General features: G+C 38.6%; 3 protein-coding genes and 1 long non-coding RNA gene across 9 annotated transcripts; all 4 read left to right on the top strand.

Annotated features, from left to right (window-relative positions):
- Positions 1-6151: 6151 nt before the first annotated feature.
- On the top strand, positions 6152-17094 carry lhx9 (LIM homeobox 9). 5 transcript variants are annotated; one of them, XM_043223888.1, is made up of 6 exons: positions 6152-6394; positions 8913-9123; positions 10065-10267; positions 10772-11127; positions 13829-14031; positions 14438-15925. In XM_043223888.1, the coding sequence occupies exons 2-6, from the start codon at positions 8950-8952 to the stop codon at positions 14690-14692; spliced, it is 1191 nt and encodes a 396-aa protein (XP_043079823.1). In that variant the 5' UTR covers positions 6152-6394; positions 8913-8949; the 3' UTR covers positions 14693-15925. The 5 variants fall into 5 exon arrangements, with proteins under 5 accessions (XP_043079823.1, XP_043079824.1, XP_043079825.1 ...); XM_043223889.1 differs by lacking the exon at positions 6152-6394 and adding an exon at positions 6417-6549; XM_043223890.1 differs by lacking the exon at positions 6152-6394 and having other exon boundaries at positions 8189-9123; positions 10775-11127.
- An 8067-nt stretch (positions 17095-25161) lies between these two features.
- Positions 25162-84511, top strand: nek7 (NIMA-related kinase 7). The gene is made up of 10 exons (XM_043223140.1): positions 25162-25418; positions 42165-42244; positions 48921-49058; positions 51546-51608; positions 55214-55324; positions 58269-58377; positions 62406-62513; positions 68678-68772; positions 79996-80109; positions 82777-84511. Exons 2-10 carry the CDS (start codon positions 42191-42193, stop codon positions 82885-82887), a joined length of 903 nt encoding a protein of 300 aa, XP_043079075.1. The 5' UTR covers positions 25162-25418; positions 42165-42190; the 3' UTR covers positions 82888-84511.
- Positions 84512-104794: 20283 nt separating this feature from the next.
- Positions 104795-105816, top strand: LOC122327806. 2 transcript variants are annotated; one of them, XR_006247721.1, is made up of 3 exons: positions 104795-104882; positions 105467-105484; positions 105595-105816. It is a non-coding gene; the product is annotated as an uncharacterized LOC122327806 (long non-coding RNA). The 2 variants fall into 2 exon arrangements; XR_006247722.1 differs by lacking the exon at positions 104795-104882 and adding an exon at positions 105266-105378.
- A 198-nt stretch (positions 105817-106014) lies between these two features.
- On the top strand, positions 106015-109403 carry LOC122327223 (receptor-type tyrosine-protein phosphatase C-like). The gene is made up of 9 exons (XM_043222433.1): positions 106015-106200; positions 106650-106760; positions 106871-106999; positions 107599-107730; positions 107885-108034; positions 108300-108517; positions 108623-108683; positions 109070-109184; positions 109283-109403. Exons 1-9 carry the CDS (start codon positions 106179-106181, stop codon positions 109401-109403), a joined length of 1059 nt encoding a protein of 352 aa, XP_043078368.1. The 5' UTR covers positions 106015-106178.
- The last annotated feature ends 34776 nt before the right edge of the window (positions 109404-144179 follow it).

The raw sequence follows: 144179 nt of genomic DNA, 5'->3' as shown, positions 1-144179 counted from the left end.
CAGTAAATGTTAAAATCGGCTGAACAACTCATTTTGTGTGCTCCCGTATTGAATTTGGACTTCTTTTAATGCACATTCGTCTTACACTCTGTTTAAAATGATGAAATACGCTACACCAGATGTGCAACCCACACTCCAGGAAATGGTTTGAATCACATCTATCCACTGTGATTTGACTTACAGGAGTTGGTGTGCTCCTCTGTCAGATGAATTCCACAAGCGGGAATTTTCGCAGTGATGAATATTCATACGGTTACAGGCGATCTTAATTTTGACAGCTGTCAATTCAGACTATGTGCTTCCTCCCTGGAAGACCAAGAAAACGCAGTGGAAGATGAAGTCTTCTCATACATGCGTGTTGACGTTAAATACATAGGTTTAGAAGGCTTTATTTCACGTGTAAAAAAATATATATGCGTAATAAAAAAAATTGTATGTGAAGAATTCACAGAAGTATGTATTATAATTATTTTATATAACTTTAATAAAACGGATACCTTTTTTGAAAAGTATTTTGGCTTTGCTTCAACAGGTCTTGTACAATCGACATATGTTACATACAGGGTTTGTTTAAAGGCCCTTTCAGCAATGACTGTATGTTCTCAAGGTTTTGTTTGCATGGTTGTGTATTTCCGCATAAATAATTATTTAATTGCATACTGAGATATTACTATTAATTGAAATTACATCATATTCAGTTGTTAGAGTCTGCTGCCTCCTGGCAATTATATGCATCTTCATATTTCCCTGTCTGATTCATATCTCCCTGTGGCTAACTGAGATTGATACTCTGGTCTATTTAAAACTAAACAAAACTGAGATTTCTGCTCAAACATTGCAAGTACACAGATCACATACAGATTTTTGGAAATCTCTTTGTTTCTCATCATGCGCAGTCATTGTATTTACATGATACTTTGTCTGTAGATATGCAAAGCCAAGTAGGATTTTGCCCCAGGCACTCGGCCATCCAACCTGTCACGCAGCATTGCAGGGCAGGAACAAGGAAACGGTCTCTGAATGCGGGAATGTGTGTGTAGCAGAGCTCTGTCCCAGCTTTGCCGACTGGCGCCGAGCACGATATCAGGCGGCGGGAGGGTCCCAAGGCGGGCGCACATTTATCAGGAGCAAGGCCCTGTGAACGTCGACAAGGAGATTCATGATCTCAACAGTTCCAGGGAGGACAGGCAGGCGAGGGGCTTGTGGCATCGTCAGTCCGGATGAGAGGCAAATTTATTTGGATAAAACCTAAGATGAGGCAGCGGAGCGTACGGCAACAACATTTCCAGTGGAATGGCGAAGGTGTCACACTCATCAAGTACCTGGGCATGCCTGCCACGGGTCTGCTTGTTTTGCCTAGGGACTTGTCTGTCACATTAAAGTAGATGCATTGCCATTCAAGACCCTTCCCAGTCCTAGTGCCTGACCATGAAATAGGCCAACTTTCAAGTCTGCCTTATTCCTCTGCATCATATGACTTCAGAGATCGCATAGTGTTGTCGTTCTTTTTTTTCCCCCTTTCTGTCCCTCCTTTTTCTGTTTCTCAGTATTTGGTGACTGAGACACAAACGCTACACAACGCTCAGTCCCTCAGAGCACAGACAGATTTCAAGAAAACTTGCTTTAGCAAACAACTCGCAAGCCATGCGCTCGCTAGTCTTGTCATGTGCCGGGATCAGGTGTGGGAATCATAACAACTGAACAAGAAAACATGCAAGTGAGGGAAGGGAAAATGAGTCTAAAACCTCAAGGGACTACCTTGGAAAGAGAGGAAACTGGTTATGCTTGAGTAGCATCTCCATCCAGGAGATTCCTTTGGTATCAAAACTGAGCATCTGGTGAGATCTGTTTATTTCCTCTGTCAGTTAATTGTGCATACAAGTCGGCCGAAGGTTACAGGCTTTATGTAAAAATCTGTGGTTTATTGCATGAATCTTTCTGCCTATATTAGCCATTGTATTTTTCAAATGGTCTTTCTGTGCTTATCAAATGCACCTTTGTTTCATCAGCAGGTCTTTAAGGTCAGAAACACCTAGGTTCTGGCTTCAGTCACACTAAGCTCTCTCACCTGTAGTTCCCTCTGAATTGAAACCCACCCAAGCTGCCATGAGAGCCACAGTTCCTTCATCTGCAGAGCTTTAGAGTCCGTCACCTGACCTTCAGCCAGAGCATATGCTACAGCAGAATCCATGCACAGCCACTTTTCTAGAGGCATGGGGACAGTCTGCCTGGTCCACCATCCAAACGTATCACTGGTCCAGGCAAACCCTCCTTTCCAGCTCATGGGGACTGGGGGCAAACCCTTGCACCCTCAGCAGCATCACGGACTGCTGCTGTTCCCGCTATTCAAGTGCCCAGGCCAGGCAGAGGATGACACGCGTTGGCTGTGAGGAACGGATGTCAGCCGAGTGATGGCTGGAAAATCAGTTTCAGCATCTGGGCTGTCCCTCTGAGTGTGTGTGGGTGTGTGGTCCATAACGCCGTTGTTGGCAGTGTTTGTGTGTGTGTTGAATCAAACTGTAGCCGAGCAGCCCGTCTGGTCATGCAACAGAGACAATGTCATTCAGCCTTGGGGCTGAAGCCTTACCAAAGTGGTCAGATGGACAACCGGCTTCCCTGTGGTTGCACCAGTGCTCCTGAAAAAGCTCACCACATCTGACTGACAGTCACAGGGCCAGATTCCTTTGGACAGGGCTGTAAATAGCTGCACAAAACAGTAGGGCATCTCCCCAAGACCTGTCCCGGTGTTCCAGCCAGACCGTCTGGCCATATCATGCCATATGTGGCACCATTCAGGCTGGATCAGGTGGTCAACTCGTTCAATGAGAAACCTTAACTTTACCTAATGCGAAAGGGTAGGAAATGGTCTTGAGATCAGCCAGCGTGATCTCGGCAATGTGGTGTAGACACCTTCAATACCCACTATAGCTTGGAGTGCCAGTTGTCCTGATTGCCCAATGCAATTAAAACCACTAAAGAATACCAATATGTCGGGTGATGTGCTAAATGGTTTGTGCCAACATGTAAGGGTGACTCTTTGAAGAACTTTTATTTGCCAAAAGAACTGATTGGAATCGTTTCACAACAAAGTAAAATGTAGTATGTCGGTACAAGTTGAATACAACATCTCTAGCTACAATTTAATGCCATTTGTTGTTGTAGACCACTGGTTATCAGCCCTGTTCCCGGAGGCTTATTCTCACTAATTTAAGGTCTTGGATTCTCTTTAATAAACTGATCACCTGAATCAGGTTATTGTTCAGGGAGACATTCAAATGCAATGTTGATTAGACTCCAGAAACAGGGTCGAGAAATATTTTTGAAAATTCACGTACATTATTTAGGGCACTGTTTCCCAAACTTGTTCTTGGAGTACCCCCGATGGTACACATTTTGGATGTCTTCCTTGTCTGACATGCACATTTAAGTTCATGGAGCCTTTACTAATGAGCTGGTGGGTTGAATCAGGTGTGTTAGATTAGGGAGACATCCAAAATATTCTGCGTTGGGAATTGTGAATTAGTATTTTGTAAAAAAGAAGTTTGGCCAATAAAAGTCTTGGGATGTTTTTGACTTAAATGTATGATTAAACGTAGACTACATACTTGGAAAAAGACACTTAGGTCCTGTATTTATCATTATGTATTGATCTGCATATATATATATATATATATATATATATATATATATATATATATATATATATATATATATATATATATGTGTGTGTGTCAGAACTGATATCTTCTATGATTTTTGTTTATTGTGCATCTATGGTGTCTAATGAAATGTGCTCGCTCTTGCACTGTGGGAAATTCTAGGAGGCTAGCATTTCAGTATACTGGAGCCAGTGGGACGGGTCTTGAAATGCCAGACACTGCATTAATTACTGAACTAGGTAGCTAATTGAGATGCACACTTAGATGGTGAAATAAAAAAAATTGACTCCTGAAAGGTGCTTCCAAGGTAGCAAAATAATGTGTTGTTTTTTTTTTGGAGAATGGTTTAAAACTTTGGGTCTGGGATTTGGACAAAGACTGTTCAAGGAATATTAATACAGCCTGCAAGCGCTGTAATAGAGGTGGATAACTTCATTGGGTTTAGTAAATTTAGTATAGTGGTGCAGGAAAGGGGGAAAACAAGAAAAGGAAAAAAGGAAGAGAAGCGAAAAAAAACTGTTGGTTAGGCAGCAGTTGGACTGTTGGGACGGGCTATGTGCTATGGAGCCATCCTCCATCTGTCAACACGGGGAGTTGTGATTCTTGCATCAGCAGAGCAGGGCTCAGCATCAAGAGAAAAGGGGTGAGGAGGGAGGGAAAGTGAGAGAGATAGATTTTAACAGCAGCTAAATTCTCATCAGGCACGGTAGACTGAACGTCCCCTCTTCTAAGCAAAGCACGAAACACCGGTGAGGAGCATCTGCTCTGTGGCTTTGTTGCCTCTTTAAAAAAAAAAAAGTACACCACGGTGGCTCTGGAGAAATCGTTGTCCATCTTCAGTTTGTAAATATTTGTTTCATGGTTCAGCCGTCACATATGGTTCATAAATGGACATGGTTACTGTGTAATTGCCTGTATCCCACAATAGTGTTTTTTAGACATTATGAATGAGGCATGCTGAAATATTATGATTATTCTAGATTATTATGGCTGGGGGAATTTTTTATTTTACATCAACGTTAACGGTTTTGCGGAACGTGGTCAACAGCAACTGAGCCTGGGAAACTTAGTAGTATGCCTTTGGTAATGTTACAGCAGTTTTTCGTTTTAAGGTCTATTTGTGTACTTATGCCTTAAGTCTCCTCCTCTTTGACTTGCCTGGCATGAAAGGTTGCCCGCAAGCCAAACTCTTAAGATAAGATGGCTTACTTCTTACACCAATAGCTTATTTAAAGATATCAAAACGCTTTTCATTCTTCAGTCAGCCATGTTTCTGAATCAGTGGACCCAGATTTGCAATATTTAGGATGTTATTGCATTGTATGTTATGGCTTTGTGTGCTTCAAAGTATTGGAGAACAGATTTTTGATCTTTTTCGTGTTGGACAATTCACACTTTTTAAAGTTTAAATATGTTTCCCCAAAACAGAGCAAACAATTCCCTATAAAAGCCTGCACTAACTTCACAAACGAAAAAAACAAGCACAGAGGGCCTTGAGCGCATAGGGTTTAGGTGTAAACCTTAGGTACTTTTTCCTTTTATTACAGATTTTCTAGAGTCAGCAACCCAACGATTAGGTAAATCCTTTTTTTTAGCTGTTGAATTACTCTGTTTCCACAAAGCCGTGCGTTACACGTTGTTGTCTGTCTTTGGTTGAATTAGGATGCATTTTAAAATGCATTTGCAAATTAATTACCAACGGTGTTTTCATAAACGCGCCATGTTTGTTCTGCGCGTGGCGTTTTTGGTGCTATGTATTAAAAAAATGCAAAACGTGATATAACATCCCCGTATTGTTCTTATACAATTTAAAGCACTTTAGAAGTATAACAAGTCTGTGTAAATTAATGTCAAGCAGAAAGAAAGGTTACAACCGACCTCGCTACTAAACTGGCTTTAACGCTCATTGTAAACATGACCGCCAGTTTTCAAATTTTGCGCGTTAATTTATTGTGACGTGCTTGTTCGAAACAATTATGCAATCGCCAATTTTGATTCCAGAATGCTAGTCGTATAAGAAACGCTTAAATGCAAAACGCCAAATGAACTATAAAGCGTTGTAACTCTCTCCGTCTATTTAGCAATGCTCGCTTTCTTATTTTTCCTTTATCGGATGAATCGAAAACCTGCTGATTCAGATGGTGTCGATTCTCGTTAATCAGCGTGGTCGCGAATCTCATTACATGAGCTAGACGTGACATCAGGCCACTTTCTAGCCTCGAAATTGTGTAAAAACCAAAAAGGGAAAACGGTCTTGCAACTTCCACTGTCGCTTTAGAGGCTGGTGATCGGTGTGTGATGACGATTTCACCCTGTGGCTCTTTTCTAATTGGTTAAACTCGCGCTGCTGCAACTAACCCGTGCTAGAACTCTCCACAAACTCGTAAACCGCGTTATCTATCCTATCTAGGCCCGTATTATCCATCCGTCCGTCCGTCTACAGAAGCAGCCTCACGCGAGATGCCTCAAGGTGAGAAAACCGACGATTTAACGTTAAGGAAATTCACCGAGAAATTTACGAATCCATCCGCCTCTAACAACTCTCGAAGGGGGCCTCGCGCGTTAAACAATTGATGCATATTCGGTGGTCGCGCCGGATTTGGCGTAATTGACGCTCACGCGAGAAACAAGGAACAGCCCCCATCTGCTGGTAGGATCGCTCGTGTCTCGCCCTCATCCATCCCTCTCTCACCGCGGCACTGCTGGGGCTTCAGGACGGCGCTCTGCGGCTCACGGTAAAACGCCACTTTTATATCGCTTACGTTGCACGAATATGCTGTTTTATCGCCGTGGAAGGCGCGCCGGGTCGCTTCGCGGAGTTTCGAAAAGGTGATTTACGCGCAGTCGGCGAGGAGAGACCTTCAGTTCGCACGTGCACGCTGCAGGGCAGGTGAGACAGGTAAAAGTTATCGCGGGCGAGAAATGCGACGCAGATTCGCAAATCGAATTAATTGTTAATGCGCAGGTGTATTGGAGCCTGACGCGGTGCGGGGAATATTTTAGACGCTTCGCTGTTCGTTTGAAATCGACGTCTCGAATTGTAAGACCGGTACAGAGAAACCAGAAGGCTTTATTAAAATGGTTTTCGTTTGGCAGAGTCAAAGTGATGGTCTTTGGAAAAGAAGAGAGCAAATAATTCCTTAAAAAGGAGGACAATATTATTCGTTTTTTTGCTTGTGATAAATAAATACATTCTGTATCTCGCGTAGAGATGTGGAATTATAAATTATAAATACAATAATTAGCTTAGTTGGTTATAAATATACCAAGTGGAAATCAAATTGAAGATAATATTTATTTTGTATAAGCAAAACAATCGTTTACATTTTCACCCCACAACCCGCTTATTACAGCCTACCTGTGCAAAACAGCAGCCAGCCATAGCCTATTGCGTTTTTTTTTTTTTTTTTTTAATCCTGACATTTTTTTAAATTGAAAGAACTCGCATAAAGCTCATTTGGCGACTTGCAGACATAAAGAAAGAAATCTTTTCCCGTCGATTTTACGAAGCGAACCGCACGGCTGCGTCTCGAGATCAGGACGAATCTACGTTTAACTTTTATCCAATGGGTGAAAATAAATAAATAAATAAATAAAATTAGGAGGGCATTGAAAATTACGAGCAGCTTTATTCCGAAGCTAATTCGATCGATGAACTATTTGGAGCGACCGTAAAAAATAAAATGACACGAGGAAGCGGCTGTCTGCCTTAACCACTTAAGACTTTTTTCCCCTGTAAAATGATAGGCTAAAAACAAAAAGATACAGTGGTTACGTTAATTTCGGATTAGGCCTTTACCGATTCGTGTATTTAACGAAAGTCGCGCTGTAATTATAAAAAGCAACGCTCGGGCAATAACTCATAAAATATGTTAACGAAACTGCGTGTAAATAAAGAGATGGCGTTAATATTGCCTGCAATAATCCGCGCTGCCTTTGATATCGTTCCTGTCGCGGTTAATTGAATTTAGGTTGCTACCAAAGAGGTAATTGTTGCCATTTTCAGTATATAATTCCAGACCGTTCCTCGTATGTATTGCTACAGAAAAGAAACTGTGGCAATGAGATTCATTTGACGTTTGACATCTGAAAATCAAAGAATGTAAACAACTGCTTATTCCTCCTCCCAACAGCATCGCTCCCCCTTCCCTCTCTCTTTCTCCCGCAAACACACACACACACACACACACACACACACACACACACACACACACACACCTTGATAAAGCAGCCTGACAACTTTTAAAATTATACCACCACTTTTCATTTAGTCCACTTTCATTTTACATGTCACATGTGCTCAAACGGTTCTTGTACAATTTTACAATTCAAGCACAAAGTAGGTACACCGTAGCCTACCGTGATTTATGCAGTGAAGATACAAGGTACAAATTATATATATGTATATATATATATATATATATATATATATATATATATATATATATATATATATATATATATATATATATAGGTATGCATGTATGTATTTAAAATGCATGCAGACATCAGCGAAAACATAGAAGTTTAGAGGTTTAATGACAGAAACAGGTTTTCAGGTGCACGTTTTGGCTGCAACCAACAAACTAAGCCAAAGCGGTTTTCTGATCAAAACCCAAACATACAGAGAGGTCAGGTGACTTACAGCGTTCACACTTCATTTCAAACACTTCCGAAGCGTTCGGTCAGACGCATTTGCATCAGCTAAAAACTACAAGGGAAAAAAGAAAGCAGCGCAAAAAAAAAAAAGCGGCAAAACACCAGCTAAAAAGAAGTAAAAAAAAAGGTCTATACCGAGTGCTTTCCGAGCTCGTGTTGCCCATCACCATCGGTTTGAAGAGAGAGTGACAGGTCTTTGTTGGTGAATAGAAATCAGTGGCATTGGAGAGAGGGAGGACTCCTCCTACCCAATTACCCGAGCTGGGCAGGCGTTTGCTCTCTTCACAAATAGGACACAGGATCTCTAACACACACAGTCCCAAACCTGACTTTCAAGCGTTCGGATCCCCGGTAGGAGATTGGGACTATCTGAAAACCCACGTTTAAAACACCCTCCAGACTTCAGCTTTTGCCTTGTATCGTCCGGACTATACTTTTTTTTTCCTTCCCTCTCTTCTTCTCCTGCCCAGCGAGACGCCGGAGAAGTGGACTGGTTCTCCTGCCCGTTCCTGCGCCGTCCGTCGAATCCCACCGGCTTTATTTTTTTATTTTTTTTTAAATATTGATTGCGTTTGTGTGAATCTGTTGGTGTAGATCCGTTCGGATGTTTTAAGGATCCGGAAAGCTGTATATGGAAGTTGTGGGGTGCAAGGCGAAAGAAAGCAGTTGCACATTGCGTCCAGCAGCCATGCTTTTCCACGGCATCTCTGGGGATCATATTCAAGGGATCATGGAGGAGATGGAGAGGAGATCTAAATCGGAGTCTCGCCTGGCTAAAACCGTTCAGATGAACGGACGGGAGACGGTAAGATTTCTATATCTGTATGCGTTTTCGGCTGGAGCTAATCTAGGCACCCCAACAACAACAACAACAACAAAAAAAACTCTCTCCCACTTAAAAACACAGCGACGGAAATTAGTTTTTTTTTTTTAACGTGGGATACTCGTTTTGAAATACCGGGAGGCCCCGAGAAACGCGAAAAGTCGTGTTTTGGAAGATTGCAAAAGCTGAATCACGTCTCTGTCGAGGCTGCGGTTGTAATTCATTAAGCAGCCTTAAATGCATTTCACTGACATGCAAAAAAAAAAAAATTAGACGAGAAAAATCGTTTGTACGCCAGCATGCTATTTTATATTTTAAAACTAGATTTAAAAAAAAAAATGTTTCACATTTTATTTGAGCAGTTTTCACAACGCAACAGGATATGTGTCACGCAAAACGATACTAAAAAGAAATAGCAGACTTCAGGCATGCATATGACAATATTAAACAGTCAAAAACTAGTAAGCCAATAGTAGTATGAATAATAATAATAATAATAATAATAATAATAATAATTAGTAATAATAGTGGTTGTAAGTATTGTAATTGTATTTGCACGCTTTTATTGTGTAAATGTAACATTTCAAACAGAATAGGCCGCACTGTTATATTGCTGTTATTATATTTGCACGCTTTTCATTTGCAAATTACATTTTTTTTTATAACAGTCCACGCAGATAAATAGCTTAGGAAAACCAAAACAAACGCCACATAACACGCACGACCATCCATTACAGCTCGTTTTGGCTCAATAAATAATTCGCACTCCTAATTACATTTAACAGCCAATTTTTATTATTTTTTTTTTTAAAGTCGACAATTCATTTTTTCAGGCTGTGTTTTTTCTTCAGCTGCAGCTGCACTAACTGCCGAGCGCACGAACGTTAACACGCTCCATCTCTTCATGTTGTATTTGTTTTAAGACGATGCCCTCCATGAGCCCGGAGAAGCCCGCGCTGTGCGCCGGCTGCGGGGGGAAAATCTCCGACAGATACTACTTACTCGCCGTTGATAAACAGTGGCATTTAAGGTGTCTCAAGTGTTGTGAATGTAAACTGGCCCTCGAATCCGAGCTGACGTGTTTCGCGAAGGATGGCAGCATTTACTGCAAAGAGGATTACTACAGGTAAGCTTTCCCTTAAATCGCGCGTCGGGCCTTTTCGCTAGGCCCCGCGTCGTGAAAAGAGAATTTCTGCTCGATTTAACTCATAGAACCGAGCTCCTTTGACGCGAATGTGTGTGTATAGGCCGCCCCGTCGATTTTAAAAAACAGTTCCCATTTTAACATAACCGGCTAATTTAGACTTTTATTTTGGTTTGCGACTTCTAAAGCGCGCGGAAGGAAACCGATGAAGGTATAGCGATCCTGCGAGTTTAGATTAACCAAATAAGTCGAATTAATTCCATTCAGTGCACGTCTGAAACGTGTTTCTTTCCGAGTTGAAATCGTTTCACCGCGACACTTTAATTTAGGCCGCGAATGAAGTTGCTTGGCTTATTCAACGCTTGGAAAATAATTTATTTCCACGCGCGCACGCTCGCGCCCGACCCCCCCCCCCAGACGACCCCGATTTAACCCATCGCCCATCGAAGCGATTAGTTTGATTATAAATGACCTGTGCTGTTCCAGAAGGTTCTCCGTGCAGAGATGTGCCCGCTGCCACCTCGGCATCTCCGCCTCGGAAATGGTGATGCGCGCCAGGGACTCCGTGTACCATCTGAGCTGCTTCACCTGCACCACATGCAACAAAACACTGACCACGGGTGACCACTTCGGCATGAAAGACAACTTGGTTTACTGCCGGGTTCACTTCGAGACCCTTATTCAGGGAGAGTATCACCCTCAATTAAACTACGCCGAATTGGCGGCCAAAGGCGGAGGGCTCGCGCTGCCTTACTTCAACGGCACCGGCACGGTGCAGAAAGGGAGGCCGCGGAAGAGGAAGAGTCCGGCGATGGGGATAGACATCGGCTCTTACAACTCAGGTGAGATGCGCATCAAGGGCTGCTCGACCGGACGAGTTCTTTATTTTCGCATTGGTGCAGTTTGTATTTTCTTAGTGTTAATGTTTAATTAACCGCGCGAGGTGTTGATAATTGGACTTTCGATAAGCATTGCTTTGATTTCAATCGTTAGAACTGACAAATGCGTTTTATTTCATTGCCGTTTATGCATCAGCAAATAATCGAATGCGATAATTACCACAAGAATCGCCTAACGACGAGGTGCATTTCTGAAACGCGTTTTATTAATTTTATATGGTACAAAATTGCGAGGGTCTGCGCTGAAGGGGCTTTCGGTAGGAGAATCGCATTTGGTTCTCCAAAGAAATTTCAGTGCACCGTTAATAACCGTTTTTTTTATTATTAGCGCGAAAAACATTTTAGGAAGAAATCTAAGGTTCCATTGGTGTTTGAGTGTTCTTCGTGGAACGCCAATACATTTAATTCTAAGAGCGTAGATGAAGTGGGACGGGGTCTTTCGGGGAAATTGGGACACTTTTAAAACGTGTCCTGCGGGATTATAATCATTACTCATCATACCGTTACAGGCTAGCTTTGGCATAAACCGTGTCGCGCAAGGAGAAGAGCTTGCGTGCTTCCCGGCCACGATAACACCAGACGGGATCTCCTCTGATTGGAGCTGCTGGTTGTTTTGTGGTTTCAGGTCGGACCATTCAGAACCACAAACCGGTCCAAGCTCGTCTAGATAACGAATGAGGCGGATCATCAGGACCCCGGCGAAGCTATTAGATCACCTCGACTTTTAACAAACCAGCTTTGATGTTCTAAAAACTATTTCGATTGCTATAAAGATTTTTTTTTTTACGATTCTTTTAAAGTCACCGTCCCACTTTCAGATGAAGGGAAAAAATAGTTTTAACTCGTTCGGACGCCTTTGGTTATTACACGCCAATTACGCGGGATGGGAAAAGCGAAAACTGGTGGAAAAATGGAGTAGCTCAAAATCGCGAGAATGCCATACATCTGCATAGTTCGTCTACGTCGCAAGTAATGTACATGATAAAGATAGCCTGCGAAATGTTATATTACGGGCCGATGTGCTAAAATGATGGGATTCGTGTACCGCAAGCTCCGTAAGCCAACGCGAAACGTTAACGTTGATTTGACGCTGAGTTTGTGTTCGTCGGATTTTATCTCGGCGACAGTAAAAGCCTCGTCGACAATCGGATCTGATTAATTATAGGCCTCGCTCATTAGCGCGTCATCAAACATCTCATTTGAAATCCTCAAAGGAGTGAACCCGTGACCCAGCCCCACGTGCGGCGGAGATCCCTCGCCTACAGGCCCGTATCTGCCCTCACATCACCAGCCATTATTTCACATTCCTCGTTTTTGTTTTTTTTTTTTGTTGGTTTTTTTTTTTTTCATTTTCTACTTTTTGAATTCACGCGTACGTCACAACGCATCCCCGCTGCGCCTGTTTTGTTTTGGCTGTTGCAATTACTGTCTGCTTGGAAAAAACGTGGCTTTGTGCGCCAAGTCTCCGCCGTTCTTCGTGAATGGAGGGAAATAAGGGTAATCTGCCTGTTAATTGTTCTCCGTTAATTGAATGAGACGTCGGAATCTCTGGCCCTCGACCAGCTCCGGTCCCGTCCCTTTCAAGGTCAAAGCTGTTCTCAGGACGCGAGCGCGCGCACGTCACGTTCACGCACGGCGGTCCGACTTTAAACTTTTTCTTTTTTTTTTTTTTTTTTTTTTTGGATCCTGACACTAACGCGTTGTGAAGGTTGTAATATTTTATCAAGACCTAAGCTGTAGTTTGTCTTACAAAATTAAACGGTTGTCAGTTGCAATCATTCTCAAGTTATTACTACTTCCGTGATATTATCGACGGTTTAGCTATTATTATTGTCGTTTTCTGTATTTTTACTAGTACTCTGTATTTGTGGTGTAAAGGGTTTTTTTTTGTCTTCCCTTTTCTTCACTTTTGTTTTTCCGCTTTTACAGTTTACAGTGCGAGTTCAGAATTTTTCAGGCCACTTTCAATTTTGTTTTGCATTTCAAAACTGTGCTATATAATTTCACACAGCACCTCGTGTTTTTATATTCGTTAAAACGCAATTCAACAGTGGACTTGTTGCGTAGACGTTTGTACATAGAGACCTCTGGTGGCAAAAAAAGTAATCTGGGTCTGAGAACATTTTGTTCTCCTCGCAGATAAATTCATATTCATTCTTGCTTTGCGTTTTTGTGGATCTTCAAGGCTTTAAATATAAAATGAAACGTGAGATGAAATGATAATCTACCGCGTCAATCACCAAACGAATCAAATGAAGCAGCGATTCAAAACGTTTTGATTACAAAATCATTTGAGCTGTTTTTTGCTGGTGGTTTTTGCTGATATTAATGCTTATACATCTGAACGCCGTAAATGATCGAATCGAAAGATAAAAAGGAGACGTAAACGAAATAAATAATTCAAAACACTTGCTGTAAAGCAGTTGTTGCAAATTTAGTTACTATATAAAAATGCATTTCAAGGGTGAATTGCCGATATATTATGTCGTACTGGTGTTTTTGTTAAATATGACTCTTTTTATTGCAGTTGTTAGTTATGGTAGCACTGTATTTGAATCACCAACGTAGATCCGGCTCAAAATGAATCCTCACTGTAAACCGTCGTCTCACAATTGCTTTATTTCTGCCCTGTTCCGGCGCTCAGGTTGTAACGAGAACGAAGCCGACCATCTGGATCGGGATCAGCAACCCTACCCTCCATCCCAGAAGACCAAACGCATGCGTACGTCGTTCAAACACCATCAGCTTCGCACCATGAAGTCCTACTTCGCCATTAACCACAACCCAGATGCCAAGGACTTAAAACAGCTCGCCCAAAAGACAGGACTGACCAAAAGAGTTCTTCAGGTAAGCGTCGCCACACAGTAGACCCCATTCCACATCCACACCAACACCTTCTCACCATCTTGCTTTCCGTTTCGATCCATCCATCCATCATTTTTTCTTTTTTTTTTGTCATGTAGCTACACAAATTTGACTAAATAGAGGGGCAATGATTCAAGGGGCAATACTTGTGCACCAAAAAAAAAAAAAAAAAAAACTATAAAAATCCATCGGGGAAGTAAATTTGGAACATGGTCCATGTTTTCCAGTAGAATCCCTAGTAAAAAAAAAAAAGCTGAGGCTTTCGACTCATTGTTTAGCAGTGATTAAGTTTGTGATGTTAAATGATATGACTTACAAGTAGGCAGAAATATGACAATAATTCGAAGCAAAGCACAAAAAGAGTAAAGACACTGGGATTGGTTTGCAGGTTTGGTTCCAAAACGCACGGGCCAAATTCAGAAGGAACGTTTTGCGGCAGGAGAATGGGGGTGTTGATAAGGCTGATGGCACGTCACTTCCGCCGCCCTCTTCCGACAGCGGTGCTCTGACCCCACCCAGCACGGCCACCACACTAACTGACCTGACCAATCCCTCTATCACCGTAGTAACATCAGTGACCTCTAGTTTGGACAGCCACGAATCCGGGAGCCCCCCACAAACTACCTTGACAAACCTTTTCTAACACGGATTTTTTTTTTTTTTTTTTTTTGTCTCTACCCCATTTATTTTCAGATTCTATTTTTATTTTCAACCACGAAAAAAAAAAAAAACCCTCCGGCGACCACAGAAAGACCTTTGGAAATGTGAGACGAGACCTACTATGTGTAGCATTTGCGACCGCGTGGCAGCTGAGTTTGCAGTACCTGTCAGTTGATTTGTTTTTTGTGATCACTTTATTTATACAGTTTCGCTCTCAACCCGCCACGATTATTAAAACAAAGTGTGTCGGCATACAGCACGTGCTATGTTTACGTAAATGACATTTCCAAAAACATGTTCCAAATTCTTATATCATGTCCTTAATTGCCAAGTGGACGCTGGAAGCTCGATTTAGGCCCGGTTTGTCGCCGACGCCGGACTCTTAATCGCTATTTGAAACGTTAAACAGTCCGATCTTAAGTCGGCTTGGATCGTTCGGCGGGCCTCGACTAGCAACTGTTCTGAATGAAGATATCCAGCGCCCGGTGACAATATGGTGCCCAGTAGGAAGCGCTATGAGTGATTTGCGAATGCTAAGCAGGAAGTTAATTAGGAGCGACGCACATCACCCCGTTTTGTTCTGTTTCCCCCCTGTTTTGCCACCGAACAGACCAAAAAAAAGAAAAAAAAGAAAAGAGAGAGAGAGAGAGAGACAGAGAGAGAGAGAGAAAAAACCCATTTACGGCTCGGTTGGAGATCGGTCGGGGCTCCTCGCTAGGGTGAAACATTTCCTTGTGTGATGACAAATTTGTTCTGTTGTAGAACAAAGTGGTACACTAGATCTACTTCGTGAAGTAGATGCTTAACTCAGTTCTACTATGTGCCTTATGCGACTTGGACGAGAGTTTGTGAAATTCAGGAGATACATGTTTGTTTGTTAAATGATTTCCATCCTTGGAACGCCTCACTAGTTTTGTACTGTTCTGTTTTTCATCTGATTTTTTCTGAAGATCTTTTTAATGGTGTATTCTGTTACAAGGGGGCGGCGATGTCATAGAAGGCAGTTGTGCACTCTTTCAGAACTAGTTGGTAAATCCGAGAATCATATATATTGATCTTCGTGTTAATAGTACAGTACGTGTTCTATCAAGATTGTCCATGTTTCCTTGTTTCTTGAAAAAAGATGGTGTATAGAAACTATTTCCCCTTAAATATTTATGGACCAAACAGTTGTTATATCTTATTAAATTTGTGTGAATAAAACTACTTTGCTTTACCAGCGTTTTATTTTTCATTACACAAACCCATTTTTGTGTTGCATTCAGATTTAAACCTCTGCTCACGCCAAAAACGACACGACATGACAGATCGAACCTTGTCTTGCTTTCATTCTGACATCGATTTCAGGCTTGATTCTGTTTCTGTTGTTAAAGTAATGCCCCATGGATTTGAACCAAAGCCCTGTAGTCGAGAAAAAAATAAAATGCTTTTTAATGCATGAACATGGCTACTTTATACAGAAATACCAAGCACAGGAATGCTAGAACAACTAGTAAACATAAACCTCTCAAAGCAAGGTTGCTCTGTAGTTTAATATATTGTTACTTTATGATTTTTTTTCAGGGAGAACAAATCTTGGGGCATTACAGCCAAACTTCACGACGTTTGAAAATTCCCTAAAGTATTAAAAGAAGCTTTGATCGGAATTCTTCACCATTGAAGACAAAGACAGTATTAGGATCAGATTTTAGAGTGATTAAAAAAAAAAAAAAAAAAAGAAAAAGAAAAAAAATCTACCAAAAATGTATTCCAAAATTTCTTTCTCTTTTCCTTCCAAACAAATTGTTGTCCTGAATGTTAAAAAAAAAAAAACATCTTTGTAAGAGAATCCACACCAAACAGGATATTTTTCTTACCACCGAAATGAGGCAGAAAGGCAAAGAAAAATAAACTGTACAGTATTGTAAATACAAAACAGAGCAACCTTGCTCCAAGAGGCGACTGCAGGAGATGGGATCCACGCACGCATGCATGTCTACACACACACACACACACACACACACACACTACCTTGTAATTCTGCTTGCTGTAAAACATTCCTGTGCAACAAATGTCACTTATCATGAACGGACAGCCTTCCTAAAACTTGGCAGCAAAATGTCCGACCAAGAAAAGCTGGAAAGAAACACCATATGGCTGTATTTAAAATGAAAACAAAATGTAAAAAAAAAAAATATGCATGCACTTCAAGTTGTTGACAGCAATTTCAGATGGATATTATTTTATATAGATGTTTTATTTGTTGTTTGTTGTATTCTATAAACTTTGAGGGAATTTTCCTTGTGAATCCGAAATCTTAACAGTTAAAAAAAAACAAACGAACAAAAAAAAAAAAGAAAACGTAAAGCATGCTTGATTTGACAATAAAAAGGTTATCTTAGAACATTTTGGGTTCCCTGATTTTCCTAGTAAAGCATCCTTGCATTGTGGTTAATAAAAAAAAAAAAAAAAAAAAAAAAAAAAAAAAAAAAAGGAGGGAAATATTCCCTCATTTTTCATTTTGAGGTCGATGTAGTGGTAAATGTTTTAAAATGCTAAGTGTTTAATTTTGTCCTTATTGCATCCAAAGAGAAAGCTTTTTAAACAAAGCTTGTGTTATGCTCTGTTATATTTGGGAGGGGGGGTCATCGGGCCCCATGGGGGCCTAGTAAACAGTAAAGTGTTGAATTCCTGCTATGCCAGACATGTCAGCTCCATCCAGCTCCATCCATGCTGGATGACCGCAAAAAAACCTAATTCCTGTCAGTCTGTGGACAAATTTTTTCTGCTTCCTCCATAAAAACTGTTTAGTCAGGCAAGATAAAATGTACTTGATGTGGTAACGTCATGTGACTCAATCAGCCTAGATGCGCTAGGTCACACCGACAGAAGGCGCATTTCAGATCTTTAATGGTTATCACGCAGTATAGTCGTAAACCAAAAAACAATCGTTTACGCAGTTCGTCTCATTCAGTAGTGGGATGTCCTTTGGGCTAAGTCGGCAAACAAGAGCCTCTTAACACCCGTGACCGCAGGGAATTGTTCGGAAAACAAGGGACCTTCAGAAAGAGGCGCTGATGAGTCACCATGAAGGATTTGTTACACACTCGAAGGACTGGACGGTCACCATAACCAGAAGCTGACCGGGAGATGGACGCCGCCGATCGGGAGAAAATCACGCAAACTGCATGAGGAATGAAGAAGGTTTGTGATTATTATGTTTCCATGAGCAAGCTCGCTTGCTGGTTTTATGTTGTAAAAACTTTTTTTTTTTTTTTTTTTTTTTGGACGTACACTACAACTTATCACCAAATAACGACCATGCTATTAAAAGTACATGTCACCCAAAAATGAAAATTCTGTCTTTATTTAATCACCGTCATGCAATCCGCAGAACTTCCTTTCTTCTGTGGATCAAAAGGGAAGGACGCTTATGCTCGCTGATGTAGAAAAACAACGGACATAATAAATAAAATCTCAGTAGATGGCAGTGAGACGTATTTGTTTCTCAAAATCTGCAATTAAAAGTATGAAGATTTAATGTGAGCTGAAATGTTTATCAAATTCTTTCGTGAATTCGTGCTAAAGCTATTCTAATGTGACGCTATCCCTTGTGAAAAAGAAGCACGCTTACGAAAATAATATTTAAGGACACGCTTAAGTGTGAAGTAAAATGTAATGTTTTCTGACACTTCATTTTTTATTTATTTACAATTATATAAAAATGTATTATAGTATGCATTCGAACGCAGTTTTACCTTGAGTTTCAATTTCATTACTTCTGTTGTCATTGAAATACGGTTATGGTTTTTGCATATAGCATTTATGGTAAAATATGCTTCAATTTCATTTGACTTTAAAGTTTCAATCGATACGTTCAATTTATTATGAAATAATAACACTACTGTTAAAGTCATAAGCAATTACTGGCATGGCGAGATTATTAAAACATCATTTAAATTGTATTATTTTAATCTTATTCTAGAAGTGTCATTAAGTGTTAAACACAGACATGATTTTATTATTTGTATAATTGAAGTGCACCTTCAATGCAGTTAAGCACACTTCTTTTTCCACAAGCGCCGCTATTCACGTTCACTTTATGCCTCTATATTCTTACTGTGCGTCTCATTTGCGAATTACTTTCTTCTAAGTAATTTTAGGCAAAACATCGGAGTGGAAGTTGATGCTTAAGTGTAACGTGACTCCGTTGAGTCTCCTGAGCCATGAAAGAGAAAGCTCTGAGCAATGAATGTTCCTCTGGGGATTCTCAGTGCTGTCTCTCTGGTGGATATCTGTGGTTCAGAACACAGGATGCTGTGTAAACAGCTGATGTGTGTGATGTGGACTCAGGTGCTCGTGTGACTGACACGGTAGAGTGAGCCTGAGCGGGACACACACACACACACACACACAGACAGGTACATTGCACATACGCTGCTGAGACGAGAAAGCAAGAAGCCCGGTGTCAGATGATGTGTACAGTCAGCCCGGTGTGTGTGTGTGTGTGTGTGTTTCCAGACAGTGGCAGTTCCACACCAGCACCTTTTATCCCAGGAAAGTATGCATATCACTGCCTCCTACTCTGTCAAAAGTACATGCTCATGTAGCGGTCTGCAGTGAACACACACACACACACACACACACACACACACACACACACACACACACACACACACACACACACAGACTCTGTGACCCTTAGCAGCAGCAGCAGCAGATGCAGAAAACACATCAGAGATTTGTGAACGTAAGGGTCAGAGGTCAATGACTTACATGCAGGTCGGGTAAGTAGGTGAAAAAAGGCAGATTTGAGGAGCACAACACTCATGCATCATTTAAATCTAGGATCTATCTATCCATCCACACACATCTATCTATCTATCTATCTATCTATCTATCTATCTATCTATCTATCTATCTATCTATCCAGCCATCTATCTATCCATCTATCTATCTATCTATCTATCTATCTATCTATCCAGCCATCTATCATCTATCTATCTGTCTATCTATCTGTCTATCTATCTATCTATCTATCTATCTATCTATCATTTTTTAAATATATATGTTGTAGGTAAAAATAAATCAACAGCTTTTAAATAATGATTTGATGAAAATGTTCTATAGCTAGATAGATTTGTTTTGTCAGGTAACAAATGTATTAAAATGTATAATTGTAAATAAGTAATTCAATACTTCTTCTGAAACGGCTAAATAAACCTAGCTATATTACCGTATTTTAAATACATTAATATATATATATATATAAAACATACATACATATAAACACACAAACATACATATAAAATACATATAAACAGCACCCCGTGGTATTTTTTTCTTTTGAATGAACACTTACAAACATGCTTTTAAAACTATGACCGCAAGTGAAAATGGGCTTTGCATTGTTTGCTGTTTTATTTAGTGTTAGGGCTTGTCATTATGTTTACATTCTCTATGTTAAACTTTACTGTACACGTGTGGACAAAATGCTAGAATTCTGAAATCACGCAGGTTAACCCACAAGCCTGGTTTCCCAAAAAACAAACGAATAAAACAAAAAACTATATGATCAAAATCATACATATCCTTACAGAAATGGACAGTCTCATCGCTTATTAATCAGTTAATCAAAGGACATTTTTCAATTAAAAATGTTATTAGTATTAGTGCTTTAACAGCTGCTCAGCTGGGCATATTTTGGTCAATAGCATTTTATATCCTTTTATATTCCCTAAAAATGGGTAGGTTAAGTTTTGGAGATAAAAATCTAAATCGCTTACTGATGAAACAATAAACATGCATCTTGATTATATAAAAGTGTGCAAATATTAAACTAAAAAAACAATTTGTGCATTTTAAACGTTGAAATACGTCTAAATTGTACCTTTTCAATAAGTTTTACGCTTCAATGTAAAAAAAGTTTCTGTTAAGTTTACGGTAAAAAATGGCAGCTGTGGTTGCCGTAATTCTACCGTAAAATATATGGTAACAAAATTTTAGTTTTTACGTATTTAAGTTACATTTACAGTTACATACCGCAATTTCATTAACACACCAACCTGTTAATGTGCTGAAATATGTTTTGTACCTTTGAAATACACTGATGATCACCAAATACAGGTGGTGAGGAGAAAGTAACATGATGAACCAAAGCCCATCACGAGCAGCTTTTAAATAATAACATGTACAGAAGGTGCTCAGTGTCATTCACACAAACGCTGAACACCTTCGTGGTGAGACTCGTTAAAGTGAAAAATGCAATAAACATTCATTTAACGACATTAGACGCACCACACGACCCTAACACAACTGATAAGAAAAACCTAGAAGATCACTTTAAATCACGAATTCAAACAAAACTTCAGTTCAGGGAATACCAGGAACTTCAATATACGTTGTTTCCCTCTAAATCAGTATACAGTAATTTACAGTTAACCATTTAACAGGTTTTTACTGTAACTTTCACATTTTATTTCTGTTAAAATCCTCATTTTTTACAGTGTCGCAAATGTTGCATATTAATGCCTGCGCATAAACACGAGACCAGGCCGGCACATCTAACTTCTAACAACTTGCCGTTTGTTTTAAAAGCTTTACGCAAGTTGCAGCCGACGCTGAAACAATGCTTTTTCAATACAATGAAATAACGGACGGCCGAGATTTACCTACGTGAAAAGCGTGACTTACATTCAAAACGCTGCGCGTGTATCTGTGCATAGAAAACATAGAAAACAAAATTCCACAACTGCAGAGACACAAGCAAAACAAAACCGGGGCGTGCGCGTGTTTATATACGTACAAGTAGAGGTGAAGGCTTGATTTGAATAACCCTTTTTTATCGACGGCTGCATTAATAAATCAAATCAAGCCGGATGCGTCTTCTTCTGGTACGGCGCGACCCTATCGCGCACCGCCAAAAAAGTTCATTGTCTAGGAGGGGTAAAGACAAACAAGACCCGAAAAAAGACACGAGGAAGCTCATCTACATTCCAGAAAAATACGAAATCAAACGAGGATTTTGGCAAAACAAATATCTAAAAAAAAAAAAAAAAAAAGTTAATATTATGGAACCGCCGCCGTTCTACTTTTAGAACAATCGACACGATGTGATTATTACACAGATTTCAAGACAACAGACTGTGGTGTTGAACCAGAGCTCCTGTGTGCAGTCACAAGAGCTGCCTCTTATCCATCTATCTAATTATTCCCTCAGAAACCAGAAATTTGAAGATACTAAAGACAGTCCCTATCTGTCATGAAGCAGCATTGATCTCATTGAGAGCAAAATGTGGGTGTTGAGGGAGCCCAATATAACTCATGCCATTAAATTCCGGCTTGCCGTTATTCGCCAACAGAATTGACAGATTTTCCGCAGACGTTTCTTTTAATCTTCAACGCTTGTTCAAGAAGAGGGGAAAACACACAGTGTGTGCTTTACCTTTCTTATATGGTATTTGTGAGGAGGTTAGCAGAACTGCTATTGAAGTGTCAAGACAGAAAAAAAAACGAAAAGAAAGAAAAGCAGCGCACAACACTTGTTGATTATCAACTGTCAAAATGTAGGAGAAAACATCGTTACTTTCCTTATGCGGGATAGAAAATGCTCTCCTCAAATGCTCTGATTGAATGTAATGCTACTGTATAGCATCATCTGAGTGTATTCTGGCAATTTTACTGCTGACGATACATAATATTGTATCAGTAAAAGGTGTAAAGAGGATATCTTTTGAAATTAATTGGATGCTAACCACGTTTATGCAATGTTTGCTAGTTATGCTGATCTGATTAATGTTTTGTAACTAAACGCGACGTGCCTTTATCTTGTCTACGCTTCACTAACAATCAGCTGCTGGTAATGCGGGCGTATCACAATCAAAATAAGGACATTTGGTAGAAAAATAAGGGTGAACACTTTTTTCTGATAAGATAAGAATATTACGCATTAATGATTATTGGGAAAACTGAAGGTGGCATTTATAAAACAAATGATTGGTAACACTTTATTTTATTGTTACACCTATAAGTTGCTTATTAGCATGCATGTTACTCATTAGGATATTAGTCATTCATTAAGGCTGGTTAAGCACTTATTAATGGCTTATTCTATGACGTTAGTCAACTTAACAACTACCTTACTAACTACTAATAAGCAGCATATTTAGGGAACAGTCGTAGTAAATAGGTAACAACTGTTACCTGTACTAAAGTGTTACCAAATCACTTTATATAAAGACGCATATAAACACACTAAAGATGAAAATATTGGGAAAAAAACGCTGTTAATTACACCGATATGGATATTAATACGGAGCTGGTCTCCTTTTGTAGCTATAATAGCTTCTGTGAGGGCTTTCCACAAACGTTTTCAGTGAGAATTTTTGGCCGTTAATTCAGTAGAGGTCAGGCACTGATGCTGAATGAGAAGCCCCGGTTTTGAATCTCCACCGCAGTGCATCTTAAACGTGTTCGGGTTGGGTTAAGGTCAGGGTTCTGACCAGTCTTCATGGACCTCGCTTTCATGCCGTAATACTAAAAAGGCCCTTCCACCAACTGTTCCCTCAAGGTTGGAAGCGCAGCATTGTCCAAAATGTCTTGGTAGGCTGAAGCATGAAAAGCATAGTGGGAGCACTTTTTATGATGGATGGACGCACTTTTTTGGGCTTTAAAATCTCGGAAGAGCCACAGCATGTTTTTAATATAACTCAGATTGTATTCATCTGACAGAAGAAAGGCACAGCATGGATTGAGAGTGAGTAAATCTTGGGGTAATTTTAATTTCTGGGCGAAATATCCCTTTAACATTTCCATTCATTGATGATAAGGGGCTTAGACTAACCCCTGAAAAAAAACTCATTCAGGCATGTTCTCTTGGCATCTGCCAAACCTAAACTCACCCGTCAGACAAACAGAGAAGCATGATTTGTTACTCCACAGAACACTGCTCCACTGCTTCAGAGTCCATCCAGCGTTTCTCACTTATTTTTGTCTTGTTTGCTAGTAAAAATATCTCCAAAAAAACCCAAAAGATACAACAAAAATGAAAAAAAAAAAAAAAATAATAATAATAGTAGTAAATAAAAATAAAATTATAATATAATAAATAATGATAATAATAATAATAATAATAATAAAATAAAAAAAAGCCTATTAGCTTTTGCTTTAAACAAGCAAAAATATATGAGTGCAACTAAAACATCTCGTTTAGCCTTTGAATTGATTATTTTATTACCATACTGGCAGACATTTTCGCTTGTTTTAAGCAATAACCAACAACAAGACTATTTTTCTACTTTTTTTTGCACTCAGCTGCTCGGCCATAGAAGCATACTCAATGGAGCTCCCGCTGCGCAGGTGAAAGATTGTACCTATTGAGTTATATCTAGAGTTTGCAACTTTTATGCACCTCCTCATGCTTCCGCCTCCCAATAACACCACTTACGATTGACCTGAATGCCTCACAGAGAGGAAACTTCACAAACTAATTCGTTGCAAACGCGGCCCGGTGCATCGCTGTATTCGTACCATTGACAGCAGAGGGACGGCAAAACCAAAAGGTGGCCAGTAAAAGCCTTATGGACCTATTTAGTCCATTTCCTCTGGTTTTTTTATCGTTTGCTCTATGAAACCTCTCCTTGGGCTGGTCTTGCACTAGACGCGTACGATAATGTTCAGCAGCGCTGGCACTTAAGGTTTTAATTCCAATAAATGCGTCCGTTTACCTATTTATTAACCTGCAAAGCATTGACGTTCCAGCATTAAACTCAGATCCCAACGGAATAAAAGAGAGAAACAGACGGTGGGCGAACTGAATAAAGCGGAATAGAACAGTAGTGATGTAAAATTTTAAAAGAAGCGAGGTGAAACAGCATAGTGCATTCAAAAATGTAAAACTTATAGAAAACAGATCATGAAACTGTTTCTGTGAAAAAAAGATCATTCTAATTAGTGAAGTGAGGCAGAATAGAATGAAACGGAATTAAACAAAAACAAATTTATCCTGTGAATGGTCGAAGGTGCATACTAGTACCTCAAGTGTGCATACTAGTTCCCAAATGACTCACATTAGTGCCTTTTGAACTTCCTGAGAGGACAGAAGCGCGGCAAAACTTTGAAAGTAAAATGACATTGAAGCGAAGCGTACAAAATAGAAGTTGAGAGAACACAGTGAATATTTCATAAAAGAGAATAGATCAGGATAGAAATGAGGCGGTGCGAGGCAGAATAGCTCGCAAAATACAATAGAGTACCGTGCGAAGCGCGGCGGAACGGAATAAAATAGAACTGATGCGAAGCTTCCCTTGGAGAATAGAGCAGAAGAGCATAGAAAACTCGGAGAATAAAACAGATTAGAGGAGCGTGAAGGGAGATAAAATAGAATCGAATAGCATCCTTCCGTACTTCCTCGCTCTTTCCTCTGCGAATGTTAAAGTTGCTGGCCTGGCTGCGTGAAGTTTCCCGCCCCTCTCCGGCGGGCATGCTGGGATGTGTGTGTAACTCGCACATTCACGCGAACGCACGCACGCACGCACGCGAACGCACGCACGCACACACTCTGTAGGCGCGCGCGAGCAGCTCGCGTGTGTGTCGCGGCGTCGCGCAGGAAATCAACGGGAGCTCGACCTTGACAGACCGAGAGACCGTCATCCCCCTCGTCTTCATCCTCATCCTCATCCTCGGCGCGAGCTTGCGGTTCGGCGCGCGCGAAGCCCAGCTGGCACTTCCTGGTAAGAGTTTAGCTTCGTTCCCTCCTGTCAGCTTCAAAACAGATCACCGTGCCGCTTTTTTTCCGGGTTACTGCCGCGCGGCGAGCGCGTCTCGGGTCGAAGGGGAGCTGCGCGTCCGATAAAACAGGCTGTGCTTTGTGAGGCCACGGCGGAAAGAGCCGAAGAAAAGTTGACAGAACTTTGGGCTAGTTTGAGTTAGCGGGCTAGGCTAACGCTGTGGCGCTAATTCACCCGAGACAAGCATCCAAAATATCGTTTTTTGACGCTTAAAATGCGTTACCCATTCTGACAGCAACTAGCACTGTTGCGAAAGTAAGTTTGAAACTGTTTTGCAGCGTGTCGGTTGTGTTTTTAGCAGTGACACGGCACGGGCAGAGCATAGTGGCTAAGCTAACGTCTGTCAGTGTGACACATGCACTAGAAATGCGAGGAGAAACTCGAAAATACTCGGGACACTGGCCAAATAACCTTAAACCCAGATGACAAAGGTGCCCAGTGCTGCTCTTCTCTAGAAATGCGACAAACGAGTCGCTTATTTGAATGTGTGTGCGACTTTTCTCACTTTTGCCAACTTCCAGCTGTTGACAGCAACGCGTTGGTACTTGTTCGTGATCTTGATGAACCAACCTGTTCGTAATATTAACAATGACATACGTGAATAAGGAGGAAAGTTCCTTATTACGTCTTTCTGGCACTACTTTTTTTTATTGGCGTTAGAAGTTCAAGGGGACAGTGTTAAGCAATATTTCACTTTAAAAACCCAGTTTAAGTACAGTGGCTTGTAGTTCAGTGGATCCAGGGTTGGTCCGGTTTACACGGAGCGGTGAATCAGCACAAACAATAATGGCTTTGGCTCTAAAATCACTTCAAAAGTTGTAATTTGCTCACTCGCATGTCTTCCCAAACACTCATGTTTCTGTGGAACACAAAAGCTCGTATCAGATTGGGAGACAGAGTCACCTTTTAAGTGGCAATTGTATGAGAGAAGACGCAGCGAAAGTAAATGGGCTCCAAAGTTATCAGTCACAACATTCTGCCTAATGTTTTTGTGGTAGGAAGTTACACCGCATGATGCAACCCGAGAGCGTAAAATATAACGCAACTCTCAGTTTCGCAAAATACGGAGTGAGTCTTAAAAACAAAATAGCCCGCTTCACAATTCAGATGCTGTTCTGTGTTTGAAATCAGAGTCGTTTAGAAGAATTGGCACGTGAATTAAATGGATCGAAATGTGAAATATCTACGTAAGGAACTGTGAGAAAGTGATTGACAGGCTAGTTTTGGTGACTATGCGACAGCAGCGTCCAATTATAACGTGGTAGTATTTACTAAAACTTGCTTATTCGTCTTCTACACGCTCAGAAGTAAAAGTCAGTCGACTTAGGACGCTGTGTGTTATTTCAGCCAGTTTGTCACAAACAAAAAGGGGGCTGATTAACAGAAATGTGTCCGTGTAGTCTTTGAATTATTGCGCATTTGGCTTTGAGATTTTAATTATTAATTTTTAAAAATTGCAATTAATAGTTTAAATGTCTTTAAAAAATCGTGTAATTAATTCGACCAGTTTTATGTCAGTTTTTTTTTTTTTTTTTTTAATCCTGCAGTTTTTTTAATCCTTCCAGTGAAAAACAGTCGTTTTTGTAGGCCTGACTTTATAAGTTTTGATCGTTAGATGATTAATCTTAAATTTCAAAACAATAAAAAATCTTCAATTTAATCTCCTTACTTAAAAAAGAAAAAAAAGACTTAATTTTTTTATTGCATTAAGAAATTAGCCCATTAAATTAATCAATTTCATATCTGTCTCTTTGGTCATATTTATGAATTGTATCATTCATAACAAATCGTATCAGCCTCTCTAGATATCGTACCGGCCTTGCAAATACTAGATGTTTCGACATCAAGCACAGATGTTATCTTAATCGTTGAAGACTAGATGATATCCATTCATTTTAGATAATTCAGGCCTAGCTGACCCTCATATTTGGCCTTGTATATATTTTCATGATATTGTCTTTATCAGCATATGCAGTACTTAAGGCTGATCTGGCACTGTTTAAGTTTTCCTCTTTACACATTTTTTTCCCGTCCTTTTTGGCCTCTCTCCTTGCCTCATATTTCCTGAGGAAACGAACTCTTTCATGGCATAATTACACGATGCATATGCCACTGTAAACACAGTAATCGAGACGCTGACAGCCCGCGTTTGTCACAAAATCTGCGAAAAACTGGAGTAAATATGCGCTGTGATCCAAAAGAACAACCTCGGTGTCTTCGTACGGCCCGCTATCGGCATTTTATACGTCCTCGCTGCAAACGACACTTAATATTTCACACAGGATGACACGGAGAGAAGGCAAGAGGCCGTTTGTTTTGAAAGCCTGTCTCTCTTAATACGCAATACCCCGAGTGTCGCAAATAGCCGGGCACGCCAGCCTGGCATACTAACACTCATCAGCTTTCCGCCGAGTTTCTTCGGCCCAAGGGCTGTCGAGGTCTGTGGCTGGAGTGAGACGTAACACCCCCTCGTTCCGGGATCTCGCGCGACAGGACCCTGCTCTCTGCACTCAATCAGTCAGGGAAACAAACAGCCGGCTCGAGAGCTGCAGGAGGAAGCTGTGGCGCTTTTTCCTTTTTTTTTTTTTTTTTTTTTCAGAAGTCATGCCAAGTTGGAACTCGAAAACCTTTGGCGGTGCCTTTGCAGGGCAGCGAATAAAAAAATAAAAAAAAAAAAAAACTTTACACGTGTCTGAAGCCAAGCCTGGAAGCTCGCGGGGCGTTTGAACTGCTCTGGAAGGTCTCGAGAAGTGGGCCGGATCCTGGGCCCCGCCGCGAGCAGGCATTGGTGGGGGTCCGAGGGGGCGTAAACCGAGGGCGAGTGCCACCATACTGTGAAGGCCGGGCGAGTGGCCAGCATCGTTGACAGTTTAACAGTGAATATTTTACAGCACAGCATACTGCATGCTGTAAACAGGGGTGAGCTACATAAAGGCTGTTTATCGTACTTGGGAAGCCTTGAAAAAAAACAGCATCTTTAAGCCTCGTATTAGAATAAAGCAGATGGCTTGGGCCAGTGTGGCTCGGGAAAAAGCCGGAGATGAAAGCAGGCCAGTTTCTTTGAACAAGGAGTCTGTCACGTTACTATCTCCAGGTCTTTGGGTCAAACCGCGCACTGTGCCGTGCCTCTTTTTTTTTTTTTTTTTTTTTTTTTTTTCACGACGGCTTTGGCCAAAAATATCCCAGGGAATCTCATTAATATTGATGTTTTGATGTTGCAAGCGTTTTCAATGGTTGTTATCAGGCCAAATGTGTTTTTAATGCACGATTAAGATCTTTTATGGTCTTCTGAGTTTTTTTTTTTAAGTGTCATTTGTCTTGACCATTCGTCGGCTTTGACCATTAAAAGTATAACAGTAGGAAAACAAGACATTATTTGCTAGTGGAATTGGATAGACTTTAATGGCTTGAAAAAAGACCTTATCTAAAAACATGAGGAAAATAGTTGAGCAGAATAATAAGCAGAAAGGACTTGCATTTTGGCAAAACTTGTTGCGCTTTTAAGCCGACGGTTTGGATGTTTAAAAAAAAAAAGTTCACAATTGTTCATCAGTCATTGCCAACGTGTTTATTAACCAGCTTGTCATGTTGAAACTGGCAATTAAAAAAAAAAAAAAATGAATGGTTTTCTGTGCTGCCTTGTCCTATTTTAATTATTTGTTAGAATTTGTATTTTTTTCCCCATTGTGGCGAAAGGTAATTTTCATTCAGAGTTCATTTGCAAAACCGGATAACTTTTTAACTATTGTCAAAAATCATGTCTTTTTATTGTGCATTCCAGGGAATCTCAATGAAACTGCATGTGTCGGTATTTGGCTGAGATGCAACCGTTTAAATACTTGGAATTTGAGGGTGCATCGAAATACTGAGAAAATCACCTTTTAAAATGGTCCAAATAAAGTTCTTAGCGACGTGTATTACTAATCAAAACGTAATATTTACTGTCGGAAATCTACTAAATGCCTTCGTAGAACTTGGTCTTTACTTACTGTCCTAAGGATTGTTTTGGCATGGAAGACAAATAGATCATTCTGACCCATGCAAAGTATTTTTGGCTATTGCTACAAATATACCCTAGTGACAGATTACAGGTTAGGTTTGTTTATGGAAACGGTTTGATTTGTTAGCGACCCTCGGCCACCAACGTTACATCAGTCTTCGGTGGTAAAAGTGCTTCGCGAATGGGGCATAAGCCTTCACACACAGCACAGAGCAAACCAAGTCTCACGATCCTCGTACAACTACAGCGTTTTATCCAGCACCCTTATCTCGCATGAAAAGGGCAGATCCTTTGCGCCCCATTAAAGATTCACCAAAGACATTCTCTTTAAGTTCTGCTCTGTGTTCTGAGGAAGAAGAAGCCGGCTGATGGTAGTATGAGACGGTTTGAGTTTTACAGATGTATTTTCATGAAAGAGGTGAAGGGCAATTGATGAATAAGCGTAGAAGGGGTTCAGAGAAGGGAAGTCCCTAATGGTAGGTGTGGTGGAGAATAGTCCTCTCAGGGTTTCTGTGAGTTCCTCACCGCAGGGACGTCCAACATCAATAAACGGCCCCACCGAGCAGCCCTTTGTGACTTCCGTTAAACATCCGCTCCGCTCTGTTCATAGTCACGCTGGGTTTTTTGCCACTTTTAATTGCCCCTGTTTAATTAGGGATGTTGACTTTTATATGTAAATGTATACATGTATAATATAAACACATATGGGTCAAAGTTGAAAAAGCGTTCAAAAAAATTGGGTAATAAGGCTTTAAAGTTTTCTTTTTAATTGTATTGTTACACTGAATGACAGCGTAACATTATTTAATTCTCCAAAAACACATTTGAAACCTTAAAAGCCGATACTTACATTTAAAGTGCTTTCTATAGACAAAATCGTTTTTGTGAATACCGGCCATCGTCCATTAAATGTGGACATCATCTTTGATCTATATGTTATACAGGCTTTCCTTAAAGGTATGGTTAATCTACTCATTCTCATGTCATTACAAACTCATAAGGCCTTCAGTTACCTTCCGTACACAAATTGAAATCCGAGAGCTTTCTGATTCTGCACTGACAGAAAATGCGACTGAAATGTTGTATTTTAAAGCCCATGTGACTTCAGTGAAGGGGAAAAAAAACCCTTTTATTCAACAATTCTTTCTTCAGATCGCGTCTTGGAACATTTCAGTTGCTTCACTATCTATGCAGTTACACTTTTTTTGTTTTAATCTTAGCTTTAGTATAGCATTATAATACTATGCTTAGTCTTTACTTTATTTGAAGAAGCCAAACCAGGCTTAATGCTATAGAAAAGCAATTTCCAGAGTGTTTACAAAAATATGGCATGCAGTTACTTAAAACAGTATAAACCTATTCAAAACATCATTTTTTAAATAATAGTAATTAATAATCACAATTACCATTACCATTTCAATAGAATAATTGAGTTATATACTTTTTTTCATAATTGTGCAGCGCCTAAATATCGCTTAAACTCTCCAATTTTATTTAGCTTGATCTTCATAATGGATATTTTTTTTTAATACCGAATGAGATGTTTTAAACAAATTTGTAACATTTTTATGTGAAGTTTCAACAGAAAATGCACAATAAAATCAGTTCAATTAATAAAAATTTGATGTAACTCGACTATTTAATTTATAATAAAATGTCGCACACAAAAATAGTACATAATGCAGCGTGAACCTTTTTAACTAATCATTTTTAGGATGTAAAGAAACGTTCAACAAAATATTGGTTAAACTAGTAGATTTATTTATTTTTTTCCTTTTGCACCAAAATATTGGGTAACACAAATCATTTTTATTTTGGTTGTACTTACTACTGAATGAAATACAGCAAACACAAACATTCTGTTAAGTGTTTATTTTGCACATCTTTAATTTTGACAAGCTTTTAATAAAACATTTGAGAGATTACGTCTCTCTGCATGACCAAGGAGTTGAAATGGTTAATTGGCCTGAATCATTCAAACTCGCAGAAAAACACTTTTCTTTCCTCGCCCGAATCGCGATGTTGACGAACTGTCAAAGGCCGCAGAAGAAATCGTGTTGTGATATGCGTCCGATTATTGCATCATGAATATTCCAGAGAAATGAAGCATGATCAACATCTGTTGTTTTGGTTCTGAGTGATGCGGAGCATAACGGTAATAATGTAGCGTGCGCTCAGCGATTGCCGGGATGCCGCTGAAATCGTCGTCAAACTTTTAGTCACTCCATACGCTGAGAAGAAAGGGCCCGGGAGCTAGGGGTGGAGGGATTTTCGGGACTGTAGGCTCCTGTTAGCGTGATTGCAGCTGGTGGGCTTGACCTCTGGCTGCGGCAAATAAAAGAAATTTAGCCCTAAAGTGTACGTTGTCACATCCCATTGTGGTCAGAGGTTAGCTGGAGAGCTTTGCGGTCAGTGACATGGCTCGGTTCTCGCTAGACCACGTGAGACGGGGTCCGCGTAGGGTCACGGGTGCGGCCCACTAATAACACACAGTTGTATAATGCAAGAAATATTTCAGGCTTTGAAATATTAACCTTGATTTCCTATATAGGCAGGTATCACGAAAAGCCTCATACTCGCTCAAATCTGTCCTGATTAGTATATTTGTAACTCTTCAATTAGGACTGTTAATTTTGTGCGAGGATACGCTGTTTACGCCGCTTACGCTTTGATTTGAATGAAAACTACGCCAACTTAAGTTTAGACTTAACCCCTATTGATGCCTTTCAGTATCGTGCAGAGTTTCAGACATTTCTAAAATCCATCAAATATTACGGGAACGTCCTATTTTGTAGGTTTACATAATATTTCTAACTGATATTTGTAGTATCGATTTAAGGAATGCAAATATTAGCAAACGTAGTTAATTTTTTTATTTAGATTTTACTTTAAATATGGAAAGATGTCAGTTGATTGAAACTTTATAACACTGAATGAGAAATGAGTTATATATTTTTATTATTATTTATAATTATTTATAATCAATTTAAAATCAACTTTATAATAAACTTTATAATTTTTGTAGCATAGAATGTAAAATTATTTAATGAAATATAGCTTGAAAGCTTAAAATAGTACATATTTGTGTAACTTTTAAAGTGTTTTTTAATGATTGATTTGATTTTTAATGTTGTGCAAACACATTCTAAATAATTATTGGTAGATTGAGTCTTTAAATTGACTTTTGGTAATGCTGATTGAAATTGCACAAGTATTTGGTGAAAGTGTTTTTTTTAATTTCCTTTTAGGTTTTTTCCCCTACTGTATTTATTGCAGTACATGCATCTCTTCCTCAGAATCGGGGCTAGATGAGATCTCATTCAGTGTCACCCTTTAGATCAGAGCTTTGTGTTTTCCTTTTTTCCCCCCAAATTCTGTTCATGATGACACTTCTTTTTTTAATTTTTTTATTTACAAGACGTTGTCAGAGCAGGTGCCTGCAGGTACGTGCGATCTAGCTGAGATCTATCAGATTAACATCTTTTTATGCTGCGCTTTCTTCAGAAGTCAATCAGGAAGTAACATTGATTTACTTGACAACTCATTGACTCTGGTTTTTGTCAGTGCATTACGTTCAGTTTCCAGAAGAATATCAAATGGTTTTTGTAAAGTAAGTTTGAATAGTTCGAAACTCTGCAGCTGTCTGTGGGCTGTTCTTGACTTTGGCGCAGTCAAATCAACCAGTTTGACCAGATGTAAGGTTGTCGAGGAAAGACACAAGCATTGTTTATTGTAGAGTGAAACTGTATATTCGTTGTACGTCTTGGTGTTAAGAAGTGCTGTTTATCATCTATTCTCTGTTTCTCGGCTCAGTGACTTTATTAATGTGTTTGTGTCACAGAATGACAATCTGGTATGTTCTTTCATAATTCACTTTCGAATCGGGCTCACGCTTTTGAAAGCTCATAGAAGGTGGTAACAACCAAAAACAACTTCCTGTCGGCCTCGATTGTGGCAAGTGTTTTTTTTTTTTTTTTTTTTTTTCACATTAAACTTCATATAGGCCTTCTATTAATGTTTCCTGACACTTCTCACTCATTTTTTCCACTAGAGTCCATTTTGCGCTTGTTATACAATCACGCTGTGTGTGTGTGTGCGTGTGTGTGTGTGTGTGTGTGTATGCACAGAAATATAAAATGTATCAACATCAATAAATATAGCTTTTTTTATGTTTTAAATATAAATTTAATGCAGCCCTTGTATAAATAAAACTATTTGTAGATTAGTACTGTCAAATGATTAATCATGATTAATTACATCCAAAATAAAAGTTTAATAAAATAAATAAAAGTTAGACTTTATATTTCTGTTTTCACTGTTGTTTGTGTAGTAGTTTTTTTATTATTTTAGTACTTAAAGTTAAACCAACTAAAAAATGTAGCAACTGGCCAAAATATATAATAATAAACTTTATTTCATAATGTTTTTAATATTTTATTTATATTATTATTGTTGTTATTATTATTATTATTATTATTATTATTATTAATTATTTTATTTTTTTAGTTTTAGCTTTGGTTTAAGTTAATAATAATTATCCAGTTACATTCAAATGAAATTTTGCTTCCAAATTGTATACAGACAGATGCTGCAATAAACATTAAAAAGCCCTCATTAACTATAAGAGGTATTAAAGATTTGGAGGAAATGTTTACTCCGCACCCTATGTTATTCAAATCGGTCATCTCTGCGCAGACAAACGGACTAGTCAAGTTACCTCTAATGGATTATTTGCATCACTTTAGGACTCCCTTCACCGCGCTCAGGCTCCACACATCAAACAGCGTTCGGGGAGATGCGCTCCCCTGCAGGGTAATTAACTGTTCCCTCTCAGACCCTCCACTATAAAGCACCTGCAGGCTTGACAGCACACTCACAAAAGCCCGAGCCCAGAACTGATTCATCAAACCGGCCCTCGAGAAGACACACACAATAGGCAGCAGGCCGAGGTGGCCCGGGTCTATTGCTGCCCTGCCAGCTCCTCTGAGCCCCCGTCCTTTTGACTCAAGGATACGTAAAGTGGATCATTACACCTGCACGCACTCCAGCCTCCTACGCCGCGGCGAATGTTTGCGCGTGTGATGATCGAAAGAGCCCGACTTGGACGAGATACAAACGAACGCACGCACGCCATCACCGCAGCGCGTTTCCGACCCCAAAGCAGAGAGGCAGGGCGTATGCAGTGCTCTCGAAAGCGCTCTCCTCCGAGACCCGCCGTAAAATAGAGTCAGGTATTAAAGGCAAAGGCCTGTGCACTACTTTGTGTGTGGGTATAAATCAAAGCCGGCCCTCACATGCAGAGGCCATTTGTGCTGTGCTATTTACTTCCGCTGAGAAATAATCATTACCCTATAAAATGTGAAAGTGAAAAATGTAAAGGAGGCCTATAAATAGGCGCCGAGCAGGAATATGGATGGCCGGGGCCAGACTCCCTCAAGACCGCAAGACTGGGTTCCTTATGGAAATGCAGTGGCTGCAGGCTAAAAGAAAACAGCCCTTTAGATGAAGCGGTTCGGCATTTTTACGTCTGCCGAATATTGTACAATTAGGGCGCTTGTGTTATTTTAAATAAAGCCACCGGAAAGTTATTGAGATTAATGCAATTCTTAGTAATATCCGTGCATTAATGCAGGAGTGTAAAAGAGCATATGGTGCAGCATATGCATTTGTGCAAAGCTCAATTAATACTGCCGTTGATTAAATCCTATTTAGTTATATATATAATTCAGTAACGTGCATATGATATGGACCAGGAAGTAATTACCTAGCAACCACCGAGAACAACCAAGAAACCACAAAGATTTTGGTTTAAAAACCAATTAGCAATTTTTTTTCCGAATCGATTCCAATTTTTTTCCCTCCATATGGCTAAGCCTAAAAACTGCAAAGCGGTAATTTAAAAGTAACCAATGTAAAACAAATTTACACGTACTTGACCATTCATACTTGAGTCGGCTTTTTCTTTTCTATGTTTTGTAGTAGAAATAGAAGTAGTTCACTTTACTCAAACTATAATTAAACTGGGCCCATCTTCTAAAGCGTCATAAAGCATGCTTAAATTCAAATTTGATCTTAGTGTGCGTACACTTAAATCCACGCCAATGCTCATATTTCATACGACTTTGAAAAGTGCGTAGCTTTACGTCAGGGTCTGAGCAGATGCACACACTTCATGTCTGAATACTGCAGGTTTTTGGACATGTGTGCCGTTCTTGCGGCTCACTGTTCTGAATTAAAGGACTTCACTTGATCTTTTACACATTAATGACATAGTTCGCGCAAAAAAATCCCTCAGGAAGTTCCAAATTTGTATGAATTTCTTCGTTCATGAACATGAAGGAAGATGTCTCAAAGAAAGTTTGCAACCAGGCTGTTTTGGGTCACCATTGACTTCCATAGTATTTTTTTCCCCTACTGGGTTAATTTTATGAATCGCTCTCACGCATATTAGGATGGTTTCTGCGCAAAATAACTTCGTGCACACAATTTTCGGACAGACATCAATGTTGTGATATTAAAATAATGATTTTTAGTTCTAATTTTCCAACTGACAGACGGCCAAAGTTTTTGACGGATGTGATAGGTGTGTGTAGGGGTGAATTCTTAGGTTTTTGGGTTTTATAAAATGTGCAGGAGACGTTTAACATGGTTCATACTAGGCCTGCACAAAAATGAATGTGCCGATATTTCTTTACTTATTTTGGTCGATAGCCAATGCAGATACCAATATATTTAAACACCAAAACATGTGTGAGAGTCATTTTATAAACGAGGCATATCGATATAATTTTTCATTTAGAAATGATGCAATATTTTAATTTCAGACCGTTATCAGACGATTTCGATAACCTGATATTGTGGCGCATCCCTACTTTATGGCCTACTTATTTTACGGAGTGAAGTTTTTTTTTAACTGCTGTTTCATTATTACCCGTTTTGACGCATGTTCATATATACATTAATTAACGTTTGTGTTTCTGAATTGTTCCGTCAAATAATAGATCAAAAGCGCTATTGGACGAGTTAAAATTTAGGCCTATAAACAGCATCATTAAAGAGCTGGAGAACATATAGGACTGTATCCTGAATCTTCAAACATGTCTTGAGCTCCTTCAACTTGCACTTCCAGGCTCATGTTTCTTTTCGGCGCTGATTAAAATAAATGTGCAAATGTCGGCCCTTTTTAATTTCAGACTATTCCATCATTAATGATCCGACGGTTTTAGCTTCACTGTCTTAAAAAAAAGGTTTCTTATAATCATGGCCACTGCTTTTACTGTATTCGGAGGCTCAAAGCAGCCTTTCATGTGCTGTTCGTATCACGCTCTTCTACTGTCGCCATCCGTTTCCTTCACACACTTTTGAATCGGTCCGCATATGATCTGGTCCATGTGAACACCTGTGAGCAAAGGCTAATTTAAGTCCAGAGCCAGTTAACATCCAGACTCCTTGATCCACGAAAGATCCTCCTCCCTTTCTTGTTACGCCTTTCTTTTTTTCATACATTAAAAAAAAAAGGCACCAGCCAAGAATCCGGGGAATAAAAGACATATAGGGGCAGGCTGCCATCACATTCATCACGTTAAGTTGCCCTGTTGTGCTCGAAAGGATAGCGATCGGTACGGTCATGTCTGCTTTTATCATTCCGGACACAGGAGCACAGGGTGAATCTGTTCTTTGATTAACTTTTTTTTTTTCTGCAGTCCGTGCATACTTACTGCAGCCTCCAGGAGTCGGTGCTCTGTAAAATTGGCAGTTACTCTTAATTTGCGCATAGCTAAAAACCGCATCGATTCGTAACGGACACCCACACGCAATGAAGACATCTAGCAGTTCAAAGTTCGAATTATCGAGTTAATCAATGTTAAGAAACGTAGTTAACGAGGGAAGATTAGTAATGGAAATGTGCAGAATTTGATGACCAAGTGGATCGTTTCTAGCATTATAACAGCTGCATATTCCTCATGGTTTATTTTAAGCCATTTTGCGGAATAATTTTTCTGGAACAATATGGAAAATGCTGAAAGGACCGAATGTAGGGCTTTATGATATACTCCGTTTTTTTATTTTTACACAATTTTAATTGTGTATTGTATTTTTTTTATAGCTTTATTATGATGAGAACGATCACAGCTGACAGGAAGTGAAGTTAAGAGAGAGAGTAGGTGAGTGGGGGTGCGGGGGTGGTATTCGAGTTGGGATTCGAACTTGGGACACCTGTAGCGCATCGGCGCTGGAAATTAGAAAACTATCACTTCGGACAAGTTTAGCAAAAGCTACATTGTTAGGACCCTTTGAAATCCGGATGAATGTTTTCTAACTTAATTGTTCGGGATTCCATTCGAACGTTTCTAGAAAAATTTCAAGCAAGAGCACCACATTTCTAGGCGCAAAACCTCTAACCGTTTATTATGTTAGATGTTAGGAACGCGACAATTCACTCAACTCACGATTCGATTTGATTCGGTTCGTGATTTTTGATTTCAATATTCGATTTTCTAACAATTTTTTGAAAACATCGTACAATAAATGATTAGATTATTATTAGATCCACGTGTCTTTGTGAAATTCAAACATAACAAAAACTAAATGTACATTTTAAAACAAACCCTGAATGAAATAAGCAAGTTAATTAAAATAAATCTCTTAGTGTAAAGAAATGAAGGCTTTTCTGTGCTCTTTCCATTTAAAGCGAGATGCAACCACGGCATTTTTATCGCGACGCAAACAAAGATGCATCACAAGCTAGTTTTAATCTAAATTAGACTATCATTTCAAAATTAGAAGAAAAAACGTAAAGGTCTGACTAGTTTTGTGAAACTATGATGCATGAATCATATCTGTACGAAAGCGCAGATGAGCCAGCAGGTGGCGCTCATGAACAGCGACGATACAGTGTTTCCTGGGTTACCGATGTAAACATCATTCAGAGGCAACGAAAGGAAAATACTACATAAACGTAAAGACAAAATACAATTCACATAAACGTCTACTCCAATTGTATCGCGACCTGTTTGACATCTCAAATTTTCTGTGGGCTCACGGTTGATCGTTCCAACCCTATTAGATGTAAAAAAAAACAAACAAAAAACAAATAAATGTGTTCAAAAATATGAATGTCATTGAAAACGTTGACGTCTTTCTGTACGACTATGCAGCAAAACTGCCTGGAGTTGTTAGTCAGCTCCCAAGCCTCTATTTGAAGTAGGCTGCCTACTGTCATCATGGCACGTAATGACCCTTTTGTCATGCTAAGCTATGTATAGCTACTTAGTCGTTGCCGTGGCCCCTTTTCAGTATGTTAATTTTACAAGCACGCAGCTGTAAACCACGTGTTACTCGCAGACGCCGTAAATAGCCGGTGGAAAAAGCGCAGATGAATGTTTCTCTAGACGGTTGGGTGTTGTTGGCGTGTGTTTTTGCGCCCGTGTGTGTATACAATCGTCTCCAGAGGATGCGGCTCCTGTAATCATTCTTGTTTGGGTGCTTGTGTGCTGATGTCATGTGGCATGTTTAATTGATTCTGTTAATGAGGGTGTTGGATGGAAACCGCCGATGCCCTGAAGTCATTTTGACACGGAATAGGTCAATCAAAGAAGCCACGCTGCCAGCCTCAATCTGAACCGCTTGAAACTGAAGTAGAACTAACCAACCCGGGCAAGCCGTCTTGTGGCGCCGCTGTCGAATGCCGGATAGACTCTCTACCGAAGGGCCAAAATTAACATTTTGACACACCTGCTGGTGCAGTGATTTATCAGCCATGAAAACGGAACTTTACTTCAAAATAATGTTATTTTAAAATTGTTTATTTAATATTTTATTTATCATTTTATTATTTATAATTTTTAAGAATACCTAAAATTATTATTATTATTATTATTATTATTATTATTATTATTATTATATACAAATGAATAAAAGTACACTTTGGCAGAGTAAAAAAAAAAAAAAAAAAAAAAAGGCATACACTCAAATTGTTTATTTTATTTATACGTATTAATAAAAATATATATTACTAACCAAATGTAATATGTACATTTTATTTTAATTTTTATTTATTTAAATTTGGTTAGAGATATTATTATAATAGTTATCAAAAATAATAAATTCCACTATTAATTAAATTATATTGCACATATATTTATATTCTATTACTTGAATTTTTGCAGATTACATTTATATGTATTATTTAATAGGTTTTATATATTATTTTTTTATATATATTAAGTAGATATACCTTTAATTTAATATTGATTTATTAAATTATATAAAATATTTATTAAATACTTTTACTAAATACATTTTAATATTTATAAAAATGTAAAACATAATGAAATGTTTAGTCATGTTTAATTTTGAATTACTAATCATTTAATTTATTCATTTGACTGACATTAATTTTACTGTATGCAACTTGTTTCATAAAGAGAGAGGAAAGATGACTAACGTTTTAATATGATTTTTTTTTTTTTATAATTCTTCATAAATAATATCAATATTAAATAGTGATATTTTATGCTAAATTATATTTTAAATTCTGAAATTGATTTTGGCAGCATTAAAATGTACAGTTTAAAAAATACATTGTTTTGTTTTGAAATATCACGTTACTTTCCAAACAACAGTTCATATTCACTTTAAAATTCTAAAGCGCGTTTGAAATTTGATTAGCCACTCTGATTCACGTAGTTGCGTAAAATTGTTTGTTTTTTTAATCATAATAGCGAGACGACAGCAGCATCCATTGACTGCCGTTTCAAACCGCTAATTAGTGCCCGGAATTATTCACCTCAGTCGCATTTTGAAGTTTCCTAAAGAAAGAACAAAGAGCGGCTTTCCTAAGTATGCTTTTTGGGAGTGTGTTTCATTAATTTAAAAACTTACTCTTCCAATACTAATTACGTACTCGAAGAGAGGCTGTTTAAACGCGCGGCTTTAACGACTAGCTCTTCCCCAGAGAAAATGCGTCACGCAAGCGGTTTCCACAGTCCTTAATGTGGAGACAAATTTAGCTAAACTGCAAAAATGGCAAATAGAAACAAATCTTCGGTGGCAACAAACCCTGTCCCGCGCGCGCTGCCACTCAAATCTCAGACGTGGGGTTGGTGCTTAATTAGTGTTATTAACCTTCAACAAACCGGGCTGATTTTATTTTGCCATGGTGACAGCTTCAGCTCCGTTTCTCCGTTCACCGGCATGAGGTATTTTAATTGGCTCGAGCTCCTCGATCCACTCAGCCCTGACAACGCGCGGAGACGGACGTTCACTGCGGTGAGCGACATGTAAATGGCCTTTCTATGAAAGGAGTGTTTCTTTTTCTTTTTTTTAACCCTCGCTCGTATTCCTTCAGTACAGCGAGGACACGGCGAGCTCACCCGAGCTGCGCGCCGCAGTGAAGTGACAACCGAGCAATCATTAAAAATTTTGATGGCTGCGGCACGTACAGGCCCATCTCTCGGCTTGATGTAAAGAAAAGTACGCAGCCGTCTTTTGTATTTGCTCTCTGTCACCGACGAAAGCTCAGGCCTAATTTATTCCTTCTTATCGTCGGCTCTGCAAAGACAACACATCTTCCCCGTTTCTTCCGCGAGCGTATGCTTTATTGTGCCCACATTAATGTCTCTGTAGGCTTTCTAGGAGCACTAGACTTAACTGATACTAGGTGCTTTATGCGCGCCTGTTATTGAAGGTTCTTGTGTGTGTTTGTGTGTGTATAAAAGTAACGAAGGAATCTTTGGGTTGACATTTGGGGTTAAGCAACATTTTTTTTTTTTTTTTTTTCATTTAATAGCCAATAACCAATATTTAGAGAGCAGGATGACACTTTTGTTTATGATACTGAAAAAGATTTTTGAGTTTAAAACATTTTATACAATACTTGTATAGCTTATGTAGCTAACTTCGCTAGCTTCGTGGAAACGGTTATTGGCGGACGCCAATGAATACGATTGCAGTTACTCTCAAAATAAACACCACGTTTGGGTCGAGTCTGTAGTTATTAGCTTTTAATTTGCGTCAAAAACGTTTCTATTTTATCATTTATTTACCAGATTTTTTTGCAAACAGAGAAATGATTCACACACACGAAGGTCCAGTCATCATTTACTCGCCTTTAAGTTTTTATAAGCCTGAAGGTCGCTGTTAACGTCAATGGCTACCGTCAATCAAAAATGAATGCTCAATTGTTAAATATCTATTAATCATCTCTTAATGGCCACATATGTACAGATATTCATCATGACTAATTTTGAGCTCTTATGTTGAAACTTTACCTGCTTTAGTATATTTTTCTTTAGTATTCTGACCACATCACATGTGGTTACACACGAACGCACGTTTTTCTTTTCTTTCTTTTTTTGGCGCTCGACGAATGGACTGCGAGTTTTAACAATTGAGTTTTACTATTCAATTTGAAGAGTCTCCAGTGCCGTGGCTCTTTGACAGGTCTCATTAACACAATGGGTGTCGTGTTCTCAGCGGATCGGGTTCCTCGGGCGGGGCGACGCGTCCCGACTGTTTCCAAAGCAGCGTGTGGTTGTCGGGAGCCCTGCTCCAGACCCTAATTCTATTACCAGATTCACACGTCCGCGTTCACTGGAGATTGTTGCAAGAGGGGAGGTTTGCTCCCGTGGACGTGCGTCGGGGAATGGTCGAAGCATCTCATTTAGTTTGTTTGTTTGTTTTCGCAGGGGTGTAAGGGACCGCTGCTGTCACGATGGACGCCCAATCACAAGGCCAGCAGTCGCCGATGCCAGCGTTTCAGCCACAGGTTTGCGCGCTCTCTCGTACATAAACACAAACACACACACAGTCTAGCCAACTTTCTTTGTAATCTCGTTATATAGGCGTGCTACAAAGCCACTCGATTTTTATTTTTTATTTTTTTCGCCGTCTACCATCCTGACTCACCACCTGCTTGCTTAGCAGCATGTAGCACAAGCCTGTCGCCCCCTTCCACATCCACATCTGCCCCCGTCAAATCTCCCCGTGTCTGTCAATCCACCCGCAGAGAGACAGGCGGCGGTCTGCTCCGGCTGTCTCTCCGCTGTGCCGGGTGAGAGGTGATAATGAGATTCTGCTCTCTGCACAAGCAGCGTTTCCTGCACACAGGAGCCATCATGTGTTTCCAGTGCCGGAGACAGAGGTGTTGGAAATCTGCTGCTTTTAGCAGTCTTTTGCTCTCTCTCTCTCTTCCCCGTTCGCTCTCTTAATCTCTCTTTTGTCGTACTTCCTTTTCACACCCTCCAGACTAATTCCCTCCAATCATCCAACTCTATTATTGTAAGTCGTCTTGTGGTAGGTCATGAGTTGTGTTCAAATTAGAGGTTGAACATTTTTTACCGAGTAATTGCAGCCGATTCAAGCTTTTTGAACGTCAGACACCAACCTGTGGTATTTTCATTTTTTTTTTAATTTGCAATGCGAAAATTTTTTTTTTTTTTGTATTTTATTTTGTCTACTTTATGCAGGTAGTTTCTCTCTTGTATGTGTAAATAAGTCATGATTGACCACAATTTATTTTCTGACTTTTGATGTTTTTGTTATAGAAGAACACAGATTTTTTATTATTTTATTATTAGTTTATTATTAGTTTATTATTTTGATCAATGTTTATATTTAGGCCTAAGTTCTCTCTGTCTTTTTTTTGTAATTTTTAAAAGAAAATTATTAGTATTGTATTATTAATAATACAGATGTTATTAAAAAAAACTATAAACAGTGTATATTATATTAATATAACAAATTACCAGTAATTAGTAAAGTTTTTGCTAAATGCATGAAATGTAAACACATTGGAATAGAGGACTCTTTTAAAGACTGTTAAAAAATCATTAAAGTAATCACAACTTATTCGAAATTAAATCAAAATTCTTTGTTTCTGGTTTATTAACCTTTAGTTTCTGAATAAGAAACACAATAGACAATGCAGATTCTTAGCAAAAAAACCTTGAATCAGTCACAATTAGCTTTGACTTTCAATTTTACCCATGAACAAAGTTTAATCCTTAACCGGTCATGAAGCAATCCATTACTAGACTTATGCTGAGCATTGCTTTAAACGTCAAATATCTTAGGTGTTGACTTTTGATGGAATGTGAGGGAAAAATGATAAATCCAGTATTTTTTAAAATTGGTATATTGAATATGTTTAAATATTTTACATTAAGATGGAACGACCCAAGCGTAGAGACTACAGAAGTCCGATATTTCATGAAATTCCAGTTACCATGAACTGGTTTGGTTCCCAATTATTTATGGGATTTTTGATTACACAATAAACTGCTTCTTGCATTTTATATGTTCTGGGCTTACATAGGCTCTCGAAATCTTTAAACATACTCATTTTATAAAAAAGGTATTAGCCGATAAATCGGAATGTGGCTTCTTTTTTTTTTTTTTTTTTTTTTTTACTTTAGTTATTAGGTAAAATTCAATATTGTTTGACCTTCCATGAGATATTGAATAGTCTTGTTGTGCTAAATGTAATAGTTATCGAATACAACTAGGCGGTGAAAACTACATGCCCGCCGTCATCAATAAACCATGAGAGACATTTGACATTAGTTTGAACGCAACACTCAAGGTAAGTCTGGCAATGGGTTACACCGTGACAGCTTAAGAGAATGACTTTTACAAGACTCTCAACAAGCATCCAAGATCGACTTGTATTCCCTTGAAAGAAAAAAGAAGCAACCAAAAATGCTGAATTGTGTATGCAATCACACATACGCCGATATCATATCTTAAAGTCCCCGAGGTTTGATGGATATGCATAGGAGATGCCGGATGAGTCGGTAAGGCGTGCATATTTGATGGCGCATTTGCTCTCAGTGCGAGTGGGAGGGTGAGATCTTCAGATCCGATTTTAATCGTCACGGCGGATTTTTCGACGAAGCAAAATCCCCTTGTAAAGCAAGGGCTTTAAATACTGGAGCAGATTGAAGAGGAGCGGGGCGAAGGAGGTATAAATATTGCATGGGGCCGGGCCTGGAGAGAGACGTTGATGAAAAGGATGCGAACAGGATCTCCTGCCTTGTCCCCCCAACCCCACCACGAGGAGGATCCCCCCTCCAGCACCCACCAACCAACACCACCACCACCAAGCGCCGTCTTGCTACTCTACCACCTCTTCAGCGCTTCGGTTGTCCTTTCCTTGGCAGCCCATGGCAGTGTTGTGCTGTCAGCTCACACCTAGTCTCCACACTGCTGCCGCCCCGTCCTCCGTCATTCTCCTCCTCCTCCTCCTATCTCGCATCCCCTGTCATGCGGCCGCACGTCTGCATTTCTCTTTTTACACTTGTGTCACCAGTGGCCAACCCTCCATCCTTTGCTGTTGCTCCTGTGATGTGTTGTCCCTTTGAGTCATTTACCCAGCATGCTCTTCTGCATCTTCCGTCCCCTCTGACCTTTTTTTTTATACATACCAAAGCGATGGTACAAGTCTAACGCTCAAAAGTATAATAAAAGAATACACATCAGCATAGTACATACACTTACTGTATGCGCGCAGTTAAATTTTTCGAACAAAATTTGCATGAACAATTTTTTTTTGGCATGCACTTTGAGAAATTTTTTTTTTTGTTCGCGCACTATTTTGTCCTCAAGGTGGCAGCAATGCAGTGGCTCGTCATTTCGCAGTGACAAAGTACCGGAGAAGCAACAATACTAGTCGCTCGTATCGATATGCTCTTAAATAAGGGGGTAAAGAAATATGCGCAGCGTTAGATTAAATTAAGTATGGAGACATCTTTTGCGATAATGACGCAAAAGCTAAACAAGTATCGAAACTCTCTAGTGTGCATGTTTCGAAAGGCTGTTTAGTTAGCTGTATGCTATACAAAAATATAAGTATACTCTGGGCTTAAAGGTGTGATCACGTTTATCGTTGTTTGTTGAAATTTTACAGGAGGAATCAATGTGCTTGGGAGTTTTGAGAGAGGGGGAAAATGTGCGCTTGTGTTAAAGTCGTCATGGTCACGCTACCATTGCTCTGTGAAAATTTGTGGGTTAAATTTGAGTCATTCCGATAAGGAGTTTTGCGCAAGGCAGTAAAATTTACCATGCGAATCACACAAATAGCCACACTCATCAATAGAAATTTTGCATGCAAAATCAAGTCATTCTAGGAGAAAAATATCCACACGCAGGTTTATCTTTTTTTGTAAGTTGGTCACACAACTTCCATATTGACCAAGAGATATTGGCTTGGTTTGAATGTAATTTCTTTGTGACTGCATCTTAATTAGGGGTGGGGACAATAAATCGATTAATTGACCGGTTCTGCGAATTTGCGAATTAATCGTGATTCTCACTGGAATCAATTCTGAGTTTGTTTTAACCAAAAAATAGCCGTACTTGTATTTCAAAAAGGTTGACACCACAAATTCCAGGTGTTCACAGTGGACAGACGTCACGTAACAAACGGCTAAAAGTCGAGATACGAGTACATTTAACCACTTTAATTACCACAATTAAGGGTGTGGTTAAAATCTAGCCTAGAGCGCGATCTACTGTTAAAAACGAAGCTCCGAATCGGTTCCAGAGAGAATCGTGACGCATTCACAAAGCCGATCCAATCCGATTTATCTTAATGAAAAGCTTTGAGTGAAAGTTGTTCGGCATTCCGATTCTCAAGCCATTCCTGGCCCCTTTCCTCCCACCTCCGTGCTTTATTTTTGTTTTCTTCATTTCACGCAGAGCAGCAACGAGCCCTTTGAGCTCTCGCCCCTCCTGCAAGCTGCAATCTGTACAAACCGCGTCACGCCGCTGTCGAGTGACCCCGGCGGTCGCGGAGATCCTCGGCTGCTGCGGTTCATCTCGTGTCAGCTCAGTGCTCTAAATTGTGTGACAGCGCAAAGCCACGGATGAGACAAGCTGTCAGTCAGGGCGCCCCTGCTGCCCTTTGAAGGCGAGGCCAGGGGGCAGAAAGGTGCCACAAATGGCCTGTGAAGTTTACATACACTGCCCACTGCTAAACAGATTACCTCTAATGAAGTGTCTGGAGCTCAGGCCGCGTCAGGCCTAATCCTGGCTGGCAGTGCGTCCCTTCGGCTGCCAAAAAAGCCGCCACCCTCTGGCCTCCTCCCGCCGCTATGCCGGCCTCCTCGGCGCTGGGAGGTGCCCGTCGTTAATCAGGCCGGACAGTGCGCGAGCTGACATGCAAATGTAGGTCATTGCATATGTAAATGTGTGATTAGCGAGCCGCATGCCAGAACACATTAGCTCGACTTTGCTCTCAGCATGCGCTTGTCATGCCGCTTTAGAGGCTCATGCTAACATTTGTCAAGCGACCATGCGGGGAGTGAAAGCAATGCCTTGGCCCTCTGTGGACCATCCGCTGCTGACCAAATCAACGCCATACATATGTATCGTCTATGGGTCAATGACAAATAGGACTTTTTGCAATCAGCGAAGGCAAAATCTTTTGAAAATCCAGTTTAAAGCACGTGCCATGTGTGAGTATCATAAGCTTTTAAAAATGATGCATGCTATTTAAATGTGCCTAAATCACTTGGTGTAACTTGAGAATAATGCAAAGATAAGAAAATATAATTTTTTTTAAAGGTAAAAAATATTGTTTTAGACAACAAATGTTATGTATTATTATCTAGGAATTAATTTATTAATATTATATGTATCATTAATTGCACCACGTGATGTCTGTGTCGATCCACTATGGTATATTTTCCTGTTTTGTTTTGCTGCACCATATAAGGCTGAAATGTTGATAGTTATTGATTATATTATATAAATAGTTTTGTATTTATTTGCAAGTCATTTCAATGATTTAATCAGTGTTATTTTAGCATTATGCTGTTATTGTATTTAATAAGTTAGTTTGTATTTTATATTTTTTAGTTTACACTATTTGATCTACTTTTGTCTTTATTTATTTTAGTCATTTTAATTAGTTGTCCTTTTTAATTTTCGATGATTGGTATGAATGTAATATTCATTTTGTTTTATATTTTAATTAACAAAAACTATTTTAAATAACAAAACTGCTGTTAATTAATACATTTGTCATTGACCCCCCCCCCAGGTTACCCTGTATATTCTACTTTTTTTTTTTTCTTGGTTTGTATAACCATAAAAACAGGATTTTTTTTTTTTTTTTTTTTTTTCCAACTTGTTATTGCGTTCCACAATTTTTTTTTTTTCATAAGCCTCTCGACACAAAATAACTACACGTTGCCGAGAAACCTGGTGTCTTGGATATTAGCTTGATATTGTTAAATTTAGTCAGATCCAGCTTTCTCTCTTCGCTGCGGTGGCAGAAAGAGAGCGCTGCTTTTGCTGCACCAGATGTGTCCCTGGAAGAAGGGGCTGAGAGCGTGTTGTCACATGGAAAAACAAGCTACCTCAGTGTGTTAATTGGATGGGGCAATTCTTTGGCTCACACCTTTTTTTCCCTTAAAGCTGTCAAGTTAGAAAACAATGAAATTCTTAAATTGGTCGCCCCTTGATCTACATCCACCCCTCTGGCGTCTAGTCAAGTTGCAGTGCTTCCACAACTCATTTCTTTCAGTTCAACCTGTTATATATATATATATATCAGACAGTTTTACACAATAATGTTGATGGGTCTGACAGATCGTCCAAGTATTCTGGTAATGTAAGAACGACATAAAGTCGTTTGTTGCTACGACTGAATATCCTAATGGATGAGCTCTTCGAGAAGTTGAGCTAAGCTTAATATGGAAATATAATACGAAAATACATCCCATGACTATAAATAAGAGTTTTAGCGTGTTTGCGAGAATACGATTGTGTCATCCTTCCCCTCCCTTTCACGTCTTCACAATGCAATTTGCCTTCAAGGCCGTCTTATGGCCATCCTCGGGTCGTTCTTCGTGACGTTCCACTATCTGTCACCTCCAGTTGCCAGAACGTTTGCGGGATTAAAGTTTACACTCGAACAGCCTCTAAAGGTCAAAGTGTTAATTAATTTATTTATTTGCTCACGCCATCTCCGAGGGGCTAATTCCGGGTTTTGTTTAGATTTTTAATTTTAGAGCACAAGTGTCAAGGCGCTGCACGGATTCTTGGGAAGAGCACTCGGGGCGGTTTGTCACTAACTGGTCCAGCATAAGTCACTTCAGAAGTAGGGATGTCACCACTCGCCTGATTCGTCCAGACAGTACACGGCAAAGTTTCGCATTGCGCTTTGGTTTCAAAATGGATGGTTAATGTTGATTCGTTCCCACACTCTCTTGCCCTGACATATCACCCTAATGACACCTATCCCAGATGCCCTCCAGAGTTTTCTTCCTTTTCTTGGCATATAAACAAACAAAATCATGGAGTTTAGCTGGCAACGGCCGATCTGTGGAGACATGTTTGTTTTGTCTTCTTAAGTTTAAGACGAATGGAAAAGCGTTAAACTAAAGCTGCGTGATGTGCATTTCGCTTTCTTGAAATGTTCTTTTGTTCTTCATTTTCAGAAAATCCAACAAGATATGGGCTACAACAGTTTAGCCAATTTTCACGTTATAAAGAAGATCGGAAGGGGACAGTTCAGCGAGGTTTATCGCGCTACATGCATGCTAGACCATACACCAGTAGCTTTGAAAAAAGTGCAGGTAAGAACTGTCTTTATTCACACAATAAGTGTATTTTATAGCATCTCTACAACAATGTTTTTAGTGTGTTTTATTTTTTTTTTTTGAGTAAAAATTACAAAAACAACAAAATTACTGACACTTTAAGACATGTCAATAAAAATGTAAAATACACACAAAAAGTATGTGTATATATTGTAAATATTCATAAAAAAGAACTATTTATGAATATTTTATGTTATATATTGTTATTGCTGTCGATGTTATTATTATTATTTCTTTTTTTATGAATTAATTACATTTATTTATTTTTTTCTAAACCCTGAAGCTTAAATCTGAATTTAGACTGAAGCTTGTTGTATTTTGTATCTTGATTAATAACATTTGTACTGCTGCAAACACAATTACACATTTGAAGGAAATCGTAAACACATTTTATGTGATTTTAACACAGTCAGTGGTTAAGCAAATTGGAAGTTTATTTATTCAAAACTTTGAGTCTTGAATTTCACTTAACAAAAATATTAATATAAGATAAAACAGTACTGGAAATTGAAACACTTTTTAAAGTTTTACTCCACCCCAAACAATTTTGTCATTGCTTATGTCCACGTCGTTCCAAACTCATAAAAACTTGAACACAATTTAAGATATCTCGGATGAAAACCAGGAGGCTTGTCCCATTGACTGCCAAGTAATGAACACTGTGAAGTCCAAAAAATGTATTGAAGACCTCGTCAGAATCAGTGGTTCAACCTTAACGTTATAAAGCTACGACGCCACTAGAAGTAATCAGCATATACTCTTCTGCAAGCCGCGCAAAAGCGTTGTTTTCGTTTAAAACAAAGTGTAAATACACACAGTAAGCATATCTGTGTCGATGTTGACAAGAACAAAATTTCTTTTCAAGGGTGGAGAATCCCATTCATTCTAAAGTCAGTGGGCTAATCAAATATAAATTTGTTTGTCTGTTTTTTGGAACATCGAATAACGCATTTCACATTATAATAAGATAAAACATCACTGGAATGACTGTTTGGAAAGCAGTAAAACCCTCTTCTCATAAACACAGCCATCAATACATTTGTGCAAATTTCATTCGAAGAGAAGCAGGCATCTGATTGGCTCTTACGCTGATAATCACGATTGCATCCGTTTCTTTTCTTGCCATGAAGCATATTCACAGACGCAGCCAGCACAAATAAAGCTCCACAGTTTCCTGCGGATGTGCAAAGCAGACGTGCTGGAAGAAATAATTGGCAAGCTCAAGATTAAAAGAGCGGCGCCCGGTTACTATCGCTTCAGCTTTGCTAACGCACACACAACGGTCGACTCTGTCGTTACCACTGACTTTATTAACACTAATGATGAACCCAGAAACAATTGGCATTTTTGTATATGCCATTAAAAATGACAGGTAGTAACCGAGTCCCGGCTCTGTGAATATATCCCCTAATGCAGTTCATTTTATGCCACTTGTTGACTTGAAAATTCAAGATTTAGAGCCGCGCATACATAATATTTCATACATATTGCAATGCAGATCAACTTCAATCCCTCGGATTTTGGACACGGTTCAAAGCTGTCAGGTTGGATGTCCAGTACGGGCAACATTTTCACCTTTTGTGATTAGATAATTATTACATTCGATGTTTTCTGACGCAAATGTTGTGCAACCCTGATTGCGTGAAGGAAGAATGTAATATTTGGGCTAGTTTCACTCGCTTTAGGTTTGAAAGTTTGTTAGATTTTTGGTCTTTTTGCCTTGAGATGCTCATAAGATTTTCTGTTTGCTGTTTGCGCTGTGTGCTTTATTATAATTAGGACAGACACGATCAAAACAGTGTTTTAACAGATACATCTAACATACTGCTGGCATAATCAGCTTTTGATATTCTAAAACGGCACAAGCAATTTTGTTTTACAAGTACGACATCACGTAACGTCAGACGCTTATAACGAAATAAACTGTTGTCAGAATGCAGATATGAAACTTTATTTTATTAAAATAATGAAACGTAAACATTTGTTTAATTCGAATAGCGAATGAATAAATGCACTGATACAAACGAACGAGCATATAAATAATGATAGTAAGTATAAATAAATGGTTAGTAGTGATTAAAACTAATAAATAAAGAAATAAAAAGATAGGAACCCAGTCAAATTAAAAATTAAAATAGTTAATGCAATTAAATAAATGCGGATTTTTGCAATATTGAAGTATTTTGGAGAAATATAAAACGTAAAACTGGGTGAACTAAAAATGAACCCTGTCTTCTTGCACAGTTCTCCTGACCCATTAACACATGTGGATCTGGGAAAATAGGGATGCTTGAGGCACGGGGGGGTGTAGATGTGGTGGGGCAGGAGATTGGGGGTCTTGGGTTTCAGTTGCTCTACCACCCTGTACCAGTAACAATTTTTACTCGCTTATTCTTTTTCTGTCTTTATGCCATAACTCTCTTTCTCCTTCCTCTTTCTCTCTCCCTTTTGATCTTTTGATAGATATTCGACTTGATGGATGCCAAAGCTCGGCAAGATTGCATCAAAGAAATAGATCTCCTGAAGGTAAGAAACCAGAGAAAAGAGAGACCGACACCATGTGCCGCTATTAGGATCTCTAAAGGTGCCTCTGCCGAGACCCGATACCAGAGAGAGAGAGAAAGAGAGAGAGAGATTCAGAAACAGAAAACAATTGATCTGGATTAGACCTTCAGCTCTTTCTATCTCTCTGTCTCTCCCTCTTCTTCGTTCTCCTCTCTCTTTCTTTTAGGCAAGTGCAGAACACGGTCCTCTTTGTGTCGTTCCTTCAGGCCAAGATTGACTTTTTTTTTTTTCTTCTTCTTTTTTTTTTTTTTTTTTGCAGTGCCACAAAATACATTTTTCGACAATAAGCATTTCAGACCAACAGTTTGAAATATTTATTTATTTATGTACAGTACATGCCCGGCCAGCATTTTAATTGGCTACGAAGCCATAAATATAATAAATGGCTTTATGGTATTTAAGTAGTTTTTTTGTTTTTGTTACCATAATAAGTAAATCTTATATTTATAATTTGTGTGTGTGTGGATATATTATTTTTTGTTTTTTTTTTAGTTGCATAAATTAACAAATTACATATTCTTAATAGATATATTTGTGTGTGTGTTTCTATCCATCTATCGTATATATCATTTTATGTCATTATGTTTTTATGTTTGTTTACTTAGTCATTTATTTATGTTGAGGATGAAGGTAACACTGCAACATAAAGGTAGTTTATCACTTTCTTCCATTAATCTTTTGATGTTTTCTGTGTTTTTATTTTTTTTAATAAATCGTTTGGAGTTCATCAAACCACCTTAAACAGGCTGCGGCTTGCGGTAGCACAAGCACTAACGAAAGTTAATGACAACTCCAATAAGAGCTGACGTCTAGCTGATCTGAGGTGTCTGAATCTCTCTCTCTGCTCTGTTGTGTCTTTGTATCGGTTGTCGGATAAACCTTCCTTGAACACACACGCGAACACACACACACACACACACTTCTCTCTGTGTTGTCATGTTAATTGCTTCGGCTTCGATCGCGTCCATTGCAGAACCAGTTCGCGTTCCATCTCCGTCTGTAGGCATCTTCTTTGAGACAAGATAATTGCCGCCTTTTTCGCCCTGCTACTTTTTCATATTCTTGTTCTTTTGTATATACTGTAATAATTTGACGAAAGGGCTGTTCACACTTACAGTGATCCCCTTCGACAAAGTTGACCGTTTTCGGCCACGTGACAAAGTCGGGACTTCAAATGAGCTCCAAAAGGGATTTATCTTTGCTCACACGCTGTAATATCTTAGATTTTTTTTTTTGAATGGTTTTTGTGGAACCCGACAGTACAGTGACCCCGCCGACCTCCAGATTCTTTATGAGAACATAAAGTAGAAAGAAGCAAGGTAGCACTTTCAAGCCCCCTGAGATACCTTCAGCTCCCACGGGAGGAAGCGGAGGTGGCGGGTGAAAAGGGTCACGCTGCTGGCGGGGTGACGGAGGTCGCCGTCACGCTCCTTAACGACACTTTGCCAACCGAATGCGCCGGGGTCAGAGGCTGCCGCGACGCTGGTTCCTCGTCTTCTTCCTGTCTCTCTCTCTCCCTTTTTTTTTGTCTCCTTTACACAATCATTTCTACTCCAGCGCTAATGAATTCAGTCGTTATAACCAGCTCACCTCAAGCCGCTAACAAGCCGATTGCGTGGAACACAGACTCGTGCCTTCTACCTCAGTGGACAAAGCTGGAGGAAAACACGAAAGAGTCGCAAATCAAAATAATGAGCGAGAGCCGCCCCTCCCCGACGTATCTGTCTATTTGTTTCTCCGTCACTTTCAAACCCCTCCCGTTCGCCTTCGTAAACAAAATTGCGCTGTTATGCGGAAATGTTTAGTCCTCGACAGAAATCGCAAACCATTTCGTAACTGCCCTCCTCTGCTATCGCGATCACGTTGTGTTAACGATTCGACGCTCAAGAGGAAGCAACGGGATTGCGAAATCGCTCGCGCGGATCCACAAGTGTGGCTTTTCATAATATAATTATCACTCTAATCGGCTTCGTCGTAAACAGAGGGTGTGCTTAATATTGTTCCCAATGGAAAACAAGAGCGAAATTACAGCATTTAACGTGATTAAAGTCAACATCCCGCCGCGTTACATGTCCGCCACATTGGATGTGCCAGCTAAGGGGAAGCAAGAATGGGGCTGACACCGCCGGCTGCACTCGCTGCAGCTGTGTGATCCAAAAATACATCTAACGAAAGTCACAGGATGGCGACAGAGGCGCGCACGTCCTCCCCTATATCAGCGCGGGGCATGAACATTTCTTTAATAACCCCCTCTGCTGTGTCACAGAGCGTAGTGGGGGCCCGACACCCTCCCACTCGCGAGGGTTTTTGCCTGTCTCGCTTCTCATTGATACACTTGTTTTCTTTTATTTCGCGATACCCCTCCACCCCTCCAGTCGACTGCAGTGCAAGAAGAGATCGCGACTCATTGACCAGCCAACAGGAAACAACGAAAAGCTGAAGGCTTGGGCTGGGGGGATCGTGCCGTGCTGCCATGCACTGCTGCTGCCTGGCCTACAATGTTAACATCAGCTGGAAAATTCAATGTGTTTGTTTTGTTCTGTTTATTAGGGGTGTTTGCTGAGACAGGCATCACTTTTGCTATTGCTCATATTTAAGGGATGTAAACAAACCCATTGCCCTCAGTATTAAAGTTCATCTCGCACTGTTTGTGCTACAAGCCTTATGCAGGAATTTCAGGATGGGGCCTTTTGACTTTGGACCACCCAGAAGACCATTTAGCAGTAGCTTAGCAACATTTTTATTAATTCATATTTGTTGTAAGATTTTCAGAAAGTTAAAAGAACTAAAGAATGATACCTTGAATCGAAATTGGATATATTTGCAATATTTGATTAAATAATGTTTTTATTTATCTTTTATATATGCTGATCGCACACGAAAAAGGGGTTAAGCAAAAAATAAGTGTAATACTTATTTAAATTGTTTTTGTTCCCTCCCAAAAATGTAAAAGTTTTGTTTGAACTAAATTGCAATTTTGTTTTCATTTTTCTGAGCCAAAAATAAATATCACTTTTTTCCTGATTTACTAAATTTATTAAATAAACATAAATTGTATTGTGTAACGATCTATTAAATCATATTTACAAAAAAAATTAATGCAATTAATTTTCATCCCAAATACTAATTAGTACATTTTTGCCACTATCCTAGTTTTTTAATAAAATTTTTTTTTTTTTTACTCATTTAAAACAAATGTATTTTTCTGTATATTTTAACATGCAGTCAGAATAATCTCCTAACCCTTTTTTTTATTTCTTTTTACACAAACACTACATTACAAGTTTGTCAAATAATTAACATCACATTACTAATCGTTACCCATTTTTCGGTCGTTTCTGATTTACCACAGTATTCGTGAATGCGTTCCATTTCAAGTCGTTTGATTTTGAAGAGACCAGAGTGTATCAAACGCTACACGATAATGTTATATTTACCTTCATGCAAGCATCTGCTTTGGTTTCCACCTCCGTCTTATTTGCAGGCTTTTCTGACCCACAGAGTCTTGTTAATATTTAAACAGTCACTGACATTCTGTCTTTTCCCTCTTTCCCTCTCCTCCACAGCAATTGAACCACCCCAACGTAATTAAATACCACGCGTCATTCATTGAAGAGAACGAGCTAAATATAGTACTGGAACTCGCAGACGCCGGGGACCTCTCACAAATGATAAAGGTAAGGACACATGCCGATTTGTCAGCAGTTTCCCCTTTTTCCTCCCTCAGAGTATTCCCACTGTTGTGGCTGCTAGATGACCGAACGAAGGCAAAATCATGTACATCCCGAATACGTTTTCAGGATAGCCTTTGGTTTGGTTCCAACAGTCATATTGTTGATTAGAATCATGCACGTTCGATTCGCTCAGCCATCCCGTTTCCTCCTGACAACCCTCTCGCATCTACAACCTGATGCTCCACATTTAATGGTCTGCATGTAAAACCCCTCGCCGCCAAATCTCCACCCGCATAAATCATTCTCCGCGCAAACAAAGCGTTTGCAGAAGGATAAATGAGGAACAGGACGGATTAGCACGGCAACGCCTTCGACACGTGCATCATAACCCACGCTTGCGCAAATATTCCGGCTTCGCTCTGCTCCAGCGCGCCGCTGGATTTCTGGCCCTTCTGCTCCGTAGCCCTTTAATTAGTTTTATTTTTTTTTTTCTATTAAACAATGTCACTCCAAAGGTGTATACAGCAGCTAATCCCCTCACCATTGTACGAGCGAACGTTGAGCCATATGTAAAACAGAAGCTGCATAAATTTGACTTTCTTTTTTTCTTTTTGATTTTTTTTTTTTTGAGTCTCAGCCCCCTCCCCAATTCTCTCTGTCCATCTCGGAATTCAAATGAAATCAAATGGCCCCTTCATTTGCATGCACTTACAGAATATTGCATGTGCCGTGTTTGCTTTTTAAAGGCACAGAGGGGGCTGCCGCTCTCCCTCATTGACATCAAACAGCCCTCTGATATGCAAATAGAAAGGCAGGGGAAGAATAGATCCACCGGCTTTGTTTGGATGTGGGCCAAGGTTTTCTGGGGCTCGAGACCGCACGCTCGCCGCCGTTCTGTGAAGAGGTACGGGTGGGGACGAGGCTCAAAACGGCCCGAGTGAGCGTTAGCACAATGAAGTATTACGTCTTGCTAAAATAACCGGTTTTGTTTCCGTTAATCAATTCCCGACCCCCTTTTAGCTGCCTTGACGAGAAGGTTTGCTTCATCGCCAGCGGATTAATTATTAAGGCTGCATGTGAAAAGGTCATAATTACCGAGTCGTTTTGGCTAAGCAAGCTTCATTCTGTCTTAATTAATAGCGTAACGTCATATTAGTTGCTGCTTTGAAGCGAGGTCGTGCACTCGCAGACCTCTAAAGAGAGCGCTCTGGACAACACCGTGCTAAAAGCACCGAATCGCTGCAGAATATTAAAAAGGATCATTTGATGCCGTATCGCACTCAGCGTTTTAGGAGAATAATAGATGTTGGTTTTATGAAGTAGCATCCAGAATTGTCAGCGATGCTGTAACATCTGTTTGATTAGAACGAACGGTGCGCTTTGATCTCGAATTGGTGAAACGTAATACCAAATGCACTTGAAATTTGTGTTTAACAGATTAAATGATGTTTATGGCCTACAAAGCATGTCAAGAGATGACTGGGCTGTACAAATGTGTTTTAAGAAAAATCCCACTGCGTTCGCAACGAGTTAAAACGGCAAAAGAGGATGTAGTCAAGGTGATTATTTTGGGAAAACTTTTAAATGTTACTTTTACAGCAGTCACAGAAAATAGTAATTACACAAAAAAACTAAAAATGTTGCCCTCCCTGTAGCCGAAGCTTTGCTCCATTGACCGCCAGTTATTTTCACTCAGTTTACGTTAAATAGTAATGTAGTACAATGTGCATACCTTAGCGATGACGTGTATTTTGTATAAGCAAGCAGATATTTGCGCCTGTGAAACTGCGGTTTGTGCTGCAGTTTTATGGATGTTTTGCCCTCCCTTCGAACTGGTCGCAACACTAAAAATACGAATCAATTGAAATAAATAGTTGCATTGGTTGAGTTAATCGCTCCCAAAGCCTTGTGGGCGTTCCAAGTTCTAATCGAGATTCCTGGACCTGTCCCAATCCTGCCCTCCTCTCTTTCTCATAATTAGCTTTCCATCAACTCTGTCCCATTACAATAAGAGGCAAAAGGTTCGTTTGACTCATGTGAAGACTGGACACTTGCATCAGAGGAATAAATTATTAATATACATTTCAATTTTAAACTATTTTTTGATGATATTCCTCTCTTACCTTTTTTATTGTATTTTTGATCTAATAAATGCAGCCTTGGTGCGAAAAAGGAACTTATTTCCGCAACATTTACAATTTTACAGACCTTTGAACAGTACAAAAAGTCTGACAAAAGATTAATAATATGTTTAATTATCCATATATTATTGATCTTTTATCCATATATTTCAAAGTAACGCCTAACAAAGGTTTGAATGTGATCTATGATGTTTTACGTAATTTTTTTGGCTAATTAATGTTCAGTATGAACCGATAAAACCACAAATATCAGCCAGTAGGTAGTATTTTAAAATACACGTGCATTCGTAATGTAAAGATCTTGTTGCCATTATCTAATTGCGTTCTGTGGATTCGTGGAGACGTTTCTCTGAGCTTGTATGCTGTAATCATCCTAAGCATGTGTGCATCTTGAAAGTCTCCCCGAATGTTTGTTTCCCCATGAGGCTCCTGCTGTACTCACAAACTTCAGATGTTTTCCATTGCAGTTACTTCAAATGAAAAGGGAAGGAAAGTTTATTGAGGGGTTTCAATCTAGAGCCTGCATCAGATTATAGTCGAACCCAGAGCCCTTCACATTCATGGTCATCCTGTTGTGCTCTTTTTAGAGCAGCGGGGGGTTCGGCTTTTCAGACCATTTATATCTTAAGACTTCTTAAGTCTTAAAAACTGTGTGCCTCTTTCGGTGGGTCGAGCAGTTTGAACCGCTAAACGTTTAGAATAAAACGTTGATGTTACAGGTTAACGAAGATTGCATGCGTCTAGGAAAGGTCTACGCTGCCGTCACAGCATATTTATTTATTTATTTATTTGTTTATTGCCTGCAGCATTTCAAGAAACAAAGACGGCTGATTCCTGAGAAGACAGTATGGAAGTACTTTGTTCAGCTGTGTAGTGCGCTGGAGCACATGCACTCCCGCCGCGTCATGCACAGAGGTACACGCACACACACACACACACACACACACACGCACACACACACGCACACACACACGGACACGCTCGTCTTGTGACATGTACTTGCAGAAACAGACTGTTAAGGGGACATATTCTACACTTCTGTTACATATTTTATTTTTTCTGTCCATTTTTTTCACCCTCTTACTGACCCTTAAAGGAATGCATCACCTGTAGGACTTTCTTTCTTCATTGGAACGTATTTAGAGAAACGTAACATTACATCACTTTCAACGGCTAATAAAAATTCACACGTAATCCACACAACTTTAGTTCATCAGTTCACTTTTAGTGAAGCAAAAAGGTGTTATGGCCAAAAATACAAATCATAATGTCTGTTTTCCATTAAAATGCTTCCCTCACTGAAAAAGTCCATATCCTGTTGTCTATTCACATCAAAGTCCACCAACAATCTAGTTTACAACCATTTGGACTGTATAGACTTAGATTAGACTTTTGCTTGATCTACATTTTAATTTAAAGCAATGGTTTGAAGTTTAAAAACATCTGAATAATGGATTTATTTCTTACAAACATGCAGTTTTTCGCTTCTGAAGTCATGTGGAATACTTGTGGATTATTTTGATGTTTTAATCAGCTGTTTGAACTCTCATGACGGCACCCATTCACTTCAGAGGATCCATTGATAAGCAAGTGATGCAATGCTAAATGTTTCCAAATCTCTTCCAATGAAGAAATAAACTTAGCGTATTTGATTGGGCTGAAGGTAAGTACATTTTCAGAAATGTGCATTGTTCGGGGACGCGTTTCTTCCACCAAAGTTTTGGACACCAAAAAAGTAGATTTTGTTTCATGTAAAAGTGTAGCTATGTATAAAGCACACAGTCTACATCACCAACTTGAACGCCTTGTGATATATGTGTGCAGATATCCTCACCATCATGCAAAATTTCCCGATCTTGTGAATTCCTAATAAAATGACCGTAAATTTGCCGGCCCAGAAAAAGAAAAAGAAACGTAGATGAATAAATAACATTGCCACGCATTTCGAATTCAATTTAGAATTTGAAATGAAAATGCAGAATTAAAAGTGTAGACTGTTTCTGAAAGGTTGATCAATTTGTGTGCTCGTTGATGATGAAATTGCCACTTTTTTCAAAATTGACTAGTTATTAATTAACAACCGATCATAAACATTTCTTGAGGGTGCTTACATGATATGCATCCTGGCGTACACAAACAGCCAGAAAAACAGTAAAACTACCAAAAAAAAACAAAAAAGGACAAAGCATGTTTAAACTGGTCAACCAACTAATTAAATAGTCAGCTGTTGTATTACTAATCAACCATCTCGACCCATCTCTAATCGGGACATCATTGACCCCCCACTTCATCATCATTGTGCTGTATTGCATGCTACGAAGAATAAGAAAAAAAAAAACTTGTTCCACTCCTCATCTGCTTCTCATCAGCTCTGAGACGAGACTCTAAGGTCTTTGCTATGCACAAGCTTGACCAGACACACTGCAGAGCGCGTTGCATCACCCTCTTGCCATTTCAAAACAAGCAAGATGACGCAACTGTCCACGGCGACCCGAGACCGTCTTCCCCAGTTCCCATGTATTTATGCAACTCTTGTCGAAGTATTGTAACACACCAGACCTGTGACTGAGTCTGTCTGTTTGCAGCGCTGGTAAAGGTTCCAGGTTTACTTTCAGATCATTTCCCTTGTTGATTGTAAACTCTTGGGGGCAGTCAGTTCAGATCTTGTTCTTCTTAACCGCCTGGCCTGTACGTATATGTTAGTGCTGGAAAAGTTCATGTCCAGAGATGTCTGACATCAAACATAAGCACATGCTTCCAGAACCGTCGTCTTGGCTCAAATGACTTTCAAGAGAGCGGCCAAGGTGATGCGTAATACTCCGCTAATAGTAACCTTTCCGTTAACCTTTCCTAACATTTTTATAGGCCATTTTTTTTGTTAGCTTTTTGGATCTGCATTAAATGCTTCTTCTGTGTGACGTGTGATTCTGTTCTATCTGATCAACAGGTTCTCACTCAGTCTGCCGAGTTTCACAGGTTTTGAATGCATGTCATTCACAAAGTTGTTTATTTGCCTCCTTTGGGGTTTTTTTTTGGCTCAAACACAGGTTCACGAAGATGTTTTCTAGCTGACTAACATGGATGCGATTTTGCTGAATTGCAAAAATGTATTGGAAAAAAAAAATGTACTAAAAAAAAAATTACTATAAAAATCATGTCTATAATCGTAACTATTTAAATTCAGTCTGTTACTGATTACACATTACATGGGAGGGTTACTCATTTTAGATGTGATGTGATGTTACATATTGGTATATATATATATATATATATATATATATATATATATATATATATATATATATATATATATATAAAAAGTAAAAGTTCTTTTAAAAATTCTAAAAATTACATAATACATGTATGTGTATTGTGTATATGTAAATGCACGTACAGTATATATTGAAAATATATACATGTATTTATATATTTTTATATTTTCAATTGTATATAATATATTATATAAAAGCTTTGTATTTTTTTCTTAAATATTTACATGCATTTGATAGCACTAATATAAAGTTAACAATGAATTAAATCATAAAATGTAAAACACTTGAACACCTAAAATAGAAATATTTGTTTACCTTCATGTCAGTGTGACCATCAAGTGACGTTAAACTTAAAAATATATAAAGTAAGACTGATTGACTGCTACGGTGTAAATATGTAGTAATGCAATCCAATTGTAATCAGATTATGAGCATGTCTTAGAAAAAATACTTTTAAATATTCATATTTCTTTAAAATGTAAAAATGAGAACTTGATGATTATTCTTCTGTTGGGGCCATTGAAAATGTTGGGTCAGGTCACATATAATCAGATATACTCAACCAACTGATAGGAGAAATCCAAATTGTTTTTATTTGTTAAATACTTCACTTAGCTACCGATAAAAGTCTATTACTTTTACAGGGCTCCAGACAAAAACAAATTGAGTAAAGAGCCAACGGCTCCTGTAAAACAAAAACATAGGCGCCAAATTTTTTTCATTTTTATTCTTTTGATCATACTCTTATGTGTTTATGTCTCATCTTTTCTTTAATCCATCAAGTAAAATATTGTAGAAGAGTTCCAAACCTGCATAAATTCCTTTGTTCTGCAAAACACAAAGGAAGATATTTAGAAAAAAGTTTGTAACCAGGCTATGACTTCCATAGTACGTAAAAAAAAAAAAAAAAAAAAATACTACAAAAGTCGATTACATTGCAGTGTTTACAAGCTTTACACATTGTCTGCACTTTGAAACACTGAACGAGCTTTCACATGTAATATTTCAGTAAGTTGTATGTAGTGTCACTTACAAAGTAGCTGACCTTTTGATGATTACTTATGTTCATTATATACTAGAGTCAGAGAAAGATATATAATGGGTTCACTTGCTGCTTAAACTGAGGCCTTGAAGCGATCAGGCCTGCCCCATTAAGGAATTTGGTATAATTTGAAATTTAAAACGTTATTAAAAAGTAACACAACTTTTTGTGGTTACTGGACCGTGAATGCGCTTCGAATAATAAGAAGTTTTAACAGCATTAACCCCTTAACAGAACACAGCATTAGAAGCCATATTAGCAATAATTAAACGAGAATTGTTAATGATATCCCCACATCTGACAGCATTACCTAAAAGTTTTTTTCCCCCCACTAAACCTTTAATGCGTGTCATTTCAGTTTATTATGCGAGCATAACAAAAGATGCAATCCCGAAACAATCAAGGAAAAAAACCATTACGTGCAAAGTCATAACCTGTAAATATATATATTGTTGCCAAAGGCCGCCTCAGCAAAAACATCACTTGCAAATAGATTTTTATTATTTTTTTTTACTCGCAGTCTGGAGCCCGGTTTTAGTAGCAGCTCAATTCTGAATTCATCCTGCATAAAATGTGAATAATAGTTTTTGCTGATCGGTCTCTAAAACTCACATTTCCTCCCTCCACAGACATTAAACCCGCTAACGTCTTCATCACAGCCACTGGAGTGGTGAAACTGGGCGACTTAGGCTTGGGACGCTTCTTCAGTTCCAAAACAACCGCTGCTCATTCTCTAGGTAAGAGCTCCTCCCTCCCACCTCTTTGTCTGATTCTTTCTATCCTTCATGGAAAACGGGAAAATGAGTATTGAATGCGGCGGAAACGGCTTTTAATTACTCAGTAGGGCCCGGATGCGTTTCATTAGGGCTGGCTGCGAGCAGAACCATGTGTCCGTTATAAAAAAGCGCCTTCCCGACGGCCCCTGGGGCCAGTTGAGAGCAAAGCGTGCCAGTGGCTGTATCCATTTCATTGAGCAGTTGGCCTTTCCTGTTGCCTTGACCCCACGACCCCACTCCGCACATATGATGTCTGGAGGAGGACAGGATCTTGAATCCCTAATGATGCTAGGCTAGGACACCCTATGGTGACAGAGCAACTTTTGCGAAGTCGCCCGAGGAGGTGCTGCTTTTAACACGCCTTATATTCGAGATGACCCGTTGTTTAAAATCTCATTTCAAGAGTATACAAATTTGTTAACAGCTTGTCTTCTGCTTTATAGCAGTTAGTATTGTCACAAACAATCCCTCTTTTTTAAATATCATCAGTCATATTACTTTTACTTTATCATTGAACACATAAAAAAAATACTAGCAATTTATTAACGCTACAAAATATAGTCTTTAGCAGATTGTGAAATGTATCTGTTTTTTATAATTATTTTATTGTATCTTTATATTTTTATTATTGTACATTTCTGTTATATTCAGTATGACACTGAATTATTACTACTGCGTAAATCCGTCCCTATTTAGATTTTTTTTTTCTTTTTCTACATTTAAGATGCTATTATTTTATATTATATTTAAGCAAATGGAAATTAAAAGATTTATTTGTGGTGTGTGTGTATATATACGCTCTATAGTGTATGCTATTATACATAATATATACACGCTAGCATTATGCCAGTGAGTTTTGGTCAGCCATCTGACTGCCTCACATTTTTCTATATGAAGTGTGCAAATGTACAAAATATGAATTTAGTCATTTTGATCCAATTATGATTGCAGGACATCTATTTTTGCATTTACAGTTATTAGTGCTGTCGCTGACAGGTTACAGTAAACACAACACAATTAGAGCACAGGAATATATATTATATATATATATTATAATAACTACTGTCTTGTTTTCAAGAACTACAATATGATGCTAAATATAAATGGCATATAAATCCAGTACGTGAAATGTGCATCTGGGTGTAGGAGTATAACAGTATGTTTTATGTCAGCGCTTGATGAGTATAATGTCGACAAAAAAATAAAATAATAATAATAAAAAATGTTTTGCGAGTGTCTAGAAATAACCAAGGTTAGCAAGGGCAGCATGTCTTGTGCGCCAAGCTTCTAGCTTTCACCTCGACTGCAAACAACACTGAAACACACTAAATAATATGAACACACAGCGCCCTCTACAGGACGCTCCTCTCCCCCTTTCGGGAAGTCTGGCTTTTCAGGATGAGCTACAATCTCCGCAAGGGCTTAATCAGGGCTGTCCTTAATCATGTCTTAATGGCGCCTGCGTCACCTGGGGACCGGAGGAGCCGGTGGATCCGTACGACCACATCATCCATTCGCACCTGCTCTCGGGGCCGATGCCACACGGTATCATTTACAGACTGCCATGTTAGGGATCCCTAACAAGGCTTTTTTAGGACCCCAACGTGATTTATAACCGCTAATGCATCGGCGAATCGTACCACCGCAGTTGGACTTGTCTTTTGTAGAGTTATCTACCTAGCTACCTCCCTACCTACTTATTTATTTATCCGAGAGCCTGGAATTCTTCTCTCGGGATGTTTTAGTATTGACAGTAGGAATGTACAAACGAGCATAAAGACGCCCAGGTAGGTACAGCACACATGCGAGAGAGAGTCTCCTGCGGTTCTCTGTCACCTGTCCCGTAGGCTCCGGCTCTCCATGCGAAGGCTGAAGGTTGAGCCGTAGCAGGGTATGAAATTCATGAGTGTCTACATGGCAGGTTAAATTCACCCATGGGCAAAGAGACCTTCGATCTGTGTCTCCCTCAGGGCGGGCAGACCAAAGCTTCCCGTTCTCGCTCGCTCCTCACAGTCGCTCCCCCCCTCTCCGTTTCTCTCCCTGCATGGGGGCGGTTTGGGGTGGAGGGTGCAGTGCTGCTTGGGTACGGTTTGGGGGTTGACAGTTCAGGCTGTAATGAGACAAACCACCACGGTAGAACTCTGGGATGCGCGTTGGATGGAGGTCCGGGAAGTGCCGTTCCACGGCTGTCAATTCTTCTCTTAAGAAGCCGAGCCCTAGCCTTTTAACTCTGTCTCCGAGTGGCTCCGCAGCCCACAGATACAAACAAAGCGCAAGACTGAAAGAAAAGAAAGATAGCTCTTCTTTACGTTTCCCGCCAGAGGCTTAATAGCCTTTAAATTAAGCAGGGTGGCTAGCTGAAAGAGACGGGAAATCGGAACAAAAGAAATCCGGGCAGAGAAATAACAATTAAAATAAGGAAAAGCGAGCTAATCCTGAACCTTCACGTTCTACTATTATCGCCAAGAGCGCTGCTAATTACGCGCTAGCATCTCATCCAAGGGTTTTGAGGTGACTGGGAGAGCTTCTGACTCAGATGTCTGAGGAGTTAACGGGAACGAACAGATTTTTCTTTTAATCCCTCACTTTGCACAGTTTACACTTCTTTTTTGTAATTAAGCATGTTTGTGGATTAGCGTACCGTTGAGAGTCAGCAGTAATCTCTTCTTTCGTTCAAAAGGGATCTGGCCCGTTTTTGAAAGAATGTGTCTTTTAATGTCATAACAATTCATAATAATGGAAAGAATCCCAGCGCAACCTACTATTTATTTGCATGAATATGTAATGCACACTTAAATTGGCGTTCTGCTGAAGTAGTTGCTCTGCTAGACTTTTATGAAGCTATTAGCCTGAGAGGAGATCGTTTTTTTTTGTTAGTTTTTTTCGACATATGTAAGGTTTTTTTTTTTTTCAGTGTTAAAATAGTTTTTCGTAAGCTACTGTCAACTTTAAACGGACCATTCTTAAGTGTATTTCCACAAAAAGTGTCAAGACTAAGGTTTTCAAAACTTTACTTTGTTTTAGACTCCTTCAACATAACAACACTAGCTCAGCTAATAGCATTAGTTTGGAGGTGGGGCTATCTGTGTTGGCTTGTTGCAGGTGGTTTCCAGTTTTATTATTTATTTATTTTGATTTATTTATTAATTTTTTTTCTATAGATATTTAGGAATGCACAATATATTGATACCACATTGGTTATCATGCTGAATTAGAGTTGACATGGCATTTTAATGTCTTAGTCATCCAAAATTACAATTCTGTCATTAATTACTCACCCCTCGTGTCATTCCAAACTCATAAAACCATCATTCATCTTCAGAACACAAGATATTTTTTTTTAAATCTGGAAGCTGTCTGACATTTAATAGATCGCAACACAACCAATGATGTCACATAGACTATTTTAACAGTGTCCTTTCTGGCCCTTATGTTGCTGTCTATAAAGGGCCAGAAATCTCTTTGATTTCATCAAAAAGATCTTGCATTTGTGTTCTAACGATTAACAGATTAATAACCCTTACAGGTTTGATCATTAATGAAAATTTTTGGATGAACTTCAAAATATTATTATTATCATTATTAGTAGTATTATTGATTTTTTTTTTTTTTTTTTTTTTTAAATACTTTTTAATGTCATGGATCAACCCTGTATATAACATGCACTTATGGGTATTGAAGTAAAAAATATTGGCTGTTTAGATTCCGTTGATGCCATTTGGAATTTCTCATAGGCCAGCTTTCACCTTCTGTTTGACTTTTTCACTTGTATAAAAGAAAATGCTTTTTAACGTATGTCGGTTTGACACACCGATTGCATCATAGGGCGAGACGGTAGGAGGGAAGGGCCACGTCTTTGCCTTTGCTTGTGTTTTTCTCAGCAAGTGTTTCAACCTCAGCCCTTCTACCCGCCCAACCATCCTGACACCGTTCGGTGTCGAGACGTTTCACTTTGGCTCTTGTTCTCGCCACCTGAGACTTCTTAACGCTTTGTCAGATCTGAGCTGTTTGTGCCAAGGCTAAACTTTCATAAACTGCGAGCATTTGTCAGAATGGTTTTTTTTTTTTTGTTTTTTTTTTTTACTCTATTCTTTTTTCGTTTTTTACCCCTTCCTCTTTCTATCATCAATCTTTCACGCTGCCTGACTGGTTGGCCACAGTCACTGAGCAGTAAGGAGCTTGTCACGGCTTCAGGGAGTATAGCGCAGGGAGTTTGACTGGCCTCTTGGGTCCCGCTCTTCTGCCTGATGGCTATTAGTCACTGCCAATTACCCACAATTCTTTGCAGGGCCACAGACTAAGCGACCCGACGCTCTGCTCAGTCTCACGGCTGTCACAGTGCGATTCTTAGTGACTTCCAACATATGCAACATCATGGCACGTGATCATTGTTTACCTTTGGCAGAGTTCCCAAACATTTCAACCATCTTCCATTGGTCGAGCAAACAAATAATAATCTCGCCCTCAAAATAAAGCTACGCAAACGACATTTAGGAAGCATGTTTTGAACATCCAGACCAAACCAGTGTACGGTGGTGGTTCGCCGTCACGCGTTAGCCTGCGCTACAGTGTGAAATCATCAGATAGGACCTACATTTTCTCGTGGCACAACTGGTAGAACCATCAAAGACATTTTGGTACAGTGGCTGTTTTGGTTTTATTGAATTTCAAAGACGGTCAAAAAGTGGAGCGAGCAAAAGAAACATGAGCGAAATGATTAAAGTTTCATTTTTGGCCATGTTGAATGGCTCCTGTTGTAAATCATTGAGGTTCTTTTGTAATGAGAAGTGAATGAGAGATTTGAAATCTCCTCGCATGTAAGCTGAGATTTTCATTCCCCAATACACATACTTGCAGACCAACATCCACCCCCCTAAGGTTCCCTAAACCACCCACCTACATGCATTCATGAACATTCACATTCAGCTCCATCTGTAAAAGTTGTTCTACAAGTCATAATATGAACGTCAAACCTCTGCTGTTCCCAAATTACACAGGTTGTGTTTTTTTTCCAGATCATGTTAGTTACATCATGCATCCCAAATGAATGCGGTTTTATTTCATTACCATTGTTCTACTAAATTGCCTTTGTATTAAGTATCATTTCTGTTTTTTTTATAGCAGTAGTTCTTTTTTAAAAGCATCTTTAAAAAAGGTTAAATAAGTTTAAAAAATGTTTAAATGATTTTGGAGGTGTAATAAATGTACGTTGAGCAGATGTGTTTTTCTGTCTTTGTCAACTGGGTTTTCAATTAAATCATGGGACTCGAGAAGCATATGTGCAGGTTTGTTTTTAATGAATCAGTCAAAGGGACTACGTGAATCAAAGCGGTTCTCATTGAATAACCTGACATTAAGAAATACATTTGTAAATGAACTAAAAAAATGTAAATGTGTATACATACCTATTACAATGAAAGCAAGCTGCAACAACAAAATTAGCGCAACACAATGGAAACAAGCTACTGAACAAACAAAACGAACCATTCACAGCACAACGAAATTAGTCCTATGTATATACATATAAATATATAAATACCTAATATTTAGTAGTTCAGTTATTGAATACATTACATACATTAAATTATAATTACAACTATTTAATAACTGCATTCTGATAAATAATTTATTCCAGTGATAATAAAACTAAATTTTCAGCACCATCATTCAAATTTGCTGACTTGCTGCTGAACACACACTGGCTGTTATTATCAATGTTCAAAACAGCCTGACATTTTTAGCGGGAAAACATGTTATTTTTTTATTTTTGTCGTTTTTTTTTTCAGAATTCTTTGACAAAAGTTTAAAAAATGGCATTTATTTAGAGTGAAACATCATAAATGTCTCTACCATCACTTGTTGTCTATATGACATTAGTTTACCTTAAAACAAAAAAAAACCTACCAACCCCAAACTTTTCAACGGTTTAAATGCTGTTTTTTTTCCCTCCACAACTGTACACACGCATCGCCGAGTTTGTTGTTAGCAACCTCTCTTTAGTCATCTAAAACTCCTCAGTCTGAAACCTTTGTCAATGAAGCATCCATGGATGAACTCTTCGCATAGCAAACCAGACAGCCTAACTCTCTCTCTGTCTCTATCTGTCTTTTTTTTTTCTGTTCCAGTGGGCACCCCATATTACATGTCTCCCGAGCGAATACACGAAAACGGATATAACTTCAAATCTGACATCTGGTCGCTAGGCTGCCTGCTCTATGAGGTAAGGTATAGAAACCCATCCCATCACTCCCCTCCTCCATTTATACACCCCCGGCCCTCCCTAACTCTCCCATTCTCTTCCCGAGCTTCTGCCAGCGCTGTTCGTCTCCTTTTGTGAGACGCAATCCTACACGCTGCGGTCTGTCGTGAAAATTACAGTATGGTTTTGTACTCTGAGGTAAATGGTCTCGGCGAAGGATACCTGGAGTATGTTCCCAAGCTGATGAGGAAATTTGAATGACATTTACATGTGTTTTAAATAACATCCACTGCTCTTGCTCCGGAATGATACTGACTGCTTTGATTAGGCTTTAATAGCACACGCTTCTCCACGACACAGCAGACCAGGATCCAGCGGGTTTCTCTTCGGCCCTCGGTTTAAATTGAAAATGAAATTGCAAGGAGGTCAGCCGTGCGTTTTTTTTTTTTTTTTTCTGGTTGTGATAAATGTTTAGACCGTAAAGGGATAGGGATTTTGTTTAAATGAAACTCGAAAGGTACATTTCATTTTTTATTTTCAGTATAACAGAAGTGATTGGGGCTGTCAAGTTTCAAATAGATTAATGAATTGTTTTCACCTCCAGTGAGAAATCGGTCAGTTTGCAAATGTTGTGAACTGGTCCAGTTCTTTTTGTTAGTCTTGAGACTATAACATTTATTAAAAAGATTAAAAAAAATGATTCTTTCGCAAATTAGACATTATTAATTCCTGCTCTCAGAAATGGACCAGGAAGAGCTATGAAGGACAGATTTTCAGTGATTAGCTACAGATTTCGGTCTGTTTACAAAAATGCAAAGCTTCAGAAAACCATACGATTTTTTTATGATACTTTAATGTGCTCTTCTGTCATTTTGAAGCTTGGAAACCGAAATATCAAGGTGCCAGCTGTAAATGTTTAGGCCAAAAGTGAGTCGGTGATTCTTTAGTTCCTTTTTTTGCCACCAAATAGATTTTTGCTGCATTTGATCAGTTTGATTCGATGTAACAAATTGATTAGGTTTTTCTTTTTTGCTTTCCTTACTTTTTTCAAGGTCCCCGCTTCTACTACTTTAATACTTAAAATAATATACCCACATAAAAATAAATATGAAATAACATTAACATATTTATTTTTATGTGGGCATGTTATTTTAAGGGTGTTTTGTTAAGCATTTTAATTAAGAAATATATTAAAAGGATAGATCACCTAGAAATTGTCATTTGCTTACCCTCATGTCCTCTTTCTCATGCTGAAGATAAAAGACGTTTTGAAGAACACTGGTGATCAAACAGTCGATAGTCACTATTGACTTCTATAGTATTTCGTTCCCTACTGTGAAAGTCAGTGAGGACCAGCAACTGTTGTCTAATATACATAATTGAATACCATAAAAACAAAGACAAACTATTTCAGAATGTAGAAATTAACTGGAAAGGAAAATGTTTTCATGAATTCATGAATACTTTACATTTAAAAGAAAAGGAAAAAAAAAAGATTGACCTGGATATTCTTCAAAAATCTTCATTTTGTGCTCAACGAAAGACAGTGAGTCTTTAAAATGACATGAAGGTGAGTAAGTGATGATAGTGTCTTAATTTTCAGGGGAGCTGTCCCTTTAAGCATCCGACAGCGTGAGATCTTACATAACAGATCTTGGGAAACCGCAGATCTCGGTTCAAAAGTGGGCAGTTTGTGCGTTTCTCTGTTTTTTAGCCCTGGTTTTCTCTTAACCAGGTGACTCGGGCCACCTGGAATGGGTAGCAGCAATCCGTAAATGACACGATGCTTGATCCCAGGGGACATGCTGGCTACCAAAAACTGGTGTATAAACACACGCAAGCAGGCGCAAATTCACACTTGCACAGTGTGGAAATAGACACATTGTTAGTCTGGTACCCGTTCTATCCCTTCAATCCCTAGAGTGTGTGTGTGTTGTGTATTTTTTTTTTTTCCTCCACTTTGTCTTTTGCCTCTTTTTTTGGGGGGAAGCTTACCAGTAGCTACACCTCCCAAAGTGCCTGGGGCTGAAAAACAACCATCTGAGTTCACCGCTGCTTGGAGACAGCGTTTCTTGGCACTAATTAGTCTCCCATAATGCACCAGGCCCATCAGTGTGATCAGTCCGTCCTGCTTAGCAGTGGCCATGGGTCAGCCAAGTGCGGGGAGAAGGCAAACGGGGAACAGTTGTGATCTCTTAAGCTCCTGTTAAAGCCAGGTCCGGGCTCGGCCTCGAACAGATCGGCAGTGTCGCCCCTTGGTACACGAAGACTTTCATCTTGTCCCGCTTCCAGCAGGTCACGTGACCTGGAGGAGGCGGGGAGCTGTGAGGTGATGAATTGACATCTGTTTGAGCGACAGATCTGATGATCAGCAAACCCACCGGCAGTTGCTGTGATGTTACGGTAATGTAGGGCGGTAGACGGTTTTTCTTATCGCTATAGTTTTGAATTTTACAGTTCTCCATGTTTGTCTTTAACTCTAAAAATCAAAAGAGTCCAGTAGTCGGTGTGTGGGGCAGTTGCATATCAGTTGCAAGAAAAGTGAAAAAATTTACAATCAAATTACATTTAAGTTTTTACAATTTTTATTAGTCTAGTTTTTATTCAAAATCTGTTTTGGTATCACTTTACAAATAAGGTGATATTTGTTAATGAAAATGAACAAACAAAGAACATTACATTTATTACACACGTAATAATGTTAGTTCATACAAATACAGTCTTTCATTGTTTGTTCATGTTAGTTCACAGTGTATGAACTAATGTTAACAAAGATTTTAATAATGCTTTAGTAAATGCTAGAACTAACATTAACTAATAAACACTGCAGAAGTATTGTTCATTCTTAGGTTACCTCTTATTTTTTGCAATGTTGCATGGTTTTAAGCTTTAGCTTTTTGTTATAGTATAATATCAGATCAGCTGTATCTTTTACATTTTACCACACAGGATATCCAAATGGATTCTAATTTAGAAAGTAAAAACATATTCATCATAGCAGAGATCTATTCGAGCCATTGAATGTATGAAATCAATTGTTAATGCATGTTTGAATAATTCAGCAGATGGGACAAAAAGAATGTTGTGTCATTTCATTGACGTTCATTTCATACATATAGGCCAATATATCGTGTATGTCCAATTTCATAATTTATTTTGGTGTGTGTGTAAACATTGTCTTGGTACACAATCGAAAGCTAGCTGCAGTGCTGAACTACTGAATTGGTAATTTGCAGACTTGTGCCATCTTCCATTGATCCTCATTGATCTATTTTGTGTGAAAGGCCTATATGTGTGCATGTAATTCCTTTATTCTGAGAGCATGAATCTTTCAGTCGATCTGTTATGGGGGATTCGAGGAGGGAGGGGGCGGTACAAGCTGTTGAGGTCGCGAGGCCTCGATTGAAAATCATCAATACCTGTGCATTGTATTCCTCAATATGCATCTGCTATTCCGTTTGATGCCCGTGCTCTCAGTTGGAGCTCATTTGGTCAGCTGATGTGGCTGGTCGACAATCCTGTGATGAATAGGAGGGGTGCAGGACAAGGCCAGAGCTGGGGTTGACTCCCCAACGGCCTTCACGGCAGACGGGACACGTGCTCTCAACTGTGCATCTGTCAATAGCGCTGCACTGTACTGCACGGTCCATCTGCATTATTGACAGCTCTCTGCATCATAGAGAAAATCTGTGGTTTTGTGGTAAGTGGAGGAATTGAGGGTCACGCCGTCTGTTTGGGTGTTTAGTTCATGTTTTGGGCATTCAGCAAAGTACCCAGTAAATGTTTTAGTAGGCTGAAAGCTAATTGCTGTTAAACTTCATACCAAGTTTTTGCAGCAATTCACGCACCTCTACATTAGTGTCAAGTTATGAAAAATTGCAGAAATATTCATAGTTTTTTTTTAATGTAATATATATTTTCTAAAATTCATTTTTTTTATTCTAAAACTAGAGAAAATGAAAAGTAGTATTCCAAATTTGAGGTTAATGTCTCAAAAATTGAGCTTTTAGAAAGATTTTGTTTGTTTAAATGCAGTACCAGATGTTTCCACTATTTTAAATTCTTTTTCTATTTGTTTCCAATGTGGTCTAAACTCTACATCATGTCTATAATTAATTATTTTATTTTTTTGTTTATAAAACAAGTGCTAAAAGCTGAGCACCTTTTGATGCGTTGAAGCGCTTTGATAATCGTGCGTATGAAGCACTTTTTCTGTATTCTCTTTATAGATTTGTTTGTGCAAATTTCAGTGAAAGGTTAAGAGTAATGTCTTTTAGTGGATCATTACAGTAAATGGATGTTTTGCTGAACTGATTCCAGGCAGTGAATTCACCTTTCAGTTGACTCCAATTTAACCTGGAATCAAACCACAATTTTTTTTTAATGGATTCTCTTCTATATTTTTCTTCCCCTAACCATCAAGACCATTTCCTGTGGCTGTATTAGCCTATGATCTCCTAACCCATCCTTGGAGCACTCATACGATTGGTTTTGGTGTTGAGTTTTATGACTCTGAAAATGAAACGATCGTCTCAAGCTACCCAGATGGCCCTCTCGGTGTCCTCGCCGTCTCCTCTCTGTATTAAAGACAGACTGAGTTCATATTGGTGTATCTCTGTGCTCACGGTCTGGCCCAGCCTTTTGAAGTCCTCTTAAACCCCTTCTTAATAGCCGCTCTCGAAGGTGTTTCGGATTTATGTTGGCATAAATAAGAGTCCGAGACCATTGCTTCTCCCTTCATCGCAAAAACACGAGGCCAGGTTTCCTGCTCCGGGTTTTACTATTAAAACTGTGAAGTCACATCTTCGTTTACGACCATGTGTTTTCAGTAGAACGGCGACGATAAAATCCGAATCAGATTAACAAGAGCGTTAAAAGTAAACAGATTAGCATGCACACCATGCGAGAGGTGTGTTGCATTTTTGATACGTGTTGCTAATGATATTCTGTCATTAAATAAGAATGCTTAGTCCGTAGTTGCCGGGATGCAGTGTAGCGCTTCGTTCGGGAGGTTTATATATTACATTTTTAAAGCAGATTTTTTGAGAAGTGTTATCCCACACCTGAATAGTAAACATCCATCAAGACGTTTGAGCTAATTAAACCCACCCCGCATCCTATTCAAATATAGATTACCCAGTATACCTTGGTGTCTTCTCACCACGGATCTCAGATTTTAATTTGATAGCTTAGTGAATTAATTTGGCCCAGCCGTGTACAGCTGCAGAATACTCATGTTCTTTAAAGATGCTTTGGGAGAGCGGCGTACGTGAACGCCGGCATCTCGGAAGAACTCTTAACATTCTGATGAGCCACCGCACCCATGTTTTGCTAATGATGCATAAAACCGAGAAGCGTTGCACACTCATTCAGCAAATTTACAAACATAACACGTGTCTGAAACTTTTCTTCTCGGGGTGATGATGCTACTAAGAGAAGAAGTGGTGATTTTTCTCTTCTTATTTGTTCAAGAGGAAAACCCAGAGAGCTTAAACATCTCTGCGCGCGTAGGTTAGGCAGTCGTACAAGTCAGTGCCTGTTTTGCGGCATCAGATGGGGACTTTTTAAGTCGCAGAATATGAATTCATATTTAATTGTGTTCCTTCCTTATGCCTGCTCCTCCATTTGATTAATATATCATTAAAGAAGAGTGTGAGAAGGATGAGCAGCATGAAATAATGATGGTTTTCTCACACTCTTTTTATACGCTACGCCCTCTTCCATGGCTCTTGAGAACCAGGACCTTCACTAGGAGATTAATTGGCATGCAAGGAGTTCAATGAAGTGCAAAGATCAATATTAAGACAATGAAAGGGTCTCTTAGATTGAGACGAATTTTGATGCAATAAACCAGTGTTTATTTTCATGTTATTGCTAAATTCCAATAAATGGCTCTTTTGTCCAAAAAAACAAAGCTCAGTTAAGTGAATTTAGGCATTGCAACATCATAATGTGCGGTATGGAAAATGGGTATCAATCTTCCAACGATTACTATGCATTATTAAATAAATAGCGTTGTTAGAGACAGTGAAGTTAATATGAATCTAAAAACAGAGTAAATGAGCATGCATGCATTTATTATTGGCCACTAAGATGACTTTTAAAAAAAAAAATCCAATATGGTACAATATGTTACCAATGTATTTGTGCGTATGTGTGTGTATTTGTATATGTATATTCATTCCTTATTGGGGAAAAAATGGAACCTAAAAAAGGTAATTTCTGAATTAACTAGCTTAATTGTTAAAATATTATTTAAACGAAATAATGCATACGTTTTTGCCAAAACTATTTTATTGGGTAAATTGGGTAGAAATCATAGTAAGGATTGCAGATTACTACTTTTTAGAGTGTGTTTACCGACTCAACGACAGAAGACCTAAATTTTATGATGTAGCCAACAATTTGACAGTTTTTAACAATTCAGTAAATTGTCTGCGGCGATAGTCTTGTGGGCAGGGACCTTTACCGATCCTAGAGTTGAATAGATCGTAGCTACCCAGGAATTGCCATAGTGTACATTGTGATTGTCTGCGTTTCACTTTGGTAGCTTGTTTTGGTGTGCAAAAATGTGATATTTTTAATTCATGATAGCAGTTCGCGTAGCCTTCTCGGTGCTACCACAAGGGCTCTGTTTTAGCGCAAGACCTCATCTTACAGCTTTTCCAAAGTAATCAATGAAAATTCATTGTCGCCATTCATCGTGAAAATTCAGCTGTCGCCCCTCTTAACGTAGGGATTTTTTTCTGAATTTGTATCTGTGTTTGCATAGAGATTTTTTTTTTTTTAGAAAAATACTACATAAAATAGCTTGGCCTTAGAGGTTCTCCCATTAAAAAGGTATTGTAGCAAGCCAGGGCAGGCAGGTTGTATTCAGGCAGGTATTAGAAAAGAGTCTGTTTTTGTCTTCCTATCTGGGTGGCCATATGTGTTTATGTCTTTTTTAGTTGTTTTTCGTTCCTGTTGTTGTGATATTGTGAGCATCTGTCTGTGTGTGTGTTTCTGAGCAGGTGTGGCTGTTTGTACGTGTCTGGTGTGTATTTGTGTCAGTGCACTTATGTGTTGGTGGTTGAGATTCTGTTTAAGTATGTTCCTCCGAGCTTTGGTGTCTGTGTGCGCCCCCCCCCTCCCTCTTTTGTGCGCGCGTGTGAGTGTGTAAACGCGTGTGTCTTTGGCCACCGTGCACCGGTAGCCGAAGCCCCGCAGACAGACAGCAGGCCAGCGTGGTGCGGGGTGGACTCCTCTGGAATACCAATGAGGGGAGCTGCTGGGCTCCGGGGGTCAGGGAGCAAGTCAATCATCTTGCCCATCGCCTGGGCGCCCCGAATCAAATTAGCCTGAAAAATTCAGGGGCCGGGAGCACGGGGCGAGCAGCTGTCAGGGCCAAGAGCGCCCAGGCACTAATGAACCAGATGAATAGTGCAAAAACTCCAAAATAAAAACAGGACAGTTGACATTTTTCATCTGTCAGAAGCAGAAGATGCATGAAAATATGGTGGTCCTTGTTTAACCCTTTGCTGGCTACAGCTGCTACTCGCCCCTGACCCCCCCCCCCTCTGCGGCCACACTTCCACAGGTACACACTCCGCATGTAAACAGTCGAAGCCAACGCTGCATTTTCATCTCGCTAAATGCCGTTCTATGATACTGCGCGTCGCAATTATCCCGAGGAACTAAACGCAAGAGCGGCGGCACGCTGCTGAGACAGATGTTGCTATGAAATTAGTCTATAGGTATATAATTTACTGTATATGAGTCGGGGGGAAAAAAACTGCAGCCTTTTGTTGTTTTTTTTTTTTTTTTTTTTGTCGCTATAAAACACACCAAACGCTGTCTGGCCAAAACACACTCATTCACAGAGCCCATTACTGTCACACACACACAGACACATTCCCATCCCTGTAACTGATGGAGGAACAAGGTAATCAAATCTGGCATTTATCTGCAAAAATCATCTGTCAACTGTTTTTTTTTTTTTTTTTTTTTAAACCCCTTTTTCAAAAAGAACTGTTGACTCATTAGCAGTAGACAGTTTTCACATTAGGTAAATCAAAGCAGCTTGAATAGCAGTTGTTTATTTTGTGAATGATTGTGTTTCGCTTTTTTAGCTTGGCTTGATGCGGCAAAATCGGAAAACAATACATAATGCATGTTTGCCTTACATTCTCGGTCCTACCACAAGGGGCGCTGTGTTAGCGCAAAACTGTCTTCTACAAGCGGTTTTCTTCTTGCTACTTGCAATAACAATATTTTAATTTTAATAGCTTAGATATTTGAAGTTAGTCAAATATAAATTCACGTCCCATACGTGCTTTGAACAAACATTGGAAAAAATCTATATTTAAGTCAAGTGATTACTCACTAAAAACTGTTTACTTTTTAAAATTAGTCTTCCCATTAATGCCATTTTTATTGTTCATTCATATATAAATGAGTTCATCAATCATATAAAAAACTCCAGCTTTGAATGTTTTGGAGCTATTTTAATATAATGCAGTGAATGGAACTAAGACTTCCATATGACATGACTCACATCTTCATTTGTTATTCATTGCTTTGGTAAACTTGCACCTCGTTTTACAGAACATCTGCTGAAATGTCATTTGTCCTTTTTTACATTTAGTTTTTTTGTTGTTGTTGTTTTTTTGTCACTATGCTTTCTTGGGAACCCTACAATAAAGAAAGCAACACCACGCAAGCTAACCAAACTCCGAACATGACTTTCATTAAAGAATCTGATTTGTCTCTTTCATTTGTTTGTCTCTTAACTGTATTTCTGCTGCCATGAATGCAGGCTTAGGTGTGGTTTGTTTGGGCTTACCCTAACACAATACCCCGGTACGAGTTTGATGAGTTTTGCTTTGTCACATTTAGATCACATACAAGAAGTACTGGTTTGCTGCATGTTACAGAAACATCCCAGTCCTCCCAGTTCCAGCGCTGCCAGTAATTAGAGAGGGACTCCCCCTTCCTTCCTCCGCCCCTCCCGTTCCCGTTCCGTGCGGAGCTGCGTTGAATCCGGCTCTGCTCCATGAGTTCTGCCACTCCGTGCTTCTTTCCTCCGCTCCTCCTCTGACAGCCCAGACCGCCGTTTCTCCTCGCTCGATCACCCCCCACACACATACCCCCAACCCCGTTAACTCGCTCGCCGTTTCCTCTCTGTCCTTCTATGTCAATTTAATTGAGTTCTCGTCCAGTGTGCGTTTGCGGTGTAGTGGTTTCATGCGAGTGCTGTGTGGCTTGCATGCTTGGCATCTGGAAAGCTTTTTTTTTTTTTTTTTTTTTTTTTTTTTTACTTCTGAAAATGTCCTCACCCACAGTCAGTGGATTTGCTTGGGGCTGTTTTTGCCAGTCTGCTTTTGCAGTATCATAATCTCATAACGTCATCAAAGCATCGCCTTCCTGGCTGAGCGGGATTGCACAGCTCCAGGCTACCAGGATGCACTGCATGTCTTCAGTACCACCATGATTTATGTCCTGGAATTGTGACGTCGACAGTGTTGTTCATCTCTTTCTGGCTTTTTTTCACAAAACATACAGAAAAACTGAAATGTCAGTCCTTTTTTAAGGCTTTATTGAGACGGGACATCCTTTTGTAAGTGTTTCAGACTAGTTAGAATGCTAATTGGCTACGAGTTGGCAAATGTGTCCAGATTTATTATGGCAATCTTAGTTCATGCACATATTAAAGTATTGGTTCTGTTGGTGATGCTTGCCATCTGTGCTTAGTGGTAAAGCAAGTCATTAGTTACTCACTCTCATGCCGTTCCAAACCTGTATGACTTTGTTTCCTTTGTAGAACACAGAAGATATTTTTAAAAAGCATGGGTTTTTTTTGGTCGATAGGGTCTAATGGGGTTGTCTCCATTATGTGAACAAAAAAACAGTGATCTACCAAAATTGTGGCACTAGGAAATATACAGCAAACGAAAAACAGTTTACCAAAACAGTCTCGTCTCCAATTATGTCCTGACTGTCATTGTCCATTTTGGAGAATATTCCAGCCGCTTTCGTCCTTACATTGAAAGTCAGTGGAGTTCAAAACAACAACTTTGTACCCCATTGACTTTGTGCAAAAAAATAAAACTCTGTGATGTTTTCCAAAAGTTAGTTCTAGAACGACATGAGGGTGAAAAACACACTTTTCAGCCTAAAAGCATAATTAGCTTGTCTATGCTGACATGTTTTGACTGTGTCAGCATCGATTTTGTCCGCACAAAATAGATCGGATGCAACAGGTAAACATGAGCAGTGTGGACTCACTTCACCTCAAATTAAACACATGATGCTCAAGTAGCAGTTTATAAAATTTCTTCATCTGAAATACGAAGAAATGTACTAGGACTTGTTTAATTTATCACTTGAGAACATGACAACCCAAACATCATAGATGAACTACACAATTTCTACATAGACTGAATTACTAATCAAACTTTAATTTCACTTTCAACGTTTCTGTAAAAAATCATTTCGGTGCGTCTCTGCCAACACTTTTCAAAATATCTTCAGTTCTGTTCAGCACAATAAGAAAACTTGCACAGATTTAAAATGACATAATTAAGAGTAAATCATTATGAATAATAATAAATAAATCATTTATCTTTTCCCCCTTTTACCAAGCAGAAATAGTCAAATTGTAAGGTAAATGAGCCAATAAAATGTTTAAAGTAAGTACATCTTAATACTACAAGAAGCTAAAACCGCCTATAGATAGGCTAGTGAATTTATTAGATTATAAAAAATGTTTATTGTGCTTAATATAGTTAATGTAGCGCAAAGTGTCTCGGGAGTGACATGATACATGCTCTGTAGACTTGACTCTTGGCTTTCTGACGTCTTGAGCAAACAGATGGCTGTTGTCTGCTGCCGTCTGTGACATGGGACACAGTAGTCTCTTCCACAGACAGTCAGCCTCTGCTTGATGAAGATTTAGTGTGTGTCGCAGGATTGTATTTGAGAGAGATGGGTGCTTACTCAACCTCCAGGTGTGAGCTCTGAAGTCATTTATTGGAACAGCCATGGAAAAAAAACTGTATAAATATAAGCAATTGTAAATGCATTTTCACTAGTTACACCTTTGATGAAATAGCAAACTTGAGGAATGAGTAAATTGAATTAAAACTATGATCATTGTCAGATTGGTTTGTAAGAACGTGTAACCCATTTATTAATATAACAAGACATCTGTAACCAAACATCCTTCTCTATAAAAGTGTCTTTTACTTTTCTTTTTTCTTCACATAGATGGCCGCCTTGCAGAGCCCATTCTACGGGGACAAAATGAACCTCTACTCGCTGTGTAAAAAGATTGAGCAGTGTGACTATCCACCACTACCGTCTGACCATTACTCTGAAGAGGTATGTTTCAAGTGAAAGAAATTTACACACGGGTTCTCGCTCTTTGGTGCTTCATGGTTCTGAGGTTCCGGTCACGTTTGGCGTTCAACGGCAAATTTTCACCGATAACATCAGGATACTTTACTAAGAATCCACACATTTAGGAAGGTTAGCAAGTTCTTGCAGTTGTTCTTGCAGATTTGGTGGGATATTTCGCCAAAATGTGACCTGACCTTGAAGGCGAACTTCAGTTTTTAGAATAACATTTCCTAAAAAAAGTACTCATCCCATGTCATCCTAGATGTTTATGTCTTTCTTTCTTCAGTCGGAAAGAAATGAAGATTTTTGAGGGGAAAAAAAACACTTCAAGAATTTTCTCCATATAGTGGGAGCCAATGAGTTGAGGTTCAAATTGCAGTTAAGAGGGTTCTTCTATAGTCTTATCTATCAAAACAAACAGTAATTTTCAAAGAAAAATCCGAATTTATATATATTTTAACCACAAATGCTTGTCTTGCACTAGCTCGACATCATTATTAAAAAAAAACTACATCAAATGGACATCATTCTGTTGTCATTTTTCTCGTGACAAGATATTTTGTCCGTACATTGAAAGTCAATGGTGTCCGAAACGATAACATTGAACTTTGTTGACTTTAATTTTATGTACAAACGCTTTGTCGTTTTTAAGTCACACAGGTTTAGAACATCATGAAGGTCAAAAAGTAGTTTTTAAACTAGTTAGCGGTGTCTAACTTGTAGTTCCCATGCATCAGAACAGCAAGTTCATGCTAGTCCATCAAGTAGACCATCGCCAAACCAGCTTGTGAATTTCCAGCGCTGCCGGTCTTTCCTTGTAACATGCTGTCACTCTCTGATGTCAACCGTCGAAATCCTCCGATAGATCCAAGCACGTCCGACCAAAGCTGCCATTATTATTATTTACAAGCCCGGCACGACTCATCCTCCATTCAGCACTTCCTTCAGCTTTCCAGAGCTGCTGGAAGGCCTGCCTCCCTCCCTGTCTACATGTAAACAATGCTCCTGAAGGCGAAAGGCAAAAAAGTGTCAGCCGTTCATCTTTGGTGTGTCATTTACCGTCTCCTTGTATCTCACCTGACAGACAGCCCCCCCTTAAAACGGGAAAAAAAAAAAAACGCGACCATCGAACCCCCCGCATTTCTCTCGTGCAAAAGCATGAATATTTTACATATCTGCATCCTTACTCGCCCCCACTGCCGCCGCCCCCCATTTCTTCTCCACTAATTCTCAGACTGTCTGCATTTGCATTTCACATGCCGGGCTGATTAGGAGACGCCGCGCCATGCAACAGCAGCCAGGCCCCGGCAAGAGAGGCGGTTGCCATGGCGATCCGACACAGGGGCATCTTCTTCCCTTCCGCCTTTTTTTCCCTTTCCCCCCACTTTTAATGATGCTGCTGCTGCCGCTTGTCTGGGCTCAGTTTATTTCTCAGTGCAGCATCACGACTCTCAATCCTGTCCCTGACTTGCGGGGACTCTGTTTGTGGGTTTTTTTTTTTTTTTCTTTTTTTGGTCTAGAATGTTTGTAGCAGTGAATTAACAAACATTCGCAGGGCCAGAGGGCTTCTTGCTGGAAGTTATATTGCTTAAAGCCTATCCCTTGGCTCTGCTGTTCACTGAGCTCTGAAACGCTTGGCATTTTTGTCAATCATCTTGTTTGTCTTAACCCAATGACTAACACGGGGCTCCAGACTCCAGAATAAAACGGTTGTACATGTGATGACAAGTGTATTTTAATATGGATTTATAATTATTTGCATTATTAAAAAAAGCTTGTTCTTTCATTTTACTACTATATTTTTGATAGTACTTGTTATAGTGTATTATAGGTTTTTTATATATTATAAAGTATAGTCTACATTAGCAACATTCAAGAAACCTTGTGTACATTCAACAAATATATTTGTAATTTATATATGTAAAAATATGAAAATTGTAAATATAGTTATATATTATAATTATAAAAATATATATTTTTTAATTATATATAATTATAAATGTATTTTATATATTTTACATATTTAAATGATACATAAATTTTACATTTTATTTATATATATATATATATACACACACACTATATAAAATGTATTTGATTTTATTTTTTCTCTTTTCTGTCTCATTTAGATATTACATTTACAAATATACACTAGATAAATAATAAATTAGGTAACATACAGGTAATTGCAATTTACAAGTTAACTTGTGTTTTGTTTTGTTTTTTTAACAAATATTATCATTAATCAAGCATTTATTAATCTCAATGTTGATTACATTTTCAAATTATTAAAATGAAAAGTATTAATTTGTTATATCTAACATGGACTCACAATGAACAGTTTTTTTAGTAACTAATGTTAACAAATGTTTATAAATACCGTAACAAACGTATTGCTCATTGTGTGTAAATATTGTTTACATTACACATGCACACACAGATGCATATATTTAATACACACACATATATAAAAAATGTGGCACCAACATGATCAGGATGACCCCATCAAATGGTAAAGAAACTGAACAAACCTGTAATTTGTCTTCTATTCGGTGACTCACTTGTCACTTTTTTAATGTGGAGCTCTGTATTATGGATCTGTATTATGAATTGTTAACGTTTTGTCTTTTTATCTTCTCCCCCCTCAAGCTGAGAAAACTGGTAGACATGTGCATCAACCCCGACCCAGAGAAAAGGCCTGACATCACCTACGTATATGGCATTGCCAAACACATGCACTCCTCGACGATCGCAAACTAAGTCTGCTATCCTTCTTCTTGCTTCTACTTTTAAGACCTTCGTCTGGCCCACAAATGTCATTTAAAGCTTGTTTTGCTCCAACGTAATGCAACCTGGCATCTTTCAGTACAAAAAATACAACACACGGCACAAAGCAAGGCCTTTGGGTTACTAGAACGATGTCAAAAAGACGAATCCAACCATTGACCTTTTAAAATTTAGCGCTTCTAAGAAGAAAAAGGAAAAGTAAGCAGTGTTGTAAACTGGTTTCACTTGACTTGTGCTCTTTCCGATGTCGGTATCATGTGATGATCGCATATTTACGTCCATTTGTCGGTTGTTGTTTGTTTGTTGTTCACTAGCATGAAGTGTGATCCTGATACACTTTCAAAAATCCCACAACGGCCATTCCAAGAACTTTTTTCACAGCGAAGCCTTAGGAGAAAAGCATCTCTATAAAACAGAGAATTAAAATTCCCCTTGCCTTTTGAAATTTCAGAGGTTTAAAAGAAGCATGAGATCATGGTGGTATTTGTCGCGATTTCCAAAGGCTGAATAACTAGTCCGTATCTAAACCTTAAAAACGTATCTTGTCCATCCTTTCTTCGCCTAAACATTTATCGCAATGCTACATGAGCCTAAGATCTTTTAAAATGCCTTAAATAAATCATGACAATCATTTGCGTTCGCCAGGTTTCGTGTAGTGCATTCAGGATGAAGTCCGTTTCTCAAAGGCACATCCTTCCCAGTATCCGCACCTCTGCGGCTGATACTTGAACTTTAATAAATGATTAACGCAAAGGCCTCACGCGAGATGCAATAACTTATAAATATTCACGCAGCCCCTCATAGTGCCTTAGTTCCGTACTTCAGAAAACGCGAAAAACAGTGCCTTTCTTCCTGTAAACCAAAACACATTCTTATACAGAATTCGCAACAATTACATCATTCAGTCGTTTTTTACGACAACCTAGCATCCTGAAAGAGGTACATTTACAAATGGCTTCTTTTTCCAGCGCAACGCGCGGGTTCGTACGGTTCCGCTACGTTCGCCGAAACATCTCGACCTCTCCCAGACCGCGCCGCTTTCAGAATGTGGCTTGCGATCTCTGGCAGACTCGGTCGGATGCGAGTTACATAAGCGTATGAAGTTATACAATCCAGACAGCAGCTATTACGCAGCACCTTTTGCAGACGGTATGATTTGCTGTGATAGTACCAAGTATAAAATGGTATGTTTTTTGTAACTTTAGTCGAGAGCATTTTGTGTTTACCTTTTTCATTTTACTGTATTTTGCGATAATCACCCTCTTTTTTCGTCTTTTGTTAACACAGTAACAGATTACGCTTGTTGCCTTATCGATAATAGTATGTATTTATCTCGACGAGGCGTGCGAGGCCTGTTCCAGCGAGATCTGGATCCTTTACCGCGGTGAAGTACATACGAATCGGACGCTCACCGTCTGCCTGACTGTACTCTCTTTACTTTCGCCCCAAATCATTTGGGAGGGGAAGGAAAGGCAACTTTTTATTTATTTGTCTTTTTTGACGGTTTTATTTGAACATGTTTAACATTCTAGATGCACAATAATTCTTTATATGCTAATTGAATTGAAAAAAATAAATAAAATCGAAATGATGTAAACCCTTTCCTCTCCTTTTGTGGTTATTTAAGGCTTGAATGGACAATTTTGCACAAGGTACAATCTTTTAAAGCGTCGCTCCACCCCTAAATGAATATTTCGCCACCATGTCGTTCGAAACCCGTAAAAGCAAAGGTTGTCTTCGGTACGCACTTTAGGATTGTGACCGTCTCATTGACCGCCGAACTATTTTCACTTTTTATCTGCCGTCAGTGGTTCAACCGTAACGTTACGAAGCCACGAGAATACTTTCGTACGGAGAGAAAACGGCAAAAACGTCTTTATTCAACGATACGCAACCGGTGCGCCATTTTGGAGAGCATCCGCTGGAAGCACACAGCGCGCTCGGTTCCGCGTTAGCAACTATTCGTCGACACGCGTGCTTACTTTTGTTTCAGTTAAAAAGTGTATCCTTCCATTGCGTGTAACTTTGTACGCTATGCGTGTCCAATGGGTGCTCTCCGAAATGACATTTCGATGCCAATCGTACGTAAAGTATTAACGTAGCTTCGTAAAGTTACGTTTGATCCACTGACGTCAGATGGACTATTCCGGACCTTGACGGTGGTATTTACTTGGGACAGTCGCAAGCCTCCCGGTTTTCATCCATAATATCTTAAATTGAGTTTCCGAAGAAAGCTTTTACGGGTTTGGAACGACTTGGGGGGGCGGGGTAACTGATTAATGATGAAATTTTCATTTTGGGTTGTAACTCTTCAGCTAAAAACTCCATATTTTTGCCGCTTTCGGAGTCGTTTTAATTGCACATGCCAATCAGTCCCCCAAAGCGTAGCCCACTGGTGTTTATTTGTGTTTTCTTTTTTAGCGACTGTCTCCATTTAGCCCTGAGCTTTATTAGCCGGCAGCGTGTCACGCTCGTGCCCCAGGGTCCACGTCCGGCTTATTCCCTCCAGGAGAGGCATCGGCAAGGGGACTATTTCCTCTCATTCTAATGAATTCCTCAAGGAGAGCGGTTCAATTTCATCACTGGAAATTGCTCCCTTGAAACTGGCAGAACAACGAAAACAAACTTAAGCAAACATCACAATTGATATCGGGCTTGTTGTAAGCCGCTATCTTTACCCACACTGGTCTAGTGTCGATGTTGGTTATGAAAAAAAAGGCTTTTGGTGAGATTCTGTCTTTTTGTTTGTTTGTCTGAGCATTTAGTGTATGTTTTACTGCTGGAAAACAGATGCAGGTATCCATCTTGTGGCGGTACGGTCTAACTGCACTAGACTCACTGAAATAGAGCTGAATGGAGGCTTCTTTCTGTGGTACAGCTTTTGTATTGTTAGACTAAAGAGTTTATACAATGAAATCGGGGCTCAAAATAATTTCAGTCGTGAAAAATATTAGGAATGTAGTTGATCATTTTAATATATTTTTAAGAAATTGATATGTTACTCAGCTTTTCCAAAAAATAACTTTTTGGTTTTAACACATGATTTATTACATTTCAATTTTATTACATATTTAATGTTAATTAAATGTTAAAAGTAAATGAAAATGTCAGATCCATTACTGTCAGGCCTTTTACCTTTTTGTAAGAACTGTCCCAAAAAGCATTTAAAATATAATTTTTCTTGAGATGACACAATGCAATGTAAAGTCTGATCACAATGTTTTTTTTTATCACAATGTTTAAAATAGTATCTATAAATACTTATCTATCTATCTATCTATCTATCTATATATATATATATATATATATATATATATATATATATATATATATATATATATATATATATATATAAAAACATTTCACAAGCAGTTGTTTTTAATAAATTAATAGTTTTTGTGATGCAAATTAATTGTAAAGATTTTTATTTTTAAGATCAGAATGATTTCTGAAGGATCATGTGACACTGAAGACAGGAGTAACGATGCTGATCACAGGAATTGATTTTTAAATATTATATATTATTTTAATATATATTAAAAAAACAGTGCTTCAATATATATATATATATATATATATATATATATATATATATATATATATATATATATATATATATATATATATTTTTTTTTACTGTTTTTAATCAAATAAATGCAGCACTGTTGAAGAACAGAGCTTTGTTCCACTGGAAACGTCAAACTTTTTAACTCGAGCATGTTTTTGTAGCTGCGCTTTTTTTGAAAATATTTATTGCCCTCCAGCCAATTTATGAACGAATCATTCTTCTGAAGTAGAAAAAAGTGGTGCAGTCAAATAACCAATTGTGACCAACCGCAGAATAATATGTGTATCGTATATGCATTACGTGCATATATAAATACACACACACAGCATGTATTTTGAAAACACTTACATGTGTATACATTTATATTCACAGAACTGATATCGTATATAAATCAAACTTCTGTTCTTACTTCTCAAATCTGCTAGTGATTCGTTAGCAAACCGTCCCGAATCAAAACGCTTCATAACGGGGTTTTTTTTTTTAAAGTCCAAGAATTGCATCAGTTAGTCTCCAGAAATTGAGATTTTTGTTAGCCGTTCGCAAAACATGCTCCAAAGCGGTGTAGACCTGTTATTGAACAGTATGCTAGTTGTTACCCACTGATCCGTTTTACACTTTGTCGGCAGACTGCACAGACACTGAGAGATGTCACTACAGAAGCCCAACTGACTCAGATGTTTTTACCTTTTGCACCAAGGCCAAATATATTCTCTTTCCTTAAGATCCAGGTGCTTGGTTCAGCTCTCTATATCTGTCTGTTGCCAGAGGGACCAGCACTTGTAACGTGTCCCTTCTGCATTGGCAGCAGATTCAGCTGCTGGCAGCATTTTCATAGATTTTTTTTTTTCTGTATTTCGGCAAGAGAAACGTGCCGTTTCTCTTTAGCTCTGGTTCTTGAGGCGAGTCTCGCCTTGTTCTCGGCGATTGAAGTGGCCAGGAAGCTGACGCTTTATTGGCCGATTGTGTGGTCAGCAGAGAGTGACGGTGTTTGGGCCAAACTTTGTCCAAGTTTTGGAGCTGTGAGTGCAGCCGGGACAACAAATAAGTCATAGTCGGGGCGAAAAAACAAAAAAAAACAAGTAGACAGAATCCGGGTTCCTCACTGTTCGTTTCCCCCTGTGGACACGCATGGAGGAAAATAGCTAGCGCATCTCAGGCATTTTTTTTTTCTCTTTATTGAAAGGATTTGTGCTTTGAAACATGAAATATCAATAGCACGCAGGTTTGAAATAGCTTGTGGCGCATGCTTGGCAACTTTAAACCAATTAGTTTGTGAGAGGAAGAGAATTATCAAGGGATGATCTCCAAACATCCACCATTCAAACCATTGCTCTTTTTTTATTTTTTATTTTATTTAAAAAAAAAAAAAAAGTTTTCTCCAAAATGCTATATCTGGCAATATCTTAGAACTGCGGTTTCTGAGGAAAGGAGAACAACAGCGAGTAAACTCTGCCTTATGTATTGTTAATGATTCTGTTTTTACTTTCCGTTTCTTCTTTATTGGGTCATTCTGCAAAAACGTGTTCTCGGATGAGCGGAAAAATGACTGTAACGATGAATATCTGGTTCCAGAGCTTTTGCTTTGTTTCTATAGACATTTGCTACATGCTTTAAAAAAATAAATTAATAATAATAATAATAAAAAAAAAATTTATATATTATATATATATATATATATATATATATATATATATATATATATATATATATATATATATATATATTAGTTGAAAAATATGGAATTAAAAATAATATTTTTGTATTTTGTCTTTGATTTTATATATATATATATATATATATATATATATATATATATATATATGTGTGTGTGTGTGTGTGTGTGTGTGTGTGTGTGTTTATATATATATATATGCATATGTGTATATATGTATGCATATGTGTATATATATATATATGTGTGTGTGTGTGCGTTTGTGTGTATATATATATATATATCCATGCATGCATAAACACACATGATGTAAAAAAAATCAATAAAAATCAAAATCAATAAAACGATGACACAATAGTAACAAAAAAGTAGTTTTACCACAAGCCTTTATGCATGAACATTTAATTGCATAATATAATTCTTTCTGTTCAAACTTGTTAAAACCACCATTACAACTTCTATTTACTATTTAAGATCATTTCTAGGAATGCTACAGAAACGTATGACAGCGTTGTTGACCATGTACTCTATGCATTATGCTTCTTTTCCTTCCCAGAGGAAGCATGAGGTAAAACATGGTCATCTGTGGTAAACCTTAGCATAGTTTATAAAAAAAAAAAAAAAGACTCATAAACATTTGAATAGCATCTCCTAGTATATTTAGCCCATTTTGCCCGACCGAGGAAGCATCTCCAGAACCTTTTGGGGTTTTCCGCAAACTAACTATTGGAAACAAATGGCAGGCTGAGGTTTCAAAAGAAATCTGATACGGAGAGTGTCTTTACAGGTGGTTTTTACCCACAGCTGCTTTGAATTCTGAAGCCTTTCCAACCAAAATGTCACATCCCATCCTGTTGCCTCCCTCCATCAAGCTGCGAACGAAGAAAAAAAAAAAAAAAAAGTAAATAGACTTGCTTGAGTAAGCATGAAAAGAGAGAATGTTTGCAATTATTTTCTTTTGGACTCCAATCTGGAGTGTAAAGTAATTAAAATCATTCTGAGTCTGAAAAAATAATTAACAAGAGATAGACGGGGTTCGTTGTGTAAGCTGTATGTAAAGCATTGATATGTGTTTTATTTAATTTTTTCAATGCATTAGCCGATCATATTTGTTTGTTATTAGGATTTTAACTGTCTTTTCAATTGCTTTATAGTGTTTTTTATTACTAAAGGCATGCTCGTTGTTTTATCAGATTACGCTCAAATAAAAATGTAGAAGTACTTGATGTTTGTTTTAGCCGTAGTTTTTGTCTTCAGACTAAAATATGCACAATATTTAGTGTCATTGTAACATTGTGTTGTCACGTATGTTTACTTTGTTCATTTTACTCTCTTACCGAGTGTCACTTAGTTCATAACATATTTCTCAGTTTGTATAAAAGCTCCTACCAAATGAATAAATGTAAATGTATCTAATTTTAGGAGCAACGAGGTGCAAATCGAACATAAAAATGAAAAAGTTCTCCTGAATCTTGAAATAGTATATATTTCCGTGCGTCGAGGTAAGTTCCCCCGTAACTAATCACTTTTGTTTGCATTTTTTCATCACTTTGTTTTCTTTCTTTAGGGACTTTAATCATTTGCATTTATTTGCATTTATGTTGATTTCGGACTTCATTAAAAATGAGCTTGTAAGGTGATGCGATGCAGGATTATTATGCAGAACTCGCGTTTCCTTTTCACTTTTACAGCTTGTGATGCGAAGAGGTAAGTTTATTGTTTGTGTGTTGCCATGTCATAAACATGTCAGACGTGATAACGCGATGTTCTCGTTTCGAGTGCTATTACTCTGACATGAGTTCTGCGCCCATTTTTATTTTTTTTTCTGCGGTTGATAGAGAAAAAAAACCTCATTTAATCCGACGCGTTCGCCCATGGTTTCATATCCTCAGAAATGGCAAACCCTCCTGGATGCCAACCGCTACGACCGAATCCTTAAGACTGCCTTCGCCTACGCATTAGAGCCCTTTGGACTCGGGCTCCCACCGTTTTCCAGCGCTGTAATGTTGTGCAGGTCCCTAGTAAATCAAAAACGCTACCAGATGCGGGCGTCCTCAGAGCTTTGCCTCCCCAACCTCGCTGAATGAAATGCTCTGTTTTGGGGCCTTGATTTACGCGGCGAGCGTGCGACCACAGGCATTCCTGCATAAACCTGTGGCCTCGCTGCACGCCGAAGCGAAAGCCCGCGTCTGCCTTCGCGTTCCCACGCTTTCCTCTGTACTGCCTGCCAGCGGAGGCTGTACCGCTGGTCTCCGGTCATTACGAGAAGAAAGACGGGCCGCGATGCGGGGAAGGCTGAAATTGTCGGCAGAGTCGCCGCCGAGATGCTTTTCATTGGCTGATGACCTTGCGAGTCCTTCGTCGAGAAGAATGCAGCTTTGAAATCGTCTTCAAAGTGGTTTGGAGTTGACGGCAACCCAGCTGGAGATAGCCGAAGTCTGCTCCGACAAACAAAATGACTTTGCATGTACTCCATCACCAGCAACTGCAGCGGGCTATATATATATTTAGAGGTGAAACATCTGTTTTGGACAAATTCCTTTACCCGGGGAGAATGCTGGGAGCGAGCTGTTGTCGGCTCTATTTGTTGACAGCTTTTAACGCAAGAGAAGACATCCTGTGTTTTAAAAGAAGTTTGCTCTGACAGCAACGAAACAACAAAGTGGCATGACCTGCCGCATCTGTAAAAGCACCTCGTTTTTCGCTGCTAAATGACAAGTGCGGCATATCTAGGCGCGAGGGTGGGGTGGGGGGCATCATGTCGGACTACTCTTGACGCGGGCTTCTATCAAAGGGAGTGCTTGAAAATGAGGCTTAGCCCCACCTCTATGTGGCAGGGCCAAAAAAAGCGTAAGGATGCCGGCCTGGAGCTTTGTCGGTGATAAACAAGCAGACAGCATTCATTTTGAGGGAAAGCGGCAAGGGAAACGGTTGCGGGAGGATGGAGCTGCCTTTTCCTGACAAACGGCTTGGTGTGTTCTTTTCCCAACTCTCTGTGAGTTTTTTTTTCCTCCAAACAACACCTGTCACACTGTTACTGTAAAGTCCAATTAACACAGTCGTCCTAGCCGCCCTCCTTGCCTCCCCCGCCTCCTCTTTACCTGTTCTTGTCAGCCAGAGCTCAGGCTCTGTCTTAAGTCCAGCCCACCGGGAATATGGATAATAATAATGTGCTGGATCTTCAATGCAATCGGTGATCAGTGAAGGATCGCTGTTTGTGTTGAGTAAAGTGACACTGAAAATCAGTTTCTTTGCAATGGTCAGTTGTCGTGATTGTATATGATTCGATGATCACTTTATTTGTTGTTTCTGAAGTTATTTAATTTTTGCTATTATAGTGACGTGTAATTTCCTGGAGATCATTTTCTTTTTGTTTTTGGATGTTTATTTCTATTTTGTCGTATTTTTGTTAATGTGGATATGTTATCTTGCATGCTGATTGCACCATATGAGTTTGATTTGACAGACAGGTTTTTTTTTATATAAATAAATTTTTAAATATTTGTATTTTACAACTCTAGTAACTCCAAGCTGCTTTAAAAAAAATTGAGTCTTGTTCATTTTGATGTAAGGGCAGTTTAATCACCCTTTTTTACTTGAAATGTACAGTAGGCTGCATATAATTGCACACGTATAATACATATATTAATACATTTTTTTATTAATAAGTTAAAATACTGACACCTGTAGTGTATAAACAGAATAATTGTGTGTTATGTGTATATGTGCTTAGGATCCATTCTGTGAACTATATGAGGTACAGCAAGTGGATTTCAACAAAAATTTTTATCACTCTTTATGACATTTTGAGGTGTTGAGTGTGAAATGCATGTAATATGCATTTATGCAAATACATGAACATGGAAATTATTCCTTGAATTCATTTAAAGGCCAACATTTGCATACAGAGTCATAATTAACTATTTACAACTTCGGTCCCAATGAGCATACTGAATGTGAATATTTCTCGCAATGGTCCGCCAACCCCCCCTTCCAATTAAGTATGCCGCATGAAATCTCTTCCACTGCAACAGAGCCTCGGACTCTCCGTGTGTTTGTTTGAAATGATCCAGAGAGTGCAAAGTTTGAGGCGAGGCACCAGAACCGACTCTCAGCGCCTAACCTTTCCGAAAATTTCCCCTGTGTGCATGCGAGAACGGGTAAAAAGTTGCCCTGATTAGTTTACAGTTTGCTCAAAAATCAGCATAATAAAGCATTTGAATAGGATGAAGAGATCTAACATCCTCTGCTTGTTTACGAACGCTCGGCAGAGATGCCACGTCGCCTCCTCTCTGACCCTGAGGCACGGAGTCACTTAATGCTCTGCGTTTCCATCCTGCGCTCCCATTTCACCGGCAACCAGCAGCGCAGGAGTTCCCGATGGAGGCCGGATAGAGCGCAGCCCCTCCAGGCAGTCCTGGGGTGCAGTTACCCCCGGCATGTGTCTCTGCATGGTAATGAAGACGGGATGCACCACCATAGATGGAGACGGAGGAGCAAGGCTACTCACCAAGGACTGACCCGTGGTTCAGAGGACAGGAGACTGGCGCAGTGGGAGAGCCCCTTCGCTCGCTGATCAGAGGAACTGTGCCTTGGATGCGACGCTGAAGGCAGAGCTGAAAAAAAACAACAACAACTGATTAGATGTTGCTGTCGCCCATGCAGCTAGCTGGAAAGCCTTTTTCTTATTCTGGGGCTTGTTTGTTTCTTGCCCCCTCTAAGCCTTTTGTCATCCTCAGACAGCGACGGATGCAAGTTCTCTGTGGTGTGGGGCTTTGCTCGTAATTAGCTGAAAGTTCTCAGAGACTTGACAGGAAGAAAGTGTGGCAGAAGCTCAGAATGTTCGCTTGTTTATTGTTTCGTTTTTTGTTTTTTTTTTCACCCCAAAATCTTTCTCTGAATAAATCAAAAACTCTTTCGCTCCAAGACTTTAAGACAGGATTTGAACTCTTTATTTCATCAGGAGCGTAGAGTTTTATGGTTAGTTACAGTATCAAAAGTGTATAAACTGAGCAGTCCTTTTCGGTCCAGAAAGCAAACTTTTCTCACTAAAGAAGTTTTGGTGCACAACTACACACGTTTGATTGCGACAGTATTTCCTCCATTTCACACCGTTTACGTGCAAAACAAGCTTGATGGTATAGCACAGGGATATCATTTAAAGATTCTGAAATGTCTTCATATCTCTTTATCTGCTTCTTCGGATATACAAAGGTCCCGAGCTGTCAAATGTGTTCATCGCGTCTCGAGTTTGTTCGGAATTAACGAGTAAAATAAACTGAGCTTTTTTATCATTGCTCTTTGGATATGAACCAAGTCTTTGCCCTAAAACTAAACTTGCTTTCTTTTATTAGAGGATACTCACAACTGATGCAATATGCTGGTCTTTATGAGTCTATCCTAAAGCGCCCAGTGAGGGCTGAACTACTCTTCCCTGAATACAGATCTTGAAGGCAAAAGTGCTTCCATATTTATATTCAAGGGTAAGTTTTAACTCCTCTAAGGCCACCCTAAGCAGCTTTATGTCAAAATAACAACATTCATCCAGTCTCGTGCCCAATAACGCAAGGGAATGTCAACACGCACTACTTGTACAAGAATTCTGACACTTTTGAAACCGAGGGCTCTAATACAGCTTAAATAAGCACTGATGTTAAACTTCCTTACACTTTTGGTGTTACAGAATAGACTACCCAGGGTCTAGAAGGTGCTCCAGGCATGGACATCAAAAAAAGAAGGGGCAGACCTCACTGTGAATGTGTGATATTATGACCAGGCTAGCCTACCGATAGGGGCCAGCCCGTACCCCGACAGTGCAACCTCCCGGCACAAAGGATGGTCCTGCTGCAGTTTTCCGGCCCCATTAGCACCCGAGCGTCAAGGCAAAGCTCCAGAACCTCATTCATTATTCATCGGTGCGCAGGCAGAGGCCCTGATAAATTCTCGCTTTAAGTGACAATGAGTGACAGAGCCTGGGGTTTTTTATGGCCATCCCCTCCCTGCCGCCAGTGGCGCGCTGGCCAAAGGTCCAGCCTGATCCTCCGCTAATGACCGGCATGATGTATGTGCAGCGAAGCGGAGGCTGACACCGGTGCTCTACCGTCCCGCTCCCCCAGTCCCACACCGGGGGTAAGCTCCATCCCATCCTGGGAGCTCAGCAGGCCACGGAAACTCCTCATTAGCTTGGACGCACAGGGTTAACCTGGAGGGAAGGTAAGAGAATAGAGGGTGAATGTGAGGTTTTGGTCCTAGTGGTGGGACAGTCATCTAATTCCTACATCATTTTGCCCTGGGATTGCAGTACCCCCTCATGGACCACCTACCCTCACTTTAGGTGGACATTAAGTCCCTAATAAGTCCCAGCAAATGTTTAAAACACCATTTATTGTTCAGAAACGCATGACCTTGTACAAGCAGACAGTTAACATCTCAATGTGAATATGTAGGTAGGAATGTCATTGTTTTTTTTGTGGATTTCTGTAGAAATTTCTTGGTATCTGTAACAATACGGTGAGTATTGACTTGCTCAGGGTTTGGTATTGAAACTTCAAAGGCATTTCAACATTTTATTCTATTTTAACTTTCAGCAGGAGAAGGGGAAGGGTCCTTAGCCTCTGTTTGTATCTGTACGTCTCCAGTGATATCGATTGAATTGGATTTTAACCCATCTTCTTTGCGCTGCACTGAAGACAAATGCTTTCAGTGGAACAAAGGCTGCATACTGTGTGTGGCTAGCTTTTGAGAGCCAAATCTCTGGGGTGCAGCCAATGTATCTTTCCAAAAAAAGATATTTCTCAGGGGAATGCTTTGCCATTCCAATTTTCTGATGTAGACCTTGCTTCTTATTATTGTCCTTATTGTAATGATGTCGTTAAACGGGAGTTTTAATATGTGAACTTGTTTCCTAGTGTATCTAATTGGGAAAATACTCAAGGCCAGAAAATAAAAACTCTATTAGATTATAAGGTGTTTTTATTATGCGATATGAAAGTTAAGTTCAATGTGTTTTTTTTTTTTTCCCCAAGTACAAATAATTCCTACGTCTTAGTTTCATGTGCTAGTCAAGGTGATATCATAAGCTAATGTTTGTTAGCTTGAACCATGACAAAGAACAAATGCATTGGTTTATTCTAGTCTTTAGCAGCAGCTCATTAGGTCGGTGTCCCCGTTTCATCTCCGATATGTCATCCAGGATATGTCATTCAGGAGATTCCTTTTACCAAATCCCTCGGGCAAGCAGGGAATGTTCTCCCAGTACCTTGCTTACCTTGCTTATTTTATTAGCAATAATGTCTGTGTCTTACTGATTAGTATGCTAACGAACATTTTAACACAACAAGCATGTTGAAAGAACATGTAAATGTTGCCATCAAGTCATTTCATCTCGATTGATAAATGCTCCAAGATTCTCAACTAATCTATCACGTGATATTTCTAATGATCAGTGGAAGATGTGTGAATTACCTGCTGTAGATAACGTAAGGATGGTGTGCGTATGTTGCACTGTACGCTAGCTTTTGACTGACACGTTCCACCTTTACTAGAGCGAGAAATGGGAAAGAACTGAATGAGTAGAGCTGCCTTGTCAGAAGATACAGAAGATGAATACCTCCTGAGAGTCTGCTAGCATACCTGCTGTTTGCTGTTTGGTCAGGAATATTATAGTGCAGCCCAGGAGAGCGCAATAGTATGTATATATTTAAAAATAGATGTATACATCAAAGTGCATTCAAGATGTGTGGTATCCCTTGTGGTATATTCTTAGCCTCTCATTCTTTTTCACATTCAATTGCTCTTTCTCCATTTCTTTGGTCCTAGAAGAACTACAAGTTGACGTTTGAATGCTTTGTTGCGCTGGCGCATCTTGATTAGTGCCACGCATGAATAAGGGTTGCTGTTGTGTTGAAAATGATGGAGTTGACATGAATGCATCCTTTGATCTGGAATTTTAATGACCACCTCTAGCTCTTGTTTGAACGGATTTCTAAGGTACGCCAACAATGAGGTACTCTTGGTTTCCATGTCCGACTGGTCAGCTATGTTCGTCCGTGGCGCTTGTGATACTGTCACCATACGCTACAGCTGTGTTAATGTCGTACAGAGGAACTCTTCAGCTGATTGGACATTTCTTGGCCTTCGAAACCGTGCCATGGCTACCTTCTTAGAAAAATTCAACTCATTTTAAACAGACACAAGGTTCGGTGTTCGGTGTTGATGAGATTCTCATTCCCTTGGGAACCGGTAACTACACAATTGTCAGAGCTATCTTTCTATCTATCTATCTATCTGTGAACAGTGGCATATTTGTAACACAATACTAGATGCTCGAAAGTTTTAGCTGTAGTTTTTCCCATCCTGCCATCAAATCAACACATTTTCCTTTATCAGCTGTTGGCATTTACCACCTGCCTATCTGCGTGTATGATGTGTAATGTACCCATGTAGAAATTTGTAAGCAGGCCTGTATACACACTGACACTTTGACAGGTCTGTAGTAGTTTTTATTGGTTTCATGGCATGTAGCCAGTCAGAGGACAGAGGAAGGTGTTTTAATGGCTCTTCATCATCATCTCCACCCCGATGTGAGTTCGTATTTATAATGTCACATTTATACCCCTCTGACTGTGTGTGTGCAGGTGGAACAGGATAAAGACAAACACATCACACACAGCCCTGTGCCCTCTGGTGCATCATGGGAGAGGAGAGGGGCTTCAGGGCGCAACTCCGTCGCTTTAGGCTGTCCTTGTTAGGTAGCTGTCAATCAAAAAGAAGACCTGGTGAACTTGTCTCACCATGTTGTAACCTTCGGGAAGAGAGAGCTCGAGGAACATATATAATATATATATTTCCAGAAGAAGCTGATTTAAGCCTAGTCCTGCTGCATTAACAATTACGGGCCTCAAAACAAGAAAATGGGGCTGATGACCCTTTTAAAAGGTGGACAAGGGTGTTTATGCAGATACGTAAAAAAACCCCAAAAACACAGGTCACCCGCAATGGCAAAAAGGCAAAATTAGTCAATGTAAGTGAATAGACACAGTCATGGATGCACACTGCCATCCAGTGGTGGAGAGATATAACTTCATTCTATCATTTCGGTTTCTTATAACCCCGTATTAGGATTTTAAAGATAGTATCTCTTATAGTTTAGCTCATTTGGTGATTGACAGGTAAGTAGGCTGTCTTTTATGTTACATGTTTCAAAAAAGATACTATCTTCAAAAGTAATGTGGCACTTTTTTTTTTTGGAATGTCACATTTATATTGTTAATATTACTTTAAAGTATTATATACATTTGTCCAGTGAACAATTTAAGGGCATTTCTGCCTTTGATGTCACATCTCAAGATATCTCCAGGGTAGTTTCTGGCTTTTGATTCCCTTTTCTGGTGCATGTATAAAAAGCAAACAAAGATAACAAGGTGGCATCACTTGCAATCAAATGCTCAAAATGAGTATAAAGTGGCCTGTTGTATAAAGATAGCTGAACCCCCTTAGAGTTTCAGAGTAGGTTTAAAGTTGACAAAACCAAAATAAACCCAACCTTGTTTAGATCACACTGAACATGAAGTGAGAAGAGAATCTGAACAGCGACGGTTTAACTTTTCGTGAGATTAACATCCTTTTTTTTTCCCCCATACATTTATTTATTTGTGACGACCTGCCGCAATATCAATACTAACCGATTTTCCAAAAGGCTTCGTTGAACAAACACGTTAATCCTTATTAGAGTTACAAAAGCTATTCAGTCAAGAGCAGTGAGTATCCTAGAAAGGTCCCTCAAACCAGGGTTCAAACTCTAGACGCCATGGTGCTTAAGCAGAACCTGATGTTTGACGTGTTCCTGGATCAACATCTTTGTCGATCCTGGAACGACATTGTGGTTAACCAATCAGATTTGATGAACCAGGTTATAGTTTTTGTGAAGTTTAGGTTTACAATCAGTGTTTGGTGTTTGTACATCAGTGTCTTTCATCTGTCATTTCCTCTCAAGGGGTTTAGGTGTAGCGATATGGTCAAAATGAAATGTCTGAATTAAAATGTTGTTCCAGGGTCAACAAAATATACACAGAATTCATAGCAATATCAGGACGTGCTGGTGCTTAATGTTGGTGAACTTCACTTAAGGTTATTGGGATACTGAGGCATATTGGCATCATTTTTGGGTGAATTTATCAATTTAAGCACATGACTTAATAAGAGAACTCTGTATTTGCGCATGTCATGAGATGCGGGTCTGGTGCTTCGGGGAAGCATGCGCACACACACACACACACACACACACATACTTAAATACACATACATAAATACAATATATATATATATATATATATATATATATATATATATATATATATATATATCCTCTCACTGCATGAGCAAATTCCTGTTTGTGTCTTCAGTTTAGTTCAGGACTCTTCAACTTAGTTGACTAACCCTGGTTTAGTTTAAACGAAGTACTTTTTTGCATACTGCCTACCGTAATTTTTTTTCTCTTAAAGAACAGTGTGTATAACAATAGGCAGCAAATGTTTCAGGGTAGTATGATAAAGTGTTGTCACATGACAAACACTGAATATTAATTCAACACAGCTTCCCTAAAGTTCTCCTAAGTCGCAGTAAGAGAAGAAGCGGGGTTGACCTCGTGGCTATGGATGATGCCGCTATCAAAAATGCTACGTTTTGTTTCCGTCCTTAAAGGTTTAAAAAAAAAAAAATTGCTGCATTCAAATTAAGATTTTAAAATGCAAGCTATGTGTCGCTAAATAAACAATATATATGTGTATGTTCAGGTAATTGTCAGGCCTATATGCATTGCATTCTGGGAAACGGTAGCCGACACAGATGCATGCATCTAATTTCAGCAAATGTAGCAGGTAATTTGGGCATTCAGTGCATACAGAAAATTCACATGCAGTATACATTTAGCATACTGCAATAAATTAGGTACTAGCTAGCAGAAAGTTGGCATACTATGCACAGTATACATACTGATACTGCAGAAACAGTAAGAACAGTATGATAGTGTAGCTGCTCTCTATGTCGCTTTTTATTGGTGGCTTGTTAAAAACACTAAATCCTACTGGAATATGTCCCAAAACACTACAGGAAGCCCTTTTTTTAACGGTGGCCACCATTAAAAATTCTGAGAGATTTCTATCTCTCTTTTTTTCAGCAGGGCAGCTGTTCTTACGTCTGTGTTATTGTAAATGCAAATGACTGTACATACATTTGAGAACAGACAATGGTGCAGGATATGAAAGAAACGTAATAAACGGCATATGTTATGCTCGATTGCTGAATTGAGTTTTAGGTCCCATCATGATCTCTTAAAATATGGCATAATTAATTGGATTAACGTGCAATTAATGAAAGCATTACATTAACAGTATTAAAATGTATTTGAAATGTACTTCTGTTTGACTCTGTTTTTAGCCTATTACGGTTTAGACTGCATTAACCTTAATCTTGCCATATAGACCGCAATTGGGATGCAGCCATCACTAGCACACTGCACTATGCCCCTGAGATGTTTATGTAAGCAGGCGGTACAGCATCATGTGGACCAGTGCCAGACAGCCACAAAACATGAGAAATATGGTTGCAAGTACAGAAAAGATTTCATTGAGGTCAGAGGACTGGTTTTGTCCTGTAGCAGTCCCTGGAAAGGTGCTGGAGCAGGTTCAAAAGGTTGTATTAAACAGGGAATGTAACCAGCGGGATTAATCGGTACATGTGTAGCTGTTTTCTGTACACACACAGCTTTTGGACCAAATCTGCATATTGATCAAAAGGCACTCAGCTTATCATAATTAAGGTGCGCTTAATGCAGCTCATTTATGAGTTAGTTCTGCGTACAAATTTAGAAATATTATTGCTTTAAATTGGTCCAAATGTTGGCATAAATGTGTCATATTTATAAAACAAATTAACAAAATCAGAAATTTGAGCCAGGGAGGTTTCAGACGATTGACTTATTTTGACAAATGTGCTTTTGAGAAAGAGAGCAGAACTCCAGAAGTGGTGAGCCAAATATTGTGTCTACCACTTATTTGTTGTATACACCATGTCCGTTTAGGTTTTATACCCCGTATCTGTTGATTACACAACATATAAAAAACTATGAACTATGTTGTAGTCACAATAAAAGTGAACGTGGTTTAATAATCTGATTTAATGCAGTTAAAAGTTGGGAAGTTCTACCAAAACGATGATCTTTAGTTACATTTGTGTGATTGTTCACATTTCTATAGTTCTCACGACCAAGTGCTGCTTGAAACATCTGGTGATATAGGTTATATTGGGTCTATGCTTAAATGTCTTCAGACTTTTAGATTGCTTTTATTTAGCTCACATATGGGGGGGGGGCATTTTCTCAGTGGTTTGCATTGCCACAGGTTTTGGCAGGAAGTTGATTTTCTTTAATCAGCATGCATCTTTGCATATTAAACGATGTGGCAGACAAAAAAAAAAAGGTGCTAAAGCATGCACACGCATGAGAGAGAGAGAAAAGAACCCGCAAGGAAGTGGTGTACTGCAGTGCTGCCTACATGTAGCGGGCTTGGAAAATGAGATATAGTTAAGAATCAAAAAGAGTGTTTGAGATTGACATCAAGTCAATTATGAATATTGAGGATGAAATATCAATATCAGAATGTTTTGCACATGGGGAAAATGTTAATCTAGTTCAAAAAACATTAATGAATTTCAATTGTATATTCAGTATATTGTGCACCCATCCAAATAATCAGAATCAGTTGTTCCAATCACTTCCATGGCCACAGGTGTACAAAATCAAGCACCTAGGCATGCAGACTGTTTTAACAAATATTTGTGAAAGAATGGGTCACCTGTGCAACAAATTTTCTCGCTCATAAATGTTCCACAGTCAACTGTCAGCTGTATTATAAGAATGTGGAAGTGTTTGGAAATGACAGCAACTCAGCAACGAAGCGGTAGGCCGGTAAACTGATGGAGTGGGCTTCCGGATGCTTAGGTGCATTGTGAAAAGAGGTCGCCAACTTTCTGTTGAGTCAATCGCTACTGACCTCTAAACTTCATGTGGCCTTCAGATAAGCTCAAGAACAGTGCGCAGAGAGCTTCATGGAATGGGTTTCCATGGCCGAGCAGCTGCATCCAAGCCATACATCACCAAGAGCAATGCAAAGCGTCGGATGCTGTGGTGTGAAGAACACTGTCACTGGATTCTAGAGCAGTGGAGAAGTGTTCTCTGGAGTGACGAATCACGCTTCTCCATCTGGCGATCTGATGGATGATTCTGGGTTTGCCATTGTGTCAAGTCTAAAGTTCATTGTGTCAGGTTTGGTGCAGAGGTTATTATGGTGTAGGTATGTTTTTTCAGGAGCTGGGCTTGGGCCCTTAGTTCCAGTGAAAGGAACTCTGAATGCTTCAGCATACCGAGACATTTTATACAATTCCATGCTCCCGACTTTGTGGGAACTGTTTGGAGCTGGCCCCTTCCTCTTCCAACATAACTGTGCACCAGTGAACAAAGCAAGGTCCATAAAGACAAGGATGACAGACTCTGGTGTGGATGAACTTGACTGTCCAGACCTCAACCCGGTAGAACACCTTTGGGATGAATTAGAGCGGAGACTGAGAGCCAGGCTTTCTCTGCCAACATCAATGTGTGACCTCACACTGCTCTTCAGGAAAAATTCCCATGAACACCCTCCTAAACCTTGTGGACGGCCTTTTCAGAAGAGTTAAAGCTATAGCTGCAAAGGGTGGATCGACGATATATTGAACCCTATGAATTAGGATTGGGATGTATCTTATGTTCATGCGATTCAAGGCAGGTGAGCAAATACTTTTAGCAATATTGTGTATCTACAGAGGTGTGTCACACTTCAAACTACACAAAATGATGGCAGTATATCCTTGCAAAACCAGGCTGTTTTGGGTCACCATTGACTCCCATAGTCTTTTTTCCTACTATGGAAGTCAATGGTGACCAAAATATCCTTCCTTTCAGCAAAACAAAGAAATTCACTTGAGAGCGAGTAAATGATGACAGAATTTTCATTTTTGAGTCAACTGTTCCTTTAATGTTAATCAAAGGATGCTTCGTAAAAATAAACACACAGAATAAATATGTTTGACATCTGAATTTTAAATTATTATTATTTTCACTACTGGAATTGAAATTGGGAATTGATAAAATTCAAACGATACCCAACCAGCATCTAAACACACAAAATTATTTTTGACTTTACTGAAGGATTTTTTTTTTCAAGATGCTTTAAGGGTGAAGCTTTGATCAATGAAATAGATGTTAGATGTATGATGTAGCAGATTGTGTATCTGATGACATTTGAGTTGAATTGTTCACACATTCAAGTGGAGATGTTCTGAATGTGGTGCTCTTATATGGGTGCAGTGAACACCAGCAAAAATGAGATGACTATCTCAGTACCCATTTGGGGACATGACACAGTATTTTGTGGCAAAATGCGACTTCCCTAAACTGGAGTATTATTGCAAAGCTAAAGGCAAGAGTGAGACCGATTGTCTCTGAAGAGGTGTTTGAACTCTTAGATATGGCGAAACATTTTGCTCCAGGATGCTTAGTTTCGATCATTTGCTTGGTCTTATGTAAGTACAAAAGTGTAACCTACAAAAAATTATTTACTGATTATTATTTTTTGTTTTGTTTTGTTTAGTTGTTTTTTTTTTTTTTTTAACAAAATATTGCTGTATTTTGTATTATGTGGCATTTTGTGACTAATGTCGTGAATTAATTGCATTCATTCATGTTTTGGTCTAGTTACTGAGTTGTGTGATATTATTATCTCTCTGAATTGTAGTGTAACAGATCTAGTTTATAGAATTAAATTTTTCCATCAAAAGTCATCAGTTTAAATACTGCCTTTGAATGAGTCCCTGAATCTTGACTGGGATGTCAATGAGGATTGAGGACTATATCTTAGTGTGTAATTGCAGGACTAACATATTTATCATCTCTGTTGTTAGTTTATTTACCTTTAAGTATTTTTGCCTTTAATTATTAGCAGTATTATTGTTTCAGAGAACCATTGTCCTTGTTCACCAAGCAGAACAGAAATACTCTTCAGACCGCCAAAGTGATAAATTCCCGCTTAGCAAAGCATAAGTGTACTGCTAAAGTATCTTGAGTGTTTTGATTTAGTTTAGTTTTTTTTGTTGTTTTTTATGTTTTTTTTAAGGTTTTATGGTGGGACACTTGTAAGTATTAAGTAAAGTTTATATTGACTAAAAAAAAAATCATCCTGAAACAGTGTCGCCATCAAGTAAAAGTTATGATCGGCTTATATTTTCCTCGATTTATAAAGAAATGTAGAGAATTTTATATATTCATTTTAATTGACATTATGGCTGCAAATATTAATGACATTTTTTATTGTGGTTTATGTTTTAATGCAAATTATTCTGTCATTTAAAAGGCTTCTACAGTGTGTGCATAATTATTAGGCAATTTTACCAATTCCATTGAATTATTCCACACCAATAAGAATAACTACTATTACGCATGATGGCTGAAAAACTACTTATACTGTTATAATGTTATATTGAGGAGTGTATAATTATTAAGTAGGGTTTTTTTATGTTCATGAAAAGGATCCTATACTAGTGTATTGCTAGAATAGTTAAGTTAGTAAGCTAGTTAGCTAGTAAGTTAAGACATGATCTGAACTGCAAAATGTTCATTGGGTTAGCATGGTCTGAAATAACATGTGAAGAAGAAAAACAAAAAGTTGTAGTCAAAAACGTGTTGCAAGTGCCTAGGTTTACATGTTTATACCATTTTGTTTTTACACGTATTTATACCAGAAATTAACAGTAAGCCATATTTGCCTTTTGGATTTTTTGCCGTTTGGCATGAGTTGGGCATTATTAGAAAGTTTCACTTATTTATTTAAATATAATGAGATTTTTCATTTTATTTTAATGAATGTCTTTCAATCACATGAACCAGTGTTTTATTTAAAATGGAACATAAATCTTATAACATAGGTCTCAAAAAGTTGACGGCGGCAACAAAGAGCTAAAAAGGCAATGCATTTTGAAAAGATTCAGCTGGGAGAACATCTAGCAACAAAGTAACACGATTAGCTATAAAAGGGATGTCTTAGAGAAGTCTCTCAGAAGTAAAGATGGACAGAGGCTCTCCAATCTGTGAAAGAGTGCATAAAAAGATAGAATACTTTAAAAACAACATGTAGCAAGCATCAAATTTCAGCCATTTCTAAATGCATTGCTAAATGCCAATAGTGCAATTATTTTAGACACAGAATCATGCAATGTAATAATTAATAATAATAAAAACAGGAGAAAACACTTCCTTTTGGCACAGAAGCATTCATTTTGTTGAGTCTCAAGAAATAATTAAATCACTAAATATTCTGTTGTTTCCACAGATGCAGGAAATAATGCAGGTAAGGGTTTTTTTGTCTGATGTTTCTGATTTAAACATATAGAGTACATTTAAATATATATATATAGTTGTATATTTGTGGTGTGTGTTGCTGTTGTTGTTTTTTTTTTAAGTTCCTCTGTAATCACTAATGGTAATAGTAATAGTTGTATATTTTGGTAATTTTAATCCTAATAGTAATGACTAAATTTTTGCTATTGTTTCATGCTGTCAATCCATCATTACAGCCACTCAGTCAAAGCTCACCACTCCTTCCACTTCATCAAACTCACCTGCAGACACCCCCAGCAAAGGTAAAGCTGTCATCAAACTCACACTCCTGCATTATTATACTCTCACACTCTGACCTCCAGCTTCCCAACATGCCGTTCTACAGACACGCCATCTCCGAGCAATTTAATTTAATTTAATTTAATTTAATTTTGGTTTTTTTATTTTGATAAAATGCCTGCTAATAAGCAACTAGACACCCTGTTGCATATTTGTGAATTACTGTAAAGTTATGCTCAATTTCATGAACTTGCATTTTTAAAAACAGGCCCCTCACCCCTACACAAACCCCTCTATCACCAGGTGAAAGTAATGATTTGCTTCTCGAAATGTATGCGTTTTTTATTCAATTTGTAGTACATCTTTAGCCTGGTCAGTCAAGTTTAACTTGTGTTTGTTGTCAAGTAGAATCTCAGTCAAATGAAAGAAATGAGACCATCTCACCTCCAAACACCACCATCACACTCCAGACCTCCACGCAACCCTCCTCAACCTTACACACACACACCAACACCCCGGGTAACACTCTCTGAGAGAATTATTGATGTTTTTTGGACAACATTGCTTGATTTCTGATGATTAACTTGTAAATATGTGCTCTTCTCAGATCCCACAGGAAGTCGATGTGAGTATTTGTTTATATCGCTCCTGTTGTGTGAAGTCAGCTTTGATTGTGTTGTTCAACACGGTTTGCTTCTCATGAATTTCTGAATGTTCATATGCTCTTACACACAGGTCAGTACAGTCTTATGGAGATCGAGAACAAAACCACAGCTTATGTGGTGAATATCAACAGCTCTGATGAACAAACTTACACGATCAGGATAAAGGATAAGCTCAGAGAGATCCGTGCTGAGAAAATATCTAACCAAACTACCTTTAAAATACCATTTGAATGGTTAAAACCATGCACTGAGTACATCGTCACTGTAGATGACTGTAAACCCAGTGAAAGAAAAACCTCTACTTCCAGTAAGTGTGAAAAAGAAGATTTCTTCATGAATTAAAAGGTCCTGAAATGGGACATATTTTACAGTGACCTCACACTTTAAAAAGATCCAGTTTGATTTACACTTAACTGATTAATATTTAGTTACATAAAGCAGTGATGTTCATGTTTAAATGTGTCTCTTAATGTTTGTACAGAAGAAGGAGGAAGTATTTCAAGAGCTGTCGTGTCAAGCGTGACAGATACTGAAGTGTGTCTGAAAGGAGAATTCAATGATATTCAATGGAATCTGACTGAATGTGTTGAAAGAACGGAGAAAAACTCTTGTTCTTCTACACACACTGTTCAACTGGACACATGTGAATACACAATGAATGTTGATCTGCCTCCAGGTTGGTGTTTAATATGCTTTTCTTCTTAAAAACATGCTTAATTTTTACTGCTCTTTAAACTCAAATGTCTGTAGAATAATGTTGAATATTTAATGAATCAAACTCTCTTGAATTGACTTTCAGTTCATCTGAATTGGTCAAATACACAAGAGACTTTATTGGAATTTTAATGACATTAATTGCTCAATTATTGTATTAAATATAATATGAATTATACATTTCTATAGAGGCATTTCAAACATTGATTATTAATATGCGTTCAATATTTTTTTCTTTGTGCACAACAATTTTGTGTATCATAACAAAATTAAAGCAAACTCATTAATGATATCATTTTACTTGAATTTTAAGTCTACTTTTTACCTTATCTCAAATTCATAGTCATTATGTTGAAGTGTCTCTGTTATGTGACTCGAAATTTCTTAACAATCTGAATATTTCTGTTTCAGTCAAGCCTCAGATAAACTTCAATCAAACTATTCCCTCTCAGTTTGAATGGACTAATAAACCTGCACTATGTAGTGATCCATTTATCATCAAGTGCACCAACCACAAGAACAGTAAGTACTGGGAATGGTTCAATGACTGTGAATTTATTGTAATCATACTATATTTCTATTGATGATTAAACAGACAATCAGTTGATGAGTTTTTCTTCTTTGTTGTTCAGAAGACATCAGAAGTTATGGTTTAAATGATTCAGTGTCATTATTACCAGACACACAGTACACCTGCACTGGAGAATATTCTTATGAGAAACCCATCAAGAGTCAAGAGCTCTCCTTTAAAATAACATGCGGTGAGTTCCTGTTAAAGAGACAGAACTGATTCAGTTCCTTCTCTCTCTCTCTCCTACACACCTGGGAATATTTACCTATAAAGTCATGATGAATAGAAAAAAAAGAAAGAAAGGTGATTACATGTACAATACATTGACCCTTACAAGTATTTAGACTCTTAAGATTCATTTAAAACTATATGAATGTCTTTATATTCCGTTTATATAATATAATATTAAACAATGAAAAGGTTTTCATCATTTTATTAAAACATCTTTAATATCATGATGTGAATGAACAGATTTATTTACAGAACGAAACAAGAATTTTGTACTTTTCATTTGTCATATTAATGTATTAGTTCAGAGACTTGAATTAAATAATTTTTGAATAATTTTTTGTTTTGTTTTTGCTATTTGTTTATTTTCATCTCTAGTTTGTTTGTTACATTTTAAAGATGTTATGTTTTTAATAAAAGTTGATATTAGTTATGTAATGTTATCCAAAACAAGATTACTGTAAAACATGTTGAGTCTTGAATAGCTTTGTGTACGTTTGTCTAGTGTGAAAATTTGTTTTGCATTGTTTTTGAATTCTATTTTTCTTTTGATTGACAAAGATTGGCAAAAGAACGGACGGTTTCAGGACAAATCCAGCAGCTCATTGAGAATCTCCTGGACTTCACTCGAGGATGATCGATGCTCAGGGATTGAATGGGACCGTTTTTCAGTCAGCTGTGATCATCATAATCGTAAGGACTCACACTTTCCTGTTGTTTTATCAATACAGCGTCATTAAAACTGATCATCACCACATTTTCTGTAAAAATACTCGAAGGTCTTTCATGATATTAGTAGAGGTAACAGATGTTTAAAGTCTTATTCAGATATGTTTTGTATTTTCAGACGGGATCTGTATAAAACACAGTGACACTAGTACAGTCTGCAGTATTACTGGATTATTGCCATATAAAAAGTATACATGCAGAATTACTGGAACAGTCGACCAAACAGATTATGAAATTTACACCGGTGACAGTGAAACACTTTCTGACAGTAAGATTTTTTTTTTTTTTTTTAAATCTCTTGTCTCTTTGTTTCATTTTGTCGCTATTTTCTGAAAAAATAATATTTTGTCCTTATCAGATTTTGACCTTTCTTCCTCATGTATTTTCTGTCTATAATGTTTATTGTTGCTAATTTAATAATTACATTCAATTATTTGCAGATTGGAATTTTCATAAATGTTGCTATTAAATGCTACTTGAATGTAAATATGTCAATGTTTGTCTAAAATGTTTTGTTTTATTCTGTTTGATAGAGCCCAGTTTCCAATCAAAAGTTGAAGTAACTCACGCTTCTCACAATTCTCTTGAAATAAAATGTGAAATCAATGGACCAAAGATAGTCTGGAATGGAGGAGAAGGGAAATTCAAAGCTGAAATCACATACAAAGGAGAAACTATCACTGAAGATACACAGGACACATGCTTGTTTAAGTTCTCAGATCTTTACTACCTTACAACATATGGTATTAAGGTATTTGAATCTCATCTAATGTCTTTCAGAGTCTGACGTTCATTAAAGCCAAAGAGTCCCATGAGTCAGAATTTCAGTGTTTCACGTCACATTTATTTATTTCAGATTACAGCCATAAATAAGGAAGGACATTCAGCTCTCATTACTTCTGAAGCTACTACTAATTGTAAGAACAACTTTTTTTTGTTCCAGATATATATATAAATTTTAAGAATTAACTTTATCATTTTTTATCTGTTCAGCGTACTATCTCTCTCATAGGGCTTTAATTAGTTCTTTGTATTAGTTCTACACTTGCATGTGTATATATATATAGTCAACAGCTGAAGTGGATCGACATCTTTCGTTAAAGTTGTCCTGTATGTAAATTTTCTGTAACAAAAGTGGTTAGAAACATGAGGGATGCTAGGATAAAGATAAATTAATTTTTGGCTCATCAGGTGATCTCAACATGATCTCAACAATTTTGGTTAATAAACCTCTTTTATGCAAAACCTGAAGATTAGAGGCAGTTTATTGTTTAAAGCCTTGTTTCATGTGTTCCTTCTTCAGACAACGACAAGGCTGTGGTTGGTTTCCTGGTTTTCCTGATCATTGTAACATCAATTGCGCTGCTCTTCATGCTTTTCAAAAAGTACTTTCTAAGAAGAAAGCAGTCAGTTTCACAGTAAATCCCAGCTGCCTTCTAAACTCTTTACACACAATGTTTTCTGTGAACGTTCATCTAATGTGTTACTGTGTTACTAATAGAATTTCTCACCACAGGGAGGAAGAAGATGGAGAAGATGAAGACTGTGTTGCTCAAGACATATATGTGAATGTTCCTCTGCGTGTACATAGACCTGAGAAAAAAACAAAGTCCGGGGGGGGATATGAATATGAATAGCTGTGATTTTGTGGACAAATACTATGTTGCAGATGACTGCATATCTAGAGAAAGCACAACTTTTACTTCTAGTTGTAAGTGTTTAACCCAGCAGAACATTTAAAACACAAGAGATAGACACCAAAACCACAGAGAGAGAGAGAGAGAGAGAGAGAGAGAGAGAGAGAGAGACATTGAACATACATAATGAAAGTATTTTTAGGCTTTAGTCACATTTCCAGTTTGTTCACGCTAAAATAAAATTGTTTTATTGTGTAATGATACTTGCTTTTAAATGTTTTTAAATGCGTCCAAATACTCTTTAGGGACAGAAGAGAGAAAACCTGTTAATGTATTACTTTTTCTGTCATCTATTAATGTTTTTAAAATTACTTGCTTGTCACAAGCTTGCTTTGCAGTATTATGTAAACAAATTATTTGGACCATAATTGCAGTTCAGTGCAGCACGAAGGGGGTTAATTATCAGGACATTTTGTCTGAAAAGTTGAACAAGATGTGTTATGGACTGACACAAGTACAAGAATTAAGAGCCTACTGTATATCCAGACAAGATATTAACCTTATTTCATAATTATATCAGTTCCATAGTAATACGTAATTTATTACATACTTGTATTAGTTCAGTGGTGAAAATATTCAATATAATCACTTTTTTAAATGCTTGTTTGTCAAATGGAAATGTCATGTTTTTTTTTGCTTTCTTTAAAATCCTTTCTCAGATAAGTTTTATTACATGGCAGTTTTTGTTTTGGAATTAATTTCATAAAGAAATAAATACTTTTGAGTGGTCAAAAAACAAAATTGGGTCACTTTGTATATAACTAAATCTCAAAATCATAATAGATTGCAGTTTGTTCACTTTGCATAACTGACACTTACATTGTCTGACAGACAAATAAACATACACCTTTATTTAAAATGACATGAAAACAATGTCACTATTTAGATTTTTCAAAATTCTAATTGTTACTTTGTTGTTTAAGAATATGTTATTAAGAAAATATGTCCCATTAAGACAGCAATGTCAGATTCAAATGTATTTTAGTATTATACTGCTCCAGATCCATAATTGATGACCTGGCTTTTAAAAATGTATTGGATAGATGTCATCTCTCTATTCTTGCTCAGGACGACTGTGGATTTCTCATTGCAGAAAGGGAAAGATCTAGAGTGTAACGGCTTCCAACAAGCTGCTACATTGGTAATATTTAAGGAAGCTCTTGGACGAATACAAACAAGCTGAAATCGATGCATGCAAATGACTAAATTAACTCACACAGCTGAAGACAATAAACTAAATTAGGTCACACAGAACACATGGCACGAGACAGAAACAATAACAAAGTCCAAAGACGTGACAGCTATACTGTGCCACAGTGCCATTCAGTGGCCAAGTAAAACTTCACAGTGTGTGATGGACCGAGCAGTCAAAATCAGGAATGCAGGATTTCCAGCCAGAGAAATTATTTATTAAAGTCAAACAAAATCACAAATTAAATATTACATTGAAATAAAGGAAATAATGTCTGGGCCCATTAAAAAAAAGGTCAAGTAAACAGAACTAACTTTAACACTAAGCCAAACCAAAGTAACAAACAGACATCACCCACCCCCCAGTAACACCTGGTGGGGGCTTTTATACACAAAGGACTAATCCATTACACACACACGAATGAAAAATTAGCCCAACATCATTAAACAAAACCCACATAATTAACTTAGAATAAAGAAGAAACCAAACCCACAAAATATACACTAATAAACAAGAAATCAAAATAGATAACTAAACAAACAACCCTACACACCCCCAGCTAATTTACAGAATGGATTGGTCCAGTGGAACATAACCACGACAATTGACGCCAGCCGGTCCTTTAGCAGCATGGACCACCACTGGGAGACAACATGGCACCTGGACAGCGCCCAAACTTCGCTTGGTCCCCGTTGGTAACTTAAACTCAAGAAAGAAATATTAACAAAATATACCACCAATAACTAGAAAGTGTGCACCCAAACTAGTCACTCATGGTATACAGTTAATGCAAATCAAAAATAAAGTCAAAATAAACCAAATCTGTATCTGTCATTATTATGAAACCCGAATGTGAGCTGTAACCAATGTTAAATTAAAGGCTAAGGAATAAACTAACATGTACAAAGAAAAAATATACATGTGTGAGAGTGCGTCAGCTACCGTATTTACTGTGTGGCCTGGTCACTGGCCATCACACAGTGAATGACTCCAACACACTAGCTCCTTAATTGATTGTGGCATGATGACATAACAATTACAAAATTCATATAACAATGGAGCCTTAAATAACAATTCTCCATAAGAAACATTAAATATTAGACTACTGTATGACCTTTTAGTTTGTTTCTTCTAATAGAAGGCAAAGCTTACTTACTGTTCCAAGGTGTTGCATTTAGTTTGAGCCTTTACTAACGAACTAAATCTCTGTTGTCTGGGTAAGTCTCCACAACCATTCCAAGAAGCCATAAGCCACTTGGTGCTTTAGAATCAGTAATAATTACTATTTCTCCAAGGGTAAGATTTCAGTGTTGCTTATATCATTTTTGTCACTCATTTTTTTCACTCTTTTAACAAAAGTAAGAAGGTATTCATGTACCCATCTTTTCCAGAAGAGATTCGCAATATATTGCACTTGCCTCCATCTTCTGTCATACAAGTCAGACCTTTCATTGATGCATGAGTTCGTATTGGGGGAGTATGCCATTTACAAATAAACAGTTCTACTTGCCATACAATTACTTGAGAGCTTCCCGTTGGAAATGATCTTTCTTGCAACAGAGTTGGCATTTGTAATCCAGTATTTGCACTGAAGTTTGGAAATCATCTTATTTCTACCACCATGACCCAACTGTTCATGAGGGTTTGAGGGGTGTTACTCTGGATTTGCCCAATAAGAATGCCACATGTACCTGGCTTGCACTGTTTAGCATCTTCAGATATGAAACTGTGCCATAACCGTAAACAGGCATGAGTTGGCAGTCCAAAATCCATAGGTTTAAAACACCGGTTTACCTGGAAATATGCAACTTTGTCCAACAAAAATTTAATGGTTCCATTGCTTCGTGAGGACTGATGGAATAGGTTCATCCCAGCCCAAAGTCTGTCTGCACAACTCTTGTAAAAGTATTTTAGCAAGGTTGATTTTTTTCCAAGGAAATCTTCAATTGAAAGACATCAGCTTCCACAAACTTTACTGGAGACCTAACTCTCTCTCGACAGTCAACTTGTCTCGATCCAAGATCCAGCTGCTGTATATACTTGACTCTTCTTCAGAGACTGACGGCAACACCTTGCAACTATTACTGATCCACTTTGTCAAGCGAAAGCCTCCTTTCTAACAGAGAGTGGTAAGACATTTAACCATAGAAATGGCCACTTCCTGAGAGGAAGCGCTCCTTATTGGAGTTCTTGTTGACTGTGTGATTCACTTCTGATGGAAAGTCAGCTTTGTTGTCTTTTGCTGCTTGTTTCAAGGCATAGCATGAGCAACTTGGAGAAGACAAGGTTCCAAAAAGATGAACTTTCATCCTGAATGTAATGAGCTCTTTAGTCAACTCTCCAGCAGGCCACCAAAAGAACCAAAGTAATCTGCATCTTCAACCACCTCTTTAACTTGATGGAAAATTGCTGCATTGTCCACTATAAAGGCTTCTGGTTCTTGTCTAAATTTCAACAATACACCTTCCAAAGAATTGGCAAGATTAGGGCCTTGCAATGATTAACTATTAAGTGATGTTCCTTTATATGTTGCTCCAAAGTCTAACACAGCTCTCAATGATCCCTTCTTAGGATGAAACACCCAATGAAGAGGAATGTACCAAACTTTGCTATCCACGCAATGAAATTGGTGATCTGGAGCCTTCTCAGCATAGCCTTTGTATATAACATCAGCAAGAAAGTGAGTATAATTTTCATGAAACTCTTGGTTTCTTTCCAGTTTCCTTCACAAACCATGCAATCGTTGCTTAGCAAAACAAAGGTTGTCAGGCAATGTGACATCATCAGTCTTAAATGGTAATCTTAGACTGTAATGTCCAACCTGGAGCATGACTGTCCTTTCTCCATATAAGCAGTAGATACCTTAAATTCATTACCAAAATGTTCCTTGAGTAACCTTTTGGCCAGTGCATAACCTATGTTTGGGGCCTTAGGTTGGTAAAAGACTGTTTTTGTAATCTTTATCTTCGTATGCTCCTTAACAGACAATAACGTGACAAAAGACCCAACCTAGACAGTAAGCTGTTTGTTTTACCCATGATTTCATTTTTCTTTTTCAATCTTCCTGCTGTAGCAGGGGGATCACTCTCGAAGACCACATGCATGACTTTGAGTTCCTCGCAAACTTCACACACTACCCAGACAGATGCTGTATATAAAAAGGTACTGCACATCGCCAACCATGGCCAGCTGTCCAGGGGACCATCCATGGGTGGCGATGTTCAGTGGCAATATTCGAGAGAGCCTAGCTGCCTACATTGACTGGGTGCTGTTGTTGTGCAACTCATAGTCAACCATAAACTTTGTGGATGGCAACACCAGCCCTACTCAGGATCCAGATCCTAGCCCACCATCTCCTCACTGGATGGAGCTATGGCCAAAGCCCAACACAACTGACAAGCCATTGCAGAGGAGTGCAACAGAGCTTCTGATCACCTCGGAGCCAAAGCTCCTTACGTTAGATCAGGTGCAAGAGCCAGCAGAAGAGTCTGTCGGGGTGGAGAAATCCATGAACAGTGAGAGCACAGAGTAGAGCTGATGGCTGTACCATGGCTGAGGATGAGGTGATTATACATCTGGGGCTGCTAGATATAGAGATGTGAAACTGATCTGGAGATCGACTTGCCCTCTCCCCTCTCTCCTGAGTTCCCTCCCAGCCCTACTGAGTTCCCGCTGGTCCTGCCCAGCTCAGAAGGGGCTCCCAGTGCACGCTCCTCAAGAGTAACCTTCTGATTTCAGCCCAAAGAACAATCTTAAACCTAGATTTTGACATTGTCTGATTGTTCATTATGCTCAGGTGTGTCTTGTTAATTATGGTAATTATCATCATTATCTGCCCTTCATAAGTCAGACTCTGTTCAGTGTTAGTTTGTCTGGTCAATGTTATGTATGTTTGCTACTACTCATCATGTTGTATTGATGTCTGTGGATTTATTAAAAGACTGTTTTTTGTAATCTTTATCTTCATGTGCTCCTTAACAGACCATACCATGACAGTCATGAAAGGCACAAACGTTAACAATAATGTTTCAGTAAAACAATGATTAAAGAATATTTTAGATTATCAAACAATCTTGACATTTTGATCATATTTAAATGGCAATAGGGGTACTAATGAAACACCACAAAAAAATAAAAATAAAAATAGATCACTAAAACCATACATTTTTTAATTCCTGTCAGGGTGAAGATTTTCAAAAACTCCAGCTTTAGTGTTATTTTGTAGACAACAAATTTGGCTTTTTATGATTTATGGTTGAGATTATCTTGCCACCTGTTGGTTTGGCATGCATTTGATAGTGCTTCATTAGCATTCATTTGCATTTTCAAGCGGATGGAATTATTATTCTTAAAAGCTTAAGATGGTGTAACCATACCTGTGTATATGTGGACATAACCTTAGTTAAAGAGGTCATATGATGTTGCTAAAAAGAATGTTATTTTCTATATTTGGTGTAATGTGCTTATGTGGTTTAAGGTTAAAAAGCACATTATTTTCCACATACTATACATTGTATTGTTGCTCCTCTAAGACCCAATTTCAAAGGCATTTGCTGCATCCAGTGGGGACATAATTACTGATTATAATGACTTTTCTGTGTTGCGTTGCATCGCATAGCATAAACATAACACTGTCAGCATTTGTGATCAGAGAAGCACTACTCACTTTTGTAAGTAGTTGATTCTGTAAATAATAAAAATGCACTCATGAGTCAGAAGCACCAGACTGTCCTTGCACAGTTGGATTTGCCCCACTTTGCCCCACTCCTGACAGGGATGTGGATTCGACAGGGTACAGGCAGACCAAATGGTGCTGTCTTGGCCTTTCCATACTCTGCTGGTCCATTTAATTCCCATGTAGTTGTCCGTTCTGTTGCCTATCTGTGCTTTATGATTTTGGAGGGCTGACCTTTGGCCCGACCATACACTACATATATTTTTACAAAAAAAACCACAGCATCTCCAGAAAATGGCATAATTTATGTGGAGTTATGCAAACATTACCACACAGTGACATAGAATGAAACGTTTTAGGACTGGTTTGGTCTAGTAGCAGTCTCTCAAAATGTAATGGAGCTATGACTGCAGCACCACACATTCTCAGTAAAGAATTATTCTAAAGATGAGCCAAAGTGTCCTGTTCTTTGCTTAATTCACATTTACTTTTGGTAATACTACAAAAAAATAATATTTTACATAATATAGTTTAGTGATGATAAATTATGTTTTTGACTTCAATAAAAATCTGTAATTGTTTTTAGTATTTTTTTTCACTGAGCGCTACTTCCTTAAATGGGTGGGTAACCAAAAAAATAAACAGAGAGAGAGAGAGAGAGAACAAGCAAGGAAGTGGTATATTGCAGTGCTATCTACATGCAGAGCCTGGGAAGTTAGAAATAGACATGAAGCTGAAAAGTAAATGTGCACTATGTAAGACTGACAGCTAGCGGTTGAATGGGTACTGCAAAAACAAAGACATTGCACCTTTCTAGTAGAATTGCTGTCTAAAGCATTATTTTGCAGAGATACAGCTATGTAAACATAACATGTTCTACTAAATATCTACAAATGCATTGTTACTTTTGACTTTTAATATATATTTCAGCGCAGCCTGGTGATACACAACAAATTGAGAATCTAACAGAATGCATAGTCGATATAAAAAGCTGGATGATGAGTAACTTCTTGATGCTAAATTCTGAAAAAACAGAGGTGCTAATAATTGGACCTAAAAACCCCACATATAATAATCTAGAACACTGTCTAACACTTGATGGCTGCTTTGTTAATTCTTCATCATCAGTTAGGAACCTAGGTGTGCTGTTTGACAGCAATCTTTCCTTCGAAAATCATGTTTCTAGCATCTGTAAAACTGTGTTTTTCCATCTTAAAAATATATCTAAATTACGACCTATGCTTTCAACCTCTAATGCAGAAATATTAATTCATGCGTTTATGACCTCGAGGTTAGATTATTGTAATGCTTTTTTGGGTGGTTGTTCTGCACGCTTAATAAACAAACTTCAGCTAGTCCAAAACGCAGCAGCCAGAGTCCTTACTAGAACTAGGAAGTATCATCACATTAGCCCGGTTCTGTCAACACTGCACTGGCTCCCTATCAAACATCAGATAGATTTTAAAATCTTATTAATTACCTATAAAGCCCTGAATGGTTTAGCTCCTCAATACTTGAGCGAGCTCTTATCACATTATAGTCCTGCACTTCCGCTGCGTTCTCAAAACTCTGGCCATTTTATAATACCTAGAATAACAAAATCAACTGCGGGCGGCAGATCCTTTTCCTATCTAGCACCTAAACTCTGGAACAATCTCCCTAACTCTGTTCGTGAAGCAGACACACTCTGCCAGTTTAAATCTAGATTAAAGACACATCTTTTTAACTTAGCCTACACATAACACACCAACACACTTTTATTATTCAAATCCGTTAAAGGATTTTTAGGCTGCATTACTTAGATTTGCTGGAACCGGGAACACTACTCCTACAATAAGATGTACTTGTGACATCGTAAAAAGAATGGCATCTACGCTAATATTAGTCCTGTTTCTTTCTCAATCTGTTTTCACAGTTTGTATCCAGACTAGATGGTGGATCAGCACCCAGAGATTATGTTCATCAGAGACCAGAACACCTAGATGCGCCCCGTGGACCAATCACCAGATCCTGATGCACACACACACACACACACACACACACTAAGTCATTTACACTACCTGACACAGTTACATTTAAAATTAAACTGGAAGTTAAGTGCTGGGCGTCCGGTCAGAGGAGAACTGACCCCAACTGAGTCTGGTTTCTCCCAAGGTTTTTTTCCTCCATTCTGTATGCATGGGGTTTTGTTTCCTTGCCGCTGTCGCCTCTGGCTTGCTTGGTTGGGGACACTTAACTTCTAGTGATTATCGTTGAATTGACTACAGAGACCGTCTCTGCATTTAGTAAGAAATTGGTCACTCTCATCATTATACATCCCTGTCATTATACTGTACAGTGCTTTGATGCAGCCTGTGTTGTTAAAAGCGCTACATAAATAAAAATGATTGATTGATTGATTTAGAAGAGACAAAAAATTACATACACATAGCCACTTCAAAGTTTTGTGCCCTGCGAAATAAGAGAATGTTTGAGATGTACGTCACCATTATGAATCATTTATATTGTATCATTGGTCTCAAACTCCCAACTATCTCCAAATCACACCTACTTGGAAGCTTCTCGTGAGCAAGTAACCACAAAAGGACTAAGGCTGCTTTCAAACAGAAAACATTTTACATGCCACACTCAGACCTCATCAATTGTATCAATACAAGATGTGCTGATATTGTTGCCCTGGACCAGGAGAGGTGCAAAATGCTGGATGGTTCAGTCTTTCTGTAGCTGGTAGAAAGGTTTAGCTAAGTCTGTGGATCACAGGGCCATTGCATGTGATGTATAAATAACTAGCGAATACATTTTTAATATAATTTTTCAAAACATTGTAATCAGTATTCATTAGGTAAAAATGTTCCTGGATCAACATTCTTATTAAACCTGAAACAACATTACAATCAACCAATCAGATGTGAAGCAATCATGTTTTTTAAGAAATATCTATTTTAGGCTTATGATCAGGGTTAGGTGCTTCGACACTCTTGTTAATCAGCTATAATTTCCACTGATTTTAAGAATAAATTTTGGGTAGGGTTAGGTTTGGGATAAGTCTATACTTTTAGACAGTGATGTTGATCCAGGATCATGTCTTGGCAAAATCAGTTTGACAGTTTTACTTAGAAGAACAAGTGATTTCTACATTTTTTTTAGCTATGATATTTTGTAATATTGTCAGTGTTTTAGTTTTGCACTACTTTCTATCTATCTATCTATCTATCTATCTATCTATCTATCTATCTATCTATCTATCTATCTATCTATCTATCTATAAATACACATTATGTCTGTATCGTCGTTGTATGTATTTTTTAGAAAACAAAAGTGGTTTATCGACACAAGTCTATGGAATACAAAAAATTTGACAATATATCAAAACTGTTCAGAATGCAGATAGAACTTTATTTTTCTAAGGCGATGATATATAATAATATGGATATTTCAAGATGATGTAACAGATTGTGTCAGATTTGTAACAGATTTGTTCATACTTTGTATAGTGGAGATGATTGTATTTTTAAATGTGTCACTCTGAAGGTGCTGCTCTTGTTACGTGTGCACAAAAAAGATGACCACTTTATTACGCATTTAGGGACTTGACAGAGTAGCATGTGGCAAAGTTTAAAATTCAACTTCCTGGTAAGAAAGAGTATTATTGAAAAGCTTAAGAGGAGAGTGTTTCAGTTTCTCTGAAGAGGTGTTTGAACTCTTGAATATGGCAAGGTTTTTAGGACCCTTAGTTCTGACCCTGTGCTTGGTCTTATGTAAGTACAAAAAACAGATTTACATGTTTTGTTTAGTTTTTTATATGAATTTGTGACTGTGTGTATATGCATGTATGTATGTGGTGTATATATAATTTTTTTTATAATTTACATTAATATGTATAATTCTTTTCATGTTTTAATTTTTAAATGCTGTATTTTGTATATTTTGCACCCTTGTTGAAGTAGCTGTTTAGTAGGATCTGTAGGATCATGATTTTGCATGTGATTGCATGAACGACAGCCTGAGACACCTATTATTATGTTTATATGACAATCAAATGATTAATTAGTTAGAAACTAGTTGCTATAAATACAGATGCCATCGGCTGTCTTCTTATGAATGACTTGTTTGTCAAATGATGCAAAGTAGGATCTTTGTTACCAATCACCAAGTAACTAAATCAGGAGACAATTTTGAGTCATTTACAAACTGTTAATTATTAAACTGTTGCTTATGTGGCAGGAGGAGCCAAGTCTCTTTTTATGGTGCGTTATTGTTGCGTCAGCGACCACGTGCTATAAAAACGGGAACGTATGCGCTTTTTGAGGTGTGTCGCTTGACTAATCGTAGCGCCGTTAACGCGCTTTCGTCATCTCCCCGGAACTAATTGGAGCACGCAAGCTGGTGAGGAGCGCATACTGTTTGTTCCTATTTTAGTTTATGGTTTAGTTAAAAGATGAATTTTACATGTTTTAGAGACGTGACTCAAGTACTGGTTTTGAACCAATGTTCCTTGCCGCCGGGCCACCTGAGGGGGTTCGTAGAAGTACTTAAATACTGGAGAAGGTACGAACTACGGCGTAATTTTAGTATCCTAATACGCTCAAGGAAGTTGCCCGCCGCGTTAACCCATCTGTTTTTCTCAGCTGTGGTAACCGGACACGCTTACCGAGTAGTTTTTGTTCCCTGCGTTGACACGTACTGCTCGTATCGGTGGTTGAAATCCAAATCCCTTCGGTCCGTAAGTAGGTTTTTCATTATTAAAACACACCCCCTTACCCCACTATATTATAGTGTAACGCTCTCTTTCTTGCTTTTTAGGATAAGTGAAGGTCCATAAACTGCACTACAGTCGCCTTTTTTGCTTTAACGGTTGCAGTGCTGTCCTGTTTCCAGACTAAACTTTTTGGTTTAATATTATTTTTTTTGGTTTTCCATATGTCTTCCCCTTTTGAAGTTGAACTGATTTCTTTTTGTTTTCGATTTTGATTTATTCGAACTGACTTCCTTTTAGTACTCAGTGGAGCTAATTATGTGACTTTTGGTCAAGTTGTTTTGTTTGTTTTCTTTTGTGCCTTAATTCTCTTGATTGGTTGTTGATGATGCTATTTCATTCAAGTGACAAAGTTACTGACCTGCCTTCTTTGTTGTGACAGGGCCTGAGCACCGGGGCAGAGAATTCCTTTTAGGTGGTGGTATCTTCCTCACAGCGTGCAGTGATCACCTTCCTGTGTGTGTGTGTGTGTGTGTGTGTGTGTGTGTGCGAGTGTGCCCGTGTGTCTACACAGTGAAATGCAGTCACCAGCGAGTGGTGTGGTCTGTCCTCCCTAGTTTCGGTAAGCTCCAGCCCAGGGGCCCTCGACTTTTAGAAGTGTCTTGTGTAGATCCAACAACCTTCTAGACTATTTTAAATGTTATTCCATCTAAGATTTGTTAATAAAAAAAGGTGTCGTGACCAACTTCTCTGACTCTTAATTGGTGGTACGAATCTGTGTTAGCCTAATTTAGGTGGTTATTTCAATTCTTTGGGTGAAATTCCCATAGTGGCGTAGTCGGAGTGCTAGTCCCCTTTTATTGTGGGGAATTTTGATCTTCCCTGCCACCTGACCCCATCTTTCCCAACGCCACATCGTGGCGTAGTCGGCAGGGTATTCCACCATAATTTTGCGTCAGAGATATTGGTGTTTTTGTATTTCGTCTTAGGGCTTGTGTTTGTTTTTTTTGGAAACAGGACGGCAGTGCACTGTATTAGAGTGATTCCAACTGATGGTTTTCCCCTCCCTCCAGTGGTAAGTGGGTTTTAAAGGAGAAAAATGGAAGAAGAATTGCAAGAATTGAGGGATCTTGTAGCTCAATTAAAAGCTGACAATGCACGGTTGCAACAGGCACAGGCGCCAGTTGGGTTGCCGGGTCCTGATGCTGCCATGCCTAGTACCTCTACGGCTCCGCCTGTTACACCCCAACCCTATAGTGTTGGTGTTGTTGCACCCGAACGATTCGCTTTCGTGCCGCGTGATCGCAGATGTCCGAAATTTAGTGGTAAAACGAGTTTGAGTATTGATGAATGGGTTGAGGAGGCGCAGGCGTGCATGAGGGTACGTTATATGTCTCCTGCAGACCAAGCTTTTTTTCTATTTGACCATCTGGAGGGAGAGGCACGGGAAGAGATCAGGTATCGTCCTGAAACAGAACGCGGAGACCCGGATAAAATCATTAAGGCTTTGCGTGAGCTTTATGGCTGTTCACAGTCATATGTAGCATTACAAGAGGTCTTCTTTTCTAGAAAGCAACAAGAGGGTGAGACACTATTAGAGTTTTCTCTTGCACTTATGGGCCTATTGGAAAGGGTTAAGAACAGAGCGCCACATAATATCCCTAATGCAGAAATTCTGCTGCGGGATCAATTTGTTGAGCATGTTGCGGATAGTGCCTTGAGGCGTGAACTGAAGCAGTTGGTTGTTCGTCCAGCCCACTGCTACCTTGTTGGAGGTTCGCAGTGAAGCGATTAGATGGGAACAAGAAGGGATGCCTGGGGGCACGAGGGCGTAGTCAGTCAGTCCCCTTAGCGTATGGCCTTCAGTATGGGGTGCGTGGTGGGACATCTGTTAAAGATGTTAGGACATCACAACAGTCAGAGTTGGGTGAATTGAGAGAAATGTTGCGACAGCAGCAACAACAGCTAGATCAACTCACACAAACATTTGCCCAGTTCCAAACTTCACATGCACGTAATCGTTCTCCTCAGTCTGGCCCTATTATCTGTAGACGGTGTCAACGGCCGGGGCATTTTGCTCGTGAGTGTGCTTGGGAAAGAAATTTTCCCCACGCTCGGCAGACCATGTCTGGCTCTTCCACAGCTGAGAATGGACAGTCGCGTTCCTCCAGACCGTCGGAAAACTAGTTCCCACCGGGCTGCAGAGTCACAGCCTGGGTGGGGAAGAAATTGACTCAAGTAAGACAAGCGTATACCACTCCGCTTCGTTGATTTCCTCTTGTCCACATGTGGTTGCCCTTATGGGGTGTGTCGGTGCCCTGTTTGGTGGATACGGGTTCAATGGTGTCGACAATCACCGAAAGCTGCTTCTGTCAGCATTTTGAACCATGGGGCCAGGATCGCTCTCGGAATTGTCAGTGGTTACAACTTCGGGCTGCCAATGGGCTAACTATTCCATATGTTGGGTATTTGGAGCTAGATGTGGAACTTTGTGGTAGGTTGGTCGCTGGGTGCGGTGTCTTGGTGGTTCGAGATCCTCCTGGTGGTATGAGTTTAGATGTCCCTGGTGTGCTGGGGATGAACATCCTTGGTCGGTGTTATCAGGAGCTTTTCGGACAGCATGGTACTGCCCTCTTTGACCTTCCAGTAATCACACAGTTCCCTGGTGTGTCAAGCGCGCTACAGCATTGTCATAAAGTAAGTGCCGGGACCCTTTCCGATCATGTGGGGTGTGTAAGGGTGCGTGGGCGGAGAGTGTACCGTATTCCAGGTGGCACAATGAAGTTAGTGGCCGCAACCTGTTCAGCCCAGTATTTTGGGAATATCGTCCTGTTTGAGCCCCCTGAATCAGGCCTTCCAGCAGGTCTTTTGGCATCACCTGCTTTGGTAAGGGTAAATCGAGGGACTGTTTATGTGCCGATAGTGAACGTTGGCACAGTGGAGATAACCCTTCGTCCTACAACGGTGGTGGGAAACTTGAAAGAGGTTTATATAGTCAGTTTGCCAGTAGGGATTAGTGAAGAGAAATTGGTAGCTGCTACTGTTCAGTCCCATAGTGCAGCAGGGGCTTCTTCCGTGTCCCAAATGATTGAGTCCCTTGATTTGTCTGTTTTACCTCGTTTGGAGCAGGGTCAGGTTAGGGCTTTATTGAAAAAATACCAAACGGTATTTTCGAACCACGAGAGCGATCTAGGCTGCACTCGCCTCATCTCTCATGACATCCCGCTATTGGACAGTGTCCCAGTGCGTCAACGATATCGACGGATCCCCCCTTCTGAATATGAGGTGGTAAAAACCCATATTAACCAGTTGCTAGAGGCTGGAATTGTTCGGGAGAGTTGTAGCCCTTATGCATCGCCGATAGTTTTGGTTAAAAAGAAGGACGGTAGTCTGCGCATGTGCGTGGACTATCGTCACCTGAATGCCAAAACTAGGAGGGATGCGTTTCCCTTGCCTCGGATCGAGGAGTCTTTGGATTCATTGGCTGGGGCTCGCTGGTTTTCTACCTTAGATTTGGCCAGTGGGTACTTGCAGGTTCCAGTTTCAGAGCCGGATAAGCCGAAGACTGCTTTTTGTACGCCGTTCGGATTATTTGAATGGAATCGTATGCCTTTCGGCCTTTGTAATGCACCAAGTACGTTCCAGAGGTTAATGGAGCGTTTATTTGGTGATCAGCAGTGTCAGTCCTTGCTGCTGTATCTTGACGATGTGGTGGTGTTTTCTTCCTCGATAGCACAGCATGTGGAGAGACTGGAGATGGTTTTGGGTCGTCTGGAGAGGAAGGACTTAAGGCGAAACTGGAGAAATGCGCTTTCTTCAGACCTGAGGTGAAGTACTTGGGTCATGTTATATCTGCGCAAGGCGTTGCAACTGACCCAGGTAAAATTGAGGCTGTTGCGCAATGGCGTTGCCCTGAGACTGTGTCAGAGTTACGAACTTTCCTTGGGTTTGTAAGTTATTATAGGCGCTTTGTGGAAGGGTTTGCTAAGTTACTGCACCTCTGCATAGGCTGGTTGCAGAGGTATTGGGAGGTAAGTCAGGCAAACAAAAGGGGCAGAGGTTGGGCCATGCATGGACTGAGCAGTGTAGGATAGCATTTGAGGCCCTAAAAGAGAAACTAACATCTGCCCCAGTACTGGCTTACGCAGACTTTACTAAAACCTTTATCCTGGAAGTAGACGCTAGCCATGGTGGTTTGGGGGCGGTGCTCTCCCAAGAGGTCGAAGGAAAGATTCGACCTATAGCGTATGCCAGTCGTAGCCTAAGGCCCACTGAGCGTAATATGACCAACTATAGCTCCATGAAATTGGAGTTTCTCGCCCTTAAGTGGGCCATGGTAGAAAAATTCAGGGAGTATCTTCTGGGGCACAAATGTATTGTGTTCACTGATAACAACCCCCTGAGTCATTTAGCCACTGCAAAGCTTGGTGCTACAGAACAACGTTGGGCTGCGGAGTTGGCTGCATTCGACTTTGAGGTAAGATATAGATCCGGTAGGAGTAATGGCAATGCAGATGCCCTCTCCCGCCAGAATCCTGATTTGTCATGTGGAGCCAAGGAGTTGGCAGTGGGCATTAGGGTCCCTGAGTCGTTGCAGCAGGTTATTGGCGCTGGGGTTGCAGTCCAGGCAGATGTTAGGGCGGTGAGTGCATTGCCGGGGTATTCATTCTCTGATCTGCGTTCTATGCAGGAGGATGATCCGGTTATTGGACCAGTGCTAAAGTTCTGGGAACGGGGCCAACGCCCAGGGCCGGAGGAGCGGCGGCAGCTACAAAAACGAGCTTTGACCCTCCTACAACAATGGAACCGATTGGACGAAAGAGAAGGGGTTTTGTATCGGAGGATATTTAGACCAGATGGAGGGGAGGAGTGTTATCAGTTGGTGCTGCCTGATGTTTTGAGGGAAGAGGTTTTGATGCAGCTGCATCAACGACATGGGCATCAAGGGTGGAAACGCACTAGTGAGTTGATTCGCAGCGGTGTTACTGGCCAAATATGCTGGCCGATATAACTCTGTGGTGTCAGCAATGCGAACGCTGTCAACTGGCTAAAGACAATCAGCCAGTGGCACATGCTTTTATGGGCCATTTACTGGCTTCACGGCCTAACGAAGTTTTGGCCATTGACTTCACAACACTGGAACCATCATACTCTGGACAGGAGAACATACTGGTGATGACCGACGTATTTAGTAAATTTTCTATGGCAGTGCCCACACATGACCAAAGGGCTGAGACCGTGGCCCAGGTATTGGTTCAAGAGTGGTTTTATAAGTTTGGTGTCCCTGGCCGGATTCATTCCGACCAGGGCCGTAACTTTGAGTCTACTCTTATTAGACAACTCTGCGAGCTTTACCAGGTAAGAAAATCTCGTACCACTCCCTACCATCCGGCCGGCAATGGGCAATGTGAGAGATTTAATCGCACTTTGTATAGTTTACTGCGAACATTGCCGAATTCCAGGAAGAGGGACTGGGTGTCTTGTTTGTCACAGGTAATATTTTGTTATAATACCACTCCTCATCAAGTGACTGGAGAATCCCCTTATTATTTAATGTTTGGTCAAGAACCGCAGTTGCCGATAGACTTTCTACTTGGTAGGGTGCCTGAGCCAGTTGCAGGGAGTGTACATAGCTGGGTTATAGAACATCGTAGGCGATTACAGGTTGCCTTTGAGGGGGCACAGGTCCGGCTGAAGGCTGCAGCAGCCCGTCGGAAGAAACGGCATGACCAATTTGTTCGAGATCTGCCCTTGTTAGAGGGTCAGTTAGTTTATCTAAAAGATCTTGGAGTGCGAGGCCGCCACAAGATCCAGGATTTGTGGAGTTCTGTAACCTATCGGGTGGTCCGCCCCCCTAAAGAAGGAGGGGTGGTGTATACCATTGCACCGGTTACCGATCAGGCTAAGGTACGGAGAGTGCATCGTTCCTTGTTGAAAGCCTGTGTTCAGGAGGATGTGTTGCCGGAGCAGCCTGCTGAGGTTGTGGAGAGTCAGAAAACCCCCGAAGAGGATGAAGAGGAAGACGAGGTCGACTTGATGATGTTGGTACCAAGCATGCCTCGGGTTGCCGCAAATTCCATCCCTGTGGGAGCGGAAGCTCAGGATGTTGAGCGTCCAATGCAGCCTGAGGGTCAAGAAATGTCAATGGGTTTGCCTCCAGTGGGTGTGGTTTTGGGTGCAGCTGGAGGACAGGGTATGGAACCCATTGTGAGGGAAAGGATAGTACCTCCTGGTCTTCATACTGAGGAAGTGCTTGCCCCTCGGAGGTCAGCCCGTATGGGAGCAGGTCAGCATTCCAATTTACATCACCTCCCCGGGCTGTAGAGTTAAGGAGAACCACTGGCAATTCTGAAGTTGTGTCCAACACTATGGTAGCTTTGTTTAGGCCTTGGAATTAGTGGATTGACAGGGTTTTGGTGATTGGTTATTAATCCATCGTCGGGTCGCCGATGCAAAACGGAGGGGTAGATTGTGGCAGGAGGAGCCAAGTCTCTTTTTATGGTGCGTTATTGTTGCGTCAGCGACCACGTGCTATAAAAACGGGAACGTATGCGCTTTTTGAGGTGTGTCGCTTGACTAATCGTAGCGCCGTTAACGCGCTTTCGTCATCTCCCCGGAACTAATTGGAGCACGCAAGCTGGTGAGGAGCGCATACTGTTTGTTCCTATTTTAGTTTATGGTTTAGTTAAAAGATGAATTTTACATGTTTTAGAGACGTGACTCAAGTACTGGTTTTGAACCAATGTTCCTTGCCGCCGGGCCACCTGAGGGGGTTCGTAGAAGTACTTAAATACTGGAGAAGGTACTTAAACTACGGCGTAATTTTAGTATCCTAATACGCTCAAGGAAGTTGCCCGGCGCGTTAACCCATCTGTTTTTCTCAGCTGTGGTAACCGGACACGCTTACCGAGTAGTTTTTGTTCCCTGCGTTGACACGTACTGCTCGTATCGGTGGTTGAAATCCAAATCCCTTCGGTCCGTAAGTAGGTTTTTCATTATTAAAACACACCCCCTTACCCCACTATATTATAGTGTAACGCTCTCTTTCTTGCTTTTTAGGATAAGTGAAGGTCCATAAACTGCACTACAGTCGCCTTTTTGCTTTAACGGTTGCAGTGCTGTCCTGTTTCAGACTAAACTTTTGGTTTAATATTATTTTTTTTGGTTTTCCATATGTCTTCCCCTTTTGAAGTTGAACTGATTTCTTTTTGTTTTCGATTTTGATTTATTCGAACTGACTTCCTTTTAGTACTCAGTGGAGCTAATTATGTGACTTTTGGTCAAGTTGTTTTGTTTGTTTTCTTTTGTGCCTTAATTCTCTTGATTGGTTGTTGATGATGCTATTTCATTCAAGTGACAAAGTTACTGACCTGCCTTCTTTGTTGTGACAGGGCCTGAGCACCGGGGCAGAGAATTCCTTTTAGGTGGTGGTATCTTCCTCACAGCGTGCAGTGATCACCTTCCTGTGTGTGTGTGTGTGTGTGTGTGCGAGTGTGCCCGTGTGTCTACACAGTGAAATGCAGTCACCAGCGAGTGGTGTGGTCTGTCCTCCCTAGTTTCGGTAAGCTCCAGCCCAGGGGCCCTCGACTTTTAGAAGTGTCTTGTGTAGATCCAACAACCTTCTAGACTATTTTAAATGTTATTCCATCTAAGATTTGTTAATAAAAAATGTGTCGTGACCAACTTCTCTGACTCTTAATTGGTGGTACGAATCTGTGTTAGCCTAATTTAGGTGGTTATTTCAATTCTTTGGGTGAAATTCCCATAGTGGCGTAGTCGGAGTGCTAGTCCCCTTTTATTGTGGGGAATTTTGATCTTCCCTGCCACCTGACCCCATCTTTCCCAACGCCACACTTACTTTAAAACTAACCACCATCAGGGAGATCACAGTGATTTGTGAATACTTTATTTGGGTAACATTTTTTTTGATAGTCCACATTTGATATTCTACTAACAGTAAGTAACTTTGCAACTACATGTCAAGTCGCAGTCAGAGTATTAGTAGACTCTCTGCTTAATATCTTTTTTTGATGGGTCCACAATATAAAACATACTATGGGAAATTTTGCAAGTATATGTCAACTTATTCTACTAACCCTAAACAGTCTATTCTGAGAGTTAGTAGAGATGTAGTTGTAAAATAATGAGAATTAGCTGACATGTAGTTGTTCATAGTTTTTGTATGAGATTGCAATTTTGTGCTTGCAGTTGTTTCCTGTACTGGGCCATCTAAAATAAACTCGCTTTTCTTTTTAACCACAATCTCTTCACTCTCACTCACTTCTAACCCAGATGAAGGGCAAATGTCAGAATCTTTTAACATGCTTCTTTGTAGCAGTCAGTGAAAAGTAATGATGTATGCAATGATGAAAAGCTTTACAAAACTCTCCATATTTCTAAAGCTAGATTTTGCATACGCACAAATGTTTTCAGATTTATAAAACCAAACACCAGAACCTCCCTTACAGAAAAGACGTTTATTCAAATGTACTGTTAATCTTTTAAACTAAAAATACTGAAGCATACTTTAGTCTGCTTCTCAGAAACGAGCTTTGGACGTGACAACATGAAGCTTTTTTTTTATTTTAGTTATTTATTTGTTTTTATTTATTTATTTATTTTTACATATACATTTAATTGCATTTATCAGTTTTATCATTTATCATGTAAATATATATAAAAAAATGTATAGTAGAATAATAATAATCGGTTTTGTACAAACATCTGGTATTATGTTGTTTCACCGTGTGAATTTCTCATACAGGACTATATAAATGGACCCACTTTAGATGAACATTTCATTTGATCCAATAACAATTATCTTTCAGGAAGTGGCTCTGATTGTAAACCCCTGAATTGTGCATCAATCTCACCAACACACACTGCCTCGCAAAAAAACATTGACACTATATTTAAAATTACATTTCTGATTTTGTTTTTAATACCAATAATAGAATTAATCCAGACACATTATGAGTAGTTAGAGTTAGGAAAACACTTCTTTTTGGCACAGAAGCATTCACTCTGTTGAGTCTCAAGAATAATTCAATCACTAAACATTTTGTTGTTGCAGATGCAGTAAAAAGTGATGCAGGTAAGTTTTGCTCTGTTTCTGTTATGTTGTTCCTGATTTAAACATATGAGTCAGAAAATATATGTCTGTGAAAACTTGATATGCTTCGATATTTCTTCATGCTTTCAATCCATCAAACAAACCTCTCCACTCTCTCCCCTTCAACAAACACATCTGCAGACATCCCCAGATCACCACCAGGTCTTTACTTAACATCAGACTCACACTCCTGCATTAATATACTCTCACACACAATCTCTCACACCTCTAGCTTCCCATCATGCCACGCTGCACACAAATGTCACTGAGCACATTCACTCAAAAGTACACAGAGGAAACTTTCAGCCTGTATACTTTAAGTGTGTTAATCATTAGTTAATCTTTATTACAACTAAAATACTTAACACAAAGTAGTTTTTCCCAAATAGCACACTTTAAGTGTATTTAGTGTACTAGTTGATGCTAAACTGGAACAGCTTCAAGTATAGCACACTTTGAGTATATGTATATTTCTATGTGTAACTATTCTGCGTGTGACCTTGAGTAAAAGCTCAGCTGTGATTGGATGAGTGTGTGTGTGTGTGTGTGTGTTCTTTGTACAGTGATTCTGTGGAAATATGACCCTGGTGTCTTTTAAGTGTGAGGATGGGACATGTGAGGATCTTCTGCATCCTTCACAATCAGATTCTGTGTTTTAGCTAAAGAGTGTGCATGTAGGGTTTTTTTCAGCTAAATATATCCTGAACATTTACACAGTGTATCATAATGTATTTGCTGTCTATCCAGAGTCAGTTAATTATTAGGTTTATGGACGAACTGAATGTCACTCCATTTTCCAACAATAGTGAAAGAGACTAAAAACTAATTTCTAGGAAACTACTAGAAAGCCTCATAAAGATATCAATGATTGTTGTTTTTCAGCTTTATTTCTTTATACAATGTTGTAATGCAGTAATATTAATGCAGAGTGAGTCAACTTCAGATATATACAGCATATGATTGACTATACACTTTATCATGCGCTCACTTTATTTATGTTTTATTACTTTCTGAAAGCAATGTATGTCCAAGTAATGAAGTGAAGTCCAAGAATGAATAAGTAACAAATTACTCAAAAATATGACTTAAAACATACTATTTCAGGTTATTTAATAATGTACTTTGAAAGTATAATTTAAATGCATTGTTACAATGGTCATTATAAGCAAAGTGTGTTAAAGTTATATTGTGAAGCATAATATACTTTTTATATATTTGAGGATAGTACATTTTTATTTTGCAATGTACTATTAAAAAACTATTTGCTTCTTGAAATGTTTTGTTTATTCAGTAATTGAGCTCTACAGCACTATCTTTATCTTTTCGGGAGTCATGTTCAACTCTTCTATTGTCAACTACTCAACCAACCAAGTGAAAGAAATGATACCACCTCACCTCCACACACCAACATTACACACATACATGTTTGTGCTCTCTGATGTAATTATTAATGCTTATCTAGACAACATTGCTTGATTTCTGATGATTAACTTGTAAATATGTGCTTTTCTCAGATACCACAGGAAGTCAATGTGAGTATTTGTTTATATCGCTCCTGTTGTGTGAAGTCAGCTTTGATTGTGTTGTTCAACACGGTTTGCTTCTCATGAATTTATGAATGTTCATATGCTCTTACACACAGGTCAGTACAGTCTTATGGAGATCGACAACAAAACCACAGCTTATGTGGTGAATATCAACAGCTCTGACGACCAAACTTACAGGATCAGGATAAAGGATAAGCTCAGAGAGATCCGTGCTGAGGAAATATCTAACCAAACTGCCTTTAAAATACCATTTGAATGGTTAAAACCATGCACTGAGTACATCGTCACTGTAGATGACTGTAAACCCAGAGGAAGAAACAGCTTTACTTCCAGTAAGTGTGAAAAAGAAGATTTCATGAATTAAAACGTCCTGAAATGGGACATATTTTACAGTGACCTCACACTTTAAAAAGATCCAGTTTGATTTACACTTAACTGATTAATATTTAGTTACATAATGCAGTGATGTTCATGTTTAAATGTGTCTCTTAATGTTTGTACAGAAGAAGGAGGAAGTATTTCAAGAACTGTCGTGTCAAGCGTGACAGATACTGAAGTGTGTCTGAAAGGAGAGTTCACTGATATTCAATGGAATCTGACTGAATGTGTTGAAAGAACGGAGAAAAACTCTTGTTCTTCTACACACACTGTTCAACTGGACACATGTGAATACACAATGAATGTTGATCTGCCTCCAGGTTGGTGTTTAATATGCTTTTCTTGTTAAAAACATGCTTAATTTTTACTGCTCTTTAAACTCAAATGTCTGTAGAATAATGTTGAATATTTAATGAATCAAACTCTCTTGAATTGACTTTTTCAGTTCATCAGTGTGAATTTTAATTGGTCAAATACACAAAAGGCTTCATTGGAATTTTAATTACATTAAAACAATGATTATTATTATTAGTACACAACATTTTTTGTGCATCAACAAAATGAAAACCAACTTAAAGCAGTTTTACATTAATGTTATAATTTTAATTATAATTATACATTTTATTTGTTACCCAATTTCAAATTAATTGTAATTTTTTCAGTTTATTGCTAAAATGTTTCTGTGATGTGACTTAAAAATAATAAAAATTTTATTTATATATTTTTTTAGGAATATTTCTGTTTCAGTCAAGCCTCAGATAAACTTCAATCAAACTATTCCCTCTCAGTTTGAATGGACTAATAAACCTGCACTATGTAGTGATCCATTTATCATCAAGTGCACCAACCACAAGAACAGTAAGTACTGGGAATGGTTCAATGACTGTGAATTTATTGTAATCATACTATATTTCTATTGATGATTAAGACAAGCAGTTGATGAATGAGTTTTCTCTTCTTTATTGTTCAGAAGACATCAGAAGTTATGGTTTAAATGATCCAGTGTCATTATTACCAGACACACAGTACACCTGCACTGGAGAATATTCTTATGAGAAACCCATCAAGAGTCAAGAGCTCTCCTTTAAAATAACATGCGGTGAGTTCCTGTTAAAGAGACAGAACTGATTCAGTTCCTTCTCTCTCTCTCTCCTACACACCTGGGAATATTTACCTATAAAGTCATGATGAATAGAAAAAAAAGAAGGTGATTAAATGTACAATACATTGACCCTTACAAGTATTTAGACTCTTAAGATTCATTTAAAACTATATGAATGTCTTTATATTCCGTTTATATAATATAATATTAAACAATGAAAAGGTTTTCTTTAATATCTTTTGTACTTTTCATTTGTCATATTAATGTATCAGTTCAGAGACTTGAATTTAGTTTTTGCTATTTGTTTATTTTCATCTCTAGTTTGTTTGTTACATTTTAAAGATGTTATGTTTTTAATAAAAGTTGATATTAGTTATGTAATGTTATCCAAAACAAGATTACTGTAAAACATGTTGAGTCTTGAATAGCTTTGTGTACGTTTGTCTAGTGTGAAAATTTGTTTTGCATTGTTTTTGAATTCTATTTTTCTTTTGATTGACAAAGATTGGCAAAAGAACGGACGGTTTCAGGACAAATCCAGCAGCTCGTTGAGAATCTCCTGGACTTCACTCGAGGAAGATCGATGCTCAGGGATTGAATGGGACAGTTTTTCAGTCAGCTGTGATCATCATAATCGTAAGGACTCACACTTTCCTGTTGTTTTATCAATACAGCGTCATTAAAACTTATCATTATCACATTTTCTGTAAAAATACTCCAAGGTCTTTCATGATATTAGTAGAGGTAACAGATGTTTAAAGTCTTATTCAGATATGTTTTGTATTTTCAGACGGGATCTGTATAAAACGCAATGGCTCTAGTACAGTCTGCAGTATTACTGGATTATTGCCATATAAAACCTATACATGCAGAATTACTGGAAGATTCAATGAAACAGATTATGAAATTTACACCGGTGGCAGTGAAACACTTTCTGACAGTAAGGTTTTTTTTTCTTTTCCCCCTGAAAACATTTGATGGTTATTTAAGAATAATGAATTTTAAGAATAAGACAACAATAAGATAAGAATATTATATTTTGTGCTTATCAGCTTTAGACCTTTTGCATTTTCTATTTGTAATGTGTATCATTAATAATTGAATCTTAAGGAATTGAATCTTGGGAATTTCCCTAAATGTTGTAATTAATTGATGCATTGTGTGTCTAAAATATGTTTTGTTTCATTCTGTTTGATAGAGCCCATTTTCCAATCAAAAGTTGAAGTAACTCACGCTTCTCACAATTCTCTTGAAATAAAATGTGAAATCAATGGACCAAAGATAGTCTGGAATGGAGGAGAAGGGAAATTCAAAGCTGAAATCACATACAAAGGAGAAACTATCACTGAAGATACACAGGACACATGCTTGTTTAAGTTCTCAGATCTTCACTACCTTACAACATATGGTATTAAGGTATTTGAATCTCATCTAATGTCTTTCAGAGTCTGACGTTCATTAAAGCCAAAGAGTCCCATGAGTCAGAATTTCAGTGTTTCACGTCACATTTATTTATTTCAGATTACAGCCATAAATAAGGAAGGACATTCAGCTCTCATTACTTCTGAAGCTATTACTAATTGTAAGAACAACCTTGTCTTCCAGCTCAACTATAGGAGATGTGTAAATAAACCACTTTTTTAGGCTGATGATATGTAATTAGTTTATTTGTGTAAAACCTTTAAATAAAAAAAACAACTGAAGATTGCACCTTTAAATGTACCAACATAACGGATGCAGTTTATTCAGCCCTGTTTCATGTGTTCCTTCTTCAGACAACGACAAGGCTGTGGTTGGTTTTCTGGTTTCGCTGACTGTTGCGACATCAATTGCGCTGCTCTTCGTGCTTTTCAAAAAGTACTTTCTAAGAAGAAAGCGGTCAGTTTCACAGTAAATCCCAGCTGCCTTCTAAACTCTTTAGACACAATGTTTTCTGTGAACGTTCATCTAATGTTTATCTATGTTTTTAATAGAACTTCTCACCACAGTGAGGAAGAAGATGGAGAAGATGAAGATTGTTTTGATCCGGATACATTCAGTTCTTGTGATTATGAGAATGTTCCTATGCGCGTACACAGAATGGAGACAATATAACAGACACCATTTAGCAAAAATGTAGATGTCAGATTGTCTAATAATATAATCAAAACATTTTTTAAGTAAAATTATTTGCCAAATGGGAAAATCCCTTAATTTGCATGTCTAATAATGTTAAAACTAGAATTGTATTGTTTTTCTTCAATAAATAAATATTGCTTATAGTTACTTTGCACTTGAAGAGGTATGTCTAAAGAACAAATAAAAATGCTTTTATTTAAAATTACCTAAAAAAATGTCAAAATTGTTTTTTTGAGAGTCCTAACACTTTCATTAAGAATAAAGAAAACCTGTCTCAAGACACCAATGACTGATTCAAATAATAAAGTGTTATACCGCTCCAAGCAGGGCTGTAAAAACTTGTTGGGTAAGCGTGACCTCCCTTCTTTCTCAGGAAGACTGACTTTCTCAAAGCAGTGGGGGAAAAATACAGATATAGTTAGGTCAATTTTTCACCTTTGACATGAGACCAACAAATTTATCCCAAAGTTTTCCATTAAGTGTTAGTTCTATAACTTCATCATTTTATTTACTCTTATAAGAAAGGACTTATTCCAAATAGGGACTTCTTTTCCAATCTCAGATGGCTTTTTAAGATAATATACTCTCACAACACAAAACCAAAGGAGGGTTATTGTTTCTCTTGATGGGGAGGCTTATTACCAACTAGAGTTGTCATGAATCAGACCTCTGTGGCTCTCTCCGTTCGCCACCGGGGGGCAAATCCTCACCAGAGTACTAAGTCTCTCCGGACTCCATTTCCCATACACCCATTACCTGCCGCTAATCATCTGCACAGGTGTTCCTCATCAGCTTACCCATAAATACAGATCTAAGGTTGCCCTGATTGACATCCCTGAACATTTACCATGTATTACTGTGCCTTAATTGTGGACTGTTATTCTCTGTTTGACTCTCTGCTGCCTCCCATAGTGACTTTTATAACTGTTATTGTCTGCCGCCTGCCTCGTTTAATAACCGCTCCTCTGAATCCTCATTACAGAAAATGAGCTCTGTCGCTAAACCATGAATTATCAGAGTATCAGATAGAAAGAATTTTCAGCCATTATTCGAAGCCAAATTTCCCCTTCTAGAGTCCAAAGTGCAAAAGGGTATTCAGAGATTGCTTCCTTATTGCTATGCTTAATATATTTAAGCAACTGGACCCATATGTATTATACTTTTGTGAATCTAAAGCTGAAAGTCATATTAACTGGCCGTGCCTTGTTAAGTTTAATCTCATTTATAAGCTTCATTAAAAGCTACAAAAGCTACTGTTTTCCCAATATTTCTCTAGCACGTGATAAAAGCCATTTGAGTCATTTGTAAAATAGAAGAAATTGCAGTGCCCTGGCAAACCACTACAGATTTTGTGCGCCAAATCAGTCACTGTAGTAATACCTTAATGGTTGTGGAAGAAATAGCTAAACGCATCAATGCAAATGCGATGAAATAAAATCAAGATGTAAGAGTGGTATGAGTTAGTCTTGGAACTAACGGATCAACGGATCACTTACATTTACACACACCCACCACAGATATAGTAGTATGGAAAGTTACCTTGTTGTACTTCATACGACACTTGTTTCTGGTCCTTAAATATTCAGTATTCTAGTTAAAATGAAGTCCTTACATTTTTACCATATTTTACATTTACATTTACATTTAGTCATTTAGCAGACGCCTTTATCCAAAGCGACGTACAAATGAGGTAGGCATATAGAAGCAAATTAATATCAGCAAAAGGGCAGTAGTGCATAAGTGCTCTTGAGTGGGGTCTTGTCTTACCTAACAGAGACACAAGGCTTTTTTTTTTTTTTTTTTTTTTTTTATTATTAAACAAGAAAAAGGATAGGAAGGAACAGGAGAAGAAGAAGAGAGTGCTATCAATGTTGGGTCAAGTGCAAACGAAAAAGATGAGTTTTGAGTTGGTTTTTGAAGATTGCTAGTGACTCTGCTGCCCTAGTGGTAATGGGCAGATCGTTCCACCAGCGAGGAACAGACCAGGTGAAGGTGCGCAAGAGTGATTTTGCACCTTTTTGTGAAGGCACTGCAAGACGCCTTTCATTTGCAGAGCGTAGGCACCTGGAGGGAAAATTTTGTGTAAACATGGGTTGATGTTTGTTTCTGAATGCTCATCTTACAAAACGACTGACCCTCTACAGTCAAACACTATAAACTTTTTCAAAATTAATTCATTTAAAATAATTACACTTATTTTAGTGCTAAAATGCCATGTCTCCAAGTATGCTTACATAACTTCAGCCACTAATATGATTAATAAAAATTAAAGAAAAAAGCTTTTTTTTTCTTCAATATCTTTGTATATTCTTATTTATAATATTCCTTAACAAAAAAAAACTGTATAGACATTTTTAACGGTTAAATTATTTAAAAGATCACCGTTCCTCTGATACATAAAATGTCCCTCCTGCTTCCGTCCACCCTGTTACTGTTTTGCACTCTAACAGGGTGGACATAATTTAACATTTGATGTAAAAATGACATAAGTCTTTAAAGCATGTATTGGTATTTTGAGAAAGGACATAATGGAAGAAGGAAAAAAGAAAGTGTAGCTTTGTAGATTTGTGTGAGGGGTATGTTTATGTTTAAGCCAGTAAATATGAAATTTAAAACTACCAGTAGATGGCAGAAAGTCTTAATAAGTGAATCACAGAATCATTCATTTATCATTGTTTGAGGGGGAAGAGGGACTGTGTGTCATAAACGTGCCAGACACAGTTCACTAAACTTGTAAATGATACATTGAGATTAACCCTTCACAACTGCATGACTTTCATGCATAAAACAAGGGATTCTTTGCAGAATAACAAGTTGTTTAAAGTCTAAATGCACTTCATGCGTACATAAAAAAAGTTTGTACTGAAAAACATCCCAGTTGCTCACTTTCTCAAATTTTGACCAATTTTAGAGTGGAAAAGCTCCTTTTGCAAGTCGCTGTACCGATTAGTAGTGCAACATTTATATTGCAAGGTTTAATACGTGCAACTATATCTAATGTAAGCCACTGGAAATCGGGATAGTTTATTATCAACAAATTAAATATTTACATCACCTGTAAAATATTTTTATGGTACCTCTAAAGAAGATGTGAAACTTTCTCTGAAGCATGTGGTCTCAGTAGAAGTCTCGCTTTGAGTAATTTCCTCTTAACATAAAATTTTAGCACAATTACGTTTTTGACACTAAAAGCCACTGCAGGACACATCTCATTGCACCCTTATACAATTATAAATTAAACAGGAAGAGGCAACTAAAAAGGTCTGGAGGCCCGGTGTAAATGCTAGCAATAGGGGCACTTTGAGAGAGCATTTTATTTGAGACTCAAAAGGAGATTTCGTAAAGGTTTCTAGGACCAGTGATAGGTCCAAGGAGGGAGCTCACGACTGCCAGACAGACCTCAGCTGCCTAGCACCTCACAAGAACTGAGAGACCAAGGAAAGCATCCCAACCAAAGCTCCATGCAAAGAAATATGCTTAGCTGAAACAGCTGCAAATATATGTCCAAGGTAATCAAAGCCAGACTTGCTGAGAGACATTCTTGAAAAGAGGGAAAGGGCATACAACATCCCGATAGAAGGAGCTCCAGCACGGAGGATTGTCTTAATGACCTTAACCGATAGACCAGACAGTATGAGCTGGTATTCCTCAGGGGCCAAGCCCAAAGCTTCCAGATCTCTGTACAGGGATAATGTTTATTGCATGCACTGGAGAGAAAATATTTCTCCAGACTGGGATTTTCCAGGAGACACCATCCAGGAGAGACATTAGGTCTGGAAACCAAACCTGGGCCAGCCAGAATAGCGTCGCTAAGAGAAGGCAAACTCAGTGCTGGTGATACTTTGATAAAACTGCGGGTGGCAGAGCTGTCGAAAGGGAGGCGTACAAGTAGCCACAGTCTGGTGGTTGATATAACAAACTACCAAAGTGTCGTCTGTCCTGACCAACATTTGGTAGACCCTTAGTTGTGGAAGGACATGTTTAAAGACTAGAAACACGTTTTCGTTGTAAGGCAATTTATGTACCATGATAGAAGGCTCTTCTAATGCCAGACCTGTACTGCAGAACCATAGAGCATGTATCTCTTAGCACTTGAAGAGGCATAATAAAACTTCTGCTCTTGAGCCAGAACTGAAAAGGTCTCGTGTCGAGCCTACCCATGCTTGCTGTCAGCATGAAACCTAAAAAATCTCTGAAAGCTTCTGGCCTGATAGAATTTAAAACACATGTGCAAGCAGCAGGAAACAAATGTGCCTCTATCATGGCCAAATCCTGCATTACAGTCACAAGGTGTCGTCATCATACAGTTAACATGCATGTTATACCTGAGTTTAATAAATCCATTTTGCATAGTATGATCCAAAGGGCCCTAGATATCACAAACACTGAGCATTTTTGACACTTAGTCAAAACACATAGTATATTTTTTATAGCTTTGTTAGGCCCTCAGATTGTCCTTTTTGGGTGCAATAAGGTACCAGCCATATAAATCTGCCTCTGTCTCTCTGGTAGGGGTAAATGTCCTATACTTTGTAAATGTCCTAGAAATTTCCAGTCTCTTATCTGGTGCACTTTGATTACCATGCCTTAGAACAGAAGGATAACTGAATCCTGTAACCTTTTCTTATAGTCTTCTGGACCCAGTGAGAGAGATGAACAGAATTTGCCACACTACCACCAAGTCTGAATTATACCACAAAGGAATTATACAATCTGACGCACCTATTTGCTTATCTACATGCAGCTGCTCAGTATCAGATAAAAAAAAAACAGGAGTTCTTTGTTCTGGTCTAGAGAACTTCTGATCTGAAGAATTTGCATCAAAATATCAAAACTTTTGATTTCAGAAACACCTGTGGTATTATTATATCTTCCAAAAGTAGTCTCTTCAACCATAAATTGGCAAAGTACATACTTTCAGTGTGTAGTGTAAGAATGAGACATTGAATACCAGTGATGTTAAAATATAATATTATATATATATATATATATATATATATATATATATATATATATATATATATATATATATAACACTATTTCTCCATTGTATTGTATGTCATGATCTGCTGATGATCTACAGTATGCAAGCTTGGTTATTCTTGTTAATCTATTTGAAGAAAGCTTGCTGAAGATCGCTGGTGTGTCAGCGGCTGATGAAATCTCTATTTTTAAACTCCCAAGAACTTAAGTATGTAAAAATTGAGGAGGCGTGGCCTAAACGTGCTGCAGCTGTATTATGAGCAAGAGGGGCAAGTCTTGGAAACCACAAAATTAAGCAAACTATGCACTCTTCCTCTTTGCTCTGCTTCTCTATGGTGAATTTTTTGGATTTACACTGTAGAAAATGAAACTGTTCAGTTGTTTTCTGAAATGGCTACTGGTTCCCACGGGACCCCTTCATGTTGTCAGACTGAATGACTGACTAAATGGTTTTATTTTATTTCATATGAGTTTTATGTTTCACCTACCAAAGACATCTGGCAGTTCCTGACAATGCAGCTGGCATCATTATGAGGTCACGTGGAGAATGGAGGTCATCACGGGGGTTTAAAACCTGCTGGGGTGCCCCACAACCTGAGCACCAAAAAGTCACAACAGCAACGCTGAAAACGTATGTCAAAGAATGTCTGACATGATACAGTATATAGTTTGAATGAAATTTGTATGTACCTCATGGAAAAGCAAAGTGCCTATCGGATGGCCAAGATTACTTTTCGTCTACTGTTTTATGAATACTGTTAATTTAGACATATCACTAATTTCATGTACTGTTTGGTACTTTAAATTTAAATTTGCATTGTGTAAGGCATATTAGGTATAGCATCTACTTAAAATCTTTATAACAATGGATATATTATTAATGGTCTTTATTACCAAAATGTAATCAATTATTTCGACTTTTCTTTCCTGCTGACATCACAAATTTATCTTAATATCTAACAGCTACTTTTCACAATACAATCAAAAACTGCCCTATTTTTTTCTTCCTTTTTTTAATATCTTTTTTCTTCATCTGTGTCAAATGTATTATGGACATGTTGTCATGGTTTTCTGCTACTGATACTAACCTGTTTTCCTTACCACAATGGTTTGTGGCCGATATAACCCCCTGAAACAGGGATGAATAAAAAAAATGCTTAAATGTATTCAATGCACACATGCTGTTTACTTCGAATTTTAAAAGCGCATATACTTATATATATACAAATGTACAATGTATTATTCAGTATTACATCTAAAATTAATGTATTTAAAATGTACCAAATTTCAACTTCATCACACATGCTGTATTATAAGTATATTATTTGTATTTTAGTTTGTATTTCTTTCGTATTGATTTATTTATTCTATTGTAATGCATTTTTTTGAATTGCAATTAACAAGCAGTTGCAATTAAAGCATATTTCTTTCATGCTACGACTTGAGCTGCATTCTTAATCTTGTATTCGATACAGCCCAGAATTGGGATGCAGCCATCGCTAGCCCACAACTCAATGCCCTTGAGATGTTTATGTAAGCAGGCGGTATGGCATCATGTGGACCAGCGCCAGACAGCCACAAAACATGAGAAATATGGTTGCAAGTGCAACAAAGATATCTTTGAGGTCAGAGGACTGGTTTTGTCCTGTAGCAGTCCCTCGAAAGGTACCGGAGTAGGCTGAAAGGTCGGGAAAAAACAGGGAATGTAACCAGCAGGATTAATCAGTACATGTGTAGTTATATACTATATAGCTTTCATACCAAGTCAGACCTAATACACCCATCCAATCTGCATTTTGATGAAATGGTACTTAGCTTAGCATAATTTGTATTCGCCTAGAATTGGAAAGGTTTTTTTTCCATTTATTTATAAACTGAATGTTAAGAATATTTCTGTCAAGTACTTAAACTAAAGACAAAAATATTAGACTGAAGACTAATGCTAAAACGTTTGTATCAGCGGTGTTAGCTAAGGCTAAGGTCTCACTAATACTGTTGTAATATGATGTGAACGATTTGAACTAAACATTATGGACCTCATCCCTCATTGTTTGTACCACAGACGTAAATAAGACCTTGAATACTGCAGCTAGTTGAGTTGAAATGCTAACACGTAGCAGCTGTTGATTAAAATACAGCTAATATGATTTTATTTTTATTTTTTTAATACAAATTTGATTTAGAGTCTGAATTAGGACCCCTGTGTGATTTAGTTGGCTGCCAAAAAAATGTATTTAAATTCTGTAGCATATGTTTTGCATACTGTTTGCTGCACTAGCTTATCATACTCCTAGCTGATTAGCCTTCTAGCTTAGCATCCAAATAACAAAATTTGGATTTAAAATGATTTCCTATGATGTTACATCATTAACAGCGTTACATTTTTACGCATATTGTTATTTCGCCAGACATTAAGAGTGTACCTAAAAATTAAAATCTCAGTGACCTAAATCTCCAAAATGCTATAAGTTTTGGCCATTGATCCTCTCACCTTTTCTTCCAAAATCTAAAAATATACCTGTGGTTTATTGTTAAATACACAATCAGTCAAAACTCAAATAATGCAAATGTATCCCTGCTGGAAAATAAAGAAGCTAAAACCAGCCTAACCAAGGATGTGTTTCCCAAAAGCATCGTTAGCTAACTATGATTGTTAGTTCTGTTGAAGTCTATCAGTAATGATGGAACTTGCTATGCCAGCCTGGAGGGTCATCAAGCAATAAGTTATATCTCCTCATTTAACAAAATATGCGGGGGACACATTTCTCGCATTTTCTTCTGAATTGTAATTTGGTGTATTGTTAAATAATCAATCAAAATGTTGAGGTTGCCTGAATGTACCACTTTTATATTGATTTAACAAGTACGCTTGTAGTGAAAGGTATGTCTTTAATGTGAAGTACTGGAATTACTCATCATCTATAGCTATTTGTCCAAATGTGGGAAGAGTTAATTTGCATTTGCTTGTGCAACATTGCAAATGTGCATTTGAGTGAGAGAATAGACTTCCGGAAGTGGTTGATTACCCTTTGAGCCAAATACCCACCACCTACTGTTTTATTGTAATGTGTTTTTTTGTTGTTTTTTTTGTTTGTTCTATACCTTGTTTTACACTTTAATAGCATGCTTTTTCCAATGGCATGTGAAGAAACCAACCCAAACCTCGTATATTTAGCTTGAGAACATGCTCACAAATACTTAGGAACATTGCCACAAGACTCACAGGAAGATGATTTTACAAACTCTGGCATGTATCTTCTGAAAAGCGGAAAAAATGACTAATTTTACTTACAGTTTCTCTTAAAGAGCTAAAGAGAAGTAAAGAAAAGAGGAATTCGCGCTTGCGTGTACTTTTGATTTGCTTTATTTTGACGCACAACGATTTATAAGAATTCTCACCTTTTGAATTCTTTTTACTAATAAATAATTTCATTTCGTTACTATCTTACTGTGTGATCTGTGTTCTTACAGCCAGTAGGTTGTCACTTTGAGTTTTCGTCTTTGCACGCCTCTCTCTCTGTGCTACTTCCTCAAACAGGCGGGAAACCAAAAAATGAGAGGAGAGAAAAAAAGAACAAGCAAGGAAGTGGTCTCTTGCAGCACTGCCTACATGCAGAGTAGCTTTGAAAGTGAGAAATAGTCAAGAAGCGAAAAAAAAAAAATTCAAGGTTTGTAAGCCATGTGAGAGAAGAACATGTTTGAGTTTGACATCACCGTTGAGTCATTCATGTAAACTGGAGATGAAAAATAATATATCTTAATGAAACCGTTTTCTGTGTTTACCCATGCTTATCTAATGCTGCTTCTCATGAGACATTTAAATATTATAGATTAGTTTGGTCGCATTACACAATCATTACATATATATATATATAATAAAACATATGGAAATATCCAATATATGTAAACATAGCCGTGATTCTATCAACAATATGTCTTCCAGTAACATATCCATTTTATAACATTGTTATAATGTATATATAAAGTGAAAGCAAAATGTTAAGAAAATTCTAACATTCATTGTTCTATAAAATACACAGCATGTTAGTATTAGGACTTACAAAAGCGAGGAAAAAAGGAGGCAAAGTCCAACGTGATCTCATGATAGTTCGTATGCATTTTACATAAAACGTTGTTCTATAAAAATTTTACAGGCACTAAAACAAACAAAACTGACTTATTTTTAACATCTACATGTACAAATACTTAAGTATTTTTAGCATTCAAAACTGACATATTGACTAAACCTAAAAATGGACCCTTATGAATACAGAAATTGGGGCATTAATTTTATTCTTTTTGTTGTTTTTAGTGGTCATATGACCTTGTTTGCATTATTAAACGGTTTACTTAATATGAAATGATAACATTTCATTCTGTTAAGTGTGATTTCTGCTGCCAGATTGTTTCCAAAATAGGCCTTTATAAATGTTAAACAAGACTTAATTTTAAAATAACATTTCTGCAATAGTTTAACTTTTACTTGTCATTTAATATCTAACTTACATGCCATGGGCCACAAAAGGCATTTTCCCAGACATGCTGTGACTGACAACAGAACTATAAAATACCCCAAAAACGCAACATAATAACAAAAGTTTCCAGATTTCAGACTTCTGCGATCTTCATCTCTGTTGAGACTAGGCACCGTAAACAGTAAAGCCTGAATGACGCACTTGGTACCAATTCAAATGTTGCCGCTTTAACGACAGATTTAACTGCGGGATAATCTAACTCTTTTTATTTTAAACACTAATTGAGCTCATGTTTTGTACTAGATGGCCTTTTCTGGTACATGATGTACACATTATGTGTGTATATATATATATATATATATATATATATATATATATATATATATATATATATATATATATATATATATATATATATATATATATATATATGCTTGT

Source organism: Puntigrus tetrazona, chromosome 22 (assembly GCF_018831695.1).
Source record: "Puntigrus tetrazona isolate hp1 chromosome 22, ASM1883169v1, whole genome shotgun sequence".
NCBI classification, from domain to species: domain Eukaryota; kingdom Metazoa; phylum Chordata; class Actinopteri; order Cypriniformes; family Cyprinidae; genus Puntigrus; species Puntigrus tetrazona.
The sequence above is the reverse complement of the archived record's forward strand: the minus strand, read 5'-3'. Positions and strand labels throughout refer to the sequence as shown.

What these genes read in the sequence shown, in the direction of transcription:
- nek7 (XM_043223140.1), top strand. Translation starts at nt 42,191, where the DNA reads ATGGACGCCCAATCACAAGGCCAGCAGTCGCCGATGCCAGCGTTTCAG. An exon ending in CCGCCGCGTCATGCACAGAG is followed by an intron (nt 58,378 to 62,405) that starts GTACACGCACAC and finishes CTCCCTCCACAG; the next exon opens with ACATTAAACCCGCTAACGTC. An exon ending in TAGGCTGCCTGCTCTATGAG is followed by an intron (nt 68,773 to 79,995) that starts GTAAGGTATAGA and finishes TTCTTCACATAG; the next exon opens with ATGGCCGCCTTGCAGAGCCC.
- LOC122327223 (XM_043222433.1), top strand. Translation starts at nt 106,179, where the DNA reads ATGAATGTTGATCTGCCTCCAG. An exon ending in GTGCACCAACCACAAGAACA is followed by an intron (nt 106,761 to 106,870) that starts GTAAGTACTGGG and finishes TTTGTTGTTCAG; the next exon opens with AAGACATCAGAAGTTATGGT. An exon ending in TTACAACATATGGTATTAAG is followed by an intron (nt 108,518 to 108,622) that starts GTATTTGAATCT and finishes TATTTATTTCAG; the next exon opens with ATTACAGCCATAAATAAGGA.
- lhx9 (XM_043223888.1), top strand. Translation starts at nt 8,950, where the DNA reads ATGGAAGTTGTGGGGTGCAAGGCGAAAGAAAGCAGTTGCACATTGCGT. An exon ending in AGATGAACGGACGGGAGACG is followed by an intron (nt 9,124 to 10,064) that starts GTAAGATTTCTA and finishes ATTTGTTTTAAG; the next exon opens with ACGATGCCCTCCATGAGCCC. An exon ending in CATCGGCTCTTACAACTCAG is followed by an intron (nt 11,128 to 13,828) that starts GTGAGATGCGCA and finishes TCCGGCGCTCAG; the next exon opens with GTTGTAACGAGAACGAAGCC.